The sequence below is a fragment of the Argopecten irradians genome, chromosome 5 (assembly GCF_041381155.1).
Source record: "Argopecten irradians isolate NY chromosome 5, Ai_NY, whole genome shotgun sequence".
Classification (NCBI taxonomy): domain Eukaryota; kingdom Metazoa; phylum Mollusca; class Bivalvia; order Pectinida; family Pectinidae; genus Argopecten; species Argopecten irradians.
The window spans coordinates 45,586,552-45,730,730 of NC_091138.1; the positions used below are offsets into that span (position 1 = coordinate 45,586,552).

The 144,179-nt window shown below is 35.8% G+C and overlaps 6 protein-coding genes across 9 annotated transcripts in view; 4 read left to right on the forward strand and 2 right to left on the reverse strand.

The window, feature by feature from the left end:
- LOC138324019 (peptidyl-prolyl cis-trans isomerase-like) overlaps positions 1-3,575 on the reverse strand; it is a 17,737-nt gene extending 14,162 nt beyond the window's left edge. The window contains exons 1-2 of the mRNA XM_069268998.1: positions 3,414-3,575; positions 2,772-2,802 (exon numbers count right to left, since the gene is read on the reverse strand). Of these exons, the coding sequence (XP_069125099.1) occupies positions 2,772-2,802; positions 3,414-3,482 (100 nt within the window). The 5' untranslated portion in view covers positions 3,483-3,575. The remainder of the gene's footprint in view (positions 1-2,771; positions 2,803-3,413) is intronic.
- A 10,586-nt stretch (positions 3,576-14,161) lies between these two features.
- On the forward strand, positions 14,162-19,951 carry LOC138324021 (multiple inositol polyphosphate phosphatase 1-like). Its single transcript, XM_069269001.1, has 4 exons — positions 14,162-14,992; positions 15,683-15,804; positions 17,202-17,317; positions 17,982-19,951. Exons 1-4 carry the CDS (start codon positions 14,218-14,220, stop codon positions 18,376-18,378), a joined length of 1,410 nt encoding a protein of 469 aa, XP_069125102.1. The 5' UTR covers positions 14,162-14,217; the 3' UTR covers positions 18,379-19,951.
- Positions 19,952-21,614: 1,663 nt separating this feature from the next.
- Positions 21,615-47,347, reverse strand: LOC138324020 (inhibitor of nuclear factor kappa-B kinase subunit alpha-like). 2 transcript variants are annotated; one of them, XM_069269000.1, is made up of 20 exons: positions 47,217-47,347; positions 42,360-42,540; positions 41,568-41,783; positions 40,589-40,747; positions 39,455-39,544; positions 38,971-39,095; positions 37,783-37,890; positions 36,946-37,075; positions 36,185-36,376; positions 35,488-35,616; positions 34,679-34,770; positions 34,170-34,271; positions 33,447-33,499; positions 32,727-32,794; positions 31,316-31,428; positions 30,292-30,341; positions 28,996-29,098; positions 28,373-28,517; positions 27,405-27,520; positions 21,615-26,845 (listed from the first exon to the last, which is right to left on the reverse strand). In XM_069269000.1, exons 2-20 carry the CDS (start codon positions 42,456-42,458, stop codon positions 26,755-26,757), a joined length of 2,181 nt encoding a protein of 726 aa, XP_069125101.1. In that variant the 5' UTR covers positions 42,459-42,540; positions 47,217-47,347; the 3' UTR covers positions 21,615-26,754. The 2 variants fall into 2 exon arrangements, with proteins under 2 accessions (XP_069125101.1, XP_069125100.1); XM_069268999.1 differs by having other exon boundaries at positions 30,289-30,341.
- A 466-nt stretch (positions 47,348-47,813) lies between these two features.
- On the forward strand, positions 47,814-65,218 carry LOC138324022 (SAFB-like transcription modulator). 3 transcript variants are annotated; one of them, XM_069269004.1, is made up of 17 exons: positions 47,814-47,888; positions 49,566-49,697; positions 50,248-50,319; positions 50,561-50,606; positions 51,714-52,251; positions 53,035-53,075; positions 53,495-53,577; positions 54,068-54,214; positions 54,899-54,953; positions 56,033-56,140; positions 56,759-57,201; positions 57,675-57,835; positions 58,214-58,342; positions 58,576-58,692; positions 60,744-60,929; positions 61,296-61,438; positions 62,777-65,218. In XM_069269004.1, exons 1-17 carry the CDS (start codon positions 47,856-47,858, stop codon positions 62,998-63,000), a joined length of 2,658 nt encoding a protein of 885 aa, XP_069125105.1. In that variant the 5' UTR covers positions 47,814-47,855; the 3' UTR covers positions 63,001-65,218. The 3 variants fall into 3 exon arrangements, with proteins under 3 accessions (XP_069125105.1, XP_069125103.1, XP_069125104.1); XM_069269002.1 differs by lacking the exon at positions 58,576-58,692 and adding an exon at positions 59,052-59,168; XM_069269003.1 differs by lacking the exon at positions 58,576-58,692 and adding an exon at positions 59,052-59,168 and having other exon boundaries at positions 51,714-52,242.
- A 5,803-nt stretch (positions 65,219-71,021) lies between these two features.
- On the forward strand, positions 71,022-88,118 carry LOC138324024 (sorting nexin-19-like). The gene is made up of 10 exons (XM_069269005.1): positions 71,022-72,847; positions 73,696-73,828; positions 74,114-74,211; positions 74,615-74,740; positions 75,383-75,556; positions 75,996-76,368; positions 77,263-77,422; positions 79,961-80,145; positions 80,995-81,082; positions 81,590-88,118. The coding sequence occupies exons 1-10, from the start codon at positions 71,105-71,107 to the stop codon at positions 81,678-81,680; spliced, it is 3,171 nt and encodes a 1,056-aa protein (XP_069125106.1). The 5' UTR covers positions 71,022-71,104; the 3' UTR covers positions 81,681-88,118.
- Positions 88,119-131,535: 43,417 nt separating this feature from the next.
- On the forward strand, positions 131,536-132,919 carry LOC138324025 (227 kDa spindle- and centromere-associated protein-like). Its single transcript, XM_069269006.1, has one exon. The coding sequence runs from the start codon at positions 131,842-131,844 to the stop codon at positions 132,652-132,654; it is 813 nt and encodes a 270-aa protein (XP_069125107.1). The 5' UTR covers positions 131,536-131,841; the 3' UTR covers positions 132,655-132,919.
- Positions 132,920-144,179: the final 11,260 nt, after the last annotated feature.

Consider the following 144,179-nt stretch of genomic DNA (forward strand, 5'->3'; position numbering starts at 1 on the left):
ACAGGATTTCGAGAAATACACATGTTGACCGAGTGTAACACGTGTGCAAGTTAGCAGTCATTCAGAAGATCGTTTTCTTGCTGTCTGCGGACATTTCTTGCACACACATAATATTTAAATAATACATTTAACTTATTGTTTGATATTTGATGATTTTTGACGTTTTAGTTATTATTTTCTTGGTAACAATCCTGCAGCAAATCGATAGCGAAATCAGTCCGCCATTGTGTTGTGACTGTAAACAACCACGCTTCACTCGGGCGATTTTCCGTGAATTAAACAATTTTACGATTGAGCATGTATCTGGTACGTTATAATTTTTATCTTTATTATATTTCCATCACATATTATTTCGTTTAAACACTTTTACAATGATTTTTTCGATGTATAACTTTATTAAACTGCAATCGTGTTGCGATTGTAAACAAACACGTTTCAGTCGGCGGATTTTCCTTGAATTCAACAATTTAACATGCATCTGATATGTAATAATTTTCATCTTTAATATATTTTCATTGCATATTTTATCTTTTAAACACTTTTACAGTGATTTGCTTGATGTATAACTTTACAAAACTGGCGAGTAAATCTTACGATTTTCACATGTGAATCACTACGTACTAATGCAAAAACATCGTCAGATTTTGGTTTTCGTCCACGGATTAGCCGCACTGCTGTATAAGCCGCACTCCCGATTTTCAGGGGAAAAAGTCGCGCCTTTTACTCCGGAAAATACGGTATATCCCCTATTGGGCCCCACCCCTCCTGCCCCCGGGAGGTCAGAGCCAAAATTTATACAAGTTCTATTCCCCTTTTCCCAAGGATGTTTGTGGCCAAATTTGGTTACAATTCATACAGAACTCTAAGACAAGTAGAGATTTATAGGATTTACCTCAAATTCCTCTATTGGGCCCCGCCCCTCCTGCCCCCAGGGTGTCAGAGCCAAAATTTATACAAGTTCTGTTCCCCTTCCCCATGGTTGTTTGTGGCCAAATTTGGTTACAATCCACGCAGAACTTTAGGACAAGTAGCGATTTATAGGATTTACTTCAAATTCCCCTATTTGGCCCCATCCATCCTGCCCCTGGGGGGTCAGAGTCAAAATTTATACAATTTCTGTTCCCCTTCTCCCAACGATGTTTGCAGCCAAATTTGGTCACAATCCATGCAGAACTCTAGGACAAGTAGCAATTTATAGGATTTACCTTTATTTCACCTATTGGGCCCCGCCCCTCCTATCCCTAGTGGCTCAGAGCCAAAATTTATAGTTCTGTTCCCCTTCCCCCAAGGATGTTTGTGGCCAAATTTGGTTACAATTCATGCAGAATTCTATAGTAGCGATTTAAAGGAAATGCTGACGGACAGACGGATGAACGTCAGTATAAAAGTGTAGGGCTGGGTATTATAAGGTCTAAAACGATACAATGAAACAATACACGATACGTATTGACGATACAGTGGACCTCTTTTTCAAATTCAGTTGACCATTGTGTTTTGAATATTGTGACAATAAAAGACAATTTTGATAAAACATTCTATAACCAGGAAAAAAATCTACCAAGCATTTTATGCGGTTTATCATCTGTGTTAATTAATTTCTGTCAATTCATATTCTTTGTTATGAAAAGGCATTTCTAATCCATCTAGGTGACACAGATGCTTTAAACACTTCCTTCAGATTGAAATACTGTTACTTGAATGATGTTTTAGAATAAATTTTGTTTGGAATTTCCTATGTCTATAACGAAAATAGTAGGGCAAGTTGTTTAAACGATACAGTGATATACAGCACGTTTGTGTATCAATATTCGATACACTGCTGAAAACCGATACGTATTGGTATATCGATATATTGATCCAGCCCTATAAAAGTGCAATTGTGATTTAAATATGATTTGGGTTAATTCTTTTAGGATGTGAAAGGTTAGTGTAAACACAATTTGAAATTTTGAAATTATATCGAGCCCATTTCTGCGCAGTGTGAATCCTGCCTCGATCGTTAGAGGTTAGTCATAACGTAATGATCAAAAGTGTCTTGTCGTTCTATACGTCTATCATAGTTGGGAGCATTGGGTTACGGGAAGTCCAAACTCTGAATCATCAACTGAGGTCCAGACCAGAAACATATATACATAGAGATTGGAAACTCCTTCTTTGTCTATGTTGACAGGCAGAGGGACCTCCAGTTTATAGGCATTTCCCATAGGCTAACTACATTTAAGTGTATTCTTTTAAACATAATACTTTTGCATCAACACAAAGTTTAAACATTATATCATGGTTTGATGTGATCAGTTTTCCCAATTGTTATTTAATAAGTTTTTTTTAAAGTATGAAAATGACCAATGGGACTAATTCACATACCACGTGATACCTGATAACGTTTGTGCGGGACTATTGTTTCTATTGGTGATGGAATGACGTCAAATGGGATAACGCGGGATAACGACATTTCAGCGGGAAGATTACAAAGAGTTACGTTCCATCACCACTGGAGATACTAGTCCCGCACAAATGTTATCGGGTATCACGTGGTACGTGAATTTGTCCCATTTCACCTGGTTTTTCACCGGAAGTGATTTTGTTTGACTTGTTGACTTAAACCATCTGAAAATTACTTAACTTTTATCACATATCAAAGTTATTCTGCTGTATTTAACTATTTAAGAGTTTATCTAAAAGCCCCTCGGGACATACAGAGGTACATCTGCCTATCGTAAAATTGGCGAAGTTCCCAATCTCTATGTATATATGTTTCTGTCCAAACTTACCTGCTGTTCTTGGCACAACATCAGCACGCAACTGAAAAGAAAACAAGAAAACTCAAGTTTTGCGACATATTGAACGTCAACATTATTGTAGACATTTTCATAACCTCTGCAGAATGGGGGTTCAGTACATATACTGAATGAAGCTCTGAACAAACAAACATTACGGTAGGTAATAACAAACAATCATTTTTATGTAAAGTGCATTCTCATTCAACTGCAATTTAGCAGTTGTTGAAGTAAAATAAGAATCTCACACTTTCCAATGGTGGTAATGGTGTAAGTAACTTTTGTAACTGAAGAAAAATACTAAGTCGTCTGCTCTTGTTTTTGATGAGAGAAAAAATACCATTCGTCGGCGGTGGATCATCTTATTGAATATTATCTCCCTTTGATTTATTAAAATCAAAATTTATCTGGCGCGCGACGTGCGCTTCATTCCGAAAATGTCGTTCCCGATAATTTTGATTTAAAAAGTTGATGAGAATATGTTAGGTATGTTTTAGTATTTGTATATATGCGAGTTACACTATTATCTTTTTGTCTCCGATTTATGCACTTAGTAAGCACGTGTTCGGCCATGGTCTTACTCTTAGACTCAAAGATTTCACAGTTCATATTACTTTTAATTAGATCCTAGTTTACCTCCATAACAATTCTTCCTAACGACGCACTGCCGGCAGTCACATCGAAGTAAACCCTTGGATTTGCCATTGTTGAACAACAACGGATGAATCTGAAAGCGGCGGAGAATGCAATGGTGGCGGCAAAGAGGGAAACGCCGGGTCTAGTTGGTATTAACAGTGGATGACGTCATCCAGCTAACAAAAATACTATCTAGTTTAAAATATGGGTTATCGACTATATTTTCCTGAATAGTTCAAACTAGTTCTAAATAGTGCCGTTTTGACTGGTTGGACCTAGTTGTTCGTTTATAAATTAAAGACGGACCTGGTGATTTTATATTGTTTTCAGGCGAGCCTTGAAAAGCCGTCACAGGCCTGTATCATAAACTGTAAGTCCGTCAGGATTTATACTTGAAATAATGACTTTTACAAACGGTCGAACCGGTTGTTCCGAATAAACGAAAACGGCCTAGGTTTCATGTAAGATCTCTTGGTAACATCAGAGACTTAGATAAAATACAATATACGTACATTGTGTATATACGTCGCTGGTAACATAAGGATTTCTTATCTTAATAAAAACAGAAACATACTGTACAGTATACATATTAGATCTATATGTTATGTTTCTGATAAAGATGTTAAAGATGCTCCACCGCTGACAGAGCATAAACGATATAATTAATCATTTGAACAATAATTGGTGCTTAATCGTGTGTATATATGCCTAATTAACACAAAAAATAATATGAGATAAGCTCAAACTTTTCAATGGTTATAATGCATCGTGTAAAGAAAGTTTCTCTTATAACTAAAGAAAAATACTAAATCGTCTGCTCCTGTTTTTTATAGTGAAAAAATACCATATGTCAGCGGTGGAGCATCTTTAAAATAAATATCTTGGTAATATTCTCTTCATACTTCAACAAAGCTACTGTGTGTATTCCTTTTTAATGTATCCCTGAGACAGTGTAGACAAGACAATGGAAGACTGCTGCGGTAACAATGCCTTAAAGATGCTCCACCACCGACAAATGGTATTTTTTCTCTATCAAAAACAGAACTGACGATTTAGTATTTTTCTTCAATTACAAAAGTTACTTAGGCCTACTTTACACAATTAACACCATTGAAAAGTTTGAGCTTCTTATTTTACTTTAACTTAAAATATAGAAAATTATTAATTGCATCCCGAAAAAATTCAATGGCACTAGGGTAAAGTGATTGTAAGTCGGACACCCTTTGTGTTCAGAACGTCGAGATATGAAGACCACTATTAATCTAATGGGTACCGTCCGAGAGAGCACACTTTCTGCATCATATTTTCATTTCGATACTCTCGTTTTTTACCTTACGATACAATACAGAGCAAATAAAGTACCTTACCTGCAATTCGATCGAGAGTCGGACGCATTTGACTTTGAGTCGGACGGTCCAGATTGCTTTGATATTATGTCGGACAATCGGCTAACATTTTATACAATTCTGAATCAAAAATATTAGTCATTGATCATTAAAGAAGAAATTTATTGTTCATATTACTTTCGGTAATTGACGTATCGCAAGCTGTCAAACAAACTGCACATGACTTTGCATTCTGTATTGTGTATGCTGCAACATTACATTTGCACCGACATTGAATAGATACACATGCGTTTGCGGCCACGAGATGTGGCTATACTTCACTTTAAAATGTTTCCACCTTACATACAGTTTATCTCTGGGAAATCAATAAATATAGCTTGTATAACAAATGAGCCTGACGAAATAGTTGCAGATATTTCATGGACTGAAAAACGAAAGAAACTGCGGTCAAATTTAATAAGGGAATGTATATTGGTTTTGTTTCATACAATGCTTGAAATTGGGTTGTTATATGTTTTAACATAACATGTTTCTTGAAAGTATATTCAGTTATTTCTAAGATTCCAGGGAAAAATTAGAACATGACGTACCAAACCACGAAAGGGATCTGCAGTTCAAACGCGACTATGTATCGATGTTACGTGGTCAGACGTGGCGAGCACATTGGCCTTATCATTAAACAACTATTTGCCTAATCTGAGTTTGTGTTTTATAGTGGTTGCATAAGTTGAATAAGGAGAAATGCCTGTCGCTCTAAATCCATTCTGAAATACAATGTGCATTTTTGATGCTAGGAGACTTTGTCCTTTGCAAAGCACAAACATTTTCAGGAATTGATGATGGCCAATAGCAACTCCGGTGTTCCTAATAAACACATGCAAAACCTGCTCCAATTACTTCAAAAAGAATTGAAAACTATACAACCAAAAGTGCTGTATCCAAATTCCAGGATGACTGGATGGACAACATCATTTTCCCGCGCTAATAGTGAGTCATGCCCATCCCAAATTAAAGTTTCTGTGTCTAGCTTGTGTTGCCGATATTTAAGATAAATGATTCAGAGAATGAGTTTTGATATATATACCATTGATATGTCAGATAAAATTGTCTTTTTGATGGAAGAGTAAAAATATTCGTGTATTGTGTACTCGATATCACTTCTTTGCTTTACAAAGTACAAATATGTAACTGCACAATCAACAGAATGCCGCCAATAAAATATGAGAAATTTTGGTGTATTCATATTTTTAAATAGAAAATTTATTCATTGGGCTACGCACGTTTTTCCACTAAATTAATGTCCGTTGCCATACATTCTGATTAAAAATTTAAGAAAAACGCTAATGGTGACTTGAAACGAAACTAAAAGACTAATTAGAAAATAAAAATAGACATTAAATATTTAAAAAAATAAATATTAAAAAAATAAGTGATGAAAGATTCAAACTTATATTATGAACAAGAGGCCCATGGGCCTTAACGGTCATCTGACTATAAGCACAACACAATGTAGTCGTTTAAAGATTTTAGCATATTTGACCTCTGTGACCCTGAATGAAGATCAAGGTCATTCATTTGAACAAACTTGGTAGCCCTTCATCCCAGCATGTCACAGGCCCAATATCAGGTCTCTAGGCCTCCTAGTTATTCTCAAGAAGTCGTTTAAAGATTTTAACCCTTTTGACCCCTGTGACCTTGAATGAAGGTCAATGTCATTCGTTTGAACAAATTTGGTAGCCCTTCATCCCAGCATACTACATGCCCATATCAGTACCCTGGGCATACTGGTTCTTGAACAGAAGTTGTTTAAAGATTTTAGCCTTTTTGACCCCTGTGACCTTGAATGAAGATCAAGGTCATTAATTTGAACAAAATTGATTGCCCTTCATTCAAGCATGTTACGGGCCCAATAGCAGGTGTCTAGGCCTCTTAGTTATTCAAAAGAAGATGTTTAAAGGATTTTTAGCCTATTTGACCCCTATGACCTTGAATGAAGGTCAAGGTCATTTATTTGAACAAACTTGGTAGCCCTTCATCCCAGTATGCTGCAGGCCAAATATCAGTACCCTGGGCCTTCTGGGTCTTAAGAAGAAGTCGTTTAAAGGCAGGCAGTCATCTTTGATTTTGGCAGTTGAAGTTTGTTATCGCTATTTCTTGAAAACTATTGAAGGATTTTGTTCAAACTTCACATGGAAGATTCCATTGGTCCCTAGTTGTGCCATATAGATTTTGAGGCTGATCGGAAAAACAAGATGGCCGCCAGCCAGCCAACTTGGATTTTGGCAGTTGAAGTATGTTATCACAATTTCTTATAAGAACTACTGAAGGGATTTTGTTCAAACTTCCCATGAAGGGTCCTCTTGGTCCAGTGGTTTTACATCTGGGTTTGCTTTAAGAGATAAAGAAAGAATTTCGAGACCTAAAATAAACAAGAGGCCCAGAGGGCCTGTATCGCTCACCTGTTTTTTTTTTTTTTTTTTTTTTTTTGTAATTATCACAAAGACTCTTACAATTAGAAAAATTAGTAAAATTGACTCCAAAATTTGTTTAATTTTGAAACACAACCATATAATGATGCTATAGATACCATACAAGTATGCTATCCAATACAAAGGTTCAGAGAGGAAGTAATTTATATGAAAATAGTAGCCTAATTGACCCTTTTGGCCCCGCGTCTAAGGCCCTAGGGAGTCAGCCCTATACTTTGTACAATTTTAAATCCCCATCCTATAAGGATACTACTATTGCATTCTGAGCGCTCTTCCATGCTGAGTTGCAGAGAAGAAGTCGTTTATATGATAACAGCAAAAATTGCTCCCTTTCGACCCCGCCCCTCAGCCCCCGGGTGGATCAGTCCCATCATTTGTACAATTTTGAATCCCCACCCTATAAGGATGCTACCATTGCATTATGAGTGCTCTCCCATGCTTAGTTGCAGAGAAAAAGTCTTTTAAATGGAAATAGCCAAATTAATCCCTTTTGACCCCGCCCCTCAGCCCATGGGGGGGGGGGGTAAGTCCTATCATTTGCACAATTTTGAATCCTCATCCTATAAGGATGTTACCATTGCATTATGAGTGTAATGCCATGTTTAGTTGCAGAGAAAAAGTTGTTTATATGGAAATAGTCATTTTGACCACTTTTGACCCTACCCCTCAGGCCCCCGGGGGATCAGCCCCATCATTTGCACAATTTTGAATCCCCACCTTATAAGGATGCTACCATTACATTATGAGCATAATCCTATGTTTAATTGCAGAGAAGAAGTCATTTATACGGAAATAGTCATATTGACCACTTTTGACACCACCCCTCAGGCCCCCGAGGGGTCAGCCCCATCATTTGTACAATTTTGAATCCCCACCCTATAAGGATGCTACCATTGCATTTTGGGTACTATCCCATGCTTCGTTTCAGAGGAGAAGTCGTTTAAATGGAAATAGCCAAATTGACCCCTTTTGGCCCCGCCCCTTAGGCCCCTGAGGGGTCAGCCCCATCATTTGTACAATTTTCAGTTAGTAGCCGATAAGGATGCTACCAGTCAAATTTTGTTGAAATCCAACCAGCGGTTATGGAGAAGAAGTCGATTGTTGACGGACGGACGTCCGGACGTCCGGACAGACGGACGGACGGACGACGGACGATGGACGACAGACGACGGACGACGGACGCCGGACGCTATGGTATGGCATAAGCTCACCTTGGTCCTTCGGACCAGGTGAGCTAAAAATATAAGGAGAGAGTGGATCGCCTTGACGACAATCACGATGAAGACTGAAAAATTCTGACATAAATCCATTATTTATAACGCAACTCTTTGAATTAGTATATAAAACTTTAAACTATCTTCTAATTGAATTCCCAAAATTAAAGCTTTCCATTGCTTTATCTGTGAAATCCCACTGTATACAGTCAACGCTTTCTCAAAATCGATCATGTATAATAAACCTGGTTTGTTTTTTTCTTCTAATAGGTGCATGATATCATAAAGCTGTCTAGTGTTTTCCCCTATAAATGTACCCTTAATAACTCCTGTTTGTGTATTGCTAATTACATAAGGTAATACTGGCTTCATTCTACTTGCAATGGCTGTTGCTGCTATTTTGTAGTCTATGTTTAATAATGATATGGGTCTCCAATTTTTATTAAACCTTCTATCCTTTCCCTCTTTTGGCAAACATGTAATAATACCTTGACATTGAAAGTCTGAGAGTTTTCCATTTTCATATGCATAATTAACAGATTTACAAAGCAGTGGACCTAAGTCCTTCCAAAAAAATTATAAAATTCTGCCCAAAACAAATCCGACCCAGGACTTTTCCCGTTTTTCATATTTTTCAAAGATGGAGATATTTCACTTAGATTCAAAAAAACCTCACAACTTTCTTTTTCTTCTTCACTTACTTTCACTGCATATCTAAAAAAAATCTGAGTTCTCAATGTCCTGTGTCTCCTTATTATTTGATTGATACAAATTATTAAAAAAGTTAGATTCATCTTTTAGAATTTCACCCATATCTTCAAGCAAAATTCCAGATTCTGATATCAATTCACAAATTGGTAGTTGAAGTTTGTTATCGCTATTTCTTGAGAACTTTACTGAAGGGATTTTGTTCAAACTTCACATGGATGGTTCCCTTGGTCCCTCGTGTGCCATAAAGATTTTGTGGCTGATACGAAAAAATAAGATGGCCACCGGGCAGCCATCTTTATGACCAGGCAGCCATCTTGGATTTTGGCTGTTGAAGTTTGTTATCGGTATTTCTTGAGAATTACCGAAGGGATTTTGTTCAAATTTTTCGTGTAGAGATCGTAAGTTATCGGAACCCCTGCAGTATCGAGGATGGCAGGTATAGGGCGTTAGAATTGTACCTGCTGTCCCTACTGCATGATGGAAAAAGGCGACTAAATTTAGGATCTTATCTTTTCTTTCTTCCCAAATAACTTTATTCTAACTGACGTCTCCCTTAAGCTTGACACCACCATACTTTTGGCCTTTGGTTGAGTGCTCGTCCCTGTGAGGTAGGCTCTGGGTTCTGTCCCCTGGCCGAGACACACCAAAGTCTATAAAAGTGGTAGTTTGACTAGTTTCTGCTCTTGCTTAGGCTTCAGCATACCGCAGTCTCCCACAACGCACACCTCGCACTTCACACACGCTACACACCGCATGCATCATCCTCGATATTCCAGGGGTTCCGATCACTTACGATCTCTACACCCCTGGGCTATCTCATAGTAAAACTGGAGGCAACAGAATAGAACAGGTAATTTAGTCATTTGATGCACATCAAAATAGCCGTATAACGGTATATTGTTGTTGACTTGTGGCTTTGATGCTTCAAAGGAAATTTTTGCTAGCCTGTGATTGGTTAAATGTTTTCCTCTGAGCTACCTTCACTTTCACTATGAGATAGTCCAGGGGTGTAGAGATCGTAAGTGATCGGAACCTCTGGAGTATCGAGGATGCGCATGCATGGGAGGCCGTCCTTACATGACACTTGCTGTTAATGGAACGTTTATTAATCAAACAAACAAACTTTTCATATGGTTTCAGGGGAAATATTTACAATTGGATATTATTGGACAAGGTAGTAATTCCAGCCGTGTGGACAAAAAAAATGGCAAATTTACGAAGCGATCTGCCCCTTCATCTTATAGTCTGCTAAACCTGCCTATATTATTAGGTTTTTTTGCTTTTATTTTTATTTTTTTTATTTTTTGCCTATATCAGGCAAAGAAAAAACAAACAAAAAAGCCTAATAATATAGGCAGGTTTAGCGGACTACCTCTTTATCAAGAAACACGAAACGAACATGATTACATACAGTTTGCTAAACCTGCCTATAATATTAGGTTTTTTTTTTTTTTATTTTTATTTTTTTTTGTCATATATATAGACTATATATATATTAGGCAAAAAAAATTAAAAAAAAACCTAATATTATAGGCAGGTTTAGCGGACTAGATTACATAATATGATACGAACAGTAATACGGGACAATGAAAATAGACAAATATTATAAACAGCATAATAGAGCGCAATAATTGGATATTATTTAAATTATTTAACCATTTAGGAGAATAAGGGAAAACTATGACAAGCCAACATGACATTTATTTAAAAAATGCGATACCGCTTATTGCCGCTTATTATTTGGCAAAACTTGTAACGGTAAATAGTTTGGGTCCCTTTGATCTCCCACACAGCTCGGCGACGATCAGTGTGCAAAACGTTTCTGATTGGCCAACCAATCAGGGAACAGTATCAAGCTGTATCTCTTAGGCTCGGTTATAACCGGAACAAGGACGTTTAGCCAATCCTTCGCCACGGTATGGTAATGACACCGGAACTAGGTATCACCTGAAGCGAGAGGGAGGAAATCAGAATTTGAATAGAGCTAAGATCGTCGCTATTATCTGCATTTTTATATGTTTTCGTATACTGACGTTTAGTACACGCGATTCCGAATATACCAGCCACACAATCATATATATAAATGGTTTTCGAGAAGTGTCGCCAAAAAAACCAAAAACAAAACAAAAAACTGCCAGATGTAAACATGCCACCACACCAAAGGAGGTCCAGATGCTGGAAAAGTTTGTTTGTTTGTTTGTTTGATTAATTAACGTCCTATTAACAGCTATGGTCATGTAAGGACGGCCTCCCATGTATGATGTGTGTTGCGTGTATGTTGTGCGAGGTGCGTGTTTTGGGAGACTGCGGTATATTCATGTAGTGTCTTCTTGTATAGTGGAACTGTTGCCCTTTTTATAGTGCTATATCACTGAAGCATGCCGCCGAAGACACCAAGCAACATACCCCACCCGGTCACATTATACTGACAACGGGCTAACCAGTCGTCCGACTCCCAGTGTGCTGAGCGCTAAGCAGGAGCAGAAACTACCACTTTTATAGACTTTGGTGTGTCTCGGCCAGGGGACAGAACCCAGAGCCTTCCTCACAGGGGCGAACGCTCAACTCAAGGCCAAAAGTGAGGCGGTGCCAAGAGAGGCATTAGGAAGGATGTTTCAGTTAGGAAGAAGAGAAAAAGAACTTTCCATCGCCAATAAATACATATTTTAGTACTACATTACTCTATTATGCTATATAAGGGTAGATTCACAAGAAAAATACATCTCAGTCCCATCTGTTTATGTTATGGGAGCCATGTAAAATCTCGGTGGTGTACGGCTCATAGCTGATATTTTATTTGGCGGGTGTACGGCTCATAGCAAACGAGGTGTACGGCTCACAGTGATCTCAATATCGGTAATTATCATAAAGATAATAAATGAGGTGTAAAATTGTATAGATAATGTTAGTCTGATGAATATACATATATTTTTCAGTCAGATGACATATAACGTCAACGAATTTAGAACAAATTCACCGACAATACGTACATCTATATATAGATACGTCGCCATCTGGATAGTAAAAGATAGGAATTTTGAGAAAGTTAAAAAGTTTTGGTTTAAACATATTTCATTTTTAATTCAAAAGACAAAGAGATCTGGCAAAAGTTAAAATAACTTTGAAAAGCCTTCTCGTAACATACAATGACGAAACAGGATACAAAGACAATATCAATAACATCAATTAAAAACAAAATTTAAAAAAAAAAAAAAAAAATATTTTTTTTGTAAAACCAAAATCTTTTGCTGGACTTTATAACTTGATGCACGTGTCTGAAAATACTTTGGTTTATATGATCAGCATAAAGCTAGCTGCCACGTCGTGAAACTTTCAAATTTATATCAACATTCAAGTTTCTTAAATTATCTAATAAAATAATTAAGCCATTCACATATTTAATTATTACATTGGAAGAAAAAAATTATAGGCACTCTCACACTTATGACCACAGATACAATTTAGGCTGTTGGTCAGGTTTGCACGAAACAAGTTTAACTGACTGCATCGATGTCTTAACTTTGCATGTACAATATCTGTATTCCAACATGTATTCGTGTCACCAAAAATTGTAATTGGCTGGATCTTTTTCATCAGGATTACATGATGTACTTTTTTTAAAGTTGCTAATGAAGGTGATGATCTAGTCGCTTCATTCAAGTCGTTCTACATACATGCAGAGAATAATGTATAAAAGAAGATTTAGTTAGAGAAAGTCTGTGAAGTGGTATTCTATAATTGCTGCTAGTTCTTTTAAAAGGCATAGTTAATATTATCAGGGTTTTTTAGGAAGAAGTGAATGGAGATAGTTTGGTGCTAAATTATTCTCGATTTTGTAGACTAAACTGTAAGTTTTATCATTTCCGTGTGATTATGATGTCCAGACATATTTCTACAAGCCCTCCAACTCTGCATGCGGGTTCGAATCCCATGTGGGGCAGTTGCAAGTTACTGACCGCTGGTCAATGGTTTCTATTTTTTCATAACGGGTCGTCTAATGTTCGCCGCCGTCGCGTGCGTTAGTTGACTGTGGAAAATCACGTTGAGTCAAAAACATATTTTATTGCATTTTTCACAACAGGATTGGACACAAGTTAGAACGAATATACCGTACCCGGCCTACTATATATATACATCTGCACCTTTCTAAAAAGACGACACCATTGTCTGTCTAGAAGTCTTTTGAGCTACAATATTAATATTGCAGCTATATTTCGGCCTACTCAAACAAACAATCAAATGGCATTTATAAACCTGTAGGCTACACATTATAGATAACGAAACACAGGGACACTATGTTTATTTTTTCAAGAGTTATTTTATGGTTGTATATTGTATAATTTCGGTGGAATCTGATATGTTTGCAACACGAACAATTAATCATATCTATATATAACATGTCATTTGGACCATACAATGTCTGGAATTGGAAATTAAATGAGATAAAATCCACGAACTTATAACTTCTGTATATATACTTAGGGTTCAATATTGGCCAACCATTTCCCTTCCTTAATGATTCTGAAAACTGAATCATGTGACTCTGACGTCATCTCAATTGAACCCTAAGTAGAAGTTAAATTCATGGAATTTACCTAAAATTTCGCTTTCGGAGCTCATTTAATTTCCAATCTTATTGCATTTTTTGAAGAACAGCTACTGAGTAGAATTGGGCACAAGTTATCACAACTCAACCACAGCAGGAATCTTGCATTTGTTTGGTGTTGTAGTATCATCATATTTGCTCGTTGTTTATGTTCATTGTATCCATATTCGACAATAGAATAAAGTTTCTTTTATCTTGCTGCCATGATCGACATACCATATTGACTTGTGCAAGTCTACATGTACATGTTACACTACTTCAGGTTAATATAATCGATAAATTAATGTGTGAACTTATTTTCCTATTACTTTTTCTCGATGACGTCATGAGTCACCCGAGGTATTCCGACTGATTCCTATTGTTACGAGTGGGTCACTTCGAGGTGTTCCAAGTGACAAAGAAACGAAAGTAGACTCGTTTCCAGACAGGAAGAGGAAAATGTCGTCTGCGCTGCTCAAAGTCGCTTTGTTATGGCTAGCCTTGGCTATTTTGAACGGAAATGTGCATGCTGATAGCAGTAGTAGATTTGCACTTAACTCTTTATTTTCCACGAAGACGCCGTATTTCTGGGTAAAAAACAATGACGAAGCCGTCGATGAAGATTCAGAATTTTTGTACGACGCACCCGGCACGACAGATTCAACCAAGTCCTGTCTAAGTTTTCATGTCAGTGCTCTAATACGACATGGTATTCGGTATCCAGGATTAAAATGGATAAAACGCATGGATGCAGTTTATGAAAAATTGACGAAATCAGCAGTAGGACTAAGTCAGAAATCAGAATTCATCAAGAACTGGTCGAATCCATTTCCACATGATAAAGAGCATTCATTAGCACCATTGGGACAATCCGAATTATTTGCACTTGGTAAACGTTTTGGTCAACGTTATAAATCACTATTTGAAGAAGAAACTGACAAAATAGAATATTTCATATCAAGTAAATCACGAACGGCTGACAGTAGACGTGCATTTCATGAAGGATTTTCTAAGATACTTTCAGCTGATGATGACGAGTTTGGTGATCAAGCTCCAGTTTTGGATGACAAAATTCTACGATTTCATTCTAGGTGTAAAAAGTTTGTTGATCAAATAGAAAATAATGACACTGCTCTAGGAGAATACTTTAAATTCAAGAATGGGCCTGAAATGAACCAAGTTTACAATGATGTTATAAAAAGGATTGTGCATGATGATGACTTATTAAATGCAGGTACATTTGTATATAGAAGTCTAATTAATATCATAAATTTGCACTAATGCTAATAGTCTTCCTGTCTTCATAGCAACTCTGTGAATTCTAATGAAATAACTTTAAATCTGGAAAGCTTAGACTTAAGGTGCCTTAGAACTATGAACTCTTACTGCACTGTAAACTTAAAAAAAATAATGTACTGAAAAATCTACCATAAATTAATCTCTCTATTTCTACAATTCCTTCTGTTATTTTACCACCCTACTCCATGACATAGTTTTCAACTCAATGAAGGTGGTCACGATTATTATGTCATAGTATGTGTGTATCAATGAATAGTAATTGTCTTTTGAGTGTGAAATTATGAACTTGTTACCATGAATTATATTTGTAGATGAGCAGATTTTCCGAATGATAAAATTCACTATTATTGCATATTTTTGCTTTGCTTTTAAAACAATTACAATGCCAACACATGATCTTGCGCACTTAAGAGTTTCATAGCTGATAGATAATTAATTGCACAAGATCACGTGTCGCTCAAGATCATTTTCCTTTCCTGTAGTGAATGTAAATCTAATTGTATTTATGTGCATATGTTATGATGTGTAATAACCAATGTGAACATGTCTAGATGTATTTTACATTTATATAATTTAAACACACCAGTACATGTATTATATACTGTCTTAAATATTAAATTTTCAGATGATGTTATTACTATCCACCAGATCTGCGCTTTTGAATTGTCTTTCTTTGGGAAGTCCGATTGGTGTCAATATTTTGAACAGAGAGATATGGAAGTAATAGATTACTTCAATGATTTAAAGGTAAGGTTTCCCCAATGGATATAACCATGTTGTTTTAATTTTGTAGTCATAGTAAGTTACATAGTTACGATGTCATTATTTTTTTTGTAAGCAAAAATCACATCGTTATCTCTGAAAGATATGTCACGCTTGCAAACACATAACGTCTAAGGGTGTAATGATTAATCGTGATAGAGATACGTGTATATCGCGATATTTTCTTGGCAATACAATTTCGCGATACATCCATCTTGTTTTCGATACTATGCAATACATTCCAGAGATTTTTCTCACTACTTTGGGAATGGGGTCAGTGGTTTGAATTTGGGAAAATGTGCGGCAAAACCAAGATTTGGGGAAAATTATGAAATAGGAAATAAATCATAACGAATAAGATTTTTTTATTTTAAGTGTACTTTTCTGAAGCCAATTCAGAAATATTGAATCCTTATCCACCTAAGTTCATGCAATATTTCTGGATAGTTATCAAGAAACTTTGATTTTGGGAAATTTAAGGCTTGAATTGGGAAAAATTATAAGGCTTTGCCATGGGGAATGGGGCCGAATTTTGGCCCCAAATCATGCTGAAAAAAGCCCTGCATTCAAATGATAGTACAATAACAATTAACAGTCGTTTAGGATCATTAATCTACAAAAGAAATGATAGATCAATTTTAAAGTCTTGTCATAGAAAGTATCTTAATTATAGTATTATGATACATATTCGCTTTTTACTTTTGTGTTCGAATGAATACACAATGTTATAGTTTGATTAAACATAGAAATAGTAAGATTGTAGTTTATTTGTGAAGATAAGTACCGGTATATTGTATTGTAAAGTATTGTATCATGACCAAATATCATGATACATATCGTATTGAGACATCAGGGTATCGTTACACCTCTAAAATCAATACCTACATGCAAGGGCAGATAACTCTCTAATATACAGAATATATGCTTTATGTTTTATAATATGTACATGTAAATACTATGAAATAGTTACATAAAAGAATGTCTAAAATATAATTTAAAAATTTAATTAAGTGTAATGTGACCGAGTGTGTTGTGTTGCTTGGTGTCTTCGGCGGCGTGCTGCAGTGATATAGCACTATAAAGAGGGCATCAGTTCCACTATACAAGAAGACACTACAGAAATATACTGCAGTCTCCCAAAACATGCACCTCGCACAACATACACGCAACACACAGCATACATGGGAGGCCATCCTTACATGACCATAGCTGTTAATAGGACGTTAATTAATCTAACAAATAAACAAACCTACATGCAAGGTCAGATAACTCTCTAATATGCAAAATAAATCAATCCCTGCTTTATGTTTTATAATATATATACATGTAAAATTCTATGAAATAGTTGCTTATAATATGGTTTTAAAAATTGATTTTTACAGCACTACTGGCAAAAAGCCTATGGATACAAGCTTTCGTCAGACATGAGCTGTCCTTTAGTAAGACATATATTTCAACAGATTGATATCGCTCTACATGACTTTGAAGATGGAGAAGAGTAGGTTATATTCTTTTTGATTAAAACGGTGTTTATTTTGATATCCAATTATGCTGGTATATTAATCACAGTGGCTTTATATAGCACATACCTCCACAGATTGTCCAAGTATGAATTTAAATGGAAAGGGATCTAAGCTAAATGAAAAGGCACTTAATAGGAAACTGATTTAAAGATCTATCAGAAGTGAATTTCATGAAGCAAAGGTCCAGTTCAAGTATTTCTGTTTACATCATATGGTAATACAATTTCATTATGATATTTTCATATTCGTTGAGTTAAAGCAAAGAGATTTTTCATTAAGGAATTATGTTGAAGTTGCTTGCTTGATCCAAGGCAAATGGATTCCCATCATGGTTTAGGTTGAGACAGAATTATATGTATACCTACTGTAAATCAACTTTCTTTCGCATGCAATTTTGTTTTCGTAAATTTCCTGATCAAGTTAAATTTGTGAAAGTTTTATCTCCCGTAAGTCTTGCACAATTCAATTCAAAGGTATTTTCATTCAATTTTTAATCTGAGAAAATTCATGTTTGTAAAAATGCTTTGAAATAGAATTAAAGAAATTTAGTAGTCTTAAAAAAAGTTGGTTGCAGTATTAAATATGATTTTATTTTCATATTGCTCTATCTTTTCCATTGTTAATGTTTTCATTTTACAGTTTCACATTGGGTACATTTCGATTTGCACATGCAGAGACACTAGCACCAGTCTATGCTGCCTTGGGATTATACAAAGATCCCGAACCTCTTAGAGCAAACAATTTTGAAAAACAAACGACTCGGCAGTTCAGAAGCAGTAAAATTCTGCCCTTTGCAGCGAACCTTGTGTTTGTGTTGTATGAATGTGAACCTGATGTTGATATGGAAGACTTTGAGGAGTCTGACGAAGAAAATATTTATGTAAAGATGTTTGTAAATGAAGAGGCAGTCATCATTCCAGCCTGTGGAGAAATTCTCTGCAAGTACTCCGATGTCCGAAAGTATTACTTTAAACACGTTGATAGATGTGACTTTGAAAAAGTCTGTGAAATAAACAAAGTGCATGATGAGCTATGAGTTGTAGAGAGAGCATGATATTTTATTCCGTCTTTGCTCAGTACAGAGTCACCTCCCTTCCGGGTAGGTATCCGGGCCATTGTGACGTCATTATTTTGTGAGCGCAACTACCAACTCACATCGTTTTCTCCAAAAAGTATGACGTTTCCCTAATAAACTCATGATGTCACAATCAATATCTTCCCGCAAGGAAGTAATATGCAAATATGGAATATGTACTGTCTGGCAGGGTAATTAAAAGCAGAACACCAAACAGCTTTAATATGTCATACTATGACTATAGCTTCATGTTTGCTCAGAAAAACTTACTATGCACATATATACCAGTGCCTTGAATTTTGCAGCAAATAGTCGTTAAATTTTGCTATGTTGAGTATGGAAATCTGCTGTGACATACACTAAATTTGAAAATATGTATCATGAAAGGAAAATGATGGTTCTCGTATGGATTAAAGTATGAAAAGCCGGTGCGATAGGCCATTGATCAAAATATGCATCATGAAAAGAAAAAGGACGTTTCTCGTGTGGGTAAAATATGAAAAGCCGATGTGACATGCTAGATATATATGATAATATGTATTATGAAAGGAAAAAGATGTTTCTTGAGTGAGTTAAAGTATTAGACTAAGTAGGTTTTCACACCTCTGGACCAAAGGCCCAGCACGTGACAATAGTCAGTGGTAATACATATTGGCTTGTTTCTTTTATTCAAGATCACATTAGGTTATTAACTATGCTGATATCGATGATTGCTTTTTGTGTTAATGACCATTGTCCTTATTAAATCTATGATTATTTGATGCGACATCACCATGAATTGTGAAAATTAGTGGCCGATGACCAGAATTTACAGAATGTAACAAGCAGATCACAAAAATTAAGTTTCAGTTTTTTAAGCTATACCATAGTCAAATAAATAAATGTATCACTCAATAATGCATTTCCAAAATGATTTAGATTTGATTTATGAGAGAATGAGCATCGATGGGTATATATCCTTGGTATTCTAGTATGATGTTAATGCTCATCCTCGATACTCAAGGGGTTACTATCACTATCGTTACAATATCCACCCCTTGAATATGTCGTAGCAAACCTGAAGGTATGTGTAGTTCAGAAGAAAAAGACAGGTCTGCAGAGACTTCTTTTGAAGATTACAGAGAGTACCTTATTTTATCCTTTTTGATGTACATGTATACATCAAAGGACCAAACTACCTGTCTCATTTGTTGTCACGTACAGAGCCTTCAGTTTTGCTTTTATGACAGTCCAGGGGTAGATATAATGACAGTGATAGTTATTTATTATATAATATTTCCATTCTACTTTCAGTTTCCCGTTTAATCTATGTTAAACCAGATGGACAATATCTGGCTATGAACTCCAATCTGGTCAAGCGTATGAATATCTAACGTTTCCGCCGCGTCACTGACAATGTATTCAATGTATACTTACGCCTATACATAACGGTCAAATAATTTCAAAAGTGGTTTTAAAGTTGTGTAGTCTATGAAATCTAATAGTATTATCGTGTTGACAAAATCACTTGTATTAAAAAAACGTCATCGCATAATTTTCATTTGTTCGCTTGTTTCAAACCGTTTTGTGTTGAACTATATTCAGAAGTTGATGCTATTGCTGTTCCGTCTATTGAACTTGGTGACGTCAACACTAGCGCAAGCGGGAAATTTAAAGGATATACGTGTGTAGTTTTGAATTCGAATGATCGTAATGGAAATATAAGTAATAAACTGTTACCAGATTGGACATACAGTTGATATGAAGCCCAACAGTTTATTGCTTAAGTAACCCATAGAACATTGAAGAAACTGGGTATTTAACTATAACCAATTCAATCCACATAATTGAAATTTGTTATACTGAAATTAAAGTATGAATTTCAGTGTATATAGATAATCTCACATAAGAGGCTATGTAATCCACATGTTTGTTGGAGATATATAGTAGCTTGTCACTTTCGGAAGAAAATCACCATTTACACCAAAATACACCAAGTTACAAATGTATATATAATGCTTAGTGTTATTCAGGTAATGTACTAATGTTCCTTTATATGAGTTACTGTGATAGAAAATGGATGTATTTGCAATAAATCTCAGGTTAAACAACAAACATGCATGTCAATGTCTAACATTTAACATCATCGTTAAATTTTTACTGTAAATTAAACAAATTTCTAGCAGAGCTGGTTATTATTTTCATTCTTTAATTAATTTTTATTTCTCCATCATTGCAGTGTTATTCATGCTAGTAATTCTATATTGAATCTCTTTTAGTTTACTGGTAATCCTGTATTGAATCTCTTGTAGTTTACTGGTAATCCTGTATTGAATCTCTTGTAGTTTACTAGTAATCCTGTATTGAATCTCTTGTAGTTTACAAGTAATCCTGTATTGAATCTCTTTTAGTTTACTGGTAATCCTGTATTAAATCTCTTGTAGTTTACCGGTAATCCTGTGTTGAATGTCTTGTAGTTTATTGGTAATCCTATATCAAATCACTAGTAGTTTACTGGTAATTCTATATTGAATCTCTTGTAGTTTACTGGTAATCCTATATCAAATCTCTTGTAGTTGACTGGTAATCGTGTATTGAATCTCTTGTAGATTACTGGTAATCCTGTATTGAATCTCTTGTAGTTTACTGGTAATCCTGTATTAAATCTCTTGTTCTTTACTGGTAATCCTGTATTGAATCTCTTGTTCTTTACTGGTAATCCTGTATTAAATCTCTTGTAGTTTACCGGTAATCGTGTATCAAATCTCTTTCAGTCTACTGGTATTCCTGTATTAAATCTCTTGTACTTTACTGGTAATCCTGTAGTGAATCTCTTGTAATTTACTGGTATTCCTGTATTAAATCTCTTGTAGTTTACCAGTAATCGTGTATTGAATCTCTTGTAGTTTACTGGTAATCCTGTATTGAATCTCTTGTAGTTTACTGGTAATCTTTTATTGAATCTCTATTCTGGAGTATCCAACGGAAAAAGCTACATCTTTTATAATTATATATGTTTTACATGAAAACGGGTCCAGTGGTTAAGATGTCTATTACCAAAAGCTCGGTTTGAATACCATGTGGGGCAGTTGCTAGGTACTGATTGCTGGTCAGTGGTTTTTCTCTGGGTACTCCGGCTCTCCTCCACCAACAAACCTGGCATGTCCTTACTAATGAAATGATTGGTAATAAGATGTTCATTAAATCAAACCAAAACAAACAAGCGAACAAACTTCAAGCAGGTTGAAACATCTGTTCTTATACTTGTACATGCTCTACATATATGTAAATCATGTGCATTACATTTTAATAAAGCAGGTCACAAGGTCAGACTAAATATTTTATTGACATTGATATTGTACCTTATCACAAATTCACTATGGTAATTACAGTTATCCAGATGTACATTCTTCACATTCAAGTAAATCAGCTATCACAGTATACTCAAGACATTAATATATACAATGTACAAGGTACATACAATGTACCAAGCTTAAAAATAGTCCATACTCTTATAAAACAATCACTGAAACAGCACACATTGTTATTATTTGGCTATTGTTAAATTAATTCTTCTTTTGTAATTACATAAGCTATGTCGTCTAAAGATCACACAAAATCATTCACACATCAGAAATTCTTATGACTTGTAAAATACATTGTCCAGCCTCGTGAAACAATGCTTAAAACACTAAAATGTGTACCGTAAGCTCAACAACTAATTAGCTTAATTGTCAAAACACCGAACACAATAAATGACATTTTAATGTAAGATTATTTTCCCAGTTTTTAAGTTTTATCTGGAACTGTGAATAAGATTTTCTTATTATAATTTATATATATATCAATATCCATTTATCCCAGTATCTCTCTCTCTAGCTCTCGATATACAGTATCTCTCTCTATGCAGTATCTCTCTCTAGATCTCTCTATACAGTATCTCTCTCTATACAGTATCTCTCTCTCTGGCTTTCTCTATACATTATCTCTCTCTCTGGCTTTCTCTATACAGTATCTTTCTGGCTTTCTCTATACAATATCTCTCTCTAGCTCTCTCTATACAGTATCTCTCTTTAGCTCTCTCTATACAGTATCTCTCTCTATAGCTGTCTTATTATAGATGCACCCCCCCCCCTCCACACACACACACACACATACACCCTCTCTTCTCGATCCATTTCCCTCTGTTTAATTTACAAACTGAAATACAAATTGAATAATGAACTACTTGCACTAGATTTTGATCAATCATCTGTCAGCAAGAGCTGATTGACAGCTATAACCTAACAAACAAGAAAACTGAACACCATTCCACATGTGTATATTGAGCACATTCTCAATACTTCAGGGGTTACTATCACTATCATTATATCCACCCCTGGATTATGTCGTAGAAAACCTGAATGCTGTGTGTACAACAACAGATCAATGAGACAGGTAATTTGGTCCTGTGATGTACATCAACAGAATCAAATAATAGTACTTTGTATATAGGGCCAGAGTATCTCGGGCTACTTTGTATAGTACTCTCTTAGACTAGTAATCTTTAAACTTAAGATTGGGCAGTTTTGTTCTAATAAAATGCTTTCAATATACTAAACAAATGTATGTCATAATAGTCCAAGGGAGTATATAATGTCAGTGATATTAACCCCTGGAATATTGAGGATGGTCTAGGGGTGGATATAACGACAGTGATAGTAACCCCTGGACTATATATAACGACAAGGATAATGTAAGCAGAACTAGTACAATAAAATACTTTATCTTAAACATTGGTACATTCTGTTCAATGTAAATTGGGAACTAAATTGGTAGCAGTGCATAGCCCCAGTCCAACAAAAAGACTCAAAGTCATGATTGAAGTAAAAAACAAATAGTATTGTATTAAGTGAAAGTTGAGCAAGAACATACTAGATACATTTCATCTACATACGTCCTCAGAATAAATCAATTAATGCTTAATACTATTACTGTGACAATATAAATGTTCTGACACTAGATAATACATTTTTGGTTTACGTAACTCAATTTATGGCTAGGGACCTACTTGTACACATATATGTAGCGAATATATTAAATTAATGAAATGGTAGCTAAAAATATGAATAACATGAATACATGTACCTTAATATATGAATAACATGAATACCTAAATATATGAATAACATGAATAATGTTGTTTGTATTTTTGTGATACTTTGCTACATATTTTGAAATATTTCATTTGATTTAAAAAAAAAAAAAAGTTGACCAAGTTGCATTTCTGACATCACATATAAACTAATTTCATTAAAAGATTTTCTAAACTGTATTGAGAAAGAAATTACTTTTACTTTTTTATCCATTCAATATCTTTATTTCAAGGTGGTGTCATTACTATATAATAGTACATGTAATAGTTTTATGATCAGAAAAAAACCCAATTACTGGTATTATGGTACCAACTCAATGATTATACAAAATGTATAAGTATTTCTTTGATGAATATAAATAGATCAAAGATAACTCTCTTGAGTTATGATGTGGTCATATTATGAATCATCCTCGATACTACAGGGGTTCTGATCACTTACAATCTCTACACCCCTGGACTATCTCATAGTAAAACTGAAGGCAGCCCATAGGAAAAACTCTGAACCAATCACAGGCCAGCAAAAAATTCCTTTGGGGACTACATCGAGAGAGACGCCCAACTTCAAAGCCACACAGTCAACAACTATACAGTGTACCGTTATACAGCTCTTTTGATGTACATCAAAGGACTGAATTACCTGTTCTGTTCTGTTGCCTCCAGTTTTACTACGAGATAGTCCAGGGGTGTAGAGATCGTAAGTGATTGGAACCCCTGGAGTATTGAGGATGGTTATGAATATACATGTATGACAAACATCTTATCATAATGTAAGTTGTACTAATTACCATACTTTGTGCGTGTAGTGCACATTCGCATACAGTGAAATCATTATACATTATGTGTTATATGTACATGATATTTTATGTTTTGCAATAAAATACATATAAATTTGGTGATCATGATCATTGAACATATGGCCATCGTCCGAGATCCACTGTCGATCATACGCACTATGCTCCGCTACACTTACAAAAATGGATCCCTGACAATCAATTCTGCATTTGCACATTACAGAGTTAACTGTACTTGTAGGTAGGTTTTGATTGTGACGTCATGTGTCTGCGAGCGTAATGTCATAGTTTTCAGAGAAAACAACGTGAATTACAGTCACAAAATAACGACGTCACAATGGATACCTACCCACAAGGGAGCTAACTCTGTAATATGCAAAGACGGAATGGATAGAAGTGAATGTAATGAACAGTAAATTCACCATGACTTTTAAATCTGACTAGCAAAACATGTACAGTACTTCACTGATACCCTTCATTAGCAGGATAAAAAGTACAAAAAAAATACAACATGAAAATTATTTCGTAAATGTGACTGTATTAAAATTATTTTTCTAAGAAAAAGTTGTAAATGACGAAAACTTTGCTACAAATTTCCACTGTAGAGTGACCTGTCACTACAAGTTTACCAACCTCTGTGAACATTCAACCACCCTTTTCACCAATAGTTATTAACTCATTCACCCCTGGAGACACATTTAGACTCTTCTAAATCAGAGAGAGCTAGACCAGTCCATTATGCAATTTCAGGGGTGAATGAGTTAATATTTCGATACGTACATATAGTATGTACACAAATATGTATGATACAAATCTTATTAAGAATATCTAGGACATAGTTAACATACATAGCATACTGAACTAAAATCTTAACAAAAGGCTGTATTATTGAAATACATGTATATATAATAATAATATATTTAATATATAATAGGTTAATAATATAATGCGTTCATTGGCTTTCCAAAAGTCCTTACATATCAAAATGTGCCTACTTTGTCCAGTTTAGACCATTGAAATTATGGAAAGCCCCATATAAATTTACCACTGTTCTAAAAATAAATTCTGAAAGCGAGGCTGTGTGGGAATGTCAACACGGATATAGGCAGCCGGGAGGACGTTTTAGGATTCCTTTACTATAAATTAATTTCCTCGCGTGAAGAGTGATTTTGACAGGTTATTTTATTATTCTATTTCATAAGAAATTATACTGGATATATTCACACCATTTTAACCGACTTTTAAGCCTTCCTTTGCCCGACTATTCACTTTAAATTGTTTCAAATGAGGCGAGTACTCGACAAGAGAATACTGCACACGAGTTATTTACAGAGTCTTCAGGACAAAGACCAAATCAAGGGTGCTTAAGACCAAATTTGCTCTAAACATTCATTTTTGCCTCATTATAAACTTGCCAAGTTTCATGAACATTCCTTAACTTCATATTTCCCCAAAAATGCATTATACACAATTTTAAGAAAAACCTTACTTACCAGGTAAGAAATCTTCCTAAAAATCTGTAATGATATGCTATGGAGAATTGTTAAGGTTCTATCTATAGTTATCTAGCGGCATGCAAGTTGGGGGTGGTGCAGGAAACCAGAGTTCCTGGAGGGAAATAACCAACCTACAGTTGGAACATGTCAACCAAGAGGTAGAAGTACAGTTGTTATCAACTAACCACTATCTGGCTACTGTGGCCCAGAAAGAAAGGGCTATTACATCTTGTACAAGATGATGACTACTATGGCCCAGAGAGAAAGGGCTATTACATGTAGTACAAGATGATGACTACTGTGGCCCAGAGAGAAAGGGCTATTACATCTAGTACAAGATGATGACTACTGTGGTCCAGAGGGAAAGGGCTATTACATGTAGTACAAGATGATGACTACTGTGACCCAGAGAGAAAGGGCTATTACATGTTGTACAAGATGATGACTACTGTGGGGCTATTACATGTTGTACAAGATGATGGCTACTGAGGCCCATAGAGAAAGGGCTATTGTAGTACAAAATGATATCAGACTCTGTTTGTATAGATCACATTCCTCAAGAAAGATGTACAGTCTGTCTGTATGAGAGATATATCATGATAAAGATATGGTCATACTAACAGCTAGAACATATCTTTATATATATCGAGGTCTTAAGTGTACCAATTCTCTTATTCAGTAAGCACAGGGATCTATCACGTGTCGACCAATTGCAATTATACATATCAAGGTCTTGAGTGTACCAATTCTCTTAATCAGTAAGCACGGGGATCTGAAACGAGTCGACCAATTGCAATTACATATATCAAGGTCCTGAGTGTACCCATTCTGTTATTTAGTGAGCACAGGGATCTGTCACGTTTCGACCAATTGCAGTTATATATATCAAGGTCCTGAGTGTACCTATTCAGTATTTATTAAGCACAGGGATCTGTCACGTGTCGGCCAATGGCAATGAATCCCAGTCCAGACTTATAACATGTTCATTTTGTGTTTGTAAAACATCCTGTAACATCTGTCCAAGTCTGAAATAGAAAAGACATTCTTAAGCAAACACAATTCAATCAATCAAAAAACAGGTTGGTTGATGGATTACATAATTAACGTCCTATTTTAAGGACTGTCTACTCTGTTTGCAGTATGTTGCATGTGTGAATTGCCTGGGCATTTTGATGGACTGTATGTTCCGTGTTGCTACTCTTTGTAAAAACTCTTGCCCAAGATACTTGAATCATAAAAAAAATATACAGTCACCCACAGTAATATACCGTAAATATAGTCAAATTTCAGCACAAATGTAAAAACTGTAAATCTTGATTGATTAGCGCAGATAAATGGATTAAGTGTAATCCAGTTACAATACTAGAAATACTGTTTTAAAAAATGTAGTGCTGTACACGATTTTGTGACAGCATGAAAAATCCCAAAAATAAAAATACTGCTAAAATAAGTATGCTTCCAGTATACCAATTAAAATTAAAAACAAACAATGAAACATTGATAGTCAAAATGTGTTAAAAATACATATTTTTCCATGAAAATTTCCTTATTGGATTTATTTTCTATTTAATTCTTTAAAATTACCTTCTATGTGTTTGCTTGGAGTCCTCGACCACTTGCATTGACTCTAGCGACTCGTTACCGATCAGCGACACCAAGATACTGGCCTGGCTACTGTTACTCCCGCGTCGGTCACCGCTCTGTAATACAGGTTCATAAAACACATTATCTCCCCTTAGCTATTATTTTTTTATATTGTTACATGGTTTACATTGGTAATAAGACCTTTTTAAATCACATTCATCTCAACTAAGTTAAACTAGCATCTACAGAAGCCCAGAAATTCCAATGGAAGCAGCTAATTAACATCAATGAAATATCACTCATAAAACTTAATGTTTCACTCAACATCATGTATTGTAACTAATTATATTCTTAAAGATGCTCCATCGCCGACAGAGCATAAATGATGTTTATCATTTGAACAATAATTGGTGTTAAATCGTGTATATATCTGCCTAATTAACACAAAAAAATAATATAAAATAATTTATTTCGCCTTTGGTGCATGCACAATCAGTACTTCATTCCATATAGGATATAGTGTCACAGAATTTTTTCGGGATGCAATTAATTATTTTTCATATTTTTAACTTGAAGTAAAATTAGAAGCTCAAACTTTTCAATGGTGGTAATGGTGTAAAGTAAGTAACTTTTGTAACTGGAGAAAAATACTAAATCGTCTGCTCCTGTTTTTTATAGTGAAAAAATACCATTTGTCAGCGGTGGAGCATCTTTAATCTTTATCATAAATATGACACTTCCCTGTGACTTAGCCATTTATAATGTAGAATGTAGAAACATAGTCTTTCCTTTTAGTTTTTGTCCACATCTAAGTCAATCAATCTGGATTATATGCCACATTCTTGATTTCCAGAGAAAAAAAACGTGTAAATACATAAATGCATTAATCTTAAAAGAATTTGAATTTCTTTTTTTATGGGGATATTTTTTCTGACATGAATTTTTACGGTAAGTCTGATGAAACTCACCATCGTTCTAAATAGACTCCAGATTTCTGACTGGCGTCGCTTCTGACACTTGATTAGTTGTTCATTAGCACTGTTGATATCCCGACAGCACTTCTCAATCCCGGGTAAGATTTGGTGCAGTTCCTGTTTACAGACAGCTATTTTTCTGTGAAAAACAAAAAACAAGATATAGCCCCTACCTACAAAAAGAAATATTCTAGGCTAGTTGACGTACAGTGATGTGTTTAATTTAAGTATCACAGAATATAAACAAGATATTTAATATTAAAAAACATCATTATAAAATATCTTATCCTCTGGAATGTTTTTCCAAACTTTTCATATCAAAAGGTTGTAGTCATGCGAGTAAAATTTTAAGATCGTGTACAATTGGAAGGGGAGATAACTCCGTCTGAAAGATAGGCAGTCACCAAGTGTACGCGCCCTAGGGCAATACGATATTTATTTCCCCCCGAGGGAAATACAATGTTTTATTTCTCTGTCATGTGATGTAATTCAACTAATCACAGATACTGTTATAAACATGAGGTATAATAATATTGTTTATTATTGTAATGACTCATTTATCAATTTATTTTTGAAAGTAAATATTTAATATGGAATGACATGAGAAATCTACTTACAATAGATGTCTGTATAAATCTTGGAGGTGTTTGTCACGATTCATCACACACTTCACAACAGATTTCACAATCGGTCGATGATCCCGCAACGTTTCTCTTCCACCTGCAATACACAATAAACACATTTTTGTAATATACAATATAATACCATAGGCAGAAAAAAATAACAAATTGCATGGGTAGCCATACAATACAGCCTCAGGCAACATGGGTGTATTGCCCGAGCCCAGTCAGTATAATTACACCTGTAGGTATGAGAGAAAAGTGAAGTACATTTGTATTAACGTAACACTAATAACTTTTCGACTCTACAAAATTATCAAATGAATTTCGTTTTACATTTTCATTTTAAAATTAAAGTAAATGCCCTTTTGGAAAGGCAGTAAACCTTTAAATAAAAACAAAAATTAAATTGTTAGAATCTGTTCCAATTTTGTTTTTAAATAAACTAAATTCCTTTAAAGGGACATGAACCTAAATAAACCATGTAAATTTGAGTTAAAGACATATTTAACACCTGTCAGATACCTTACTAAGTAATATATATCAGTTATTGTGCAAATATGTCAAATAAAATAATTATAATGGAAATTCCATCTTTCTGTATTTTGAACTGGCCTGGTCGAATTTTGTAACGACAGTATAGAAGTGTTGAACTTAAGTGACCTCCCACAATGCACTGCATATGTAAAAAAAATGGTGGATCAAAAAAGTGGGTGAAGCGAACACAAACGAATTCCGATAGAAAACAGTGTACGTCAAGAGACAGTAACATGCGCAATTGGTAAGTAGGTGAATACTGAAATGCAAGAGACGGGAGCAACTCCCCACTTTATACTTGCGTGATGTACATATGTGCAATACTAAAAAGTCAGGAACCTCCCTTCGTGGTGCCCTATCGAATGAAAAGTCTCTTTTGACTTATCATTCTTACACTAAATACAAATTGTTTTATAACAAATATGGCTTAAACTTCATTTGTCAACCATCGTAAATTAGAAAATAATCTTAAAAAGTGGAAAACTAATATTCCTTGTCATGTCAGTAAGTTTGTTGTTCATTATAACCTTGCTTTTGGCCAGCTTTTGTTTCGTGTTCCAAAAATAGAATATGACGGTCTATTTTTATCATTTTTGAGGTAGGTATTCCCCACGTTTTCCTGTCGTTTTAGATGCCCAATCATTGTAATAAAATATTCAATAAACATCTGAAAACCATATCTAAGCATACAGAACAAATTATTTAAGGTTCATGTCCCTGAAGCTAGAGTAAAATTGATTAAAATGTGCTCACGACCTCTTCCAGATTGTCTCAACTCCTGGTATAAATCGCGAGATTGCTTCTCCCTAGAATGGCAAAACATACAATTGAATGAAATACAGTCTCTGAAATTAATTTTGCACAGATAATTCTAGGTCATGTCAAGTCAGTAATTAGGTAATGATTATGTCCATAGCAGAAAATTCTACCATCAATTAATACATGAGTGGATTTTCTTATAACATCAATTTCCAATTGTATTTGAAAGCCCAACCGAACAAATAAAAATATTACACAAACACGAATCACAGAAATATATTGACACAATTAATTATCTTAAATAAATGGTAATAAATATATAAATATCCAATAGCAGGTCTGTTTTGCATTAATATAATTCTGTTATATTGGCTGGCTGGGTGGTTGACACGAAAGCCTCAACTTGTCTATAAAGGCAACCTGTCTATAGTGACCGTTTTTCTGTCTCTTCTTCAGTGGTTGATATCGACAGGTTTTACTGTACATCAATTTACCATATACTGGTAGGCAATATATAAAACTGAAAATCATATACATAGCAGGAATAAGCTTCAACACCCTTTGACTATCCGAATCCCTTTCTTTCTTTCCCCGACTTCTCAAGAAAATAATTACATATATGTGTGGAGTAATATGTAAGAATTTCAGTGTTTTTCCTGGGTATTTTGGGAAATTGCCACCTGATGAAAATTGGGAAATTTTGTGCGATATAAGTAGGAAATGAAAAATTTGAACGGTGTTTATGGAAATTTTGGAAAAGGTAGAATAGATAATTATGCTTCTCTAAGAATCAAGTGTAAGAATGGTTACTAAACTACGACGTTCAGACTTCGGATTTCCTGAATTTTTTAGTTTCGTCGCACAAAATATGCGTCAACTCACTGATTTGGGAAATTTAGACATAGACTTGGGAAAAAATAACAAGAAATATTTCGGCCCCAAATATATAGGCAGGAAAAACACTGAATTTAGATAGAATCATGTACCCAAACAAAGTAAAAAATGAAATTAAAGAGCTTACATTTCTTCTAAAACCGTGTTTCTATTTGTCCGTGCAAAAGGACTTCTTTGCAACTCAACAATTTTGGTCTGTAACGCTGTAGACTGGGTATCAAGCATTGTACACTCTTCTTTCTAAGAAAACAAAAAATACCATAAACTATTTATCTAAATAATCTTTCAAATGAATTAATTACATCATGAAACCTCATCAGCTGAGAAAATTACAGAATTGTAATTCATGAAATTAATACAAATCTGTTACTGTAACAGTCCAACCCATAAATACAAACTTGGATAGTACAAAATCCTGTTTTCTACGAATGTAATTCAAATCCCCTGCAAATTTCATTCAAAAATTTAATCTGTGAAAAAATAAATATGGATTTTTTTTTTTTTAAATAAATGTACTCTTATAGCCAGATTCATCGTCGGAGACCCACTGGTGATCGCACTACACTACGCTACACTTATCACCAGTGGGCAAACTCATCGTAAAATCCTTGTAGGTAATTTATATGCATGAAGAATTTGATTGGTTCCAGTACGTTTTTGCGATGGGATTTCATCCAATCAGAGTAATTGTTATATACAGTATACGGCAGCAGTAACAAGGATGGCCAACACTTGCACCTGGCGAATATTTAGGTACACGATACTGTGAGCGCACGAGCGGTGTACACGAGCAGTGTACACACGTGTGTGTATGGGTCAGGAAAACTATGAACAAAAGCATTGTTAGCTTCGTTCATAGCAGTATAGGACTTTATTAGGTATTTATGTAATAATATTATGCTTTATTAGGGCTTAAATAGGTATTGTCATATGAGTGTTTTATACTTATAGTCTTAATGTTATTAGGTATAAGGTATTAATTAGGGCATACGTATGTTGTAGCTCAACATCATGGAGCCAACACCGCCCTGACCATTGTAACCATGCAAACACAGCTGGTTAACACTCACCGTGGTCAACAACTCCATTCTACCCTTGGTGTCATACCTCCATCCTCACCATACTACCATGACCTATGTGGTCATATGAGATAGTTTTGGAAGATAGATATCTGTATGATTTGTCCTTGATCGTTTCTATACAAAACTCGCATGTTTTTTATGGGTGCCGCCATTTTTTGTTTATCTTCAAGCTAATAAACCAGCTTTCATTCTGAAGAGTTCCGAACTATATATCGAGTATTTCTAATTGGTCAATTCTAGTATGTGAGTTAGCATATTTTACCAAGATTTTACGATGAGTTTGCCCACGGGTGATAAGTGTAGCGTAGTGTAGTGCGATCACCCGTGGGTCTCTGACGATGGGCCAGATTGTGAAATATCTAATTTGTAAAATACAAATTTTCTAGAATTAAGTCAAAAATCGCGGAAATTTTTACCCACAAAAATAACAATGTATACAGTATTTGTTAAACTTACTATTGCATTATATTCGTCCATATCTTCACCACTCTGAAGCCATCTTTGGAATAATTCCCCCGAGTCACCTAAAAACAAAAACACAGCAGAATCATATTTAATAATAAGATCTTAGAGTATTAACTTTCCAAAACAAAACGAGTGTTGATTTTTCAGAGCGTGTTTGGACATGTTGCCTGTTGCCCGCTGCCCAATTTCCATTATCTTTAACATCTGACAATAAAATATTATAAAAGGGAAATGGATTTTACCTGTACCCAGAGGCTTCTGGCCAAATATGGACTGAATTCAAATCAGAAGGGATTTTTGTATGAATTTTGTCTCATCCATGACAATATTGAGATATATACCGGAACTGTATTTCATAAATACATGGCAATGATGAAATAGACATCTAGTAATATGAGGGTTTTAAGATCCCTAAATGATGAGGGTAAAGTACAATTTACCGCCGATTAGTCCCACCATCTGGTGATTATGACATCATCATATGACGTGAGTTTCGTGACGTCATATTCACTGGAAGTGGGGACTAACCAACGGTAAATTGTACTTTACCCACATCGTTTTGGGGTCTGGGAACCTCCATATTTGGTATTGTTTATTTCAGACTTAGAGTTAACTTTTTTACATTCAAAAGCTCTATTACTAGTGGCTCTGACTGGTAAACCAAGGACCACAACTTCATTCTCAGCGGCTGAAATTTCCCAGTACACTTACATAGAACACCATTTGTCATCTGGTCTTTGTAACAAGCCATATCATGTTTCAAACTGAAAACAAAAGGTGCAAGTGCTGTAAAAATACACAATTAAAATTAAAGCATAACAGTGATGAATCTACCTATTAGAATATGATCAATGAAAATAATTTCTTGAAAAAAATATAAACTAGAACTGTAACCATAATGGATGACTAATATCCCCTGCTGAACAAATTTAGTTGTAACTCCATTAATAGGGGACAATGCAGAACCCTATATAGCTTATTCAACTCCCCTTTAGGTCAGGGTTCTGTGTACCAAATTTTATTAAAATCTGCTAAGTTGTTTAGGAGGAGTTTGCCAGACAAAGTTGTGTCTACAGTCAGACAGACGGACGGACGGCCTCATCCAAAGTCCTCACTAGAAATCACAGTTAATAGATTAATCACAATGTATTATAGTGTAGTGCTGAAATTGTTGGTGAAATTCTGAAGGGTAATATTAAAATATACCAGGTAACTTTGTACAAGAAAAAGAGCAAACATTTTATGCAATGCAATATATGAAATATGAACTCAAAATTTTTGTTTGCTTTGAAGCATGCAAGAGCAGTATTTTTCTTTTTTCTTTTTCAATCTTTAAAAGTTCAGCAGTTTTATATTAATTTTGCTGGAAAAGCTTTGAAGCAAGAAAAGACATTTTTAAATTCAGTTTTTACAAGTTCATCAGTTTCACTTTACCTTTGCTGGAAAAACTTGATCTTGGCCATTAAGTAGTCACACTCGTTGACCATCTTTGACTTGAGCCGAATGAATTCTGAATTTGTTCTCAATAGACTGAGCCTACCAAAAGAGAAATTATTGGTCTCTGTCAATGTTCTATTTTCTAGAAAATCTAGTGTAAATCATTGGATTTATCTCTTCAAAAGTGCAAAGGAAATTCAATAACATAGCAGTTTTTCTATCAATCTAAATTTTCTCTGTTATCCTGGTATTACATATGCAGTAAAATTGAATCTATCTTTGATCAGTTAATGTAAGGGATTTGAATAAAAAACATGGGTTCTTTGAATATAAACAAGAGGGTTACACAGTTACTATGTTAGTGATTCATGGCTAAACATACAAGATTTTGCTAAATCATCAAATTGAAGAGTTACATACTGTAATGTGATTTAAATTTTTTTTTTGTTTTTTTGTATTCATCAATTATTACTGGTAAACACATTTTGAAACTGAATAATAATTACATAGCCGCACGCTGACTGAGTATCAGGCGTTTGTAGTCCGTCACATTTTCAGCACAGAAAAACACACACTCGGCCCAGGCCTTTTTCTGTTCCTGTAAGAAGGTAATGAAACAAAAACATTTTACAGCTAATTCAAATTCCTAAATCCAAAATTGAGAAAAATAAATGACCGGCGAAAACAATTGACTAATTAATTTTATCCGAATATATTTGTTAAATACTGTACAGGGTTGTAATTCAAAATACTGAACATAACCTTGAATAAAACAACAATAATGGTTTTTAAATGCTGCATATTTGTATTTCCTATTTTAATTTCCTATACCTCCGAGTTCATGTAGACCTATAAGAGTTATTCTCCTTTGTTTCACGCTGTAAGTACTGACAACGACAACATGACTTGTTCTTTTCTTTTTTTTTTTGAGAAGAAAAATCTTGTAAAAGGTATATCTTCCAAAAGCAAATTTAAAGAGCTACAATTTGAGTGATCGGAAGTTATATTCTAGAAGTAGAAGAGAGCAAATCGACTTCAGGCAGGCTATGGGAGTGAAACAAAGGGGAATAATTCTGATAGATTAGGATCCACAGAGATCAAAACTAACTGAATGCCAAGAAGCTTGAAATCACGCCTCGTGATTGCAAATGCACATTTACTTATTCAATGTCATAGCAAATGTCATAATACAAAAATACAAAATGCATAGACACATGTGGCAGCAGGACGGTTTGATTGACAGCTGGCGATCCAGCAACTAGAGTACTGATAATATAGTCGATCAAACATAGTTTAAGATTTAAAAGTTTCAAACCGGATAAGGCAGCAACGTTGTAGGATCCCGAACGATGTGCTGGACACGAGTTGGTAGTGGTTTGAATTTAGTTGGAATCTCCGATGTTCCTCCTTTTCTGAACAGAAACACAACCCAGTCGTCTTCACACTGAAAAATTAGCAACAAGAAACGTTAGCAGAGATACCTAAAGGATCCATACTTGCCAACATTTTGAAATTTCATGTGTTTAAACTTATAATCTCAAGAAAGTCTTCTTAGTAACCCCTTCTGAAGAAATTAAAGATTGATTTTTGCATATTTTGACCTGTTCATTCTGATGGTATACTTAAATTTTTGATATTTTGAATATCAAATAATTTGGGCTTGCTAAAATGGCCTAAAATGTGGGTTCAAAATTGGTAGTCACCCTCCAAAATACGGAGGGTTGGCAAGTAAAAGGATCCATTATCAAAATGGCAGCTGATCAGATAAGTCTTTCACAAAAGGATTCTGTTATACACAAAAGAATTTTTGATATCTTGTACCACATTTAAAGATTGAGGAAAGCTTCGTCAAGCTATTAAATTAAGGCTGAATGTGGGACATGAGCATTTTTTTTCCTTGAAAGCCCATTCTTATTACATAAGGGGATCCCATTTCAACTGTATTTATGGAACACCCCCCACAAACCGTGGGTTGTCATTATTATTATTTATATCTAAGATTCCAGTTATACCGGGTTAGTCCAGCACTGAGAAGCCGACTGCTGAGGGTCGGGACTAGCTCCACTAGCTAACAGCAGGTCTTGGTCCTTTACGGCGATTGACGTCTCCTGCTCGATTATATTCATCAGCTGCTGCATCGAGTATTCCTCCGTCAGTGGGTAGGATAGCAGCTCGTTTGTCTCCACGTTCAGTATGTGGATTATCTAAAAGGATCAACAGTAATATACAATAAGGAAAGCGTTATCGATACAAATGTTAGCATGAAGAATGATGGAGCATCAACACCAAAGATTTCATGAATTGGTGGCTATTTATAGATTAACATGTTCCGGTTGGCTAGGCCAACCGTCATCAGAACCCTGTAAACTAATAAATAGCCACAGATTCACAGAATCTTTGGTGTTGATGCTCCATCATTCTCCATACTTGTATTTCTACATCGTCTATGGAACACATCCTTTCTCCCTCTGCTGATACAATTTATCATTATGAAAAGACCTACAGGATGTTGGAAATCTTTGTCTTCAATTATTTTTATTAATACAAATGTTAGTTTAGAAATGCCAGAAATATCACACATCTAATAGAAATTTTAGGAACTGGAGGAAATGTGAATTTTAGAAAAAAGCAGATTTTTTCATTAACTGCAGCTCAGTGTAATTGTATACTTAAATACATGTACATTTAAATGTAAAGCTTTTGTGTTGACAGGCTGGGAATATACCTGGAGATATTATCACATCAATCATGTGAGACAACAAAGAAAATATACCTGTACATATAACATTGAATCCAACAAATGGAAGCAGTGTGGTCTGCCATCTCGGAGTCCTCCACCACGAGACTTCGGATCCCACCGCAGCATCAGTTGTAGCCACTTCTCAAAGTAAACCTGTAACGTTCTGTCAAGAAAAGTCCATATACTACGGTAAGCGCTTTACGTTTTAATCTTCGAATATGAATAAAAGATCTCATGTGTTGAGTGGTTATGTGATATCAAGTTTATTAAACAATTAGTTCAATATCTTAATTTGATATAGCATGAGACTTTAGGAGAATGGCATGTCAAACCATTTCACAGAGTTTGATCATAAAAATTTTATTAAAATTTCGTTTTTATAACCACAAGTGTAAGATTCTATTTATCATTTTTATTAATGGAAATACAAGAGGAAAAAAAATTGTCTCTTTATAAAGCAGTAGAATTCTGGCTCCGATGTGACATTTTCATCTACTGTGACAATCACGCAATACCAAATATATTAAAGGGACAATTCAGTCTAAGAGAACATTAAAATTTGTACATATATCGGAAAAAGAACTAAGTGAATTGTCCCTTTAATCTTGATGGCATAACTACCAGTGACGTCACATTACTGTTATTACACATGGGTCTCTCGATATTTATTTGTGACATGACCTTATGACATGACTGAACAGGCTAGTTACATGAATGTGATAAACATTTATTCATTAAAGTTTGAGAATTTAACTCAATTACCTCTAAAGACACATTTAGGCTCTTCCAAATCAAAGACTAGACCAGTCCATTATGAAATTTCAGAGGTGAATTAGTTAAAGCCTTGATGGGATTGGTAGACACACTTACCTACAAAGACTTGTTGGATATTGAAGTTTCTTGGAAAACTTTACTTCTCCGTTACTGTCGTGATAAGCAGATATATCCTCGGGGGACTTCTGACATACTTCTTTGTGCCTTATATGACAAACAATTACATTTAATTCATTATTAGCTACACAATCTGAAGAATATTGGGTCTAAAAGTACATGTAATTTGCCAGGTCATAATCATATACGGTATACCCCAATAGGTATTCGAACATTTCAAGAATTTGATTAAAAATTTTTTGTAACTTTTAATCACTTTAATCTTGCTATTAAAGAAGATCCCAGTCGTTCGAATTAAAATTCTCTTGATTCTTTTTAATATGCTTCTGGCTATGTGCATTTATGTAATATATAAAGGAGAAGGTACGTTAAGACTCGAATATGGCCCCAAAATTAATTCTCCAGTAAAGAACAACATATTTTGCCATATAACAGTTGAATACATTTGCTAACACATTACATCCCGAAAATATCCCGCATTTGCCAATCATGTTCACTATGACGTCATCAACATGCAGTTTCCCGCCATTTTTCACAAAAATCCTTGAAAAATCTTTTTTGAGTGGTTTTCTCTAAAAATGAATGTGACTGCCTTTGTGGAGCAGAAAGAGATTTTCACACGTTGTGTATCGTGTATTTACGCATATCCATGAAAAATATAAAGTTGCTCCAAGGTGGCGGCCAAATCAATTTCAAGCCTTTTCTAACCTTAAGATGATGAATTTCTAGCAAAATGTGGCGAGAAGAGAAAAATCATCAATTTGATGACGTCATAGGTGGAGCACATCGTGTACATGGTTATAAAAAGTTATGTTTTAATGAATGGCAAGTATGAGAGTATTTATTGATGTGAAATTGATGTGGATCAGAGTTAATATTTTGTGGCCTGAAAAATTAAGGCCAAATACTGGTCCTATCATATCTACTCCTTTAAAGTCGGTTATTTTTGTGAACAACACAATTTTGAAAACTTAAACCAAAAACAGGAAAATTAATTATAAATTGAGTTCAAAATTACCTTGAGTCACTCGTTATTTTTCGCAAATAAATTTTTTGTGCCCACAATAATGAACAATGTCATATTGAATCACACAAAAATATATCTTTCTTTAATAACCATGAGATTATTATAATCCTATGAAGTGTGCCAGTATGAGTGTTTCCTACCATGTGACAGGCGGTGTAGTGGGTAGGAATGGTCTGTAGCCTGCAATACATTCGAACACGACTGTCCCAAAGGACCAATAGTCTACTGTACACGTATACTTCTGACTGGCAAATAACTCAGGTGCCTACAAAAATAAAGTTATATACTATATAAAAGTGACTTTATTTTAGCAAAATACAAATTTGCATAATTTCTTGAAGGAAATGTGAATTAAAATATATGATTCGTGAATAATTGTATAAATGAATGCATAATTGTCAGTAAGAGCCCTTGGTAGGAAATTTATGTATTTGCAACATGTTGAAAATGATGAAGAAGCAAAATATTGTATACACAGATATATCTTATGAGGAATTAGCTTCAATAGTTGAGGAACATTTTGTATCTGCTATTATTCTGACAAAGCAATGACCAAATATGAATTCATATTTAATACTCATGTAGCTATCACATCAGGATACTTTTACATAGAGGTAAACTTACTAGATATTGCAACGTCCCGACAAATGATGTACAAACACTTCCCTGGTCCAACTCTTTGGCATATCCCAGATCTATCAGCTTGTAGACAATCTGGAATTGTAGGGAGTTATAATCACATCAAGGGACACACAACTCATCGATGAAGTTATTATCACAGAAATTATTATATAGTTATCTGCCCTTGCCCGTAGGTATTAATTGTTATTACATGATTGGAAATTATTTCAAGCATTCCCATTAGTTTGATCAGACACACGTGACCTGTTCTCAAAATCCCATGTACACTGGTTTTTTGATGAATATCAATTTCGAAATATAGCGGTAATAGAAATCCCTCATGACGTCATAAGGTGAAACTAGATCTGTCAGATGACAGCGATACACAAAGGTTGGCTGAGAGCCACTCCGCCTTGGTCAATATCTCATTTTCCAGTACATATCACATCATATACACCACCACAAGAGTCCATAATTATATCTCATTTCATGTTTTTGTGAGCATAACATTTTTCAGGGAATGGGGCATAATTTTCTTTCCCAAAGTAATGACATCTGACCACTCTTGATATGAAACTGCAAAGGTAGATAACTCTGTAATATGTGCAAAGACACAGAACAGAATCTGAAATTATATTACTTGAAAAATATTAACACTGTCATAACGGTGTTTTACATCTTCTGCAGTAAGACTTGAACCGATTATACCACAATTTCTAAATGCGTAAAGATGCTCCACCGCCGACAGACCAAAAATGATATTCATCATTTGAACAATAATTGGTGTTTAATCGTGTATATAATAGTCTAATTAACACAAAAAATAATATAAAATAATTTATTTTGCCTTTGGTACATGCGCATTCAGTAGTTCATTTCATATAGGATATAGTGGTACGGATTTTTTTTCGGGATGCAATTAATTATTTTTCATATTTTTAACTTAAAGTAAAATTAGAAGCTCAAACTTTTCATTGGTGGTAATGGTATAAAGTAAGTAACTTTTGTAACTGAAGAAAAATACTAAATCGTCTGTTCCTGTTTTTGATAGTGAAAAAAAATACTAAATACTATTTGTCAGCGGTGGAGCATCTTTAAATTGATAAACAAGCATACATAAAACAGTGTGTAATATACCTTATCATCCACAACACTCAACACTATATTTTCTGGCTTCAGATCTCGATGTATAATCCTCTTTCCATGGAGATATTCAACAGCCGAAGCTATATTCGCCACCAAACATCGGATCTCATACTCCTTCAACCCGCAACAGTTTTCTGGTTTATTTAAAACCTGTAAAGAAATTTCTTTTGCAATGTATATGTTAAAAAGACTTACGATATTTAAAAAGACATACCACATTTGGGTTAATTATTGCCCATCCCCCTATAAGTGCCTGTCTTTGAAGTGCTAATTTTGTAGAAAGGTTAGTTCTGGTACCACTCTATTGAACCACCGAATTGCACTAATTTATATCTGCGCTTATCAATCATCATTAAAATTTTTTTACCTTTGCGCTAAAATAAGTATGTTTACAAGTACATCTTATAAATAGCTGTTAATTAATTAATGTTAAAATATTAAAAATAAAGAATACAAGAAAGGCTGCCACCTGCAAGTAACCCTGATTGCAATTTAACAGCCAGTCAACAAGAAAATTATAATTTATATTATTATACCTCATGTTTATAACAGTGTCTGTGATTAGTTGAAACGCATCACATGACAGGGAAATAAAATGTTGTATTTCCCTTGGGGGAAATAAAACATTGTGTTTCCCTGGGGTGCATGCTGCTATGGTGATTGCCCATCTTTCACATGGAGTTATCTTCCCTTCCGATTGTACAACAATGACGAATGAAGTGTAAAACGTCATTTTTTCACTCGTCGCAAATTTAAGTAATATTTAACCCAGAGTAGCGGATTGTGAATTTTAGGTATAAAAAAAACCAATTTAAACCCTCGGGAATATTACATCTTCGTGTAAAAAAACCTTCATATCACACTACCACGGGGGCCATAAATGCATAATATGAAAGTGAGATCAATGAAAATCCTATTACAATTCTGAAACAGTCATTGGCTGATCCAGTGGTGTTATTCAGTACTTTACCTTCCTCAGATCACCTCCAGCACAATACTCCATAGCCAGCAGGGGCAGCTCGGTTTCCTTCACATCCAAAGGTGGAGGTACGTCTCTTGCAGAAATCACATTAGGATGATCCAGGCGTTTCATGATATCTACTTCCAACGTCCATCGTTGGCGATGCTTTGCGGTCATTTCATTCTGAACCCTACATCTTTTTATTGCAACAGTTTCATTTGTTTCCTGTAAAAAATAATGCAAAATGCTTTATTGTAATAAAATTGTCCTATAAAATCATTGTCAAACAACTCATATACATGTACTTACAAATATATACTCTGAAATGCATTATATAAATGCCTGGTATTATTTCTTAATTTTAATCAACTTGTAAATCTTATTACTTGAGAATTGATCACATGATATTGGGTTTACCTTGTTAAAGGCCTAGTATCCGTATCTTTCTAATTTTTTTCATGATTTAGAAGAATGTTGAACAAAATCCTGTTGTAAATCATGCAGAGACAGGACTAAATCAAAGTCAAGATGAGCGATTATGATTTGGAATATTTTATTAAAAATCAAATAAATATTAAACATCGCTAGGTGGGTCCCACTTAGTCAAACAAGCTGAAGGTAGCCGACATTGTAACGTCGTTGCCGAGAACGTCATGTGACTACTGTAACTACGTAACGTCTGTCCGAACTGTCAATGAATCTTGATCGATCATGACCAACCTCAGATGATTTGACTGCCCCGTATTCCTCGAACTATTGATCTGGTCCCTTGCTGTTCAAGTTATAGGGGTTTTACTATACCTCATTTCTCCATAAGACGACAGTACCAAATCCTCCAGATCCTAAAGTCTTATCTTCCTTCCAGCCGTCACTAGACGGTGGCACACCGCCCTGCTGCATCTTTACAATAAAGTGTTCAGCAGTACATCCAGAATGTATTAGCGTACACAGGCATCCAAAAACCAAGGGGTCTATTTTATTTCTGTAAATACAAACATAATATCATATCACAGCTGATGTGATAAACATCATCAGATTACATCCAGATATTATTGAATTATCAGTGTTGTAATATTACCTGTCATAGATATAAGCTTTAACCTGTCTAAACCCGATGGCGCTGGAACCGGCATATTTGGTCTTTATCATCAAAATTCTGGATTATTCAAGTTTTACTGAATATATATATTGAGGAGGAAAATGGAATTATGCTGAAATCCATAGGGATCTAGAGTAGCCAAGGGCTGGGTTAGACAAGTTATACTGTATTATATATATCTACTTTATGTAGATAGATTGCCAGGGCTTTTTTTCAACATGATTTGGGGCCGATTTTCGGCCCCATTCCCCATGGCAAAACCTCTAAATTTTTTTTCAATTTAAGCCTTAAATTTCCCAAAATCAAAATTCTTGAAAATTATCCAATTTTGACGCACATTTTCCCAAATTCAAAGCCACAGGCCCCATCCCAAAGCAGTGAGAAAAAGCCCTGATTGCATCTAGACCTAAACCACTCTCCCATATGCATTTGGCCTGTTCAAATACACTTTGTACTGTGACAGTGATTTCAGAACTCAGGTATACAGGTACATATACAAGTTCTTCTATACACATGACATTTATATATTCATCATCAAAAGGTTTGGAATAAAGGCTTTGGACTGTTGATACACAAATAAAACCTCATCAAATATGCTTTTCAAAGGGTATACAATATACTTTAATTTTACAAATATATTTTTTAGTTTTATAGTCTACAGATTCAGTGTCAGTATGGTCAAGTAGTGTCATTGTCAGTGTTTGACAGCCCAGTGTCAATATCTCCCCTATTTGTTGTCAGTGTTTGATGATCCTGTGTCAATATCTCCCCATTAGTTGTCAATATCTGATAGCTCAGTGTCAATATCTCCCCATTAGTTGTCTGTTTGATAGCCCAGTGTCAATATCTCTCCACTAATTGTCAGTGTTTAATAGCCCAGTGTCAATATCTCCCCATTAGTTGTCAATGTTGATGGTCCAGTGTCAATATCTCCCCATTAATTGTCAGTGTTCGATAGCCCAGTGTCAATAAATCCTCCATTAGTTGTCAGTGTTTGATAGCCCAGTGTCAATATCTCCAATCGTCAGTGTTTGACAGCCCAGTGTCAATATCTCCCATTGTCAGTGTTTGACAGCCCAGTGTCAATGTCTCCCCATTAGTTGTCAATGTTTGATAGCCCAGTGTCAATATCTCCAATCGTCAGTGTTTGACAGCCCAGTGTCAATATCTCCCATTGTCAGTGTTTGACAGCCCAGTGTCAATATCTCCCCATTAGTTGTCCATGTTTGATGGCCCAGTGTCAATATCTCCACATTAATTGTCAGTGTTTGATAGCCCAGTGTCAATATATCCTCCATTAGTTGTCAGTGTTTGATAGCCCAGTGTCAATATCTCCCCCTTTAGTCGTCAGTGTTTGATAGCTCATTGTCAATATCTCCACTTTAGTTGTCTGTGTTTGATAGCCCAGTGTCAATATCTCCCCATTAGTTGTCTGTGTTTAATAGCCCAGTGTCAATATCTCCCCATTAATTGTCAGTGTCCGATAGCCCAGTGTCAATGTTTCGCCATTAATTGTCGGTGTTTGATGGCCCAGTGTCAATATCTCCCCCATTAGTTGTCTGTGTTTGATGGTCCAGTGTCAATAAGTTGTCAGTGTTTGATAGCCCAGTCAGTGGCGTAGGAAGATGAAACGTCATGGGGGGGGGCAAAGGTCCTCAATATTTTGTAAAAAAAACCAAAACCCGCCACACCTACAGGAGGAGATTAATTCAACTCCCAACCATATAATATATGCTTTATGTACATTTTTCATATATCACTAAATTTAATCCTTGTACACATTTATAGACAGTGGGGTCGCTAAAAGGAAATTAACGAATAAGCAAATTGGCCGAATTAGCGTGTGAGTGTCGAAGGCGCCAGATTTTGGTGTTTTATTAGGGATCTGAGGGTGACCCCCGGGATGAGTTTTATGTATTTTGATGATTTTGCGATCGCCCGACAGCGCAAGATTTTGGTGTTTGGGGGTCTGGGGTCTCCCCCGGGAAAAAAATTACGATTTAGAATGGCTGAGATGAGTTTTATGATAAAGTTTAATGAGTATAAAGCGTTCTTAACATGGTAATTTTTCGATTTAAAGCTACCTGCATTTAGAAATGATAATTGTGTCGTCATAACATATGCAACCCTACTCGATCTGAATATACCGGCTTCACACCATCGGCACATTGTTGTGTAACATAAAAAATGAATTAATTGTCTTGCTAAGACATATAAACAAATTGATCTTTTAAGAGACATTTTTTTAAATAGCACATAGAATCCCTTGATGGACATTTTTAGTCAAGTTTGTGTGTATTGAATTTTCACTATTTAAGGTTTGACATTATGTGCTTGAACGTTTTAGGAAATGCGCCACGCAGCGGAAAATTTTCTAGAATGAAGTACGAAAAATGTGTAGGAGGACCCTTTTTTCTTTCAAATAAGCATTTTTAGAAAATTTCAGTCAGCGAAAATGGGGGGGGGGCAAAAAGACATGTTTGCCCCCCCGTCCTGGGGAACGGGGGGGCAGTTGCCCCCCCTGCCCCCCCGCTTCCTACGCCCCTGCCAGTGTCAATGTCTCCCCATTAGTTGTCAATGTTTGATAGCCCAGTGTCAATATCTCCCAACTAGTTGTCAGTGTTTGATAGCCCAGTGTCAATGTCTCCCCATTAGTTGTCAATGTTTGATGGCCCAGTGTCAATATCTCCCCATTAATTGTCAGTGTTTGATAGCCCAGTGTCAATATCTCCCAACTAGTTGTCAGTGTTTGATAGCCCAGTGTCAATATCTCCCCATTAATTGTCAGTGTTTGATAGCCCAGTGTCAATGTCTCCCCCTTTAGTTGTCAGTGTTTGATAGCCCAGTGTCAATATCTTCCCCATTAGTTGTCAGTGTTTGATAGCCCAGTGTCAATATATCCTCCATTAGTTGTCAATGTTGATAGCCCAGTGTCAATATCTCCCCATTAGTTGTCAATGTTGATAGCCCAGTGTCAATATCTCCACATTAGTTGTCAATGTTTGATAGCCCAGTGTCAATATCTCCCCATTAGTTGTCAATGTTTGATAGCCCAGTGTCAATATCTCCCCATTAGTTGTCAATGTTGATAGCCCAGTGTCAATGACTCCCCATTAATTGTCAGTGTTTGACAGCCCAGTGTCAATATCTCCCCATTAGTTGTCAATGTTGATAGCCCAATGTCAATATCTCCCCATCAGTTGCCAGTATCTGATAGCCCAGTGTCAATATCTCCCCATTAGTTGTCAATGTTGATAGCCCAGTGTCAATATCTCCCCATTAGTTGTCAATGTTTGATAGCCCAGTGTCAATATCTCCCCATTAGTTGTCAATGTTTGATGGTCGTGTGTCAATGTCTCCCCATTAGTTGTCAGTGTTTGACAGCCCAGTGTCAATATCTCCCCTTTAGTTGCCAGTATCTGATAGCCCAGTGTCAATATCTCCCCATTAGTTGTCAATTTTGATAGCCCAGTGTCAATATCTCCCCATTAGTTGTCAATGTTTGATAGCCCAGTGTCAATATCTCCCCATTAGTTGTCAATGTTTGATGGCCCAGTGTCAATATCTCCCATTGTCAGTGTTTGACAGCCCAGTGTCAATATCTCCCATTGTCAGTGTTTGACAGCCCAGTGTCAATATCTCCCCATTACAGTTGTCAATATTTGATGGCCCAGTGTGAATATCTCCCCATTAATTGTCAGTGTTCGATAGCCCAGTGTCAATAAATCCTCCATTAGTTGTCAATGTTTGATGGCCCAGTGTCAATATCTCCCCATTAATTGTCAGTGTTTGACAGCCCAGTGTCAATATCTCCCCATTACAGTTGTCAATATTTGATGGCCCAGTGTGAATATCTCCCCATTAATTGTCAGTGTTCGATAGCCCAGTGTCAATAAATCCTCCATTAGTTGTCAATGTTTGATGGCCCAGTGTCAATATCTCCCCATTAATTGTCAGTGTTTGACAGCCCAGTGTCAATATCTCCCCATTAGTTGTCAATGTTGATGGCCCAGTGTCAATATCTCCCCCATTAATTGTCAGTGTTTGACAGCCCAGTGTCAATATCTCCCCATTAGTTGTCAATGTTGATGGCCCAGTGTCAATAAATCCTCCATTAGTTGTCAGTGTTTGATAGCCCAGTGTCAATATCTCCCCATTAGTTGTCAATGTTTGATAGCCCAGTGTCAATATCTCCCCATTAATTGTCAGTGTTTGATAGCCCAGTGTCAATGACTCCCCATTTGTTGTCAGGGTTTGACAGCCCAGTGTCAATATATCTCCCCATTGAAAGCCCGGTGTCAATATCATGACACTATTATGATGACCATTAATATTTTACATCACAGTGTAATTTCTCCTACAACGTATAGTACTTGGGCAATATCGTGACCTTGATCATTGTGTCCAGATTTTACATGTTAAAAACATCCTCTTGACATGACCATGAGTTGACTGGTAGTCTACACTGATCATAACAATATTGAATTATAAGAATGAAAATGGACATTGGAATGAGTAAAATTACCTTTGTAAATAACGACAATTGAGTTAATACTTACAATGTATAGACCTATAAACAGTGGGCCAGTATGATTCAGGTCTGTCAACAGAACACAACAGAGCTATGATCTGCATCCTGCTTTGGTTTTTCGTCTTGATTAATGAACGACAACTACACACGCACCTCGTTCTCACTGTTACTAACATGTGGTTTGACACATGCAATATTAACGGTTGTATTTCAGGTTAACGCCAACTGTTCCATTCGGAGGCATTAGCCCACCAAGAAATTAATATTTTTGATTATGATAGAAATATAAACACATGAAAGGTACTCTAGTTTTTTACAAAATTGATTGTGCTGTATTCCATTAGTTATTTTATAAGTCATGACGACCGAAAAGATATTGTAAATAAAATCAACAACCCCCTTGATCAAAATGGTTTGACCAAAATAAGTTAAAGCGATCCGTTATATTTTTAATAGGGCGAACCTCCATGACAATTCTTGTTAAATTAGTTACAAAATGCTGTTGTTTTTAATAAAAAAATGTTCAACCGATTCGCTTTAAAACTAATTATCTTGGGAAAAGTCCAATAAGTGTATAAATTACCATTTCCGGTCCGGTAATTAGTACGTCCCAAAATCTAACCAATCGAAAACCTTCAATCGATTGCGCACTCAAGCGAGAGACAAAATGGCCGACGAAGACTTGCAGATGGATGATTTGGTACGTTTATGTTGAAATGATAACAATTTGACGCTCCGGCGTTATCGATAAGTACAAAAGTTTTCATGCGGAAAAATAAATGTGTCACTCTATGATGTAGAGATTTCTCCAATGTGGTTTGCTTCGCCCGGAAGGCCATGGTTTAGTTTAACCTAAATCTACAATGGCGGGTGATTGATGACTATTTGTGCTGACATCTCTCAATCATAATATTATCATGTTTCATACAAATCAAATTATTGCATTTCTTTTTTTGTACTTTATACATTGACTAGTATAAAAATACGATTCTTGCTACCTCTAGAAATCGATCACAGGACTCTTATGGTCCATAGAAAGCTGTTGACCACGTACTCCAACAATGTTAGAGGTATAGCACGACGAGACACTTTTGATCATTACGTCGTGTCTAACCTCTAACAATCGAGGCAGGATTCACACGGCGCAGAAATGGGCTCGATATAAATTCAAAATTTCAAGTTGTGTTTACACTAACCTTTTATATCCTGAAAGAATTATCCCAAATCATGTTAAATCCAAAATTCAAAACGTCACTATTGCACTGTTATACCGAATTTAGACATTTCTATACCCCCACCACTATTTGTAAGTCTACCCGGTCGCCATTTTTACTCGGTTGTTACAAATTACGGAATGGTGACGGAAAGTAAAAGTATCATTATCTATGAAATATTTTGCAGTATTTCGACAAAAATGCATTAATTTATTTAAATATTTCCAGAATCAATCAGTACTAATAAAAAATACTTGTTTCCGTGCATATAAACAACCTTGGTTACCACTATTAATATTATCTTTCCATTTGATACACCATACTATAATTTGATAAACCGGAAGTGACGAAAATTTGAATAGGAATTAACCTAGATTATACAGCGATGCTATGGGTCAGCTCTTAAATGTGTGATTATTCCGTGGATTAATGTTATGTCATACCTCTTCTTATACCAGGATGTGTTCATGGATAACTAATGATTCACGCTATACATGTTTTTTGACATTCTGGTAAGTTTTTCACTTGGTAATTAAGCGTCAAAGTTCCGCTCTAATTCGAGGGCGGAACTTGCGAAGACTCGTATAGGGTTCGGGCATTAGATCTCGATATTGCACATCAGAAGTTTCTCAATATCGTGATCTAATATTATTGGATTATTGACCACGGTGCCGATGACAGGTCGTTTCGCCCTACAACTAAATTTTAGGGCGAAACGTTTGTTTGTTTGAGTTATACGGTCCATCGACAGCTAAGGCCATTTAGGGCCAAACTACAAGTCAGGCATTAATATCTGGATATAAACAATGACTGTATCAAAAAGATAAAAGACATGAAACATTTGTGTTGTTATTTCTATTCATTTCACAGGTTGGTGACGCGCTATATTTAATAACAAATCCATAATCCAATTGGGTTATAATACACCAGTTTGCGTATAATACGCAAGTTAGTGGTTTTCCCCAACCTGATTTTAGTAATTTATATATTAATCCAAATGCAGGATTATGTGAAAATAAAATACTGCATTACAATTAGATGGTTAAACTAGAAAATTGACAATTCATAATAATAACAATAAAATGTTAAAAAATCAGATTTGTGTGTTTATGTTTCGTATTTGAATTCCAATTGAATATTTTTTCAATCGGCATTAATTTCAGGAGGTTGTAGACACAACATCTCCTGAGGCCCCAGAAGGTGAGGCAGGCAATGGAGCAGATGAGGATTCCTTACTCGACCTTATGTATGGGGATATGGAGGTCGTGGACCAGGTCACTGCAGATCCTGCACAGGTAATACCTGGATTCTGAACAAGAAGGCAAGCAGTAGATCCCTGAGAGTACAGAATGTTTTGTTTTTGCCTCTCAACAATGTTATTTGATTCTTGGTTGTAAAGGACATGGCTATTTGTCATATGCTTTTACTCTTTAGATTTCTGAAAATGGTTATATGACTTCTGAAACTACTAAAAGTCAAGAGTCAACTGGATGAGCTGCACAGTATTGTTGGGCATCCATCGTAGATGTGCGGGTTACACCTAGCTTCAACACATGCAATTGAGAAATAATTGAATAATGACAGTTCAAGACTCTGATTGGTCCTTAGTTCTGTAAATCTATTTGGAACACATGATGCATAGTGGACAGATAAACTTTGACAATTTGTGGTGCTGCTATGCAGGCTCAAGTTTCCCTTTTTTGTAATCAGTATTTCCACTAAAGTGGGTAAATAATGGAAAAGCTTCCATTGACTGACAAAGATCTTTCAATGGTTGGCACAAAGATCTCTCTAGGATCTCTTATAGACATACAAATCTATTAAATTTGATTATATATTTAACAGGAAGAAGATAATCAAGAAAATGAGTTTTTCCAAGATGACCTGGAAGAGTTCATCGAAATAAACGAAGACATGGTAGGTATAGAAGTGGAGTGAGTAAGTTTATTTTAATATTTTAACTCATTCACTGCGATTTCATATTGGACTAGTCTAGTCTTTGATTTAAAAGAGCTCAATGTTTCTTCAGGGGTGAATAAGTTATAGGGATGATCAAGTACGCTAAGATTTATTTATAACTAACATATGCTCCCAATTTACAGAGGGAAAACTTTATATACCATATATATGCACTTCATGTGAATGTTTTGCGTTGCAGGTGGAAGTAGACGGCATTCATTCCAAAGAAGAACCTGATTTAGAAGGTAAAGCTAAACTTAGATGTCGGTACTTATTTGTTGATTCTGATGTGAATTGGTTTTAATAGTTTGAAACTATAATACAATTACTGGTGAAAGGAAATGTGGAATGTAAACTTGGTCAATTTATAAAAAGTACAAAGTCTCAGAACAAGAACAAAATATCAATATCAAAATGGTACAGGAGATGGTGAATTCAATTGTTAGATTTAAATTTTGAAAGTGTGAATACTTCTAGTGCAGGACTGCCAATATCCATTGATTTTAGGGCAGTGAAAATCAGCTAAAGTTGAAAATGTTTGTTAAAAAAATAAAATTAAAATTTAGATATGAAATTGAATACTATTGTTTAATACACATATACCTAAATTATTTCTGATAACATAAATTTATTAACTGATGTTCTTGTTCTGAGCTGTTGTGCTGATTAAGTTTACATCCCACATCAAACGAAGTGATAATGTGCTTGATTTATCTTCTGGAAACTTCTAATGACCAAATTTTTCGGAAACCCTTTTATCAAACAAAGAGAAATATACAAGGACTGATCGTTTTGACATCATAATAGTTTAGTAAATGTTCCGATACATTATGCCTAAAGATAGATTTATTAAAGCACATTATACAATTTCTTTTGTTGTTGAAATTTTCACAAATCTCTATCCTTTGATAGACATCTATCGCTTTGATAGAAATTAACAGCAAACTTCAATGCTTTCCCAATCCCCTACTGGAATGGTCGTAGAGGTAACAGGAGCTAAAAAAGACCTGTAGATGACGCCTTGGAGAATAATCCTTTTGTGAGATGGTATTTGTAGCTGCCTGCAAGCGCCTCATGAAATGAGATGACGAAAACTTTGCCAAGTTTTCCTACTGATTACTGGATGAGGACGAACGCTGATGAAGTTGTCCAGTATTTGCAGCTTGAGTTTATTCATCAAATGTTGTTTGGGAATCTATCCACTTATTTATTGAATAATTTCTTAACTTTATTGATATTCATACATTTAGCTTAATCTCTTCTATTGATGACGTAAAGAAAGATGAGTCGTATTTGATATTATGATGCTTTTGATGATGTGCTGTATTATGTCGTGATTTGAATTTCTCTAGCACATGTTGACACAGCTCCGTGTAATGTTGATGATGCTGGTGCAGACAATGACGACCAAGCGAAGGACAAAGCAACAGCAGACGTCACAGACAATGCGGTTACCAATTCTACTGAAGCAACTGTTAGTGAAGTGAAAGAAGTTGAAAACCTTATCGAGGAGACAACACCTCAGCAGGTTGATAAAACTAAGAACACAGCTGAAGTGAACATAGCTGAAACTTCAGAAGACATTGCAGAAGAAAGTGACGTTCTGCAGGTAGAAGATCCTCAGAATGACTTAGACGCTGATCTTCTCACCTCCCAGAAGGAGTCAATAAGTGTTTCTGCCGATCAGGAAGGAGAGAAGGGTAACAGTGAGATGGAGACAAGTGGTAGTGACGAGAAGAAACAGTCCACGGAAGAAAGTGATCCTGTAAATAGTGCTACATCACAAGACAATACTGCCGCACCCTCAAACAAAACCGACTCTAGTAACGATAAAGAAGCGAAGAAAGAAGACAACAACAAATCTCAGTCCGATTCCAAGAGGTCGGTTTGGTTTGTATTCCACCATTTCTTGTTGCTGTTAGTATGTCAAGCTTTGGTATATTTGCATTTAAAATTTTGTGTAATTTTATGTTTTATTTCAGGCGTGGTAGTTAAACAATTTAATTTCTTCCAAATTTCTGAATTCATGAGATTTCCACTCATCTGATTTACAATAGGAGACTTTGTGTCACTTTTAATCATGATGCATTGTGCCCTGAAATTTCAAATCTTGTTGTGTAAGTGTGGAAAACAAATTCTGATTCCAGTAAAACAATTTCTAAACCTCACTCCAACACAACACATTCTACCTATTTTCTTAGATGAAAACATCATTCAAGAAGGCATGTTCTACATATAAATCCAATATTTTAATTCAAGAAATCATGAAATCTTAACCAAATTTGAACTAAAAATTTTTCTACAATTCATTCAACGATACTTAATACCACAATTACATATACCGCCTGTAATACTTCGCTTTAAAACATATTATTTTTTCAATATCTGTCCATGATCTTCAGTTTGATTCCAAACCATCTCTTGTCTGATGTCTTGTGTTATGCTGATTGTACTAATATAAACTGAGTTAATTACAGTATTATAATTTCACTTCTAACTTTCAAGAATCCTACTTTAATTCTTCTCTCCTTTATTCAATGCTAACTAACAGAAATAGAACTGATAACACTGTAGAATAAATGTGTGTCCATGTGTGTTGTGTGTCTTTGGATCAGAGGGCATATATGATTGAATTAAACCACTTTACTGATTTTCTTCCTTGTTTTGTTCCAGTTCAAAGCCGTCAGAAAACAAGACCACTGGAAAAGTTACTGGTGAGTTATTTCTGCTTTCTTGTTTTGTACTACCACATATGACCCAAAACGCACCCAGTTGAAAAGATAAGGAAGCTCTTAATAGAACCAAATATGTACTAGTCTTTCATACATTTATTGAGCAGTAAGCCATCAATCAATATGCAAAAGAATTCAAGATACATGTTTTCAGTCTGCATTTAATTCAAGGTCAGTAAAAATTATGCCTCAAAAAGGGGTACTTATAGGGATGGGGGGGCACTTATTTGGTCAAACAAATATGGTGTAAATTCTTTGTTTCATTGAATTATTAAAGCTTAATTATCTCCAATATTTTGTATAGGATTTGGTGATTAATGGATGAGAGAATGTCTGAAAAACTAAGTATCTGAATGTGTTTTTATATCAAGAACTATAATAAAACATTTTTGTGATTTCAGAGACACGGAATCTATGGGTGAGTGGCCTACCACCTACAACAAAGGCAGCTGACCTCAAGACATTATTCAGCAAACATGGAAAGGTGAGCTTGAGTCAATAGATTTATATATCTCTTAATGATAATCAGTTCTACAACATTTTATCGTTAAGGTAGCTTCAACCCTGGAAATTCTGGTTTCCATAATTCAGATTTTATTGCATGAAAACTTCTATCAAAGGTCAATTAAAGTGTAGTTGGTATATGAAAGGGTAATCCAGTAAAATGTCTTCCAAATGGAACTATGTGAGATGTGCATGCAGGTTTTCTTTTCAGCGAAATTTTGGTCAACCAGGTTTTGTGAAATGGTAAATAACTCATGAGCTTTTGAAGCAATTTCGTTTTCAAACTTTGGTCAATTCTTGTAACGTATGGATGCCTATAATTTAACACATCACATGCTTTAATAACAGTTGCCATTGGAACATTTGGTTGCCATGGTCTGAAATAAGGAGTAGCGAGATGAGTATTAATTTGCCATAGAGGTACGATTCTTGTTTGCCTGGTTACAATTTTATTGTTGTCATTTCTTCAGGTGATGGTGACCAAAGTTCTGGCTAGCTCCAAAGTCTGTGGCGCCAAGTGTTACGGTTTTGTGACCATGTCAACATCAAAGGAAGCTTCAGACTGTGTGACACATCTGAATGGGATAAAAATGCAGGGGAAACATGTCATACAAGTGGTAAGTGATTCAGCTTTGAAAAATAATACGCTGTTAGCTGTGGGATACATAAAAGCTACCTTGGGCGAAATGACCTTAATATAATACATAAGTAGGGTTCTACTGAATTTAAAACTGGTTCAGACCCCCAAAATCCACTTCAAGTAGTGTTTCAGTTGAATTAGTTTACATAGGTATTAATTCATTCACTTCTAAAATTTCAGAATGGACTTTGATTTAGAAGGGTTTAAATGTATCTTATCAAGTGAATGAGTTATTACAAAAAGTCTTCAGAAAGATTGTCATCGTGTGAAGTTCTAATTCTAGGTCACCTACGAATAGTAAAATGAAAATATGTTTCTGATCAGATTAGGATTTTGTAGATTCAGTATACGTAAAGCTCAGATCATCTATGGATGTTATATTTCCTGTTTATCATTAGTCTTTTAAATGACAATAATTGAATGATTATAGACCTAAATTAAGTAAACGGTTGCCAGGTACTGACCTCAGGTTGGTGGTTTTTCTCCGGGTACCCCGGTTGCCTCCACCAACAAACCTGGAAAGTCCTTACATAACCCTGGCTGTTAATATGACAAACTAACTAAACCCAAACCCAGTTAATAAAACAGCATTTTAATAAACCTCTTGAACATGTTTAATTCTTAATGTTTCTTGCTATATTTCAAACAACTTTCTTTTCAGACTAAGAAAGAACCTAAAAAGAACAACACAAGAAAGTCTGATGATAAAAACACAGGTAATTGTCAAAAAACAACTATTCTTGAACTAATTAGATACGAACAATTCACGTACCACGGATACCCGATAAAGTTTTTGCAGGAATATTGTTTCCATTGGTAATGAAATGACGTCAAAAGATGATGTCCCGCGTAAATTTATATCAGCGGAAAATAGTTACATTTCATCACCATTGGAGATACTAGTCCTACACAAACGTTTTTGGGTATCACATGGTACGGGACTTATTCCCATTGACTCTGATGAATCTATTAAAACTGCAGTGTATGCAAGGACAGACAAAATGTATTGTCATGATTTAAATATGCATTAGCAATATTTTGATGCAGTATAACTTGTCTAAACTGAACCCTGTGTAAACTGGAAACTTGTCTATACCCATTAATTAGTTTGGTCCTGGTAAATTTCTTAATAAACTATAGTACACAAAACCTGCATAATCCGGAAACTCTCTACTCTGAAAACCGGAACTGTCTAGGCAATGTTACTATACCTTTCTTTGTAAAATTAACTTGGGCAAACCGGCAGCAATGTTTTCACAACATGGGACTGATCATGAGGCATCTAAGGGGATTTACCTGTACCGGTATACAAAGGGCTAGATAGTGACAACTTTTCCCTTTTCATTGGACAGTTTTGTTACATGTACTTTGCATTTGTGAATACTTTTCAAGGTCAATTCTAACAATAAAACATACACATAACTTCTGAGAGTTCATTTGAATGTAGCGCACCGAGAGAAATGGATTGTACATGTACACCTCAGAAACCAAGAAAACCTAGGATAGAATTCTGTGTTCTACCATGTACATATGTGAGAATAAATGTTTGTGCTGTAATAAAAAAAATTCTTCTGATGATTTCCATGTGAACATATTATGATAAGGTTACCGAACAAATAGACTGGTCCCGTTCACATCCGATATTAGACAAGTTATACTGTAGTTTAAAACTTAATGTTTACTTTGCTTGCAATCAAAATAACATTTAATGCTGTTTTCAAGTCACCTATAAATTTTTGTAATTTGGCACTAATTTTTGAGAATGTAGATAGATATTATTTATTTCCTTCTACAGATAAAAAGACTGAGAGTGGGGATAAGAAAGAACAAGACAAGAGAAAGATAACTGAACGAAGATCTTACAGGCCTAGATCGACCCATGACAGCTCACGGAGAAGTTCAGGTAACTAATATATAAAGTCAAATTTAAGTTTGCTAGCTCAACCCTAGACAACTCACAGAGAAATTCAGGTAACTTCAGTTAGTTGTTTGAAATTCAGGTTTTGCTGGCAGGCCTAGATCAACCCATAACAGCTAATGGAGAAGTTCAAGTTATTTAGATCTGCTGTTTGGAATTCAGGTTTGCTAGCTTAACCAATGACAGTTCACAAAGAAATTCAAGTAACTTGATTTAGTCAGCTGTTTGAAATTCGCTTTGCTTACTATTGTGACATTATCTTTATATATAGGTATTTCAGTCTCATAGTTCATTAGCTAGCATTTGTAGCTGTGCGGATGAGTGTTGGTATCTGTGTCGTAGTTAACCAATATCAAGTGCGACCTGGTCTCAGATGGGTGACAGCTCTGTTGGTTTATGCCCCTTCCCCTGCCATGTTACAATAGCTAGTTATTCATTAAGAATCGAATTTGAAATAGGTCTGCTCATTTAGAGGTTATACTTTGATGATAGGACAAATGGGAAAACAACTTATGGAAAATCAACAGTTTTATAAAAGAAGGAAAAATAATAATGTACTGATATACAAACATAAACATTGATTATCCTTCATGTTCTTTGAAGGTGACAGGAGCCGGTCGAACAGAGACAGGTCTGGTCATAGAGTATCGTCCAGTGGGAGGCCAAGTACATCGCACTATAGTCGCTCCAGTTATTCCTCAAGGTATCGATCGTCTCGCACTCACTCATCCTCGCACCATCGACCCTCCAGCTCTCGAGACAAGTCACGCAAATCAACAGAGAAGAAGGAAAGTGACAAGAAAGCCCCCAGCACTAAAACTGAAAAGGATAAACCTGAGGAGGCAAGCACTGCAGAGAAATCAGAGAAGGAAGGTGAGACTGTGGAAGGTGCAGCGAAGGAAAGTACGGAGGCTGAAGGTACAGAGGAGAAAACTGAAACGGAGGCAGCAGCTGAGGGAACAGAAAAGAAAAGTGATGAGGAGAAATCCACTTCAGAGTCTAAAAGTTCAGACAAGAAGAAAATTGTACCATTTCATAGAATGAAGGTATGTTATATGTATTCTTTCAATTAATTTCTGTGCACCTATCAAGACATCAGCGATATAGTATTACCTATTCCTTGCCATACTGTTCAAATTATGTATAGAGGTAGGGGTAGATATGTCAAACTGATGTTTTTATTTTATTTTAATTATGCTTTTTGGTTATAGGTTATGATGACATCTTGATTATTTCTCTTTTTTTTCGAGCTCATACATTGTCCATAATCTTGAATATGAACATACATGACTATAAAACCCAAATTGAAATCACCTTGAAATAATTATCATGCATAGAATCTAAAAAATAAAGAATATAAGATGGTTTACATTATCCTTAAGTAGAAAGAGTACAAAACATGTGTGGAAAGTAATATTCTTTTATTCAATAGATCCGATATGAAAAATATAAATTCATAAAATATCAAAGGTAATAGATACATATTGATAGAACAAGTGTGTATTCTTTATTAAAACAGGAAGAAAAAATAAAAGAATGGGAAAAGCTTAAGAAAAGAAAGTCAATACAAGAAGATCTTAAGAGGAAAGAGATCTATCAGGAGAAGAAACGACAAAAAGACATTCACATCAGACAAAGAATGGAATCACTGAAATTATCAAGGGAGCGAGAAAAGCTTAGGTAAGATTGTCAGATGTTATATAACGGAACTATGATGAGAAACAATTTAGAAATTTTTTTTCACCAAATTTACCATGAAATGTTAAGAGGGATGTATTTAGAATTTGTTTTAGTTAAACACAAACACAGATGATGAGAAAATGGGTGCTATGTAATGTTATTATCTTTCAAATTTTTCGATTTTCTAAAAACAACATCCGTATGGCTTCTGCAAAGTTTAAATATAAGTCTTGAAAAAAACAAGTCCTACTCAATTTCTGTATTAGATTGGGAGCTCTCTTTGATTTAACAAAAGATTTCTGTCTCCTGATAATCCTAGCTAGTCTATCTAAATATCTTTTATAAAATGAAAATACAATTTTGACCTTGACTATCCAGGAGAGAGAGGCAGCGGTTGGAAAGAGAGAGACTTGCAGCGCAGAGACGAGAATTTTTACGTTTGGAACAGCTAGAAAGGGACAAACAGGACAGAGAAAGGACAGAAAGGCTGCGACTAGAACGACTACGGTATATTATTATTTCAAGTGTTTGTCATATGTTGCTGTTATTAGTGATCCAATATTTGGCGAAAATTTTTTTTTTTAAAAGATAGATATATATCAATGCAGTTTAGAAAGATCTGAAAACTGAACAGTATGACGTTTTGATTCCAGGTGCACAAGTTATCATGAAATTTCTACCTGCAAAGAATTGTCAAAGAGAAAAGGCAAAATTTTCACCCCACAATCTTGATTTTACAGGTTGGAGGAGGAAAGGGACAGAAGGGCATTAAAGCGTATGTTTGAACGGTCTATAGAAGATGACTGGTTAGACAACAAGAGGTCTTTAATGTCTACAGATTCATTTCAGAGAGATCGGTATGTATTTCTGCAGGACAGAAATCTGCTAAATACTTGTAGAGTCAAAATATTGGCAAGCATTTTTTGTATCAAGTTTCGATGAATAAGCTACAGTTATCATTGATTTGTTAAAATGCTGTATAGTTGTTATTCTCTGTGGGGGATTTGATTTCACTATATTCACAGTCAAGTTAATTTCCACAAACTTTGAATAATTGCGAATACAATGGAAAGTGTGACAAGTATAAGCGATAACCAACTATATGGCGTACATATAATATGTATTACTGTTAAAAATTGACGATGAAATTTCTACCTGCAAAGAAATATCAAAGAGGAAAAGGCAAAATTTTCACCCCACAATCTTGATTTTACAGGTTGGAGGAGGAAAGAGACAGAAGGGCATTAAAGCGTATGTTTGAACGGTCTATAGAAGATGACTGGTTAGACAACAAGAGGTCTTTAATGTCTACAGATTCATTTCAGAGAGATCGGTATGTATTTCTGCAGGACAGAAATCTGCTAAATACTTGTAGAGTCAAAATATTGGCAAGCATTTTTTGTATCAAGTTTCGATGAATAAGCTACAGTCAACCTATCTATTTAGACTACCCAAAGGATATAGGATAAATAGTCTTTTTAGCCAGTTGGTCTTTATAGACAGGTTGAGTTGTGTTGAAATCGGTCATTTAGAAAAAGGAAATCTTGATAAGCAGGTCTCTTTATACAGAGGTGGTCGCTAAGGCAGATTTCACTGTATTGTATGTATATGTTACCAAAACTGAATATAAGAAAATAAAAGCAAGGAAGATTATACATAGTCTACAGTCATACTGCTGTTGTTAGGATATGTTTAGGTTAAAGTATATAGGAACAGTATTTATGCTTCATCACACTTTTGTCTTTGATAATGCAGCGTGCCCCCTGACTTTCTCTCATCAGAGGTTAAGTGTACCCCTCCTCAGAAAATTTGAGGGGTACAAGCATAAATCTTAGGGTACAAGCAAAATTTTAACAAATATGAAGCATTTCATCAAGCTTTGATCATAACACAATGACACATTTAAGTATATTCAATTATCGACTCCTTGGGTGACATAAGAGCAATTTTACTTTCATTTCTAATTCCAATTCGTCGGATATCATGCTGCAAAAAATGACATTGAAAGGCTCAAAGCTGTAGATTTTAAAGAACTTAAATAGTGTTAACTGTTTCCAATCAAATCATTATAAACACTGGGGTTGGAACTTTTTTACTTGTTTCTTACATTGATCTACGTTTTCAGACAATGTTTCATTCAGGGATTTTCTTTTGGTGATAGAAGGACTCGCAAAGAAATAGCTAATCGTACACTTTTTAGACGGCTCCATGTTTACAACATCGGACAAGTAAACACCACTGGTGTTACGCCTTACGATCTTTAGTGTGTGATAGCGCCCATAATCAAATAGCGAAACATTATTCAGGTTATGAAATAACCTAGATCGATGGGTCGTCATGATCAGCCAATCAAAATGCAGGGAAATCGCCAGTAGCAACCAGCTTACAGAAAGATCTGGACGATATTGTCTCGTCATTTCTTCCGACAGTTTCAATATATAAATTATATATAACAACTGTTTTCAGTTTTTACACCCATTTTATTAGCTTTTACTCCCATTTTATCGTACGTGCAGTGTACCCTCTGCTTCCAATTTGTGTACGTGCATATTACTTTTGATGCGTGAATCACGTACACCGGTACGTAATGGGGCACGCTGATAATGAATATTTTGTCCATGTAATACTAGTGCTGTCTGCGCCGTCATATCAGTGCCAGGGCTGATATTAAGGTATGATGTCACCTCATCTGGGTTTTTCACTCCAGAATTTAGTGTTGTCGCCTTGATCTGATTTCCGGTACAGACAATAAGTTGGACAGTGGAGAAGTTTTTCAATTTCAAAATAACATGTAAATGTATAAACCAATTTTATAAAGATACTGGGCTGATATGGTGGCCTAAGGCTGATACAGGTTGCAATATCGAAATTGTCATATAATAACCTCTAAATATTACATTTTCAACAGATACAGAGATGTTGATGCCAGAGATATACGACCAACACGATATGATGATACACGCCTTGAAAGGGACGCCTTTGACAACAGACGCACTGACAGATTTAACAGAAAAGAGTTCAGCAGAGCAGACGTACGTGACAGGGATGCTCCTCGTGGTCTTAGAGACGATAGAAATGATGATAGATTTGATAGGTAAGAATTCAGTAAAAAGTGGGAAAAAAATTTATAGAGTTTGGATTCGCTGTCACTTAATTTTCATTTAGTAATAGAAACACATTTTGTATTAAATAAGCATACATGTTTAAATTTAAACATTCTTGATTTCTTGTATAAAAATATTTTTTATATTAAAAAATAAATCTTTTATATTGAAAAATACAAGCATCATGCTTGAACATGCTTCAATTTCTTGTATGAAATATATCTTTTATGCTAAAAATTAATTTTAATAGTTTTTCAAAGACACACAAATAATTTGATTTTTTTTCTTTTTGAACAGAGAATCAATACTGGGTTGAAATGTCTTTTATAAACATTGTTAAAATGTTGAATTTTCAGATTTAATGATAGAACTAGAGATAATGTACGTGGGAGAGATGCCGATTCAACGCGGTACAGGGAAGGTGAGAGAGGCCGGGACATGGATCGACGACCTCAGAGGAATACGTTTGACAACCGAGGGGACAGGAAAATGGATAGAGGTATCCAAATGATCTATTGTTAGGAAATTTAAAAAATCGTTTAATTAACAATATTGTGTGAAATTACCTTTTCATCATTTGTTTTTAATCATCGAGAAACATTAACTCATTCATCCCTGAAAACACATTTAGACTCTTCTAAATCAAAGACTAGATCAGTCCATTATAAATTTCAGAGGGGATGAGATGATACCTCAAACACTCAAATATATAGATAAACCACTTTCTTAAAACCCGTAAGTTATTGAGGTTAACACTTTTCAGAAACCTTCAAATATGAAGCAAAATTTCTAAAAAAAAATTGATAAGTAAAAATATCAAATTTGTCTGTTTAAAGACCTTAAGAAGACCACTTTCTCAGGGTACTAAATATTCATTTGCAACAAAATTTGACCGATGTATATTAAAGACCTTTTGGCTATAAAAAGAACATTTTTAGCTCACCTGGCCCGAAGGGCCGGTGAGCTTATGTCATGGCGCGGCGTCCGTCGTCCGTCGTCCGTCGGCGTCCGTCGGCGTCCGTCTGTCCGTCAACATTTCCTTTAAATCGCTACTAGTCCTAGAGTTCTGCATGGAATGTAACCAAATTTGGCCACAAACATCCTTGGGGGAAGGGGAACAGAACTTGTATAAATTTTGGCTCTGACCCCCCGGGGGCAGGAGGGGTGGGGCCCAATAGGGGAAATAGAGGTAAATCCTTTAAATCACTACTAGTCTGCATGGAATGTAACCAAATTTGGCCACAAACATCCTTGGGGGAATAAGAACAGAGTTTGTATAAATTTTGGCTCTGACCCCCCAGGGGCAGGAGGGGTGGGGCCCAATAGGGGAAATAGAGGTAAATCCTTTAAATCACTACTTGTCCTAGAGTTCTTCATGGAATGTAACCAAATTTGGCCACAAACATCCTTGGGGGAAGGGGAACAGAACTTGTATAAATTTTGGCTCTGACCCCCCGGGGGCAGGAGAGGCGGGGCCCAATAGGGGAAATAGAGGTAAATCCTATAAATCGCTATTAGTCATAGAGTTCTGCATGGATTGTAACCAAATTTGGCCACAAACATCCTTGGGAAAAGGGGAACAGAACTTGTGTAAATTTTGGCTCTGACCCCCCAGGGGCAGGAGGGGCGGGGCCCAATAGGGGAATTAGAGGTATATATTCTCATTCCTTCAGAAAAGAAACAATGAACCTGTATTCAGAACATTACTTGGCATTACAAACCAGGTGAGCGATACAGGCCCTCTGGGCCTCTTGTTTCTTGACACTTCTAGTGATCTTCATAGACATGTTTGACTATAGTAAAAACTAATATACCCAAATCGTTTGTTTTTGACCAGGTGCTGTACCAGCCGCCCGTAATGTGTCGCACCAATCTAGTCACTGGGGGAGTGGGGCCCAGTCCAGCTCAGGACTCTCCTCCAATATGGGGACAGGAGGCTATGTATCCAACATGCAGCAGTCGAATGTAATGGTAGGAGGCCAGCGGGTGATTGCTGGGCAGCACGGATCTCTACAAATGAATACTCACATGGGCATGAATCATAACATGAGACGATACTAATTCACATTTAATATTTGTACTGTATGTTTGTAATTGTCTCAGTTTTCATCATGTATTTGTTTAAAAAATATTCAATGTCTACTTGGTTAAAACATTTTGAGGACAGATATTTTCTCAAGCTTCATATTTCCCATAGACAATTCATGGTTCGAGAATGTTTCTCAAGGATTATGTGTCTCATAGATAATGCATAGCGTTGAGAATTTCTCAAACCTTTAATTTCTCAGAGATAATGCATAGCTGCAGAATTTCTACATCTTTGTCAGGTCTTTCAATTTCATACAGTTCTTTAATAGTGATTAGAACTTGAGACTTCTAAAAAACAGATTAGAAGATTTTTCTGTACACATTTGGTTTCTGAATTCTTTAGGATCATGCTGAAGTTCAAGTGCTTTAATATCTGGCTTCACAACTCCATTCACTTTTATCTCAAGTTGGAATTTCTTCTTTCTTTGTAGTTTATGAATTAAAATTCAATAGAAATAAAGTAAATGAACCTTGAGGACTCTCACTGTAGGGTAAATATTCAGAAAAATAGATAAGACTACATTTGATTTATATTCTTAAAATATACAGCAGAGATCTAAAGGAACAAATTTTTCTTATAGCTACGTGTACAAAGCATGTATACAACTTTTTTCATACATATTTATGAAAATTAACTGAAGAAATTTAATTACTATTATTTCAAGTCTGGTATAGAGGGTTATGCATATTAATCCTGACCCAGAAATAAACTGAACTTTATAACTTAACTTTGAACTTGTTTTAAATGTAATTTGCATTATAATGATCTTTATAGCGTTTTAGTAATGTGTGATAATTAATTCATCCCTTTTTGGATCGTGACTTGTATACACAGTTAAATTGTACATAATTTATAATGATAAACACAGTTTTTGTGTAAAAGAGAGAAAGGACATCCGCACATACAGAGTCGTTTTGTAGTTTGCTTTCATTTCATAAAGTGTGGGAAGGGTTGTAATTTATAGAAAGCAAAAACTTGTTAAAGCAAGGATTTATAAGTGAGAAGGATTCGTGTCTGTCTCTTTACACTACTAAACACCACGCGAGACGCTTGTGAACCGGGAATAAAAACCGTTTTTCTCAACAAATACTTGTCTTATCGAGTCAAACGAAACACCAATGTAAAGTAAATTAAATTTCACAACGTTTATAACTTGCTTTAAAGACGGAAGATTTAGAAGAAATGTCTTAAACTATCGTTAAAAAAATACGACCGCTCATGAAATGGCAGCACGCTTCAGAAAGTAAGACGGTAACCCTCGCACCCCCATGCTACATCAAAGGCTGCGGCGGCGGATATCAAAGGAAATCAGTCGTCGCCCAACGTCACGGTCAGTGCACAAACACAAAAGCGCCTGCGCTGTCTTTGCCTAAAACTCAGTGTGACTTATCCTTCTCATATACGTCCTTGGTTAAAGCGTGTATCGTGAGGAAATATTGATTTATACGTTGCACTTTGATTTTAATCAGATTTTTGTTGAACAGATCTCATAATTATGATTAATGATCTAGGTTATGGCATACTGTGCGTTTTATAAAAATGTTGGCTTAAACATGTCACATTTGCATATTTAATCATGTCCAATTAAATTTTAAAGCTATATTTTAACTGCAATGGTGTATACATATGATAAAGGAATTACTATTATACCTGGTGCTTATTGAGTCCTTGAAGTTGTTGTGTTCATGTAAACTGTAAAACAATTATTGTCAATAATATGTTTTGTTAAAAACATGTATTTTCAGGTTTGCTATGTGTAGACAGAATTGAGATTAACTTATTCACCCCTGAAATTCCACAATGGACTGGTCTATTCTTTGATTTAGGAGAGCCCAAATGTGTCTTCAGGGGTGATCGAGTTAACATATATTCATAATTTTGTACTGTGAAATGTTTGAAGATTGAATCTCTTGAAAATTTATGGTTTGTGAAATAGCAAAATGAATAACTGTGAAACCTTGAAATTTTCTCCAGAGAACGAAAAGAAAATAAGGTTCTTTTTAAATAATCCAGATTTCAGTATGATTGATGGAAATGAATATGATTGCTTGTGGACTGGTAATGTAATTCATTTGAAATTAAGGAGCACGTAGGATTCACAAATTTTGAATTACTGTGAATAATATAAGCCTAGTTATAACTTCAAGGTTTTCCATTCGATCACAATCAGTCATGGTTAATTTGACTTCATGGTAAAGTGTTAAGCATGAACATCGTTTGTCTACCTGTACTTGTATTTCAATAGAGCTCTTTATACATACCTTGAAAGTTAGTTTTCTGCCTTGGATGAAACTACTGAAACTGAAGTGTATTATCAATGGAAAATTGTATTCTCCCAAGGATAGGCGTTTTGATCAGGGTAATATTTTGCAAGCACAAACTTCAGATGGTGGCATCTGTTCATCATTGAAGTTTGATTATGGTAACATTTTAACAAGAAAAATAAGCTCAAATTCTTTGTACATGCAATAAGTATTTTACGATTACTACGGGGAGATTTTTCACTCGATTTCAACATGCACGTTCAGTGCTCATACATTAAAATAAAGATGAAAGTTTTCAAATTCAACATATAAAATTCATATCATAATGGCAACTCCAAATTGTAGGATTAAATTACAAGTTAAACATTTTATTCACTTGAAACATTGACATATTATGTAATTACATAATAATATCAATCAATTCTACTGTCAGAGTCTAAATGAATGAAATAAACTATATAAAAAAACACATGTTTGTTTAGTTATAATTGTTAAGATGACATGGATTTATCTGTAGTTCAGCATTGAGTCATATTGTGAAAGGTTGCATACTGGTACTCATAACATTTTACACATCTTTTTGTGTACGTATTAGGCCAAGTAAAATGATTGTTTTAACATTATATTATCAGCCAGGGTCATTTAAGCATGTACCAGATTTGTTGGTGCAAGAAAATCCAGGGACCAGTGGTTCGCACCTGCCAACTGCCCAATAGGATTCAAACACCATCCTAGAAATGGAGAACTTGTGGTAATATGTCAGAACATCTTAAAGAATCAGCCACCATGGCCAATGATGACAACAACAGTTGATGAATTATGAAATGGATACAGAGTTTGTTTCAAATTAATGACATTGCCATTTTTCATGCTGAAATGAATTAAATTGACCTCGTTCTATGCACAGGGACCTGGCACGATTTTTTTTAAACTAACAGTATACATATATATATATATTATAGTATCAAGGGTATGAACTCGGCGGTCGAGAAAAACGGACCTATTTTTTTTTAAACCGTGATTATTTTAATAAATGGGTTCTATACATCATTGACGGATATCTTACCTTAAAGAGAAATAATTTATCTTTCCATTGAGTGCTTGATGAACAAAATTGGCGACAGACAGACAAATGAAGTTTGTAACCGCTATTTCTCCGAAAGTACTGAAGAGACCTCTTTCAAATTACATGTACATGTATGTATGCAATTGTAGGTTCCTCTTGTTGCCTCGTTTTACACATTGCATTTTGAGAGCGATTGGAATATAAGATGGCTGACACGTTGCCACCTTGGATTTAACCCCCCAAAAAAAGCAAAGAAAAGATCCTTGTTTACTTTTGACAATCATAGTTCATGGTGGATAATCTGGGATCTCTTTTGTCACGAACGAATACCCCACATCTGTAACTTATGGGTTTATGACATGTTGGAAGTGAGGTACTGGTAAGTGAAATACCTAACTATGGTTCACGAGACCCATCCTCGCTCGTGGCTTATCTTCTAAACTAATATCCTTCTTGCGTCTTATTGCCGATATCAATGAAGTCCGCTAAACTTGCTTATATTATTACTTTTTCTCCTATTATATAAGCAATTTTTTTTAGAAAAATCGAATATAGGTTCACCAATGTACCTTGTACAAATTGTGGGAGCCGACAGTGAATTGTTATGAACAAGTCACCATACAGATGTGCAACATCTAGTTGTCAAGAAGTAATTAATTTAATATGGAGCCTAATAGACCGAATTATTCTACATGTACTTGAAGCCGGCTTAAACACATTGATTTCAGAACTAGCGTAGTTATAGTTTATATCAATCTGGACCCACCACTGTCCATACATACAATTTTAGAAGTTTCATTTTTTCAGGTCAAAAATCGGTAAAATATCCTATGTGATACTACAATATGTATGTAATAAACGTAAGAATACAGATGTTTGATCTAGTTGTATTTTTCTTTTTTTTTCTAGGGACACGGAACATTTGACTTATAAAAGACATCGTTGTTTTCAATGGAAATCAAAAAGTACTTCTTCACTTGATTCAGGTCGTGGAAATGTCTCATTTTGAATAGAAAAAAAAATATCAGCTAGAATTTACGGCTAAAATATCGTGCCAACAGATGTTGATGCACTTTCAGGAACCATGGAAATAAATGTGACTTATGGATCAGAAATTGGTTACTGTGAATTTTAAACTTTTTCAAGGTCCACTACCTTTCCCAAACAAAAAGTAAAAGTTTCTTAAATCGACGGGCCAATATGAGGTTACAGCACAAAACAAAATTTTCTGTGTAATCTATGTTAATAATGAACTTTTATTTTCGCTGAACGTTTGGCGATAGTCAACTAGCACGCGGTAATTAGGACGTCGGCGAGGAACACGATACGTTCTGCGTTAAATCAAAATTAATATTTAATTTATTTTAATTAAATTGGTCATAATGTCATGATAAATTTAGTATTAACGTAAAGCCAACAACTTATGAAGCTCTACAAAATTAACAATCTTGTTTTAAATTCCTATTTTAAAAATAAAAAAACCCGTTTCCGAAAAGGTTTAATGGACTTTTAAGGCTCCGCTGAAATCCATGATAAGTACCGTAGTTCGTTTGTCAGAATATGATTTTATACGTCAAACACTGAATTCAATTAGTTGTGATTTACAGCTGGAGAATTTGAGAAATTGATGAAAAATATTTTCACTATAAAACTTTTTGTATCATATGGTTTATGCTTCTTTGAAGTTGTCCAAGCAATGATTCTCAATAACTTCCTATTGCACGTATTAATCATTGATTAAAGCAGACATTTAAATAGTATGATATTTAAATATCTGGTTAAAGTATGCCTTTGTTCAGTGATGTATTTTGATTTTTTAAATGTCTTATAGAAATTTTGCTTTGAAGTATCAAGTTTTTTGAGTAATCATTACCCTTTCCATGAACACAACACAGGCGCGGATCCAAGGGGGGGCGGACCCGGCGTACGCCCCCCCTAAAATAGGAGAGAGAAAAAAAAGAAAAGGGAAAAAGAAGGGAAAAAGAAAGAGGGGAGGGAAGGAAAAGAAGGAAGAAAGAAAAAATTGAGGGAGAAAGGAAAAGGGAAAAAAATAAGGAATTAGATAAAGAGTGAGAATTAGACAGAAAGCTCCATTCCCTACCTTTACCGTTTAATGTTATCATTTTAAAATTTAAATGTATTCGACTTTGTGGTACATACATGCATGAACATAAGGTTTTATCTCCATCGCTAAAAGGTACAATGTAAATCCCTTCAAGTAGTATTGTCATTAATATTCAATATTGACAGGTTATATCTCGATATCCTTAGCAATAAAAGAAAAGAAAAGGGGGAGGGGGTGGGTGGTGGAAGGAATTGTAGCTGGCCATGAGTCTTCGCTGGTTGACTATATGTCATGCCCTTCGTTTTCCAGGTTGTAAATGATATATTACACATTTTTGAATCAGCATTAAAGTCCTGTATTAAATCCGACTATCAATTCACAAATGCGTGCGTACTTTCAAAACGCCAGTTACAAGATCACTACTGACGTCGAATGCTTCTAGAAGCTTTTTATTTGTCCTAAGAAAATGTGTGTAAAGAAAAAGGTGGAAAATCAAACCAAATGGAGAACCAAATGCAACAGAAAATGAGAGCTTCTAGGGGTCTGGGTGCACCCCATGGCCAGATGCCTTCCTTTTTTGTTTCAACAAAAACATATCTTAACGATAATGTTATAAGATGGGACAAACGATGTTAAAAAATTAATGCACATGACAAAAGGCTCCCCATTAGAAAACAGGATGATATTAATAATTCCAGGCAGCGTCTGGCCATAGACAGACCACTAGCCTACTTTTCATTCATTGTCCAATACACGAATTATGAAGATTGTGTATGTTAGGGCAAATAAATTATCTAATCTGACAGATAATATATAAAAGTAAAAGCTTATATCGTTAAAAAAGTTCACATACATTTTTATTAGTCCTATAAAAACCTTCAATAGGCGACCCCTAGCTGCAATATTGTAGCTCAAAAGTATTTTAGACTGAAAATGGTATCGTCTTTAGAGCTACAATTGTTCCCTATTACTGCTAATGGAGCAAAGTAATGATGATGCAAACCATTATAAAACGTTTCTTTGCATTTCATCGTACTTAATTGATAAAGCTTACCTACTAGGCAATAAAACTGAACCACATAAAATATCAAATTCTCATCGAGGCATTATTTTTTACACTATACATATAAAGGTCTTTCAGAAGGGAATTTATACGGCAAGTTCACAAAATGTTATTTTGACGTCTTGTGAGCGGTACGGTAGATAGTCAGCATGGTATTCATGTTTATTTTTTACAAAAATAATATGTAAATGCATTTATATGCATAAAATAATCTTAAATCTTCAAAAACGTATGAAAAACTGTGCCCGAGTGATTTTCGGAGGCAGTGCTCCACTACGATACATAGGGACCAATTCGTACCCGGCCTAAAGGCATAATAGGCCGGGTACGTACATTGTATATTCGTTCTAGGCGGCCCCAGACCCCTATTCTTTTCTTTGCTTCGTGCCTTTATAAATATTCAGATTTTAGGTAGTGCAATTCTGTAACTTTATATTCAAAATATGACATTAGACGTCAAAAATAATAAACGAACATGTTTACATGGCTTCAATTATTTTTTGGAAAAAGTGTACATGAAGTCCTCAGAAAGCAGGATTTATTAGCATTTATTCGAGGGCTTCTGGGGGCCTAGGCGGCCCCCAGACCCCCACCCTTCTTCGCTTTATGTCCATATAAATATTAAGATTTTGATATTGCAATTCTGTAAGTAAAAAAAATGAAATCAAAACTTCAAATAAAAAAATATGACACTTGACACGAAAACCATATATAAACATCCTTAAAATGGCTTCAATTATTTTCTGGAAAATGTGTTCATGAAATCCTCAGAATGCAGGATTTTGCACCATTTATTCTAGAGCTTCTGGGGGCCGCCCCCCTCGCCTGATTTGCTTGGTCACACGCCCCCTCTAACCTCAAAACCTGAATCCGCCCCTGCAACACCATGATCAGAAAGCTACAGAACTCAAATAATATAAGGCCAGGTAAAAAGCTAAATTTATTAATATAGCTTTAATAATTTAATAAAGAAAAACAACCGTTTGAAATATCATTTTTGCCATTTGAATTATGTTTGACCGGATGGGGTGTGTTGCTTGGTGTCTTCGGCGGCACGCTACAGTGATATAGCACTATAAAAAGGACAACAGTTCCACTAGGCTATACAAGAACTAGACATTACATGAATATACCGCAAAATATCTCCCAAAACACGCACCTCGCAAAACATACACGCAACGCACAGCATACCTGGGAGGCCGTCCTTACACCACAATAGCTGTTAATAGGACGTTAATAAATCAAACAAACAAAACAAATTCTGCTAACCCATATAATGTCCAAAATAGAAACATATATTTACAAATGTAGTATACAAAACTGTACAATAATATCTGAAACGATGGGATCTTACAGGGGTCGCCTCCCTTTATTTTTCTAAATTTCTTTCTATACTGTGTATGCAATCATAAAGTTTAAAATATTTCCCTTTCATGTTCTTTTATTTGTTATTACCATTTGGATATTATATATTTCTATTTTTGATAATATTTTTATATTTCATGTGACAGCTCACATGACCGGAAGACTTACTGCGGGATAGAAGTATGGCGACCTCCAGTCACAGAAATTATTATGATCACAATTTTGAAATTTGTGATCATTGCTTGCCATAACGATGGAACAACAGGTCATGCAAACATGGGGTAGAATCAAAGACCTTTATGGATACCATAAGAGGTTCTCGTCATTTCAGAAAATAGTGATCATTTCCCTTTTAGTCGGTTTTGCATCCATCTTTTACTCCCGTCTGTTGACTGTCGTGGTTGTTTACATTTTGGTCGTTGTAGCTACAATAATCGCATGCCATGTTCTGTCTTCTGTGCAGACCAACTACACATTCGGCGTTTCAATTTTGCTTTTCGTCACAAGACATGAAACAATTTTCAACTACATATTTTGCCTTTTAGAACTTTTGAAAACTAAACCTTCAGCGTCAAAATTTGATTCAAAGGTCAACAATGGTTTGGATAGTGCACATGAAGAGTTTCAAGACGCAAAAGAACACGATGAGGAAACTCTCGGAAAAGCAGAACAAATCATGGCTATTGGGAAAGGCAAAAATGAAACACCAATGAATTCAGAAGAGGAAGTAAACCATACACCTACTGGTGAACACAAAATGAAATCATTGGATGAACTCAGCTCATGGAAAGACGAGGTGGAATTGTTCTCGTGTCTCGTTTCAAAAGACTTTGTTAAACCTTGGTATGATACTTTCTCATCGGCAAGCGATGATGTTTTGGAGGAGATGCACATCATCATTAACACATGCTTTCTTGAATTATGTGACAAATTCCAACATGTAGATAGCTACGCATTACTCACTGACATTCTAATTCATTATAGGCAGCACCTGCGCATGTTCCAAGTCGCTCGTACATTGTATAAAACTCAACCGAGACGACGCTTGAGTCAGCGAAGGTTGTCATCAAGTCAACATTTATCACGAAGAATTAACTCGGTGGAAGATGCATTCGAAATAAAATTTTCATATCACACTGCAGTTTGGGGAGATGAAAATGAGATAATTTATTTTCGATCCGTGGTTCAGATTTTGCTGTCCCAACTTCTTTCTGGGCATCTTCATGTTTGCAATACCTCATATTTACTTTTTGTCGAGATTTTTACATGCAATATTTTTTTACCTGTGATAGAACTTTTGTCAGACTCTGACTTTTTGTATGAATGCATAATAAAAATCCTCTCTGATGAGGAGGTAGGCTCAGTAGAAGACCATGATATATCAGAAATCCTTTTAGATCGAAATCTAGAGATTTCTAAGATGGCTACGCACAGAAATGCTTGCCAGAATGATGTCCAGATCATTGTGTCTGATCATCTGAAAGAAGTAGATGGAAGGGATCAAAACAAACATGGGACACTAGAAAACTGTCACCCTGGGAATCGGTCACTCAGGTCAGATATGCGACTCAGAAGATCAAGTTCAGCATCAAGCACGCAAGAATTATTAAATTTTAAAAATTTGAATGATGCGTCTAATGAGAAAAAGGATGAATTGTATGACTACGGAGAGGAGAACTCCTTGGAAAATAAGGGGAATGGAAACTCTTTATACTGTGATAAAGGCCAATCTGCAATGGCCAGAAGTTGTCCTAGTCATTTGGGTATAGTTTCAGCAGCAGGAGTTTCTGACTCTGAAGATTTCAGTGCAGAGAGCAGTGCTACAGAGGATGAAGATGTACCATCAAAAGTGCGTGTGTACCTAGATAGCGACGAGGTGGAGAAAATGGAAGAAGTAGAACTACCCAATATGTTGTTTGTGGACGTGTCTATCACTGATACGGAGACCCGACAGGAGATGAGAAGTTCTGCACAATATACACTCTATAACATACAGGTAGATAACTTTACTCAGTATACCCTTCAATATAAAGGTAGTTTTAAACTGTTTTGGGATTGAGCATATTTTCAATATGTTGAATGAACTCATTCACCCCTAAAATTTCATAATGGACTGGACCAGCCTTTGAATTACAAGAGTTGAAATGTGACTTCAGGGGTGTGAGTTAGATTAATGGTGAATGCAATGGGATACATGTAGATATATTAGGTGTAGATTTTTTTAACTGAATTCAAAGTAAATAAGTGTAAATTTGAAAGGAAAAAATAATGGTAAACAAATCAAATTATTGTTTATTCATGGTCAGATCATGATGATGCAACATCTAACCAAAGCCTGGGTAAGAAGTATGGTACCATAATCTGATCTGCTAAGATCATGACTCAGATGGTATATTCATAAGCAAGATAATTCCAAATAAATTTCATTGTTTCTATGCTTGATAGAGCCATTCCTAGGCTATTCATCAAAATTTCCTGTTTGTTGTAAACAAGACGGTAATAGATAGATTTATATTCATTGAGAATTGATTTGTTATGTACTTCAATGCATTTTGAAACGTTTTAGGTATTACTTTTATATTTCTTAATCAAATTTCAATTAATATAAATCTATTACATCTTGTTTTCAACCAGGGTAAAACGAAATTTTGATGAAAATTGAATACGTTGGGTCTGCCGTCCAGAGATCCAAGTGGTTTGCTTCAAGAAAAGAACCACTTATACCAGTTTGGTTTGGCTGACACGGCATGATTGATTGCAGACACAGCATATTTGTTCTGGTACAACTGGTGCGAACACTCGTATAAAACACATTCAATTAGAGAAATTGTTTTTTTTCTTCAGTATGATGCTTTGTACAGTACTGAGGCTAATTCCCTGGAGCTGAGGACCAGAAGTGTGAAGAGACGATTCCGTGAATTTGTAAATTTACAAGCTCGTCTTGAAGATAATGATGCCTACAGAAAAAGTTTGAAAGGTTAGTAATTAAACAGCATAGAACATTGTAATTCCTAAACTAACAACTTGGAAGTACATGTGTTTTGTTCTGTCCTTTTCAAAATTAATCATATTAAACATTAAACATTGTACCATTTAACTCCAATTCACAATATTATTTCAATATTGTTTGTTTTAAAGTTTAAGATTCAATCATGTTCATAGCTAATAATAAACATTGTCATTTCTTCAATAAATGTTCAATTTCATTTTCATCCATTATTTTTCAGATAAGATACTAATACGAATCTTAATATTGTTTCAGATGTTAAGGGACCAAGGAGATGGCTTTCTCTGCCATTTGGGAATATGGATAAAAAGAGTGTTGAAGGCCGGAGAAAGAGTTTAGAGAAATTCCTCAGGGTAAATTTATAACTTTTATGTTCAAGTGTTGTACATGTGTATGCATCGTAATAGGCCTTTGTATTGTTAAAAAGTCGGTGATACAATCAATATACACTGTAAACAATACAGGCATGCAATACAGTTGTGTAGCGGTATGTGTAATCCAAGATTTCATCCAATTTCTATCCATGAAACACACATAGGTTCTACATCAAAGTATATACAGCTGCAGGGTACAGAGAATTGACACGCTTTGCGGCATCTTATGATGGACATGCATTATACAATATAGTGTTAACCATAAAAAAATGTTGGTCATGTCCTAAAAAGATCTTTTTCTTCTTTTTAAATAATCCATTCATTTTTGATGCATTGTTATCATTTCTAATAATACATATGAAATATATTTCTATATTTTTAGTCATTAATCCAAAAACTTGACATATGCAATGGATCTGAGCTGAAAGAGTTCTTGGCCTATGAAGGTGATGGACACATAGCATTTGTGAGAAAGGCACCAGAAATATCCGTATCACGGATAGACAAGGTGAGAGAGTTTATCATTACATTGTAACAGTAGATATGCAAGGATTTTCCACTATTCTTATTGGCTAATACATGAATTGATGTGTAAATTGAAATTTAGCATATTGACACGGGTGTTTTATTTTTATGCCATGGCGCAGTATCCGTCTCTTGTTTTTGCCCATCTAGAAACATCATTGTGCTAATTTAGAAATTATCAGATTTGGCAAAAATGTTGACTCTGGTCTGCATAGGGCCTGAAGGACCGACCCTAATAGGAGAAATAGAGGTAATTCCTTTGAAGAGCTATTCGTTTTGAAGTCCTGTATGGATTTCAACCTTTAAACAGAATCATCCTTTGGAGAAGAGGAATGAGTTTGTATAAGTCTTTGCTCTGATCCACATTGGGCAGTAGGGGCGGGGACCAGTGGTGGAAATCAGAGGTTATTCTTTAAAATCCTTCATGAAATAAACACTAGCTGTATCAAGCCACGTGAGAGGTAAGGCTCTCTTGGCCTCTTGTTTAAATTGATATCCTTGAATGAAGGGTTACCTATGGTATGTCAAAGTTTGTTGTATTTTCATAGAAATCAATTCATGAAAACCTGTGTGATTGAAAAGCAATGAAAGCTTAATTGTTTGTCTGGTATTTGTTTTATTTCAGATGATTGTAAAAACCATGTCAGATGTGTTTGACAAGATTGGAGAACTCTCAAATAAAGCTCAAGAGGTGTTGCCAAAATTACCAGGCAAGAAAGATAACTCTGTCTCGGAGGATGATGGAAAACCTGCAAAAGACCTTGATCTGATAAATGTGGATTTTAGTACTGAGAGTCAGGTTAGTCAACCTTTTATTCATGTGACTTAAATAATTTATATATATATGTATATAATTCATATTAAAGGCTTCTGAAAAATTAACTTATTATTTACCATAATTCACCCCTGAAGACACATTTAGGCTCTTCTGAATCAAAGTTTAGACTAGTCCATCATAAAATATGAGAGGTGAATGAGTTAACATAAGTGTAAATTTAAGATATTTTTTTCTCTGTCCATTATCCCTTCATTTTAGATATGGCTTTAAGCCCTCTGGAGATGATGTTGTTCATACAAATAGGTGAGAAATAGGTCACCCATTAAGTGGGACTCTTCTTGACTTGTTAGTGTTCTAGTTAAGAATAGTGATAATAAACAAAATATGATTTAGAATATTTCATCATGGTTAAAAAATCATCCAAAGTGTCTACTTTCACTTTCCATTTATTTTGCCTTAGGTGTCGGGTTTCCAAGGAAAATTGATCCATTATATGAGAAAGCAGGGCAGTAGTTCTGTAGATATGGAGAGCCCCACTACACCAGTAAATGAGGACCAAGTGGCGGCGGGACGAGGTACAGAAACCGTCGCCATGACTGACGATAAACACAGGGACCAGTCTTCTAAACCATTAACAGAAGATTCAGCGTATGAAGCCACAGAAGATATTGGGATGGCTACAGATGAAGTGGAAAGTTCTGCTCTCAAAGCTGAAACACCTAATGTATTACAAGGTCTAGATGATACAGATGTTCAAACACATTTAAAACAAAAGACCGCTGATAGTCAGGACAGTGTTGGTAGGGGTATGGAGTCTGAAGAAAAAGATACAGGTATTGTATTGTACATTTCTTATTGTATCACACTCAGCTGAAAGAGATAATGATATTTTAATGTATTTGACCTAATAAGCGTCCTTGGTGTTTAAGAAATTGAAACAAACAAGGTCACACTTGCAAATTTCAATAGACCCAAATTTTGACCATCCTTTCATAAAATTAGTGCACAAGGTAGGCCATAAAAAACCAATAAAGAAACTTTTTATAGTAGTCTGCATTTAATTTAAGGTAAGTGAGATTGCAGATTTAAAAAGGAGATTATATAGCACTTATAGGGATGGGGCGCTTATTGAGTCGAATAAAGTATTTTAAATTATGAAAGATTTCACAACATGTTTTCTTGTTTGTTTGTTTGTTTGTTTGATTAATTTACGTCCTATTAACAGCTATGGTCATGTAAGGACGGCCTCCCATGTATGCGGTGTGTTGCATGTATGTTGTGCGGGGTGCATGTTTTTGGGAGACTGCGGTATATTCATGTTGTGTCTTCTTGTATAGTGGAACTGTTGCCCTTTTTATAGTGCTATATCACTGAAGCATGCCGCCGAAGACACCAAGCAACACACTCCACCCTGTCACATTATACTGACAACGGGCGAACCAGTCGTCCCACTCCCTGTATGCTGAGCGACAAGCAGGAGCAGAAACTACTACTTTTATAGACTTTGGTGTGTCTCGGCCAGGGGACAGAACCCAGAGCCTTCCTCACAGGGGCGAACGCTCAATAATGTTTTCTTAGAATTGAAATGATTTGATTAAATTCAAACTTTACAAACAATTTCTGAGTAAATGATGAGCATGCATAGACAGAACTGATTATACCTAAATAAAAAAAATGTTTTTAGAATTAATTAGTTGATTACAATATGTATAACAATTATTTTTCAGTAATGCCTCCAGATAAAACAGATGTGAATGTAGATGACGTTGCCTTAGCTGAAGCTGTGATTGACCTTGCTATACAGGCTTTACAAGGTCACGACTGTTGGGTGACCAGGGACAGAGTGGTCAGTCTGACCAAACATCTGGCTGGCACTGCTTTACACAGGTAATTAAGAGCAATGTCATACCACTAACTGTAAACCAAGATACTGTAAATATACTTATTTTAGTGGTGGTTTTATTTTAGCACTTTCTGCACTGTCGTTGAGGTTCATGTACAGCGCTAAATTTTGTAAGAGAGCATTTCCAGTATTGAGCCACCAAACGGTGGCAATTTACATCTGCACCAATAAATCGTTATTTACAGTTTGTCGCATTTGTGCTAGAATTTGGCTAAAATTTGATTGAATATGTTTATAGTATTTTTCATGCGATTAATATTTGCATACATTATATTGTGTTTCTTGGGTGATAAGAAATTCAAAATATCAATCATTGTGAAAATGTTTCAAACATTGGTGGCAGTAGAATCAAAGGAATTGAAATTGCAGCAGAAATAAGCTGGTTTACGGTGTATGCACTCAAAGTTCACTCCAACATCCTAGAAGTGATAATATGATTAAGAACCCAACATTTTTTCTGAATTTTAAACACCAGCAAAATATTTAAAGTTGTCGATATACCTAAATAACAGTGGTTCCAAAAGAAATTAGGAATTAATGAATGGTGAACGTCCATGAATATGCTCTGCATAGGAAACTGTACAATATTGACCCCGCAAATTTAAAGCGCTATATATTTACAGTGTACAAATGGTCGTCAGAACATGACCCATTCTAGCTTGCTATCAGACCCACTTTGGGACAAAATGAGGATATCAAGAATCTGTATGTGATTCATATTAATTTAGTGGACACAGACTTGGATTTTTAGGTCACCTGAGACGAAGTCTCAAGTGACCTATTCTAATCGCCTTTTGACCGTCGTCGTCCGTCCTCCGTCGTGCGTCGTGCGTCGTCCGTCGTGCGTCGTATGTCCGTAAACAATTTACATTTTCAACTTCTTCTCCAAAACTGCTGAAGCAATTTCAATGAAATTTTGCACAAACCTTCTAAGGCATAAGGCCAATCAAAATTGTGAATTATATGATCCTCACCCCCCAGGGAGCTATGGGAGGGGCCAAAAGGGGTAAAATTGACTAAAATTTCAAAAATCTTCTTCTCCACTCACAGATGTGATGGAATTAAATACTCTTCATAGATAGAAAGGTCCTAAGGTCCTTTACAAAAATTGTGAATTATATGACCCTGGGGTCTCAGGTTTCCCCCTGGGGAGGGGGTTAAGTTTACTATAGTTTATATAGGGAAAACACATTTTTGAGTATTATTTGATCATTTGTAATAGGAAATGAGTCAAATATTGTCAGAATTATCAGTATGAGATGGCTATTGAATCCTATTAACCAGTTTTCCATGACTGACCCCCAGGGGCCTTAGGGGCGGGGTCAAAAGGGGTCAAATAGGCTCAAACTTTAAAAATCTTCTTCATAAATACTGGAAATGGTAGAATCACATACTCTTCATAGATGGACAGGTCTTAAGGTGTTTTATTAAAATTGTGAATTATATGACCCTGGGGTCTCACGTTTCCCCCTGGGGAGGGGGTCAAGTTTACTATAGTTTATATAGGGAAAACACATTTATGAACATTTTTGCTCAATTTTCATAGAAAATGTGTGAAACTTGTTTAGAATTATTAGCCTGAGATAACATTTTATTATCATATATCTATATTGGTCCTGGTCAACCCCCTCGGGGCAGAGGGGTGGGGCCAAAAGGGGCAAATAGGCTCAAACTTTAAAAATCTTCTTCTTAAATACTGGAAATGGTAGAATCTAATACTCTTCATAGATGGACAGGTCTTAAGGTGTTTTATGAAAATTGTGAATTATATGACCCTTGGGTCTCATGTTTCCCCCTGGGGAGGGGGTTAAGTTTACTTTAGTTTATATAGGAAAAACACATTTATGAACATTATTTAGTCATTAAAATAGGAAATTAGTCAATTGTTGTCAGAATTATCCCTATGTGATGGCCATTGAATCTTATTGAATCCTATTAACAAATTTTCCATGACTGATCCCCAGGGGCCTTAGGGATGGGGCCAAAACGGGTCAAATAGGCTAAAACTTTGAAAATCTTCTTCTGAAATACTGGAACTGGTTGAATCAAATACTCTGCATAGATGGAAAGGTCTTAAAGTCCTTTACAAAAATTGTGAATTATATGACCCTGGGGTCTCAGATTTTCCCCTGGGGAGGGGGTCAAATTTACTATAGTTTATAAAGGAAAAACACATTTATGAACATTATTTGCCTATTTTTCATAGGAAATTAGTCAATCTGGGTTAGAATTATTAGCCTGAGATAGCATTTTAACATCATATCCATATTGGTCTTGGCCGACCCCCAGGGACCAGAGGGGCGGGGCCAAAAGGGGTCAAAATGGATAACATTTCAAAAATCTTTCTTCTGAATTCACATAATCTTCATAGATTAAAAAGTCAAATTTATAAAATCACTGACTGACTTCAAGGGCCTGATGGGCCAATATATAGTGTTTATATGCATGTCTTTGTTTCATTCTGTATCTGAAATCAGGTGACCGTTAAGGCCCATGGGCCTCTTGTTCTTGATTCCTTTCAGGTTCCTGATGATGAAATTAGATACCCTGACAACAGAACAGATGTGTCGGTTTTACATCAGGACACTGCGAGAAACACTCTGGCCCAACAGTGAGTTGTCACTGGAAGGAAGGAAAGTGAAAACGGACAAACAGAAAGCAGCCACCAAGGAGCAGGCTAGGAGGGTTCTGGCTGAGTTTCTACCAGGTAATAGCTTAATACTGTACAGCTGGTTGTTTAAGGAGGTCAAAATTTTCATGATTTTAAGTTAAAATGAGAAAATTAAGTTTTTGATTAGTGATTTCAAGTTTTTTGCAATCTGGTTTCAGAGTCTATATGACTAAATAATTTTCAATATTTCACAGATCAAATTTTCACAAACATAGCAATGTCCTGCAAAATTTTGAGAATATCATTTCTGCAATGCTAACCGGCTATACAATATTAAGCCGAATGTATGTTATCTGATTCTCTGTAACAACATGGAGGTGGGTTAGGGGTTGAAGGGAGGGAAGCTCTTAGCTCTTTGTGATATTATTTATTTATGACATCATAACTGTAACATTTACACATTAAAATATTTATTCTCAATTGACAGCTCTATTAAATTGTGTATGGCATAAACTATTATATCTAAAGATGCTCCATCGCCGACAGAGCATACATGATATTCATCATTCGAACAATAAATTGTGTTTAATCATGTATATATATGCCTAATTAACACAAAAAATAATATAAAATAATTTATTTCGCCTTTGGTGCATGCGCAATCAGTAATTCATTTCATATAGAATATAGTGCTATGGAATTTTTTCGGGATGCAATTAATTATTTTTCATATTTTTAACTTTAAGTAAAATAAGAAGCTCAAACTTTTCAATGGCGGTAACGGTAAATAAGTAACTTTTGTAACAGAAGAAAAATACTAAATCGTCTGCTCCTGTTTTTGATAGTGAAAAAATACCATTTGTTAGCGGTGGAGCATCTTTGAATTTATAAACACATGTATAAAATTTTATATAGGTTATCATATTTAGACATCGTTTGTTATAGATGTGCTGAAACAAATTGTGGGCTCTGAGGACTATCAGTTCAGTATAGATGAGATCATAGAATCTGTGGAACACCAGAAGCTCAACAGGTAAAGTAGAAAAAGATGGGAATCAATACACATCTACATTGCCCTCCAAAAGTTCTGTTACCTATGTAAAATATTGCTGGCAATTTATCTCTGTGAAAACTATAGAAAAAACAATGAGTTAGAGAAGATAGATGAGTTGATACATGATACATGTATATACTGATGCCTGTAATAACAAGGTTTACATATCTATAATTTATGTACATTTGTAAAAATGCACATGTAACAGAATGTTTGGAGGACAGTGTATAACATCAATCAAATCTGTTCAGTAAATTCATACTTTTATTATTTAATAGATGAATCAAGCTTGACATCATGCTTAAGCAGTAAAGATAAATGGAATAAAAGGATGACTAATTAATGGTTATATTTTGTAAGTTTGTAAGTTCTATAGCTCTGTAAGTTCTATGAGTTGTCATATTTTGCTGCTTTCAATATAATTGATACAAAATGTGTACTTGTTATGTTAATAAATACAGATGAATTTTCTCTTTTTATTTCCAGAAACTTCATGTGTACATTCTTGGACCATCTCATTGAAAAGCTGTTTCCGAATACCTCTTCAGCTCAGTGTCTGGAGGACATACTAAATTGACCACTGTACACTTAAGGTCGATGTATATCACGGCAAAGTGCAATATAACTTATTATTAAGTAAACGTGTTAGAATAAGTGTAAACGATGTAAACCATTTAAGACCAATACCTTATTGTACAGTTATGTTTTGTGAAAAACAGTGTACTGTAAATCCTATTCATTTCTGAGTGCCATTAAATTTCACGTATGTCACAGGCGATGGAAATCTGCAAAATAAAATCTCTGTGAAAAAAATTTAGCTACAAGAACAATAGGTATTAAATTTGATTTGAATTTCATGATTTACCGCTAAAATGATCACTTTAGCGGTAAATCATGAAATTCAAATCAAATCGCCTTGAATAGGGCAAGAATACACAAAATTAACTCATTCATCCCTGAAATCACATTTGGGCTCTTCTTGTTCAAGGATATGAACAGTCCACTTTTGAATTCTAGGGGTGAAATTCAGTTGGTTTACGATATATTGCTGGTATGTTATCCCGGGTAATCTAGAAATTTGTGCCTGAGCAATGATTCTAACATACAGATTTTTTGTAACATTTTTGATACTCTTCAATATTATATTCAATAATATGCGAGGTTAATCTCCTGCACAGATACTTTTAACTCTTCTTACAGTAAGACTGGACCAGCTAATTTTTAAATTTCATGGGTGAATATTGAACGACCTTGGGTAAGTCAGTAATATTAAGGATTCAACAGATTGATATTCTAATAATGCGGACCAATTCCGTCTTTGCATCTTACAGAGTTACCTCCCTTGCTGATAGGTATCAATTGTGATGTCACAATCAATACCTGTTCTTGCAAGGGCAGATAACTCTGTGATATGCAAATACAGAATAAAGTCAAGGATCAATTCTATGATTTACACCATAATATTGTGGAAGAAAAATTTATGTTTATTTAAAGATGCTCCACAGCCGACAGAGCATAAATGATATTCATCATTTGAACAATAATTGATGTTTAATCGTGTATATATATGCCTAATTAACACAAAAAAATAACATAAAATAATTTGTTTTGCCTTTGTTGCATGCGCAATCATTACTTCATTCTATATAAGATATAGTGCCACGGAATTTTTTCGGGATGCAATTAATTATTTTTCATATTTTTAACTTGAAGTAAAATTAGAAGCTCAAACTTTTCAATGGTGGTAATGGTGTAAAGTAAGTAACTTTTTTAACTGAAGAAAAATACAAAATCGTCTGCTCCTGTTTTTGATAGTGTAAAAATATCATTTGTCAGCGGTGGAGCATCTTTAAGTATCATAAATTGATTATTGAACAACTTAAATTAATTCAAATAAACTGTTATTGATAATTATTTTATGGGTACAAACTATCAAAAGGTTTGTAAATCTTTTTGATTTTGTGAGCAATATTTTTCAGACTCTTAAAAATGATTTTGTTGGATATCATATTCATGAGTTCATTCTTTCAGACATATTTGCAAGTGTGTCATTGTATTTGATTTTACAAAACCAGAGGCAAGGTACAGCATATGGGAGACTCATAGAATCTACAGGTTTCAAGAATTTCTCTCACAAAAATGGTACTACTTGAAATGTGAGTGATTTGCAGTATGTTGGATTTGTTGTTAGTTTTACAAGTCTCTCTATATATAATTATATAAACTGTTTAATGTTCTCAACAAATTATTCGTATATGTGTACAGTGTAATGGGCGTCTTTGTAAATATGGTGTAAATCTTTAAAAGAAGACACAGTATCTTTACATTCATTGAATTTAATCTCATCATTGTCATTCATTATTTACAACTTACCAATTAATCATCCAAAATTTTACATATTAACTGTACAAAATTAGAATCAAGGTACCATTATCTTATTCTTTAATATTTATTTTTTCCGATATATTGTGATATATTTCCCATTAGAAACATTCCATTTTTCATACCTGGTGAGTAGACTGGTGTCAGGACCAGATGTACTAGTTTACATATTTTCTAAGAAATCTAGTTTCTTAATTCAATATATCAACCAGACCCATCCCATTTCCATGCCCCTCTTTCTCCATGTGATCCTAGCATATTGAATTATAATTTATGTTGTTATATTCAAAACATCACAGAAGTTGAAGAAAATCTTCAGTTAGAAACATTTCTTAATTCATTCACCCCTGAAATTTCATAATGGACTGGTCTAGTCTTTGATTAAGAAGAGTCTAAATTTGTTTTCAGGGGTGAAAGAGTTAACATATCTAAAAATGGCCCAGTTTCCCAACCAACCCCATTCCATTTCCATCTCCCATTTCATTCTATCACATTGAATTGTAAGTCATGATGTTATTTCTCCCATTTTATTCTATCAAATTGAATTATAAATCATGATGTTATATTTACGTGAATTTTGTGCCAACCTTTTGTGTGTGATGTACTGCCTTACCCACCAGATATAGTTCCAGGTTTATATACCGTGACTGCTGCCTTCACCATCCAATCTAGTGTTCCTTCTACAAATATATATATATAATAGCAGCTAAACTATAGCACTAGACTGCTTCTAACTTACAATTTATAAGGGTAATATTACTTTAAAAACTTGAAAAAAAATATTTTTGTGTATTCAATTCTTTATGTCTTCAATAGTTAATCATATTTGAGAATACATAAATTCGTGATCAATGTCATTTACTGACAACCATGAATTCCTGTAGAATTATTTATGAGATACTTGAATTATCGTTCTAATTCTCACACAAAATTACGCGAAATTGTGCATTTCACAAAAAGACTAGTTAATAGTTTTTTAGCAGCAATTTTATTTCAACCATATTAACCATATAATATAATATTTAACCATACAGGGTACTGTGCTAATTACAAATTCTGTACCTTTTTCTACTGAAAGAATATTCACAAATTCATGCTCACTGCAGAAATTTGATTAAAATTGTCTATGCATTAAACAGCACCCCAAAATTTAAACACATTGATTTAAATTTTTTACTGATTATTTTGAAACATATCTTATTTCTCTTTAAATAGATAAATGGATGATGTGAATTCCCATAGGTTTTTGTTTCAAAATCCTACAAGTCTTCATAATGATAAGAATTGTTTCAAGAATTAATTGAATCACTCCTCTGCCGGACTACCTAGAAATATATTGAAGTATGGTTTGAAAATGTAAAAGTCTGTGATCTTTTTTCCTATTCTATCACTACTATGCTACATGAGTTGATATGCATATGCAAACACTTTACTGGAGATGATATGGACAAAAATTGTGAATTTATTCTCTCTATGGACAAAAATTGTGATTTTTTTCTCTCTCAGTTTACTGTATACCTGTTTGATTTTACGAGGAGAAAATTTTGCGATTTCCTTTTGATTTTCATTTTTGTCGCGCCTTTTTTTTAATTTCTAAGAGAATAAACTATATAAGCTATTTTACAGGTCATTTTTCCATTTTTAATGGCTGATCTTTAAAATTGCGGAATTGAGACATTCACTGCGAATATAGCGAAATTCAAAACCCCGCAAATAAAAGCTACTATACAATATTTGTTACTATTACACCAAACAACTGTTGAGTTTTATGGTACGTTAGTCTTGTCTTAACAGTACTAAACAGTTACCACATGAAATTACATGTATATTATAAAGACTTTATAACTGTTTTACATAATGTTCATTCTTTACTTCTTGACAAACTTAGGGCTATTGACGTATTGTTCAATTATATATTGTTAAATTAGACCTCTATTGTTGTATGCCTTTCTTGGTGCTCTTATCAAATTCCTCACATCAATGTATGTAACATAAGGAATTCTTACATGGAATTTTCAATCTACTTTTATCATTTGTTATCTATCTTGCATCATGCTCATTTGACGTATTAAAAATGTGCAATGTTTAATTCTCAAAAGCATGACGGGATAAAATAATTGGCTACCATTTTTGTCGAACTTGTTCAGTTACATGCACTCAGGTCACAACTGTTAATATTTGTATAAATTAAGATAGATATCAATAGAGTAATTTACTTGGCAGTGATACCTAAAACGTTTTTGCTTTCAAAATAAATGACCCAGGGTACTGCTGTTTTCATAGCATCACTTTTTAAGTTACAATGTAAATTATTCCTCAGTTATCAGAAGGTCGTGATAATAGGCTTATTAGCAGCCTTCACCTGTACTCAAGCTCAAAATGGTATACATGAAATGGTCGGCTTTGGTTTCTGTACTTTTTAGAGCATTTGGAAATTTTTGCAAGATGCTTGTGGTTCATTCAATGAGCAATCCTATCAGTGATCTTTTAATTTACCAAGGAATTGTTCAACACCTCAGAAGTAAAGAGATCCAGGAGGAAAGATTTGCATTAATCATCCATTTTAGATAATGATAATATATTTGAATAAAATCCAAAATCATATTGTTATAACTTCCCGTAGTGTTTTTAACATTAAATAAGATAAAATGATTGCTTGAAAATTCTTTTTTTTTCCAAAAGATAAATTCTTGTAGAAATGATTAATGTTGTATGACTTTCCATTCAAAGTTAATGAAGAATAATTATTGTTTCTTCCATATCACATTTCAAACTCTTAATTGATTTCAATATAATAAGTATGATCCATTTTAAAGATTAAGATAAATGGAGAGGTATTTGTGCGTAACGTGCCATTTTAATGTTTTAAAATTTAACGATGTAATTATGATACATGATATATATACTACTCGTTATTTCATCGAAGAAATTTCAGCAAACCACCAAAAGTGTTAGGAAATCGCAAAAAATACATATTTGTGTTCAGAATGCTCTAAATTGTTTTGAAATATTAATATTAATGAGGACATTAAACTCTTTCCTATATTTTATAAAATCCATACAATTTCTTGTATAATATTGTCAATATTTCAACTGTTTACATGGCTGCCATCACTACTTGTGAGAAGGACTTTATGCATTTTGTTGGGATCTAACTCATTCTCCCCTGAAAATACATAATAAACTGTTCCAGCTTTTGTATCAGAATAGCTCAAAAGTGTCTTTAGGGGTGAATGACTTAAGGATACATAATGTGGTAGTTGTTAAAAAAAATTGCAGATGTGAAATTTCGCGATTTGCTGTAGGAACTTTTGTGAATGATCCCTATAGCATTTGAAAGCATGATATATTAGTTTGACCATGCTTTTCAAGAGGTATTATTTCCATTTATTTGTAAAATCATGATTTTCACGAGGTATTAAATTATTTTTTTTTGCAAAATTGGTCGAATATAGCGAATTAAAAACCCTCGCCAATATTAACAATAGTTACAGTATTTATTGTTACTTAGGGATGTAAATAATGGTTACTGTTCCTTTATGGTTAAATATGACAATGGTATTGTTGATGAACTGTTATGTAGTTATGTGCATGGACTCACGGCCAAACAATATTTGCAACACGTACAGACATATTTAAAGGCCCATTACCTTTCTCAAACGGCTTTTAATTGTTAGAATTGAACTGTAAATGCAGCAAAAGTTATTAGCTTACCGTTAATGCTACACTTGTCAACTGCTTCTGAGTAATTAAATCAAGATAAATCAAACTTTAGATTTTATAGCGCGGGTTGTTTTATGTTTTCCGCCGTCATCCTATTTACCGAACGTTGACTATCACTGCACACGACTGCAAAACTGCGAAATGAATCGTCACTGTTAACATAGTGTACACAGGAAATATAGCATTTGTTTGGTGTTGGAGCCTCATCAATTCATAGGTCATCGATATATATTTTCTTATGTTTTTAATGCTTAGAAATAATTGCGTTGTTTCCCTATATGACCTTAGTTGTCGATGGGCCGTAAAACTCAAACAAACAAAGCTTTGTTTCGGAAAGGTAGTGGTCTTTCAATGTATTCAGTCTGCTTTCATTTTTTCAAAAGTACAGTTCCATTAGCAGTATTGCTTTTAGTAGTCTCGTCATGTTTCTGACGAAAGTTTAATTACTTATTAAGCAAAAATCAATATTTCAGCTGCATTACCATTATAAAGAAGTCTTTTTATGGATTCTAATTTCAGAATATATCTATATTCTAAAATTAGAATCAAAATGAACAATTCTACCTGATGACACGGAACACTTACCGATATTAGAACTGCCTCGAAAGGATGTTACAGCTATAAGGTTCCGTGTGTTCTGTAAATTAAAAGGCGTAACGAAGTTTGAATTTCTCAAGATTCGCAAAAATGAAATGTTTCTAGGACTTGTTATATACAATCCCACATGAAATGAACAATTATTTAATATCACATATATAGTAAATTGTCGGTCGGTGGGACCTGCTGGTTGTTAGAACCTTATTCGATATACTACCTGAATACAAATGTTGCTGAGGTCATCTAACGTCATATACTGTTGTTCATTGTCGTTCGTACCAATACTGTGATTAAAGTTATTATTTTAAAGTTACATTCTTGTGTTTTCTCACTTTGTCCTAATCGTTTCACTATTTTTCTGATCCGAAAGGTCAGGATGACCGATAGCCATCATGTTTCGAATTTAAAACTTCTCAAGTTCTACCAGTGCGATTTGGCTGAAACTTGCCTGAAATAATCCTGATATGGTCCCGACAAAGTGTTGTTATTTTTCCGGTCGATCCGAAAACCAAGATAGGCGCCAAAGCTGCCATCTTGAAAACACATTTTGAGCCTTCTCCAGTTCTACTTGTGAAATTGCCGAAAATGATTCTGACATGGCCCCGATAAAGTGTTGTCATTTTTTGGGTCAATCCAATATTCAAGATGGCCGCAAAAACCGATGTTTTGAACACACATTTTGAACTTTTTCTGAGGTTCCACCAGTGGGATTTGGCTGAAACTTTCCTAAAATGATCCTGACATGGTTTTGTTTCCAGTACTCGAATACCAGTTGAAGAAGAAAAATAGTTATTGATAAGTTAACTTAAGTTATCATGTTAACTTTTTTTATTATCCCCGACTTTCTCCGAAACGAGGGATATTAATTTGGGTTTGTCCGTCTGTCTGTCTGTCCTTTTGTTTGTAACACTCCGTTTCCGTGCAATAACTGTAACAAATGTAAACCGATTTCTTTAAACTTGGTGACAAGGTTAAATGCCTTAAGGGCTCGGCCAAGTTTGATCGTGACTGTCGATGAACCTTATTTAGCGGAGTTATGACACTTTGAATTACTAAAAACGTGATTTTCTGCCATTTCCGTGCAATAAAAGTAACAAAAGTAAACCGATTTTCTTCAAACTTAGTAACAAGGTTAAATGCCTTAAGGACTCGGCCAAGTTCGATCGCGACTTTCAAAAGACCTTATTTAGCGAAGTTATGGCACTTTCTTTATATAGACAAGAGGCCCATGGACCTTAACGGTTATCTGACTATTGGTACAATACAACAGTCATTTAACCCATGTGACCTTGATTGAAGATTGAGGTTATTCATTTGAACAAACTTGGTAGCCCTTCATCCAAGCATGTCACAGGCCCAATATCAGGTCTCTAGGCCTCTTAATTATTCACATAAACTTATTTAAAGATTTTAGCCATTTTGACCCCAGTGACCTTGAAGATTAAGGTCCTTAATTTGATCAAAAATTGGTAGCCCTTCATCCCAGCTTGCTGCAGGCCCAATATGAGTATCCTAGGCCTTTTGGTTCATGAGAAGAAGTCGTTTAAAGATTTTAGTCTATTTCACCCGAGTGACCTTGAATGAAGGACTCGAGTGACCTTGAATGAAGGTCAATGTCATTATTTGAACAATCTTGGTAGCCTTTCTTCCAAGTATGCTGCAGGCCAAATATGAGTATCCTGGGCCTTTCGGTTCCTGAGAAGAAGTCGTTTAAAGATTTTAGCTTATTTAACCCATGTGACCTTGAATGAAGGTCAAGGTCCTTCATTTGAACAAACTTGGTAGCCCTTCATCCCAGTATGCTGCAGGCCCAATATCAGTACCCTGGGCCTTTTTGTTCTTGAAAAGAAGTCTTTTAAAGCTTTTAGCCTATTTGACACATGTGACTTTGAATGCAGGTCATGGTCCTTCATTTGAACAAACTTGATAGCCCTTCATCCAAGCATGTCACAGGCCCAATATCAGGTGTCTATGCCTCTAAGTTATTGACAAGAAGTTGTTGAAAGGATTTTAGCCTATTTGACCCCTATGACCTTGAATAAAGGTCAAGGTCATTCATTTGGACACACTTGGTAGCCCTTCATCCCAGCATACTACAGGCCCAATATCGGTACCCTAGGCCTTCTTGGTCTTGAGAAGAAGTCGTTTAAAGATTTTAGCCTTTTTGACCCCTGTGATCTTTAATGAAGGTCAAGGTCATTCATTTGAACAAACTTAGTAGCCCTTCATCCCAGCATGCTACAGGTCCAATATCAGTACCCTGGGCCTTTCGGTTATTGAACGCACAGCACACGGCGGACGGCGCACGACGACGGACGGTGCATGATGATCCTTCGGGTCAGATGACCTAAAAAGGTCATATTCTGCCACTTCTTTAAAATAACTGTAATAAATATTAACCGATTTTATTCAAACTTGGTAACAATGTTTACCTACAATATGTCCTGAAAGCGGGGGATGGAAACTCCACGAATTTGCTTGTTGTCTTTTTGCTAAGTTATCAACTAACCGTTATTAGATTGACGTACTTTTCATTGTTGACAAGATGCAATTATACAAGCGTTGTTAATAAGCAACAATTGTAGTTATATTACCTGGCTTTGCACACATGAAATAAAAATAATTAAAATCAAATCGATTTTCTGCTAAATTCAATTGATTTTAACTTTCAACAATCTTTGGGTAATGCATGCAAAAGTTATGTGAACTTTTAATTAAATTCGTTGAATGTCAAATAATGATCACCCGTATAAAAGATTAATTACACACTATTAAGTTTTATAGCTTACTTCAAGTGCAATTAGGTGTGTCAGGTACACTGTTGGATGTAATTTGATGTCGTACGTACTCTACTACCTTCTAAAGTCCACATTCACGCCTATTTAGTAGACAATCACCATTTCATTCAATCAAGACTTTAACATTTCTCATCGATCCTACATTATGACGTTATCAACACCAACTAAATCTTCAAAGTGAAAGTACACTTACCTTTATCTGGCAGGTTTAGTGGCAAAATGTCACTTGTTCACATCAAAGACAAAGTCAGAATGTCGACAAGGGAGATATGCTAAAGAACGGCTTGGCGTAAGGGATGCATAATTCAGGGATGGAAAAAAAGATGTAAATTTGATACTTTTTGGTAAGACATTTGAAAGATGTTATGTCACCTTTTTCTGGTTTGTGATTTCCTAGATGTCACATAAAATTGTTCGCCAAGAATGGTAGATTATGTTCTGTCAACATGTAAATTTTTGCTATATGCAAAGAGTACACAATGGTGTTTTCGCAGTATATAAAACTGATGCTTTTAGTGATGATATTCTTTCACTATCGAAAACAAAAGCGGATGAATAAGAATTTTTCTTCAGTTTCAAAAGTTACTTGCTTTACACCATTACCACCATTGAAAAGTTTGAGCTTCTAATTTTACTTCAAGATAAAAAATATTAAAAATAATTAATTTGCATCCCGAAAAAAATCCGTGGCACTATGTCCTATATTGAATGAAGTACTGATTGCGCATGCGCCGAAAGCAAAATATTATTTTTTGTGTTAATTTGACATTTATATACACGATTAAACACCAATTATTGTTCAAATGATGAGTATCCTTTATGCTCTGTCGGCGATGGATCATCTCATAACGCGCGATGGATTTTTTCATTGAAATAAGGCCTTCGCATGGTAAGCAAACATTTCCCCTCGTGTGTTAATTTCGGCGTTTAAACAAATGTATTAACAATCAAAATGTATCTGCCATGAACACATTTGTTTTCTGGGTAAGAAAACAAGCAAAGAATTTTTGTTTTATTAGTAATAGATGTCTATGCGTGACGATAATTTCTGCTTTCATTTCTTTTTATCAGATAGAAAACGCTTGACAAAGTGCATCATATATAACAAATCGTTGAAACCTCACGTATTCGCATTAATTTGTTTTGTCTTAAGTGCAAATGAGTAAGGAAATACAGTATATTTGTTACATGTGGGGAAAGAGTACGTAGTAACAAATGGCCGAGTTTATCATCGATACAACTGCAAAAATAACTAAAATCAAGGGGTTATCAAAACATGAACATGACACTGTAAATGGTCCATTCTTATCTCGATCTCGAGTAATTTTTTTTTCTCAATTTATATTTCAAAGACGAAAAAAAGATTAAACAACAAGTAGTGCTTTGCAAGCTATCTCAAATATGTCAATACACTTATAGGCCAATTATAATGATTAATTCTGTATTTTTATTCGCACTATAAGTATACATTCCTATTTAATTGGTAAATAGTAAACTTTGACAAAAACTTGATAGCATCGTGCTGTTTATATTATAGAAAAGCTACAGTGATGTCTACATTACGAGGATGTACTCACCTGAAATACAATTTTCCTAAAGGTCGACGCAGCCAATTTCTTCATTTATGAATGTCTTTGTAGTACCATAACCAAACCTGTTATTACGTTGAACTCCTTGCAGCGCATGTTCATAATTGAAGACAAGGGTATTAAAACCAGAAATTCGTTTGGCATTAATGTACTTATTATTAATTTCATCGCGTTAAAAGTATATTCTGTATGTAATTAATGCAGCAAATACTGTAATACAAATTCGTTATTACTTGTAAAGAATCAATTAGATCTTAAATAGGATTACACGAACGTTTATAGTTTTCCGACACACAAAGGTGAAATAAAAACAACTGTACTAAATCATAGTAAATACAATAACGTCAAATATCAAATCGTAAATTACTATTTAACAAGTATTACGGTTGTATATGGTTTTTGTTTCAAGCTTGTGTGTGTATGAGAAGATACTAAAAATTGAGATTTACTGTAATGAGACAATTTTTTTCTCAATATTTTATAAAATAATTACAGAAAAAACTCGTGGATTTTATGAGGATTTTACAAACATGTAAAAGGTAAATCAACCATAAGTTTAAAAAAAAGTTTCTCTATTCTAAGGTAATCGTCTTGTTGTTTGTTTTAAAAAAAAAAAATGAGACGCAATTTGCTTATGTAGAAAATGAAATTTATTCCCCGAGTTTCCTCATCTTCAATTCATATTGCCGAATGCCTAACATTTGTTAGCTTATTTCAGACGTGTTCAGATGTTGGGATTTGACAAGGCCATACAACTACCATTTTCGCTGTATTATTGCTGACTCTATGAAGACAATTCACACGTTTCAGACAATCAGACAATGGTTGTTACATTACATCACTAGGGATACCAGTCTGCGTGTAAAAGCACATAACAATATTTCAGAACCGTGCTCTTGTTCTGACAGGTTGTCAGTTTTTAGGTTCCTAGTTTTTAATCGGTCTGCTAAAAAATTGGAATGCGTTTTACATTCTTTTTTTATTGTTTGCTTCATGTCAAATCTGTCGAATTTAACGTCATCATTCGAAAATATAAGATCCAGTAGTTTCACTAAAACTCTACAATGTAGGTGAGTAATGTTGACACGGACTTTGAAACATCAAAACAAAGCATTTTTCATATTTTTTTACCCGGAAACATGGGAAATTACAGGATGTTTATGAAATAATTGTATTAAAATTCTAGAACATGTATTGCCCATAAAAGTGTGAGTTTTAAGTTACGTTTTGAATCGGTCCTCTAATTTACTGGAACACGATTTTTACGTTCTTCTATATCATATACACCTTGTCAAATTTAACGACATTGTTCTGCAATTTACGACATTGTTCAAAATGTAAGTCCCCAATTGTCTGCCTTAAAACTACAAATTATAGGTAGGTTCATGTGTTTAACAGTAAGCCAAAGCAATCTTTCATGTTTTTACTCGAAAAACTGGGAAATTACTAGATTTTTGATAATTACCATTCTAGAAAATATACTGTCATGGGTAGTACTAGATTATTCACGAGACCATTATCATGTATCATTGTCTTGAGACAATACAGTTCTGAACAATAAAACACTTGGCAAAACAACTGAAGGAGCTGATAAAGGGAGAACAAGAAAAACAGAATGACGACATTGTATGGGATAGACCAACACATTAATGAAAGCATTGATGCAAACAAAGATGGATTTTTTAATGAAGTTTTAAAATACTCAAAATAATAACAATATTTAATTACTAACTATATGCTTGATTTGGTTCGGTTTCTTCGATTAACGTCCTATTAACATCCAGCGACATTAAGGACAACCTCCCATGTGTGCACTGTGTTGTGGTATGTGAATATCGGTATATTCATTTCGGAGGCTGCGGTATATATTTTAGATGCTGGGTTACAAGAGACTTAATAAAGAATCGAAATCAGGTCTGGATAAATATCAACCAGGTCATTTAATTGTTAAGCGCTATGGACAAAGTAATGTACGTTATCTGGTAATGCCCGACTTCACATCATATAGCAAGTTATAAATAATAATCCAGGAATTATTAGACTATTAAAGAGACAAATCACATATTGGCTGCAAGGAAATGAAAAATGAAAATCGTCAAAGAAATGAACAGAAGTATTCATATGGAGTGAAAACTATAAAACAAATGTAGGACAAGCGGACAAAAAAGGTTGGGAAATGATCTGGGATTGTGACAGGCATCTTCAAAGATAATAGATGATGTAATGGAATTTCAGCTTTATTGAGAAAATTGCACAATAATTCTTAAAACAGAACTAATTCATCATATAAAGGATATAGAATTGCGAACAAAATGTTTGCATTCAAAGTGGCCTGTAATCGGCCCGCATTGTGTTTAACGAAGAAAAGTAATGGTATGAAGCAAATCTGGACGTCTCTATATCAAAAATCGACAATATAGATTTATGAATGATGACCTTGAGATAATTGTTTCAATAAAACGTTCTTTGACCCGTTGCTTGAACACATGTAACGGCTGAAATAACCAATTGGCCAACGAATGTCATCTTGTGCTCGAGTGTAAACTTATGTGTTTTGCAACGCATGGATGTATGTCAAGTTAACGGGAAAGTGAGGTCATTGACCATGAACAGAAATTAAGAATAAGAGACACACGACTTTATATTGTTCACTTGCATAATGCAATGATTATAACAAATAGCTACATTTATAGAAGAATTTCAAAGAATTTGCTTCTATTAGTTGTTTGTCTTAAAATGACGTCATTTATCGGAGTAATGTATGCAAACTAATTTTAGATTGACCTTATAGAGATATCAGTGGTCCGCTTCCTTGGAGAGTAATTTTAATAAATTGTCTCTGTATTCCCTATTGGACTCCGCCAAGCATGTTCCGGAGGTGAGGGGCATTTATTGGTGACTCTGCTGTTCGTTATCATATCTGCGTGGATCCCTCTTAACAAATAAGGTTAATTCCAATGATGCTAGCAATTTCAATTTGATTTATGCTCCTTACTTTTGGTTAAAATTCTTTAACAACTTTGACAAGTAGTGATTTATATGAATTACTTTTATTTCCTCTATTGAACCTCGTCCCTCCTACTATAGAGCCTGGGAGGTTAGAGTCAACATACCGAATATATTCTCTAAAGCCTAAAAATGTTTCACAGCATGTGTGGTTAAAATCTATATATAGAACTTTATGACTGGTATTATTTCAAAGAATTTGTTGGTTGACGACGGATATTCGGGCAAGGTGAACTAAAATAGAATATCTTAATGTCTTAACAGGAAGACGATACCACGCATCTATGATGATTTCCTAGTAACTGCCCACGCGGGTCTCGATGTAGCGATCTAGAGGACTAGTGGTGAAGTGTCAGGCACTTTGAGCATTGTGCGAAGCGGCTTCTTCATGCATCAATATAGATTGATCATTTGAATTGAATTAGGAATAAATGTCATGACACGATGTTGTACATTTACTTGGTTATTTCTAGGCAAGTAGGGTATTCGAAATAGCATTATAAATTTGATGTGAATGTCGTTAATGGCGATTGCTAGTATTTGTGCCGTCCACATAACCTTTTCACATAATGTGCATATAAAGAATGTTACTCATCACAAATAGGCACGTATTCACCATGGAATCCCTACTTCATTATCCCAGTGGTCCGATAGCATTACTTTTTGAGGTCTTATTTGGCATTTGATACCGGTGTTGTAGATCGAGCGGTGAAATGGCGATCTCTTGCTGTCACAGAGGGACATTTAACAAGGCAGAAAAAGTGCCGCTATTGATTGTAGTCATTTGGACGAATCGAGCACAAAACGGCATGCCTGTCCCAGGGACAATGTCAAATGCCGCTGCAAATAGACTCAGAACGTGGAAGGTTTAGTCGTTCACAGCTACATCTTTGGATAATAGTGGCTCACTTTGAGTAGGATTACGACTACATTATCTAGGTTAGTCGAAAAGAGGAGTTACTATTTCTCACAGAATTATCACTCGGGTTTGTTAAACTGTTTGATTGATTAAATTAGCGTCCTATTAACAGCCAGGTTCATATAAGGACGGTCTCCCATGTATGCGGTATATGAAGAGCACGATGCATGTTTTGGGAGACTGCGGTATACCAGTGTTGTGTCTTCTTGTATACTGAAACTCTTGCTCCTTTATAATACTATGCTAGTGAAGCATGCCACCGAAGACACAAAGCAACACACCCCGTCCGGTCACATTATACTGACAACGGGCGAACCGGTAGTCCCACTCCTGGTATGCTGTACGAAGGAGCAGAAGATATCACTTTTATAGACGTTGGTGTGTGTCGGCCAGTGGAGCGAATTCAGAGCCTACCACACAAGGGGTGGGGGTGGGTGTTATTCAAAAGCCAAAAGTGAGGTGATGACAAGGGAGAAGTTACGAAAAAGAAAGTGAATTAGCAACGTGTTTCTGTAGAGTGTGTTCATACCACCGATCATGTGTCACTTTGGTGTTGGTACTTGTGAAGAAGCCCAGCGCACGTGGTGTGATGTATGGACAAGACCTTATCCTTCGGGGATTTTGTCAAGTGACCCTGTCACGATCCTGGTATCGTGCAATACATTGGCCATTTTATTGGTGTCAAGAGTGTTTTCTACGAAAAAAAGATAATAAAGCAAAATAATTCCACCAAGGAATTCTATAAATCGACTTTCTGTACTAACGTGATCACAATGGTGAAATGGTGAAATGGTAAACCAATGCTTAAAACTTACGCTATCCCACCGTGTCATTTAAAGGGACCATTCAGTCTAACAGAATATTAAAATTTGTACATATATCGGAAAAAACCCAGTTCTAATGGAAATTAGATCAGTCGGTTTTACTGTGATATGCCTGAAAAGCCTGTGGTTGTGACATGTGTGTAAATGTTCATACTCGCTCGCTGTCCGCCATTACACATTGTGGTCGAACTTCTTGTATGCCGAGCCCTGTCCCTTGCTCGTAGAGAAATGCAATTTTTGTCTAGAACTGCTCAAATCGGTCTGACAGTAGTGTTTTACCTTATTAGGTAAATTGTCTTGCCTAAAAATCATTTTATCACCTTCTCAGTGGTTATGTAGTTTATATGCTTAATGTGCGAGACTTTGGCTCGGGTATGGGTACAGCGTCCATATTGTACCTGTTTAATCGTATTGATCAACGATTTGATATTTCAACGATATTAATTAAAATACTTAACAATGTCGTGGAATTTGTCATTGTTTTACGTTATATGTTTCATAAGAAATGTAGAACAATACATTTATGCCATATTTTGCTTCTTGGTTATGTAAAATAATTAGCCTGAGTGAATTGTCCCTTTAATCAGTTATACCGGTTTTACATATAACAGAGTTATTTCCCTTGTGGGTAGTAATACATTGTGACGTCATTATTCTGTGAGTGAAACCGCGTCGTTTTCTCTAAAACTTGTGACATTATGCTCGCAAAAACATGACGTCACAATCAACACCTACCCGCAAGGAAAGATAACTGTGCAAAGTGCAAATACGAAATACATCACTTCACCGCTACTGTGTTTGTTTGTTTGATTAAATCAAATTAAAAAGCTGAAATATAATACTTGTTTGTTTGATTAGATTAAGGTCCTTTTAACAATCAGGGTCATGTAAAGACGTCATTCCATATATGCCCCGTGTGGGGTGTATGTAGGGTACAATGCGTGTTCTGGGAGACTGCAGTATGTGCGTGCTGTGTCTTCTTATATAATGGAACTCTTCAAATGGAATCTGTCACACTTTACGTATTCACGAAAGCAGTTTACTTCACAAATTCAATACCCACTAAAGCTTATTCAGATTAACATCTTAGTATGTAAATATTTTTAAAATATGTAAAACTTTTTATACGCGCCAACAATAACGTGTTTTCTTAATAAATATTTATCTCACAGTGTAAAAGCGTTGAAACAAAAAATAAAGAGATATAAGCGATGGTAGCTTATTGCTATGGTTTGTATTGTTTTGCAAACGATAATATATGGCCGAGACTATCAGAAGGCATTTTGATTGCTTTTACTAATCTGACTTGTTACGATTTGCTTTTACTAATCTGACTTGTTACGATTTGCGTTCGGTTTTCCAGGCCCTATTAAATACACCCGTAAATGTCCTGTTGTAATAGAGTAAATCATAGCGCGTCCTCATCAAAGGAAATTTAATTATTTACATTACATCTTTTGCCCTGTGGGTAGGGCGTTATAATGGTACCTGCTGCCCCTATTTCATGATCGCAAAGGTGGACTAAATTTAGGATCTTTTCTCCTTTTTCTAACTTACTTTCTTCTTCTTTATATCTCCCTTGACACCGCATCACTTTTGAGTGATCGCCCCTGTGAGGTAGGCTATGGGTTCTGTTCCCTGAACAAGACACACCATAGTCTATAAAAGTGGTAGTTTCTGCTCCTGCTTAGCGTTCAGCATAACTGGAGTGGGACGGCTGGTTAGTATGATATGTACAATATGACCGGGTGGGGCGAGTTGATAAGTGTCTCCGGCTGCATGCTTCAGTGCAATAACACTATAAAAAAGGGCAAGAGTTCCACTATACATGAAGACACCTCACGCAACAGTCTCCCAAATCACGCACCTCGCACTTCATACATGCAACACATCGCATATACATGAGGCCGTCCGAACATTACCCTTGCTGTTAATAGGACGTTAATCCAATCAAACAAACAAAACAAGAGGCACATGGGCCTTAATTTTCTAACTTGTCCGAGAGTTTAGTCTAAATACAAAGTCTCATTAAGCTCAGTTTATATTTACTCGAGTTATCGCGTGCTCAAGGAAATGTTAACGGACCACGGACGACGCACGACGGACGATTACGGACAAAAGACTATTGCAATAGGCCACTATGACCTATGGTCAGGTGACTTAAAAACATCATTTTATTTTAGCTTTTTTGCCTCCTTTCAAAATGTGATCGAAAACAGCAATGGTTGTAAAATCTTGACAATCACTAAACTACTTGTGGGGGTAATAATAACTGATGGTTTCGGCCATGACATTAAATTGAGCTTCGTGACAATTGATGGTCTTCTCGAAGTAAAATGATCATGGTAATCACCTGTATAGTGTCATATTTAGCTGTCCTCTGTGAGCATTGAAAGCAATCGCGGCGTAGGAGTAAAGTTTTCAAGGAACGTCAACAGGGTAACAAACATATTGTTTCACATTTATGGAAGTCATTATATGCAAATTAGGATTAAAAAACTCGATTATGTGAGGAATTTTGAAAATTAAATCTACGGTATAGTTGTTTTTAATCGCGGGGGTTGTCATATTTGATATCGATGCTTTTATGCAAAGATTTTATGTAATGATTGTTATCAATTTTCTGCGTAACAAACGTTATACGTACGGTTACCAACATGTTTCATCAATTTTATATTGTATGTTTCTTCACTAAACAATAGTAAACGTATAAGTACAGTTCCAAACCTGTTTTGGCTATTCCAATATCAAACTTGTTTCTTTATCGAATAAAAAAAGACATTAAATGTAGACTTGATCCGAATAAATCTACTAGTCTGCTTTATGCCCACCTATGGTTGTTGATAATTGTAAAAGAGTTTCACTTTACAAGAAGATACAACACGAATATATCGAGTCTCCCAAAACATGCATCTTGCACTTCATACATGCTACACACAGCATTCATGGGAGGCCGTCCTAACATGACCCATGTTGTTAATAGGACGTCAATATAATCAATGTAATGTATATAAAATGTAATGTATATCCCAACTAGTTCATTGCTTGACTGGCGTTTACTATGAAAATAATAATGGGACCGAAAGACGACAAGCGATATTTGAAATCCTGCACTTATGATGTCACGGACATTGTCAGTATTTTGATAAAAATGGTGTCTAGAACACAACTTATGACAGTCAAAGTAAGATTATTTGAGAAAAATACTCCGTTTGGCCACGATCCATATAATGTCTGACTTTTCCAACATCTCAGTTACTATATTCGTGACTGTGGTGACAGCTGTTATTTCCCTTTGGACCTTTTCTAGACAGAAGAGTGACCTTGGATCGAACCATAAAAGGGATAAGAATGCCACATGATGTGCTGTTATTGGACAGTGCATTTCTTCAGTTTATACTTCTGGTAGTTATATATAGTTTGAGTGGGATGTGGTTTATGTTTAAATCTCAATAATACACGGGTGTTTTCTAAAAATATTCTCAAAACGATTAATGATCTTGTTAAAAGTAGTTACGAGTCAGATGCATATATCTGTATGAAACAACTTGCCAGAATCTGCTGCATCAGCATCCAGCATTAACCAATTTAAAAATAAACAGATATTGTTTGTAACGTTTGTTATGCTTTAGGTCTGCCTTTCTTCGCTTATTGGCTACGAAATAAGTAAAATCTAATTATAGCACACTAACATAAGCGTGGTTTGGTTTATTTACTTATTTACGTCCTATTAAGTTACATGTGACGTAACTCGGCAAAAATTTAGACATGTTGGTTTTCTTTCACAGGGATCAATCTAGCTCTGATTTATTACCGTTTATGGGTAAATTTCCCCTCAACGAATGAATGCCCCTTTGGCCTAAAATTCCCCTGAAGATTTTAAAATTCCCAATTTGAATCTAAAAAATGACCGTTTTTGTAACATAATTTCCTCTGTGACTTATTTTTCATTAATTTTGTAAGACGTTTATTTGCAAATTTCTTCATATTTATCATACAGCTACTGCATAGTTAATGATAAACTCAAATTTTTCATTATTTAGCTTAAAATCTTGCTTTTTTAAATCTAAAAAAAAATTAGTTGTTTTAAAGTAATTTTTCGTCAAAAATGAATATAATTTTGAACCAAATTATAAGATTAAAATTCACCTATTTTTCGCCAAACTTTCCCCTTTTTTTCCCTCAAAAATCTAGATTGATCTCTGCTTCATTATTATCCATTAAGTTAGGTGGAATAAGCCTTGGAAATCATTTAAATAGTTATATATGTCTTATCAACGTAAGATACAACACAGAAATTATGTTCTGTAAATTTAAGGAGAAACCTATATGCAGATCATGAGGTGTCACTTTACAATTACTAATAACGCTGTAACAATTTGAAATTAAGGAGAAACCTATACGCAGATTTGACTGAATGGTTTGATCATATTTACTCATTTCACTTTAAGTTATATGTGCCGTATTTTTCATACTCACGAATCAAGATGAACTTTTATTGTTATTCATCACCAAAAAATACCAACTTTTTGAAAATTACAGTGCTTTCAATGCATAGGTTTTAATTTTACATGTACAAATAAGAGCTGAAAATGATTTTTGGCAGTACATTCATTTATTTACATCAATAGTGAAGTGAAATGAGTACATACGGTGAGCATGAAGCCAAATTGAGGTCTACAATTTCATTACACATTTTTACAATGTTTTTAGTAATAAGAAAGTGACTACTGCAGGTATGTTTTCATTTAAATATATTTAAGGCATAAAAACAACAATTTTTCAGTACAAAATTTCTGTGTTATAACTAACGTTTATAAGTCATCTGAAGCCATTTGAATGGTGTTTACAGCTTTATTCATCAAATTTTTAATAAATTAATGATGAAAAAATAGCATGTCAAAATTATCGCCCAGTTACGGCACATATAACTTTAACTGTTGATGTGATTCTGATGATTTTTGATAGTATTACAAAATTTTCATGGTTTTTTTCGTATTTGTAAAATGAAAACCTATGCATCGAAATTATTGTTATTCTCAAAAGTTGCGGTATATCCATGTCGTGTCTTCTTGTATAGTGGAACTATTGCCCTTTTATAAGTGCTGTATCACTGAAGTATGCCTCTGAACACATCAAGCAGCACACCCCATCCGGGCACATTTGGATTATCTTTGTAACAAGGTGATATTCACTGAAATCTATCAAATTAAAACATTGAACAAATTCGTACGAGCCAAAATTAGGCATTTTGTCTCATATTTACTGATGAAAGGATCAAATAGATAATGACAACCAAGAAATCGCAATTTAATTTCAAAGTTGTTTTTCCCAGTTTTTTTTACTGCATTTAAGAGGAATCCCTTATCGTAGATTCATATAAGTGTAACAAATATATATATATAGTTACATTTCTAATCATATTGCCGTCTTGACTGCACTGTGAAAAGTACAAATAGGCGTCATTTATTAACTCAGATCTTTATTAGGTTACCGGCGCCACTACTCGAAGAGCCATTCATATCTCTGAATCCGGATCTACACTGGATGTCAGACATAATTATACATCAGCTTAATTCACGGATCCTAATAGAAGTAGCTGCTGTAACGAACCCTGTTTGCTTCTTCTGTAATTTCTATACAAAGTAATTAACAGCGACAGTCGATAGAAAATGGTAACTAAATCAGACACTTAAATAAATATTTAATATACTGTACATATGCATAGTTATGCGGCGATATCATTTTGGAGCTTTCACAACAGGATGTCAGCGTTAAAATAGGATTGTGTTCATTTCTGTATATCTTTGAAAGTTTTATATGCCTCAAGTTTCATACTCAATAATCAAAACGAGTTCTTATAATAAAATGTTTTATTCACCAGCACAAAATACCAACATTTTAAGAATTACAATACTTACGATGCATGTTTTTTTTTATTTTACAAGAAATAACACCTAAAAAAATACTGCTTAATATCAGTATATTTTCATCTACAATGTAGTGAAATTAGTACATAACGACAGCTCATGAAGACAAGGTGTGGTCTACAATTCTTTTTCACATATTTACATTGTTATCCGTAATTGTAAAATCATTTTCGTTTTCATCTAAACATTTTTCTGATTTTTTTTCCTATACATTTGAATAATTTTCAGAGCTTAATTCATCAAACCTGATGTTTAAAGCATGCTAAAAGTTTCCTCCAGTTACGGCACATAACACTTTAAAAAGCGTAATCGTGTTTATGCGATCGGATTATTTTGCTTACCTCTACAGGAATGTTTTTACGCTAAAATTTGATTACGCAAAAACAAGTACATTCACAGTAAATAATAATCACTGTCAAATATGCAATGAAACGACGACATTCTGGAAACCTTATCTGTTCCTGTCAACGGAACAGTACGATATCAGTTACTACTGTAGGATGAACACAATGCTTTCGTTGATAGAATCTGTCTAGACAAAATATTCATGAGATTTGTAAATTATTCAGTGTAAGTGACAATTGAGAATTGCTTGTCTGTGACACAACCATTGGCAAACTAGACTTAGGATCTGTCAAGGTGACGCTATCGGAAACCTTTACTATTACTTTACTATTACTAGCCATGTTTAATGAAATTATTTACATTTCAGCTATATCGAAACTAGTTTATAACATAATGCGCTGGATATATTACACTAGTGGCATTATGCAAAACTATTACAAGGGCGAAAACCACGTTGGACAGCGGGACATAATGGCTGCCTCTGCTGAATTTTAGCGAAGCGAAGGCCCGCAAACTAGACGAAGCTAAACGTCTAAAGCTCGTCTCATAAAATCTCATTTAAAATCCTATTTAATATTAAACAAAGGATTTTTCTAAGTAATTTTCATTCATAACGTTATTCTCTTTAAGAATCGTTGATAAATGAAGTTTATTAAGACACTGCAGTTAAGTATTGATTGCAAAGAAATGCGTAAAAACAATGATAGTTAAAGATCAATTATCCCTTTCATTCAAAACAAAAAACAACATATCTACAAAGCAACTGAATAAAAATTTTGAAGTGTTATATCAATTGGATAATACTCTTAACCTTAGTATAATGTTCATTAAAACAAGATATCGAATTTTCTTTATCGAGAATCCCATTAAGGATATGCAATCGAAGCAGCAGTTACAATTTTAATGACCTAGCTACAGCACAGACTTTTGAAGGGGGAACATATATTGGGAGTTCCAGATATGTATATCATTTCGAAATATGCGTTGTTCATAGTAAGCACGGGCTATCTATTATATTACAAAGTTAAACGTAAATCTGTACCTTCTGTACCTGATTAAAGTGTTTTAAGCACTACATGTTCATTCCATGCTCGATAAAATCTGTCGAAACTTGTAAGTTGTTCACTGTAGCTGAATAATTAAAGATAGTCTTGTCTGTTACACAATTTGTTATAGGGATATCGGTCTATGTGAGGCGCCAAAACTTCTTTACAACGGTAAAGCAGACGATAAGCAAGTGTGGTGATGGCGGAGTATGTAAAAGAATGATCATTTTCATGCAATACTCCCGTGGGGAATTGATTACTATGATAGCAATACCTGCATGGTATTATAACATATACGAAGTTACTGTAAAACAAAAATGAAATAATGTGTTTTTTGTTTGAAATTTGTTTGTATCTTATAGAGAAGTATTATTCAATTCCTTTTGTTAATATTACACAAATGGTTTGTTTGTTTGATTAATTAACGTCCTATTAACAGCTATGGTCATGTAAGGACGGCCTCCCATGTATGCGTTATGTTGCGTGTATGTTGTGCGAGGTGCGTGTTTTGGGAGACTGCGGTGTATTCATGTATAGAACTGTTGCCCTTTTTATAGTGCTATATCACTGAAGCATGCCGCCGAAGACACCAAGCAACACACCCCATCCGGTCACATTATACTGACAACGGGCGAACCATTCGTCCCAATTCCTGTATGCTGAGCGTTACGCAGGATCAGAAACTACAACTTTTATAGACTTTGGTGCGTCTTGACCAGGGGACAGAGACCAGAGCCTTCCTCACTGGGGCGAACGCTCAACTCACGGCCAAAAGTGAGGTGTTGCCAAAAAGGCATTAGGAAAGATAGTCAGTTAGGAAGAAGAGAAAAGATACAATGTAAGATCCTAAATTAGTCGCCTTTAACGATCGTGCAATAGGGGCAGCAAGTACAATTCTAACGCCATACCTACACAAATGAAACGCCCTCGCGAGAAATGAAGGGTGCAATTTTAAATGTCAGGTTATGTATCTGTCTCACTGTTAACATAATTCAAATGAGAGTCATTACTTTGTCAGCTACGTCATTTACTTGATCAGGGACATATATAAATCAATACCATGTGAAACAAAATAACTATTTCGGAAGATTATACGAGTCTTTTGTCTTTGTTCCGTGACAAAATAACGTCACGTATATCTTTGTTGTCTTTTTTTAATTTACTTTGTATCGCAGTAATGTTTGTAGTTTATTGAGATGTTTAATGAGTAATTCGCACCCTGACAAGGTACCAGAATGTGTTATGGTTTCATTAAGACACGTCAGAAGTATATGCACGATTGCTGTACGATAAAACATTCAGTAACTTGACGTTATATGGCCAAATTTACACTTTACTGAAGAAAAAAAAGGAAATGTAGCATAAATGAAAACAAACTGCTGTTTTGACCTTCTACAATCCGAAAGTTTTGATGCTTGACGGTAGTTACCTAAACTTGACTAAGTTTATCTTAACTTGACGGAAGGTCATTTAATCCTGATTGAAGGTCACCAAATTCTGATTGCTGGTATTTAATCCATATTGAAGGTCATCTAATACTGACTCAAAGTCACCTGATCCGGATTGGTCATCACCTAATCCTGATTGAAGGTCACCCAATCCTGATTAGAGGTCATTAAATCCAGATTGAAAATCATTTAATTCTGATTGAAGGTCGCCTCACCCGATTAATCGGAGGTTTTTTATACATTCTTTTCAAACAAAATATTTCATTTTGGGTACTAATCAATGGAGATTTCGTTCAGCCTTTTGACGACGCAATTTAAATCCATAGCTACCTTCATAAATATTACGAGAAATTACTGATAATGAGTCCCCAGACATCCCTGTGTCGTCAGTGAAATAAATTCCAAGGAACCAGTGGCGACACGAATCCTCTCTATGAGCAGCAGCAAATCGTCCGGAATTATCACCGTACTAACCGTACTATTTACGAGTTAGATTGATAATTTAAACGTCTCATTTCGAAAGTATAGAGGTAAAAGTGAACATGCAAAAAATCTACCTCCAAGTACCAAGTAATTAAATTTGACACGAGTTTAAATTCAACTGTTGTTTAATCCTTATTAAAAAGTTTTTTTTTTTTATTGCAAAGTAATGATTTGAAATCTTTAAGTAATCTAATGAAATAAGTGCGCATTCATTCTTTTTGAAGATGTTGTCTTAAGCTAACAATATAATAAATATTGAATGGCCATTGGGTTTAGTTTTGTTTAGTGTTTGGTTTATTACGGCCAATTAATAACCTGGGTCCCGTGTATTCAGTCTTTGAATATTACAGTTATCTCCCTTATGGGTAGGTATCCATTGTGACGTTATTTTGTGGGTACATTTCACGTCGTTTTCTCCGAAAGTATGTCGTTACGCTTGCAAAAACATGACGTCATAATCAATACCTACCTGCAAGGGCAGCTAACTCTGTAATAATATGTAAATACATAACGTGATGTCTTGCGTGAATGAAACGAGACGTGCGTGTTTTGGGTGACTGGTATATTCGTGTTGCGTCTTCTTGTATAGTGGAACTCTTGTCCTTGCCTCTGAAGATACCATGCAACTTGTCCTAGAACCGGGGACCGCGGTGGCAGAGTGGTTAAGATGTCTCAATATATTACCAGAAGTCCTCCACCTCTGGGTCGCGATTTCGAATCCCATGTGGCATAGTTACCAAGTACTGCCTGCTGGTCGGTGGCTTTCTCCGGGTACTCCCGCTTTCTCCCCATTAACAAACCTGGCAAGTCCTTACATAACCCTGGCTGTTTACAGGTTAATAAAAAACCCAAACCAGTCCTTGAACTTTCTAACAGTGATAATCAGCGGCATTATATATTTGATTGTCAAGGACACCGGCATGTAAGGTACGAATTTAGGAACAATGGAACCAACTTAAAATGACGTTTCAAAATTTGATCGATAGCCTGAATGAAAAAAAAGATACCGGTGCATCCTGAAAATTTATGTTCATCTTGAAGAAATAATACGGGCGTCTTCTCACTATGTATGGCAAAAGAAGTGACATAAACAAAGCATGCGTGCATTGTAGTCATATACAAACTAAAAATGCAAATACAATTTTACAAGGAACCAATTTTATCTAAATAATAGGGAAATGTCATATAAAAGCATTAGTAATATGCATTCTGCTTAATGGATTTTCGACATATTTTACAAGAAAGACTGTTTTCAAAACTACTGTGACTGACAGTTTTATTTTTGTAACTGCAATACTTATTTCAAATTTAAAAAAAAAAAACAAAAACAACAACGGACCTTAACCGTATTTAAAAATAGTGTCTTTAAAAAAATCTCACTTAAAATGGGAGATTGTTGAATAGTTCTATATGACGTCCATGACCTCATGTGGGGGTTTGGACGCGTGTCCTAGTTAGAGAAATCCACGGTTAGTATAGCAGTTCCTATACCTATCTCCGGATTTAACTGACATGTGTGTGGCCTGTCCTTAGCTTCACATTTGGTCGGGGGCTTCCTTTGCACTGTATACAGTGGCGTCACTGTCGATAGAGTATTGCCAATGGCAGCTATGGGCTGAAAGGTGAAAGGAACATGTGCCTAACCAGCCAGTTCCCGTTAACATGTTCAACACTCTTGGGGCGTCATGAGGAAGTACCTGAACCCAGATGTTTAGCAGTAGTCTCCACTGGTACACTGAGCAGCCTACGGTGCTGTTGGTGGGCTACGTCCGCAGGATCTTTTGCTTGGCTTTGGCTTTTGCTTCATCCTGGAGGGCCTCGGGTAAAGCCTTGGAAGGGAACCTAAAAGTTGGTTAGAGTCGGACCCTCGATGGGTCGGCCTAAGGGTACAAATCCCTAATCCAAGTTGACACGGTATTCCTCCTTCTTTACATGGGGTGGAGTCCTGGGTGTGGCTTCATCCTGGTGGGAGGGGAGGGGGACTTTCCAACACATGTTTAGAGTAGTCACACCAGAGAGGGATATTATAATATTACATAACTCCTGCCGGCTGGTCAGACTTTGAGTGCAGCCGTGTAGCTCATCTGGGTTGGTTACATGAGTTATAAAATCCCGGCGGACGTTAGGACGAACACCCCCTACCCCAACCAAGACCAAAACGTGGTTCTATTAAGATCTCTGTATCGGGCCCAGATCCATGTGTCCACTACTTGCCTTCGGATTCTCACATTGATGAGTTGACTCGTGTGGGCCTTGGTGTTGTGTCCCTGGGATATCCCAATGAGCATGATATACGGGGACTATTCTATTTGGCGATAGACCCCAATAGGGCAATGCCAGGCATATTCACAACTGTGACTACACCGCTGTTGTAACCTCTCCAGTAAAGAGTAGTGACTCTTGCTGGTTCGCAAGTTTGGCAGGTCCCCAGTTCAGTGTGGTGTAGAGAAATCTCGTTGATCCATGACAAAGCCGCACAGTGCTGTACAAGCGGGAAGACGACTATTTGAATACACATCGATTACGACACGAGAAAATACCAGACAAAAATGTTTGGAAAACGACCATATATATTGGTTCTCTAGATAGCTTTGTCATTTTTGACTGCCGATTTGAATCTTGTCCTGCAGGTAGAGCATGAGAGTTGTTTCTGCAACCCATAGTGCACGATAGTAAACAGCCAAAACGAGAAATCCTTTGGGAAAGGACACATCCTGGGGATGGGAATGTCAGTAAGAGTAGAGTTTTAATACTTCAAATGCCATGGATGCAGTTTCGACGTATTTTGATACAACAAAACCAATTACACTTAACGTTGATCTTAGTTCCAATGGGTGCAGCAATTCTAAAAGTTAGAAACTCATTGCTTATATTTACTCCCACTTAAGAGCGATACTCACTGACTGAGAAGGAGACATTAGCTATAATTGTGTAAGGATATACAATTTTACCAATATCTTTATGAGAGGAAAATTACAGTTAAGTTGAATCACAAACCTCTACAAATCATTTCAGAACTAATCCACCAGGCACCTTGTTTTTCTTTGTTTGATTAATTAACGTCATACTAACAGCCAGGGTTATGTAAAAACGGCCTCCCATGTATGCAGTGTGAATCGTGTTATGTATTTTGCTGTGCCTGTTTTTGGAGATTGTTGTATATTCGTGTTGTGTCTTCTTGCATAGTGGAAACAAGACCCAATAGTAATGCTTTTAAATTTTTTGCATCGGACCCAGATCTATGTGTCTGGTACTTGCCTTCCGATTTCCACATTGGAACCCTATATGTGGGACCCCATATTCGTATCAGATAATTGTTTGTTTGATTATTTTAACGTACTATTAACAGCAAGGGCCATGTAAGAACGGCCTCCTATGAATGCTGTGTGTAGCGCGTGTGATGTTTGTTTTGGGAGACTGCGGTATGTTTGTGATGTATCAGACAAGATCAAGTTTTTGTCAAAAAGATGTTGACAAACATTTTTACAAAAAGGACAAATATAATAAATTTCATTTTCATTCCAATACAAATAATGTATTCATGTAAACTATATATGCGTGATTAAATATCAGGCCAAAGACAATGACGTTACAGACAATAATGGTATCGTGAAGATATGCATAACGGTTTGTTTGTTTGAATAATTAACGTCCTACTAACAGCCACGGTCATGTAAAGACGGCGTCTTATGTATGCAGTGTGTAGCGTGTGTGAAGTGCGTGTTTTGGGAGACTGCGTTATGTTCGTGTTTTGCCTTCTTGTATAGTGGAACTGTTGCCCTTCTTATAAGTGCTACATCACTGAAGCATGCCGCCAACACAGCCCACCCGATCACATTATATTGATAATGGGCGAACAAGTCGTCCCACTCCTTGTTTGCTGAGCACTAAACAGGAGCAGATACTACCACTATTACATACTTTAGTGTGTCTCGACCAGAGGACAGAACCCAGAGCCTTCCTCGCAGGGGCGTACGCTCAACTCTAGGCCAAAAGTGAGGCTGTGCCAAGGGAGGCATTAGGAAACAAAGTCAGTGAGGAAGAAGAGAAAAGGTAATATCCTAAATTTAGTCGCGTTTTACGATCATGCGATAGGGACAGTAGGTACAATTCTAACACCCTACCTGCAGGGCCAATGTATAACGGACTAGTGAGATAAGCCTCTGTGAGGTGTAAACACCGACAGGCCTTAGGATATCCGCCTCTTACTAATCATAGCCAACATTAAGTAGTAGGTCGGATTAATATGACAGACACGGTTAATTGAATTTGTATTGTATGTTTGTCTGGGACTAATATCATAAGTTTATTTAGTATGAACCCAAAGAATGCAATGTACTTCATGCCTCCTAGGTCATTCACGTATGTCCCGGTCACAAAGAACTTGGTTTGGTCAACTTGATATTATATTATCAAATTATATTCAGGCTGCTAAAATGGAACAATAAACCCCCATTTTCTATTCATATAAAGCAAGAAAATGTCGTCATATCAGCTTTTTGAAAGTACTGAGCAAATATTGACGCAAATAAAAAGGTATAATCTCATCTCAAAATATTTTCAATAAAAGCATATTTCACTGGCCACGAGAATTTAAGTCGCGATACATTATAAGTATATCATGTACTCTTATAGCCAAATTAAAAGAAAAATCGGGAATTTTAACCAACTTCCACAAAGAACTAGATATAAGACAATTCATTGAGGACGGATATGGATGTTAAAATGCTATATCTTAGGCTAATAATTCTAATCAAATTTGACTATTTTCCTACGAAAATTGGGCAAATAATGTTCACAAATATGTTAAATGTGTTTTCCCTATATAAACTATAGTAAACTTGACCCCCTCCCCAGGGGGAAACGCGAGACCCCAGGGTCATATAATTCACAATTTTGTAAAGGACCTTAAGACCTTTCTATTTAATGAAAAGTATTTGATTCTACCATTTCCAGAATTTCAGAAGAAGATTTGTGAAGTTTTAGCCTATTTGACCCTTTTTTAGCCCCGCCCCTCTGCCCCCAGGGGGTCGGCCAGGACCAATGTGGATATGATATTAAAATGCTATCTTAGGCTAATAATTCTAACCAAGTTTGACTCGTTTCCAATGAAAATTGAGCGAAACATGCCCATAAATGTGTTTTCCCTATATAAACTATAGTAAACTTGACCCCCTCCCCAGGGGGAAACGTGAGACCCCAGGGTCATATATTTCACAATTTTTGTAAAGGACCTTAAGACCTTTCTATTTATGAAAAGTATTTGATTCTACCATTTCCAGAATTTCAGAAGAAGATTTTTGAAGTTTTAGCCTATTTGACCCTTTTTTAGCCCCACCCCTCTGCCCCCAGGGGGTTCGGCCAGGACCAATGTGTATATGATATTAAAATGCTATCTCAGACTAATAATTCTAACCAAGTTTGACTTGTTTCCAATGAAAATTGAGCAATACATGCTCATAAATGTGTTTTCCCTATATAAACTATAGTAAACTTGACCCCCTCCCCAGGGGGGAAACGCGAGACCCCAGGGTCATATGATTCACAATTTTTGTAAAGGACCTTAAGACCTTTCTATTTATGAAAAGTATTTGATTCTACCATTTCCAGAATTTCAGAAGAAGATTTTTGAAGTTTTAGCCTATTTGACCCCTTTTGACCCGCCCCTAAGACCCCTGGGGGTCAGTCATAGAAAATTTGTTAATAGGATTAAATGGCCTTCTCATACTGATAATTCTGACAACATTTGACTCATTTCCTATTACAAATGACCAAATAATGCACAAAAATGTGTTTTCCCAATATAAACTATAGTAAACTTAACCCCCTCCCCAGGGGGAAACTAAAGACCCCAGGGTCATATAATTCACAATTTTTGTAAAGGACCTTAAGACCTTTCTATCTATGAAGAGTATTTGATTCTACCACATCTGTGAGTAGAGAAGAAGATTTTTGAAATTTTACTCAATTTTACCCCTTTTGGCACCTCCCATAGCCCCCTGGGGGGTGGGGACCATATAATTCACAATTTTGATTGGCCTTATGCCTTAGAAGGTTTGTGCAAAATTTCATTGAAATTGCTTCAGCAGTTTTGGAGAAGAAGTCGAAAATGTAAATTGTTTACGGACATACACGGACGACGACGGACGACGCACGACGGACGACGGACGACGACGGACAAAAGGCGATTAGAATAGGTCACTTGAGACTTCGTCTCAGGTGACCTAAAAATGAACCAGACAATCTGAAAGATTGAGCGGCATATACTACCTCGTTGATACTCTCTTACAAATCTAAGCCAAAAAGGTCATGGAACAATTTCATTAGGGTAACAACCAATGTAACCGTTCGGCAGATAACACGTCTGATGTCATATAGCAAAGGAAAACTGAGAAAATGGATCTTATACGAATACGAAAATATAATGGTGTAGACAGAAGGATTTTTCTATAGTCTTCACCCATTGTTTGCTTGATCACTCCCCAGAAAAGTGCGATATACAAAGACAGATCAGGCTCGGCGTTTCCTCCTGGAGACGGTACCATGACATAGAGAAGATAACACTATTTGAATGTGGTAAGAAATCATTATTTCTGTCTGTACCTAACGATCCTTACCCAAACGACAATAAAATACTAGAGGGAGATTATGTAATCGAACAAAATTCCAGCACGTGTTTTACACGTGAAAAGCGGATCCTAATGTTGCGGTGATGTTCGGAATAGCGGTAATGACTATTGGCAGCAAGTTCGTACGCTTTAATGCCAAAATAAATGGAATTTGTTGAGACTAATGAAGCTATTTCTATGTTTGTATTGTCCCGGTGATACACAGTAAGTCTAATTTGTCTGAGTTGAAGTATATCAATTACTACAATTTCATCACGCTTCTCAAACACAGTATCGTAGACGTTTTGTCTTCACTCATTAGAACGCAAATTCATTTCAAAGAAAACTAATATACAGATATAGCTTCGAAAGGTTGATGACACATAGCGACTGATAGGATGGTAAATATTATTGCAAATTAAACAATATTATCAAAAATCTATGAATACATGATTTTGAACTTCCCATGATACAATAAAGTGTTTGCACGTATTGGAATTGAAATCAAAATTGGGAATTATATTTTGTATAGGAAGCAAGTAGAACTTACATGTAAGGTCATTAGGTCTATATGCAATATTACACATCAAATTCATTGGTGATGACTTCTTCGGTTACTATAAGTGTATATTGAACGTAATCTTAGCATGTATATTGATAGTTTAGCTAATATAGATATTAGAAACACTGTGCTGCAAACATATAAAAAGAGCTGACTTCAAATACCCCTGGTACCATGTCTAATGTTATTAAATTATGATATTGCAAAGAAGATGCCCTGGCTTATGCTAATAAACCTCTCTTTACAATGAGTTCCATCAATTTATACTTACAAAATTTAAATCTCCCTCATCTTATAATCAAATAACAGACTTATTAGGGCCCATTGTTCAAAAAGCGGTTAGCTTAATCATTTTCATTTCTCATTTTAATGCAAAACCTGTGATTGTATCTTCTCTAAAATGAGCAGGTAGGTTAGAGAAATTCTACTTCAAAATTCTAATAAAATTGTGGTTGGCATTTGAATAATTGTAGGGCCAAGAGTTCGACGCTGGTTTATAAGGTACATTTTATATACAAGAGGCCATGGGTGCCCTATAAACGGTCATCTGACTAATAGGTACAATTACAACATAGGTCGTATTTAAAAGATTTTTAGCCTATTTTACCCCTAGGGACCTTGAATGAAGATCAAGGTCTTTCAATGTTTGTATACAAAATTGGTAGCCCTTCCATCCCCCCCCAGCATGGCGACAGGCCTAATATCAGGTTCTCTAGGCCTCTTAGTTATTCACATAGAACTTGGTTTAAAGGATTTTAGCCTATTTGACCCCCTGTGACCTTGAATGAAGGTCTTAGGGCAGTTATTTGAACAGACTTTGGTAGCCCTTCATCCATGCCAGCCTGCCATGGCCCAATTTCAGTACCCTAGGCCTTCCTGGTTCTTGAGAAAGAAATCGTTTTTAAAGATTTTAGCCTAAATTTGACCCCTATGTACCTTGAAAGAAGGTGTCAAGGTCATTTATTTGAACAAACTTGGTAGCCCTTCATCCCAGCATTCTACAGGCCTAATATCAGGTCTCTAGGCCTCTTAGTTATTCACAAGAAGTTGTTTAAAGGATTTTAGCCTATTTGACCCCTTTGACCTTGAATGAAGGTCAAGGTCATTCATTTGACCAAACTTTGTAGCCCTTCATCTCAGCAAGTCACAGGCCCAATATCAGTACCCTGGGCCTTCTGGTTCTTGAGAAGAAGTCGTTTAATGATTTTAGCCTTTTTGACCCCTTTGACCCTGAATGAAGGTCAAGGTCATTCATTTTGAACAAACTTGGTAGCCCTTCATCCCAGCATGTCACAGGCCCAATATCAGTACCCTGGGCCCTTCTGGTTCTCGAGAAGAAGTCTTTTAAATATTTTTAGCCTATTTGACCCCTTTGACCTTGAATGAAGGTCAAGGTCATTCATTTGAACAAACTTGGTAGCCCTTCATCCCAGCATGCCACAGGCCTAATATCAGGTCTCTAGGCCTCTTAGTTATTCACAAGAAGTTGTTTAAAGGATTTTAGCCTATTTGAACCCTGTTGACCTTGAATGAAGGTCAAGGTCATTTATTTGAACAAACTTGGTAGCCCTACATCCCAGCATCCTACAGGCCCAAAATAAGTACCCTAGGCCTTCTGGTTCTTGAGAAGAAGTTGTTTAAAGGATTTTAGCCTATTTGACCCCTTTGACCTTGAATGAAGGTCAAGGTCATTCATTTGAACAAACTTGGTAGCCCTTCATCCCAGCATGTCACAGGCCCAATATCAGTACCCTGGGCCTTCTGGTTCTTGAGAAGAAGTCGTTTAAAGATTTTAGCCTATTTGACCCCTTTGACACTTGAATGAAGGTCAAGGTCATTCATTTGAAGAAACTTGGTAGCCCTTCATCCCAGCATGCCACAGGCCTAATATCAGGTCTCTAGGCCTCTTAGTTATTCACAAGAAGTTGTTTAAAGGATTTTAGCCTATTTGACCCCTGTGACCTTGAATGAAGGTCAAGGTCATTTATTTGAACAAACTTTGGTAGCCCTTCATCCCAGCATCCTACAGGCCCATAATCAGTACCCTGGGCCTTGTGGTTCTTGAGAAGAAGTCGTTAACAGATTTTAGCCTTTTTGACCCCTTTGACCTTGAATGAAGGTCAAGGTTATTCATTTGAACAAACTTGGTAGCCCTTCATTCCAGCATGCCACATGCCTAATATCAGGTCTCTAGACCTCTTAGTTATTCACAAGAAGTTGTTTAAAGGATTTTAGCCTATTTGACCCCTGTGACCTTAAATGAAGGTCAAGGTCATTTATTTGAACAAACTTGGTAGCCCTTCACCCCAGCATCCTACAGGCTGAATATCAGAACCCTGGGCCTTCTGGTTTTTTGATTAGAAGTCGTTTAAAGATTTTAGCCTATTTGACCCCTTTGACCTTGAATGAAGGTCAAGGTCATTCATTTGAACAAACTTGGTAGCCCTTCATCCCAGCATGCCACAGGCCTAATATCAGGTCTCTAGGCCTCTTAGTTATTCACAAGAAGTTGTTTAAAGGATTTTAGCCTATTTGACCCCTTTGACCTATGAATGAAGGTCAAGGTCATTCATTTGAACAAACTTGGTAGCCCTTCATCCCAGCATGTCACAGGCCCAATATCAGTACCCTGGGCCTTCTGGTTCTTGAGAAGAAGTCGTTTAAAGATTTTAGCCTATTTGACCCCTTTGACCTTGAATGAAGGTCAAGGTCATTCATTTTGAAGAAACTTGGTAGCCCTTCATCCCAGCATGCCACAGGCCTAATATCAGGTCTCTAGGCCTCTTAGTTATTCACAAGAAGTTGTTTTAAAGGATTTTAGCCTATTTTGACCCCTGTGACCTTGAATGAAGGTCAAGGTCATTTATTTGAACAAACTTGGTAGCCCTTCATCCCAGCATCCTACAGGCCCATAATCAGTACCCTGGGCCTTGTGGTTCTTGAGAAAGACGTCTGTGATACACAGGATTTTAGCCTTATTTGACCCCTTTGACCTTGAATGAAGGTTGGTCATTTGGGGTTGATTCAGTGGTTTGAACGTGGGGGTAAACTTAGGTAGCCCGTTCATCTAGCCAGGGGCCCCCCCCCACATGCGAAACATTGTCTCGAGGCCTAATATCAGGTGCCGCTCTAGCATGCCACTGGTCATAATATCTTAGGACTGTTATTCACAAGAAGTTGTTTAATTTTAGGATTTTAGCCTATTTGACCCCTGTGACCTTAAAACCTGAAGGGTCAAACCCCCCCCCCCCCCCCCCCTCGCTTCCTATTTCACAAAAAACACCAACCCCCCCCCCCCCCCCCCCCCCCCCCCCCCAAACACAACCCCAAAATCAAAAAACCCCCCCCCCCCCCCCCCCCCCCCCCCCCCCCCCCCCCCCCCAACACAACAACCCAATCTTTCACAACCCCCCCCACCCCCCCCCCACCCCTGTAGCCTCCTTCATACAGCATGCACAGGCCTAATATCAGTCTCTAGACCTCTTGTTATTCACAAAAGTTGGTTAAAGGATTTTAGCTATTGGACCCCTGTGACCTTAAATGAAGGTCAAGAGGTCATTTATTTGAACAAACGTTGGTAGCCCTTCACCCCAGCATCTACAGGCTGAATATCAGAACCCTGGGCCTTCTGGTTTTTGAGAAGAAGTCGTTTTAAAAGATTTTAGCTATTTGACCCCCAGGTGTCCTTGAATGAAGGTCAAGGTCATTCATTTGAAACAAACTTGGTAGCCCTTCATCCCAGCAACCTACAGGCCAATATGAGTACCCTGGGCCTTCTGGTTATTGAGAAGAAGTCGTTTGAATGAAAAGTTTTACGGACGGCGGACGGCGGACGGGGCGCACGACGACGGACGGTGCATGATGACCAATAAGGTCATCCATGACCCTTTGGGTCAGATGACCTAAAAATACCTACCGTATGCAATACGATCAAAGGCCTAATCATTCGCCGATGTATTTAGATGCGTACAAGAAAGAACAGATGTGGACATATACTTTACGGTGATGTGAATAAACTGTAACGTAAAAGTGAAAAATGATTACTGTAACTCAGCTCCTTTTCCGCGTGCGATAAACTTTCTCGAAAATAAAGAACATTAAAGTTGTTATACTATAAATCGTGAAATTAAATCACCAAAAAAGTTGGCCTTGCAGATAGGGCGTTAGAATTGTACCTGCTGCCCCTATTGCATGACCGTAAAATGCGACTAAATTTAGGATTTTATCTTTTTTCTTCTTCCTAATTGACTTTATGCTTCCTAATGCCTCCCTTGGCACCGCCTTACTTTTGGCCTTGAGTTGAGCGTTCGCCCCTGTGAGGAAGGCTATGGGTTCAGTCCCCTGGCCGAGACACAACAAAGTCTATAATAGTTGCAGTTTCTGCTCCTGCCTAGCGCTCATCATTCAGAAAGTGGGACGACTGGTTCTCCCGTTGTCAGTATAATGTGACCGGGTGGGGTCCTCTTGCTTGGTGTCTTCGGCGACATGCTTCGGTGATATAGCACTATAAAAAAGCAACAGTTCCACTATACAAGAAGACACAACACTACCATACCATACCGCGGTCTCCCAAAAACACATAACTCTCAGTTAGGTTTGGTTTATTATATTTGCGGTCCTGTTACCTTTAACAGTCAGTGTCATGCAAGGACGACCTCCCATGTATGCGGTGTGTAGTGTATATGAAGTGCAGGTGTGTGTTTTGGGAAACTACGGTATCTTCGTGTTGTGTTTATATACCCCACTCGGTCACATTATACTGACGTAGTCGAGGAAAACATTATACCAGTCTCTTTGATGAACATTCAAGAATTCACGTCACAAATGCAAACTATGTTTGCAATTAGCACGATGAAGTTTTAGCGCAGATTTCCTGTCGCGAAAAGTAGTAAAATAAGACAACCTTTAAAACGGAAAATACACGCTTATTCAAACATATCCCACTTTGACATCGCCATTAGAACAATCATGTATGGAAATGCATGCACTTTGTAGTCAGTCAAATTAATCCTCAAGTCTTGCGTAAACAAGAATCCAAATTGGTGTAATAGTGCACGCTAGCCAAGATTCGATATGGCTGTCTAGTACACTTTAATATTGAAATTTGTAGTGCACTAATCATTTCCATTGTCATACTAATTTCCGACTGTATTTCAGCGAAATCACGTACATTAACGCGAACGTCGTGATTTACAGGACGCTGATCGACTTGCTGAACTTCTGCTAACGAATGACTCTCGAATGACTGTCTCGAGACAGTGAGGCACGCCGGCAGTCTAACTGGCAATAAAGTCAGGCGGCTGCAGGTTTATTCGCTATTTGTCAGAGTAAATAACATTTGTTTAAATTTAATGAAACTGTTTTAAAAGTTTATTCCACTTATCCTGGTCATGTAAGGAGAAAAGAAATCAGAACAGTAAAATACCAGCTCCCAGATTACCTTCTGGAATCATCTATTACAGTGCCCCGGAATGCATTAAATTGCTTGCTAGGGAACTAACACATAAATAACTACGAAAAAAGTGGAGGTAGCCAGTTATATATCAGTGTAGTTTTTATCCATTCGTAACACACGTTGTACAGGGGAGATACCATTAAAACTACGGAAAAAGTAGAGGTAGCCAGTTATATATCAGTGTATTTTTTCCTTTCGTAGCATACATTATTCTTAGAAGATATCATTAATTCTTCAGCGACTATTAAGTTTGACTCGTAAAATCCCACTATAAAAACTACGAAAAGCGGAGAGGTAGCCATGTTGAAAAATATGTATTTTTGCGATTCGTAACACATTTACTATTATACTGCGAAGAAAGAAATCTATTTGACTCTTTCTAAAGTTTGAACTGTAAAGATCCAAGACTTTATCCTTTGATGGAGCTATTGAATGAATGTCTATCATTCTAGGAAAAAACATCCATATCAACTGAAAATTTTAAATCACCTTCTAGTCTAGGCCTACTTTTACCGATCTTGTGATTTTGATAATATCTGGATTATGTTGACGGAGGTCCCGTGATGTCAGAGAGCAGCGAGCTCTTACATTACAGTCGATCAGACACACTCTTTATTTCCTGTTCGCTCATTAGCATGCTTCACTTACGGTCATTTTCATCAGCAATCTTATCCAATTTATGTCCATATTCTCAGCAACGTACAATGACGTCACATCCGGAATGAACACGCCGGATGGATTGGCATTCAACTTGACAAAGATCTTATCACGATTGTGTTTATACATTCACTGGTGAATTGTACCGGGTTGTGGCTTATTTAGCCGGCGCAGTAGATTCTAATATGGTACTATTTATGTTACCCCAAATATAATCTGGCTTGGCATGGATTTGTTCTATTTTGGCGAACTTCATTTAAGTATTCTTCTCCCTGTACTGCATATGATTATATTTGTAACTCTTTGAAGCATCGTTCTGCCAAGGACACCAAAGAAATGTGCATTCTCGGAAATTACGTAACGATTTCTTTAACGAAACGGGCAGCGGTGGCCAAGTGGTTAAGATGCCCACCTTTGGGTTACAAGTTCGAATTCCATATGGAGCAGTTGCCAGCCAAGTATTGACCGCTGGTCGGTGTTTTTTTCAAGAAGGTCGCTGGACAGCCAGTTTGAACCAGAATAGCTCAAATCGTTACGTGGCATAGGGAACCATCCTATCAAATTTGAGAATAATGTATAAAAATAACTATATAATGTAATCTGTATTTCTCTAATATAGAAGTTAATAATTGTGTATTAAAATAGACGATCGTTCTGATGTAATATATATTGTTGTTTGATTAAAGATTGCTCCACCGCTGACAAATAGTATATTTTCACTATCAAAAACAAGAGCAGACGATTTAGTATTTTTCTTAAGGTACAAAAGTTACTTAATTTACACCATTACCACCACTGAAAAGTTTCAGCTTCTAATTTTACTTCAAGTTAAAAATATTGAAAAATAATTAATTGCATCCCGAAAAAATTCCGTGTCACTATATCCTTTATGGAATCTAGTACTGATTGCGCATGCACCAAAGGCAAATTAAATTCTTTTATATTATTTTTTTGTGTTAATTAGAACATATATATACACGAGTATACACCAATTATTGTTCAAATGATGAATATCATTTATGCTATGTCGGGCGGTTGAGCATCTTTAAAGTAAATTATCTTTAGATAATATCGTACGCTTCATCAAGGATATAAGTTTTATCAATAGTATCACCATTTATAATTTACAGATACATTGTACATATCCGTAAGGAACCCGAAATCGCACCGCGAATGCCACAGACGACTTTGGCCACACATAGGTATACATCTGTATTTTTATTAGCTAGTAATGTTTGCAATAATGTTTTAATGATAAAAAGTAAGCGTCCGGCTAATTTTTGGACGCATATCCATTTGTATAGTGTGATCATTAGTCTTGGTTAGAATGTACTAACCTTTGAAGTCATGTATAACGCCATATAGTTATGTTAAAATAAAAATGTAAGCGATACGCTGTAAAGTTTGATTTTAATTGTGATACTATCTGCAACGTTGTCAAAATATTTATTGTTTGTATTTGTTTTGTACAGTCTCTCCGTTCGTTGTATTTGAATTAAAGGAAATTCGAACTACCAACATAATGGCTTGAGTTATTAAAACATCTACTACCTTTGGACACGCTGATAAGTTCAGGACATGTGCATCTCCTTGCGGGGCCCTTAATAGCAAATTTATTGCTAAGTCTTCATAAATTTAATACTTTGTTTGTTTGTTTGATTAATTAACGTCCAATTAATAGCTATGGTCATGTAAGGACGGCCTCTCATGTATGCGGTGTGTTGCGTGTATGTTGTGCGAGGTGCGTGTTTTGGAGAGACTGCGGTGTATTCATGTTCCGGTACAAATATAGTTTACAGGGTTTTCTTCAAAAGACCTTTGCTTATACAATGCACAATTCTTGAACTCGTCACTGTCGATTATAAGAACTTAATATACATAAATAAACAAACGTATGAAAAGAAACGACAGGCATTATAGATGGAATTAAATATTTTTAAATGCAAATTCATAATCCTGTTCATTTTTTAATTTTGACAGATTCGCTCTTAATAAAATTCTACTAGCGATTAAAGTTTATGCTCATTTATTATTTACATGTAGTACGGTTAAAAGGCTTGTATAATATCGCCGCACGTTATATGTATGTCATGTGTAAGTTTTTGTAGACGTATTTATGGGGGCTCCTCGTATCGAATAAACGCAGTGTTTGTGTAACCTTGGCGGAGAGAAAAACAGACTGATAAAGTTGATATGTCAGCAAGGGTCTTGACATCGACAAGGTGAATGTAGGCTACGCTCAGAAAAAAAAAAATCACAAACAAAATACGCAGAAAGTAATGGTCAATATCAGTGCAAAGGAAGAAAAATATCGCTATGTATCGAATTGATATATCGTAATATCTCCCGGTGCTTTCAAATATACACAAAGTTTCAAAACCGTTTAAACGTTCTGTTTCTTAAATGATCGCTTCGATTCCTTAATACAAGGGTAGTATTAATGTTAAGCTAAATAATCTAATTTTAGCATTTACATGTTGTTCAAGATAAGTACGCACCATTTTAATTCTAAAAGTTTAGCTATCAAGAGTAGTATAGTGAGTTTAAAAATAGCAAGTGTCGAGAGCAAGGGTTTTCGAATGTCAGACGTATTAATTATTTCTCATCCAGGTCCTCGTTTGCTTAGCGTGTACATAACCAAAAAACCCTTCTTCAGAGGGGCGTGCGGTCAAAGGTTAATTTGACAATGGCGTGATCGAAGCATTGCTAGCATAAAAGATTTTAAGGAATAATAAAAAAAGATAAAGTTGTTAAGAGGCTTTACTTATATTTGTGTTTTTTATCTCTTTTAAAAGACAAGGTATCTGGCAAGGAGACCTCTCTTGTCCATAATTTGAATAATTCTTTTATTAATTCTAATAAAATAAACTTCATTCTTTATTTGTAGCTAGCTTTTCAGTATTGTTTTACTTACAATTGACCACCAATTGATTTTTTCAAGCACATAAAACCAAATTATTGATAGGTTTGCTTGTTTGATTAATTAACGTCCTATTAACAGCTATGGTCCATGTAAGGACGGCCTCCCATGTATGCGGTGTGCTGCGTGTATGTTGTGCTAGGTGCGTGTTTTGGGAGACTGCGGTAAATTCATGTTATGTCTTCTTGTATAGTGGAACTATTGCCCTTTTAAAGTGCTATATCACTGAAGCATGCCGCCGAAGACACCAAGCAAGCAACACGCCCCACCCGGTCACATTATACTGACAACGGGCGAACCCAGTCGTCCCACTCCCGTTTGCTGAGCGCTAAGCAGGAGCAGAAACTACAACTTTTTATAGACTTTGGTGCGTCTCGGCCAGGGGACAGAACCCCTAGAGCCTTCCTCACAGGGGCGAACGCTCAACGCAAGGCCAAAAGTGAGGCGGTGCCAAGGAAGGCACTAGGAAAGAAAAAGTCAGTTTAGGAAGAAAAGATCCTAAATTTAGTCGCCTTTTACGATCATGCAATAGGGTTAGTTTGTTTGTTTGACTCATTAACATCCTATTAACAGCGTATGGTCATGTAAGGACGGCCTCCCATGTATGCGGTGTTGCGTGTATGTTGTTGCGAGGTGCGTTTTTTTGGGAGACTGCGGTATATTCATGTTGTGTCTCCTTGTAATAGTGGAACTGTTGCCCTTTTTATAGTGCTATGATCACTGAAGCATGCGCGCGAAGACACCAAGCAACACACCCCACCCGGTCACATTATACTGACAACGGGCGAACCAGTCGTCCCACTCCCTGTATGCTGAGCGCTAAGCAGGAACAGAAACTACCACTTTTATAGACTTTGGTGCGTCTCGGTGCCAGGGGACAGAACCCAGAGCCTTCCACACAGGGGCGAACGCTCAACAGAAAAGCCAAAAGAGAGGCGATTGTTACGAGTGGAGACGTTTAGGAAGATGAGTAGTGATATATAATGAAATGGTATGGATGCCGTTTGATAGAGTTTGTGTATTGAACAGTTGGTTATGGTGTGAATGATAAATGATAATGACAAAACATGCACGGGCCGATTCTGTCTATCTTGTATATTCGAGATATCATTGTCTATGGGTGAACTACAGCCGTGACGCGTGCTAGGGGTATATATTGTTTGTGATTATGGGTTTATTAATTAACGCCTAGTCAACAGCTATGGTAATGTAAGGACGCCTCCTCCATGTATTTGCAGATGTGTTGGTGTATGTTGTGCGAGGTGAGTGTACTGGAGGACTGCGGTATGTTCGTGTTGTGTCTTCTTGTATAGTGGTAAACGGTGCCCTTTTTATAGTGCTATTTTCACTGATGCATGCGCCGAAGACACCAAGCAACACACCCCAACCCGGTCACATATATACTGACAACGGTGACGAAACCAGTCGTCCACTCCCTGTATGCTGAACGCTAAGCAGGAGCAGAAACTACCACTTTTATAGACTTTGGCGGGGTGTGTCTCGGCCAGAGCCTTCCTCACAGGGGCGAACGCTCAACTCGAGGCCAAAAGTGAGGCGGTGCCAAGGGAGGCATTGGGAAAGTTAAAGTCATGTTAGGAAGAAGAGAAAAGATAAGATCCTAAATTTAGTCGCCTTTTACGATCATGCAATAGGGGCAGCAGGTACAATTCTAACGCCCTACCTGCAGGGCAATTGTGTGTTTGTTTGTTTGTTTGATTTATTAACGTCCTATTAACAGCTATGGTCATGTAAGGACGGCCTCCCATGTATGTGGTGTGTTGCGTGTATGTTGTGCGAGGTGCATGTTTTGGGAGACTGCGGGTATATTCATGTTGTGTCTTCTTGTATAGTGGAAACTGTTGCCCTTTTTTTTATAGTGCTATATCACTGAAGCATGCCGCCGAAGACACCAAGCAACACACCCCACCCGGTCACATTATACTCTGACAACGGGCGAACCAGTCGTCCCACTCCCTGTTATGCTGAGCGCTAAGCAGGAACAGAAACTACCACTTTTATAGACTTTGGTGCGTCTCGGCCAGGGGACAGAACCCTCCACACAGGGGCGAACCTCAACAGAAAAGCCAAAAGTGAGCGATGTCGAGGGACGTTAGGAAGATGCGTATATATGATGCCGTATGGATGACAGTACCATGAGCCTTATGTTTGATTTATGTAACGTCCTATGTAACATGTGTTATATATATTTCAAACAGCACGGGTCTGTAAGTCGAATGATTGGACGTGGCCTCGCCAGGGTATGTATTGTTTGTTTGTTTTGTGCCTATGCTATGGTGTAAGGACGGCCTCCCATGTGCGTGTGTTGCGTGTATGTTGTGGAGGCGACTGCGGTATGTTCGTGTTGTGTCTTCTTGTATAGTGGAACTGTTGCCCTTTTTATAGTGCTATATCATGAAGCATGCCGCCGAAGACACCAAGCAACACACCCACCCAGTCACATTATACTGACAACGGGCGAACCAGTCGTCCCACTCCCTGTATGCTGAGCGCTAAGCAGGAGCAGAAACTACCACTTTTATATAGACTTTGGTGTGTCTCGGCGGGGAGATGACAGAACCCAAAGCCTTCCTCACAGGTGCGAGTACTCAACAAAAGGCCAAAAGTGAGGCGGGTGTCAAGGGAGACGTTAGGAAGATATATATATGAATGGTATGCATCGCGTATGATAGATATGTATGAACAGTTTGTATGGTGTGAATGATAAATATATTTCAAATAGCGCGGGTAATTCAAATACCTGTATGTCAAATGATAGGCTAGTGGAACACAGCCTTGCGCGTGCAGGGTATATAAGAAGCACACATACTTGTGCGCGTGGCACTTCAGAGCGACTGGCTCACCAGTGCGGATTTCGTAGTAACTACATATTATTTACAGGGTCTGTGGGGTTGACACAGAGCGGCATAACAGTATTTTGAAGGTGCGTTGTACGTCTGCGTGTGAGAGTTATCAATATGTCTTTATGTTGTCTTGTTTACTAGTGGTCGTCCTAATTATAATAAACACTATGGACTTGTTAATCTGTGTCGTTATATAATTAATACAGAGAGCGGAACCCTAGGGAGAGAACCTAGGTCGAACGTACATGTATATATATACCGAATATCATTCCTATTACACCGTATTTATTAGGCCCGATACTGCAGAGATCTAAAGAAAAAAACTAAACAACATGAGTTACAGAAAATTGCTTTGGTCCCTGGCCTCGGTCAATAGGAAAGGGCAATGTTGTGAGGTGTGGGGTTTATTAATTTAGCAAAGAAAGGCCAAGGCTTGCAAGAATGCTTTTGATAATCACAAATCTTGGGAAATGTTAATCATTTTCCTCAATGGGACCTGTGATAAGATGATTTTGGTGTATGTCCGTCACTGTCTTCGTGAAAACACGGCTCCTACTGTCAAAGGATTTTACGATTTCTGTTCGTCAGCTACCGATCCAAACTTGTATTTGCGAAGGATGTCATCTTCACATACTTGCGCTCTTGCTATTCTGTCGCGGTGTCCGTCGTAAAAATGCTTAAGCAATGCTTACGTGGTGAACAAAGTTGGCCAGTATTTTTACGGCATAAACATGTTCCACTATTAGGAGATTGAATTCAGTGATCTGCAAGCTCGTGTTCTCCATCCACAGGAAATCGTGATAGCAAAGGTAAAGGTGGCGACTTTTAAAGAGGACACAGTTAAACATTACAAGAAGACGCAACATGAATATCAGTCTCCCGAAATATGCACCTCGCACAAAATACACGGAGACCGTCCTTACACATAAAAGTTTGTTTGATTTTGATTTGGATGTGTTTTTTGTGTTATTGTCTTATTATTATTAACATTCAGGGACGGTCTCCCTATATGTGATGTGGTGCGTGTGCAAATAACTATATTTTAGGAGACCGTGCCTCCTTGTAATAGTAGTAGTTCTTTTTAAGACATATTTTATGGGTTAATACAGGGTTCAATTCTATGTCCGAACTATTTTCTATTACAATGACAGAGGACAACCACTGGGTTCTGTTCCGTGTCCATACCCTTTCTTCAATGTTTAAGAACAAACTGATGAAGATATTGTATTTGTCAGTAGACAAAACAATGGTGGGAGAGCCCTGTATGGCGAACCCTTGTTCATGAGTGCGACGTTAGTTTATTCAGGAAATGGACTGTCATTGGGTCTGATGGGATGCCGTTCTTATTATTATATACGAGAACCTAGACTTTAATTATAGAACACAATAGCTAACTAATATTCCTTTGTTTTAATAATACAGTACAAAACTTTTATTAAAAATTATTTAGTTGGTTGTTTTGCTCTATTAGGTCGGAAACTGCATGATAAAGAACCTGGATTACAGAATATTGTTTTGATTCCTGACCTTGGCCATTATGAAATTAATATGGTCAGTGTAATATTTAAGATGGTGTGTGGATGTGTGGTTGATTGATTTAGCGTAAACGCTAAACTTCAAATATATCAATTTGCATCTTGTCAGAATGCTTTTGATCATCACAAATCTTGTGAGATTTTAATGATTTTCGTCTATGAGACCTGTGATGAGATGTTTGTTTTTTTTTTTAACGTCCTATTAACAGCCAGGGTCATGTAAGGACGGTCTCCCATATATGCAGTGTGTAGCTTGTGTGAAGTGCGAGGTATGTGTTTTGGGAGACTGCGGTATGTCCTTTATAGCGGAACTGTTCCCCTTTTTATCGTGCTATGTCGCTAAAGTAGAAACTACCACTGTTATAGACTTTGGTGTGTCTCGGCCCGGGGAAAGAACCCAGAGCCTTCCTCACAGGGCCGAACGCTCAACTCAAGGCCAACAGTGAGGCGGTGCCAAGGAAGGCATTAGGAAACGAAGCCAGGTAGGAAGAAGAGAAAAGATAAGATCCTAAATTTAGTCGCCTTTTACGATCATGCAATAGGGGCAGTAGGTATAACTAGTGGTGGTGTGGACGGGTGACTGGCATGCATGACGTGCTGGAAGTGCGAGAAGAATGAGCGTGTGCAGTTTAAGAAATAGAAGTTTAATTACACAAAAAATCATGTTTTGGTATTCAAATATAGCGTTTTGCTAGGAAAACGCTAAACCCTCACCACATACAATAAGTTGATCGTGTTGGTGCATTGTTTTACACAAATCACAGTACGTACCATTGGTTTTTGCTTTTTATGCAACCTCGATACTCTAGGGTATCCGATCACTTACGATCTCTACATCTCTGGACTACTTCATAGTAAAACTGGAGCCAACAGAACAGGTAATTTAGTTGTTTGTACATCAAAAGAGCCGTATAACGGTACACTGTGGTTGGGTCTGTGACGTTTAAGTTCTTCAAATTAAATCTTTGCTAGCCGGTTATTGTCAATTTTTTCCGCTGAGCTGCCTTCAGTAAGTTCAGTTTTACTATGAGATAGTCCAGGGGTGTAGAGATCGTAAGTGATCAGAATTCCTGGAATAACGAGGATGCTTTTTAGCGGAAATATCTGTTAAACCGAAATTCTGGTGTATTTATTGGTAATCGATATGATGCTATTGTAGCAATAAATCGCTATAATGCTTAATTGCTATAATAGCAATCTAATAGCATGTGCCCGATCTATTTTCAGGACTGGTCCTTCAGGTAGGGCGTTAAAATTGTATCTGCTGCCCCTATTGCATGATCGTAAAAGGCGACTAAATTTAGGATCTTATATTTTCTCTTCTTCCTAACTGACTTTTGTTCCTAATGCCTCCCTTAGCAAGTTAAGCGTTCGTCCCTGTGAGAAAGGCTGTCCCTCTGGCCGAGACACACCAAAGGCTATAAATATAAAAGTGGTAGTTTTTGCTCCTGCTTAGCGCTCAGCATAACTGGAGTGAGACGACTGGTTCGCCTGTTGTCAGTATAATGTGACCGGGTCGTGTGTGGTGCTAGGTGTTTTCGGCGACATGTTTCAGTGATATGGCATTATGAAAAGGACACAGTTCCACTATACAAGAAGACACAACATGAATATACCGCAGTCTCTCAAAACATGCACCTCGCACAAAATACACGCATACATGGGAGACCGTCCTTACAAGATCATAGCTGTTAATAGGACGTTAATTAATCAAACAAATAAAGTTTTCAGGACTCTTATCATACAGCTTTTATTACACATTACCCGTGGTGACATCATGTGTTCAATGCCACCAAAGCTGTGTAGGCTTTAATGGGAACAGGTTACAAAGGGATTTCTCCCGAATACTGAAAAAACTTGTAAAAACTTACACATAAAAGTTTGGTTTGATTTGGATGTGTTTTTTGTGTTATTATCTTATTAACCTTCAGGGACGGTCTCCCTATATGTGATGTAGTTCGTTTGCAAATGTCTTTATTTTAGGAGAACGTGCTTCCTTGTCTTTTTAAGATATATTTTTATGGGTTACTACAGGGTTTAATTCCGTTTAATGTCCGTTCAAACTATTTTCTGTTACAATGACAGAGGATAACCACAGGGTTCAGTTCCGTGTCCATACTCTTTCTTCAATGTTTTAGAACAAACTGATAAAGAGATTGTATTTGTCAGTAGACAAAACATGGGAGAGCCCTGTATGGTGAACCCTTGTGCATTTGCGTCCGATCCCACATTTCAAATGAGTGCGACGTTAGTCGGTTCAGGAAAAGCATTGTCATTGGGTCTGACGCGATGCCGTTCTTATTAGGTCGGAAACTGGATGATAAAGAACCTGGATTACAGAACATTGTTTTGATTCCTGACCTCGGCTATTATGAAATTATTATGGTCAGGGTAATATTTAAGCGGATGTGGGGTTAACTGATTTAGCGAAAACGCTAAACTTCAAATCTACCAATTTGCATCTTGTCAGATTGCTTTTGATCATCACAAATCTTTTGAGATTTTAATGATTTTCGTCTATGAGACCTGTGATGAGATGTTTGTTTGTTGTTTGTTTGTTTGGTTATTTTTACGACCTATTAACAGCCAGGGTCATGTAAGGACGGTATCCAATGTATGCAGTGTGTAGCTTGTGTGAAGTACAAGGTGCTTGTTTTGGGAGACTGTGGTATGTTCGTGTTGTGTCTTCTTGTCTAGTGGAACTGTTGCCCTTTTTATAGTGCTATATCACTGAAGCATGCCGCCGAAGACTTTTTGTTTGTTTGTTTGATTAATTAACGTCCTATCAATAGCTATGGTCGTGTAGGAACGGCCTCCCATGAATGCGATGCGTTGCGTGTATGTTGTTCGATGTGCGTTTTTTGGGAAACTGCGGTATATTCATGTTGTGTCTTTTTGTATAGTGGAACTGTTGCCCTTTTTATAGTGTTATTTCACTGACGCATGCCGCCGAAGACACCAAGCAACACACCCCACCCGGTCACATTATACTGACAACGGGCGAACCAGTCGTCCAACTCCCTGTTTGCTGAGCCCTAAGCAGGAGCAGAAACTACCTCTATTATAGACTTTGTTGTGTTTCGGCCAGGGGACAGAACCTGCTATTTTATTGTTCGGCGGGTTTTACTACATTTTGTGACCCTCGGGTAGAATATCCCTATCATTCATATCCACATATGAAAGAGTCTTATAGTATTAGCCAATGAGAACAGAAGACAATCATAGCATATCTAAAATACAGGTAAAACCTAATCTTGAATACACTATATTTGAAAACAAACACCATTTTCATTAATTCGGCTGAACTAGTTGGAATGTTTGTTATAGTAATTAATTCAACTGTAAATCCTGACGGATCTACATATTTTAATACAAGCCTATAATGAGGAAGAAAGACAAGATTATCTTTGCATGTATAAAGTAATGGTATTACTAATTAACGACATTTCATATTGAAATAAAATCAATCATCATCGCTATTAAATCGAGTTTAACCTTTTTGTTCCATTTAATAAGCAAGTTAAAAAGAGACTCCCTTGTGTGGGACACAATGTGGCGCATTCGATAGACATGCCATACCTGAATGTTAAGGAATATTGATGTAGACATTGCCTCCTTTGGGTACGTCGTGTCTCGCACTATATCTAATTTTGTTCGATTTGTGTCTTTTCCAAGGTTTCGTATGTGACAACGTAGGTAAACGTAGACTTTTCTTTGTAATTTAAAATACTTGGTTTTCAGTTCATTTTCTGTTCATTTAAGTTAAAAAAAATGTAATTTAATTATTTTAGACTTGCTTGTTTTTGTTATTTCAACTAGAGTAACACTGAAAACATACTGGAATCCGATTGTCCGTTTGTCTGTTTGTAGACACATTTTTGTCCAACAGACTCGTCCTGAACAACTTGACAGATTTTGATAAAATTTGGTACATAGAACCCTGACATAACTATAATATATATTATAGGGTTCTGAAATGTCTGTCTGTTTGTTTGTTTGTTTATCTTATATTTTCTCTTCTCCCTAACTAACTTTATCTTTCCTAATGCCTCCCTTGGCACCGCCTCACTTTTGGCCTTGAGTTGAGCGTTCGCCCCTGTGAGGACGGCTAAGGGTTCTGTCCCCTGGCCGAAAAGTGGTAGTTTCTGCTCCTGCTTAGCGCTCAGCATACAGGGAGTGGGTCGACTGGTTCTCCCGTTGTCAGTATAATGTGTATATATATTTAGCGAACCCTTAATGTCTAACAGATTTCTGTTGGTTTTTTTAACCAAGACTTTCATATATAACACCTTTGTTTCTACGATTCACCAACGATATCCTACCTGGTTGTTTGTTGATTGTACTTAAATTAATAGCAAGTTCATTTCAGGGCAACCTCCTCTATTTTCGATAGGAATGGTAATGTTTTGATGCCTGGCATTGTCTTGTTGTACAAGACACATTCGCATTATAGCAACGAACCACCAATCGCCCTCCCGTTTTGCTGAGCCTTAAGAAAACTTGTCATTTGTTTCGAATACGGCAAGCTTATAACCCAAACATCCCTTATTACAACATGTACATGTGCATACCAATTCGGGTATGAATATAAATTACGAAGAATTGTGTATTACAAACTTTAGTCAACTACATTTCTTGGCCTGCGTTTAAAGGTCTGGAAAAAGATTTTTTGATCTGTAACGGAAGCGAACTCTGTGTAATTATAATGGATGCGTGCAAGTATAATATATTTGTGCTAGTCACGTGGTCACGTGGGTACTGACCAGTCGAAGATTTTTTGCTCTGCAAAATCGGTTCAAATTCGCTTTGTTGGAATGGAATTCAGACTCCATTTTTTGATGTGTATGAGATAATAGAACGAACTAACGAAATATCGAACTATTTTCGGAAAATTTGTTATGATAAGTGTGGTTTGAGAAAGTTTACTTCCTGAATATGAACTGAGTACCTACGACGACTACTACTCACTATATACTACATGTAGCGCTACTACACGTACACCTGGATCTCTCGTACCTGTCAAGATTTTGGAAGCTTTGTCAGCTTAACTATGCCTGGAACGGAAAAACATACTGGGGTTTCGACCAGAGGTAATTCAGTCAGTAAGGACAGTCGACGTCAGAGTGGTACTGATACGAAAGATAGAAGGACAATGGAAGACAGGTTAGATGAACTTCTTTCTACCATGATCACACGGGAGTATCTCGACAATAAGATTTCTCAACTGAAGAAAGATATATGTGTTGAAAACAAGGAAATAACCGATCGCCTAGAGGCTCGAATATTTGATCTAGAGACTGACAATGATGATCTCCGGAAAACTGTGGACAGTTTAGAAGGAGAAATTACGAGATTACATGTGGTTACACAGAAGATGGAATATAAACTTAATGACTTGGAACAACATGGAAGGAAAGATTCGCTTCGCATTATCGGCCTGGAAGACCCGTCGGAAAAAGAAACAGTGGAAGAGTGCGTGGAGAAAATTGTGAGCTTTGTGACGGACAAACTTGAAGTAAATCTTACAAAAAGTGACATTAACATCGCTCACAGACTTGGACATTTTAGCCGCTCCAAACCAAGGAGTATTATCGTAAAATTTACCTCCAGGAGAAAAAAGCATGACATTATCCGTGCGCGCAAGAAACTCAGAGGTTCTGGAAAGGTAATCTTTGAGGACCTTACGCGGGACAATCAACAGTTCCTGAAAGATGCTTTTAAACTGGAGTGCGTGAAGAACACTTATAGTGTAGATGGGAAGCTATTCGCTGTGTTGGTGAACGGGAAAAAACGCAGACTTTTCTTAGACACACCATTGGAGGAGAAATATCTGTTGAACGATGAGAACTTTAGGAGACAATGAACTGATCTTGTAAATAAGTGACGGTTGGTAAAGACATTTAAAGGCAGTTTGGAATGCCGCCAACCCATGTAAATATGTTCTCTATGTTTCTTATCACTGTGGTTATTGTGTGTATATTTGTGTGATGATTGTGCGTTTCATTCCAAAGGATTATAATTAGGCCTTTATATGGTAAGTGAGCATGTCTTTAAATTTATGTGGATTAAATATACTGTACGTATGTTACACATTTATTATAATAATTCCGGTTTTTAGATATATGCATACATATATATATTTAATTACATTCCGGTCCGTGTTTGGTTTACTTTTATTAATCACATTTCCGGAATTATTTACACTCGGAACACTAGGGATTTGATCGATGTAATAGCATAGTTGTTCGAAGAGTTCCGAGTAGAATGTATTAGAATAGTGCTTCCGGTCTCATGGCAGGTTGAGGGATACAGTGTGTACACATATTTGACCTTAACAATTCTAGTACCAGTATGTAGTCAGGTAGTAGTCGACGACTTTACCTTAGTGTATCTGTGACTGATGTATACGTTTTTATGCTTCTTTTCTTTTCTGTACTGTTTTCTGTGTCTTACTCCTGTTATGTCCCGTATTTCTTTCTACTTTGGGGTGGATCGATTATACTCAAAAGTGACTTGCAAAGATGTCTGAAATACAGTTTTTGTCGGCAAACTGTCAGGGTCTGGGGGATAAATTAAAACGAAAAGATGTTTTCTCCTACCTTAGATCGACAAATAGTAACATTATCTGCTTACAGGACACCCATTTTACTAAGGAACAAGAACACATTATTAGAAACGAGTGGGGCTTTCAATGTTTTTTTAACTCTTTCAAATCGAATGCAAGAGGGGTTGTAATTCTTTTTAAAAATAACTTTGAATTTAAAGTGTTTAAGGAGAAGAAAGATGATTCAGGCAACTTTTTGGCTTTAGATGTTGAAATTGAAACGTTCAGAATTTCCTTGATTAATATCTATGGTCCAAACAGGGATAGTCCCGAATTCTATAACATTTTGAATGAAACCTTGGAAGAATTTGATAATAAACATTCAATTATTTGTGGTGATTTTAATTTAGTGCTGGATCCCAAGCTTGATTATGATAAAAACTATAAAAATCTTAACAATCCTAAGGCCAGAGAAAAGGTATTAGAAATAATTGATTATTTTAATCTAACCGATATTTTTCGAGAACAACATGAAGATATCAGAAGGTATTCTTGGAGGAAGAATAGACCTTTGAGACAAGCTCGTCTTGATTTTTTTCTCATCTCCGAAAATTTGATTTCAAGCTGTAATAAAACGAGTATTGCTTCTGGTTATCGTTCTGACCATTCTTTTCCTGTAATATCTTTTCAATTTCAAAAATTTAGACCGGGAAAGGGGGTGTGGAAATTCAATAATAGTCTCCTTCAGGACATTGAATATTTAGATCTTGTAAAAAAATGTATTTCTGAGACAAAATTGCAGTACTGTCTTCCAGTCTATAATCAGTCCAACATAGTTAGCATTTCAGATTCAGATATACAGTTTACTATTGATGACCAGCTATTTTTTGAAACCTTGCTCATGCAAATTAGGGGGAAAACTATTTCATACTCCTCGTATAAGAAAAAACAGCAGAATATTAGGGAAGATCATCTTAAGAAGGCAATTCAGGCATTAGAGGATCAAGATGAACCAAATTTAGTTGATTTAGAACTTAAAAAGAAAGAGTTACAATTGATAAGGGAAAAGAAAATTAAAGGGAGTATTGTTAGATCTCGAGCTAAATGGATTGAAGAAGGGGAGAAACCTACTAATTATTTTTTTCAATTTAGAAAATCGAAATTTCACATCTAAAATTATACCAAAGTTACAATTAGATGATGGGAAAGTAATAACAAACCAGGATGAAATTTTGCAAGAAGTTTTCAATTTTTATAAAAAGCTGTATGATTCTAATAGCAATCTAGAAGATATTAATTTAGAAAGCATTTTAGAACCATTTAATGTTAAAAAATTAAGTGATATTGATTCAAAAAATATGGAGGGCTTAATAACACTGGAAGAAGCTGGGAAAACTTTGCAAAATATGAAAAATAACAAAAGTCCTGGTATAGATGGCTTTACAGTAGAGTTTTATAAATGTTTTTGGAAATATTTAGGTAATTTTGTTGTGCGCTCGATCAATTTAGGGTACCTTTCTGGCATTTTATCTATCTCGCAACGACAAGGTATCATCTCATGTATCCCTAAGGGAGATAAATCCAGACATTTCATAAAAAATTGGAGGCCAATAACTCTTTTGAATGTTGTCTATAAAATAGCATCAGGTACCATAGCTCGTAGACTTAAATCAGTTTTGGATGAAATAATTGATAATGATCAGACTGGGTTTTTAAAGGGGCGTTATATCGGCGAAAATACCAGACTTGTCTATGATGTCATGCAATATACAGAAGAAAATGATATTCCAGGTATGTTTTTAATGATTGATTTTGAAAAAGCTTTTGATTCGGTCTCTTGGGTTTTTATAGAAAAAGTTTTACATTTTTTTGGTTTTGGGAACAGTATAATAAATTGGGTAAAAACCTTTCACAACAATGCTAGTGCTACTATTAATCAAGGTGGGAATTTATCTTCATTTTTTCCAATTAAAAGAGGCTGTCGTCAAGGCGACCCTATAGCTCCTTATATCTTTATTCTATGCGCAGAAATTTTGGCAATTAAATTACGACATAATGAAGGAATAAAAGGAATTGATATTAATGGCTGTCCAATACTCTTATCGCAATACGCGGATGATACCTCACTAGCACTAGATGGTTCAGAGAAATCACTTAGGGAATCAATAAAAGAATTAAGACATTTTGCTAATATATCAGGACTTAAAATGAATGTTTCGAAAACTCAAGTGGTATGGATCGGAAGCAAAAAATATAGCTCGGATACATTTCTTCCAGAACTAGATCTTCAGTGGGGGCAAGAGAGTTTCACTCTTCTAGGAATTGATTATCATGTTAATCTGCATATGATACCCAAGTTAAATTTTGACAAAAAACTGATAAAACTTAAATCTCTCATAAAATCATGGAATAGGAGAATTTTAACTCCAATTGGCAAAATACATATAATCAAATCACTACTTATTTCCCAATTCAATCATTTATTTATATCTCTGCCAAACCCAGATGAAAAATTTCTTTCCAAAATTAACTCTGTTCTCTATGAATTTCTATGGGATAGTAAAATAGATAAGGTTAAAAGGGATATTTTGATACAAAACTATAATGAAGGAGGACTTAAAATGGTAAATATTAAGGCCTTCATTGACTCTCTCAAAGTCAGTTGGATAAGAAGAGCTCTTCTTAGTACATCTAAATGGCAAGTGATTCTCAAAACATATATAAACATAGATTTGTTAGCTAACTGTGGGCTTGAATATGTAAGAGTGTGTCAAAATAAATGTAATAATAGTTTTTGGTTTGATGTATTTAAAGCCTATCAGCATTTGCATTCTAGTTACAAGAAGAATGTTAACAAACATCAATTTTATATGAAAACCCCTATCTGGTACAATGAGGAAATTACTATAGGAAAAAAATATATTTTTATGAAGGACTGGTATCAGAAAGGAGTTATAGTGATACAAGATCTAGTGAAGGATAAAACCGCAGGTACTTTTTTTAACTTTGATGAATTTACTCAAAAATATCAAATTCACAGTAATTTTCTACATTATCTAAGTGTGTTATCCGCAGTCAAGAAATATTGCACCAATGCAGCTCTCCCATATGCTAATGTTGTATATCCTTACATTCCAATTAACCTGGAATTATTTCTTGTGAAGTCCAAAGGATCTAAACACTTTTACAACTTTCTTATTAAAAATAATGTTATTCCAACTGGACAGAAAAAATGGAATAAGACTTTTGACTTTGACAATCCTACTTGGAATAAAATTTTCAAACTTCCTTTCACTATCACTAAAAATACAAAGCTTCAATGGTTTCAGTATAGAGTGAATCATCATATTCTTACTACAAACTCTCTACTTTTTAAATCTCATGTTGTCATTTCTCCATTATGTGTTCTCTGTAATTCTGAAACTGAGACTATTATTCATGTGCTGTGGGAATGTCAAGAGGTTCAGAACCTTCTTTATACTTTTGAAAATCTTTTAGATGCACTCGTCATTCCCTTCAATTTTAATAAAGAATCATATCTATTTGGTCTTCTTTCACAGAATCTGAAAAATAATGGGATAGATAATGAAATTCTCATTATAATCAAACATTATATTTACAAGATGAGATGTCTGCATAACTCCTTAAGTATAAATACTTTAATCAACACTATCAAGGACCACTATAGGGTACAAAAATATATAGCTACTAGTAAAGGTGATTCTGCTAAAGAAAAGTTTGATAAGAATTGGAAGAAATGGGAAAAACTGGTAGCATTGTAAAAGGTATACATTATTTGCCCAGGTTTCTTTTTTTTTTTGTTTTTGTTTTTGTTTTTTTTTTTTTTTTCAACTCTCTTGCTTATTTATCTTCCCGATCTTGAATATTATTGCCACAATTAATCAAATTTTGCTTTTACTTTTCTTGCAATGTTGAATATTTGTTGTCTCATAGTTACACCCCACCTTTCTTTCTCTGTCTGTCTGTCTGTCTGTCTGTCTGTCTGTCTCTCTGTCTGTCTGTCAGTCTGTCAGTCTGTCTATATGTCTGTGTGTCTGTCTCTGTCTGTCTGTCTGTCTATGTGTCTGTCTCTGTCTGCTTGTTTCTGTCTTTCAGTCTCACTCTCTCTCTCTCTCTCTCTCTCTCTCTCTCTCTCCTAATTAGGTTTGGTATGTTTGTTCTGTTTGTTTGTACACAAATCAATTAAAAATACTTAAAAAAAATAAAACCCATTCAGATCAATTTGGATGCTTACATGTAAAATGTACAATGACTACCTCATACAATTATCGTTCTCTATTAATGATGTCTTTGTGGATGATCTCATATATAATGTTATGTTTGAGGATAAGAGGACACGTAATAACTTTGATTATGATATCAAAATATAAGATTTAAAATTTATTGACCATGTTATTAAAATACATGTAGTAAGGATATTTTGACAATGATGATGATCATGGTAATGATGATGCGAACTGAGTTGTATATTGAGTAAATATATGTACTATGATGATGATGATGATGAATGAGTGAATGAAGACTATGAATGATTTGTGTGCTGATATCTAATGTAACTTTTACATTTTGAAAACTTCTGAAAAATAAAAAAATACAAAAAAAAAAAGAATGCTAGCAGCACTTTACATTTAAAAATATCTTCGAAGACTAGAATTTCAGTGGTGTGTTTTTGTCGTTAATGATTTATTTGAGGTGATCATCGTGACAACAGTTATGTTCCTAAAAATCGCTATTTAAAAAAATGTAACGATAGTAGTGCTTTTGATTTGTTCTTGGGATTACCATATTTGTGCTAAATGTTGCGCATGCGTTTAAGACCTCGTCGCACGCACATAAAACAATTTCCACGAACCGAACATCGTAATTGAAGCAAGCAAGCGTGTAATTGTTATAATGGAATGATCTTTGTCTAAAAATTCTAGCGACATGCTGGACACAATAGTAATACCATCCATGTAACGTGACAAGTAAAAACATACCTCTAAATGTTTCGTTATAATCACCTTGCCAACATGCACCTCTGTTAAGACGTTGAGAAGTTATAGCAGTCATTCTCAAACGTACGTGTTTGTACTATGACGAAATATTCTCGACTGATAATTGGTAGGTATTGATTTAAGATTAAAAAGTAGAGTTTTGGAGTGAGGAAAAGTGACAAAATTGATCTTTTAATCGGATATGTTTATATTTTATGTGTTACTGAAATTTTATGCATGGGATGCCGTCCTTATTTTACACTGGCTGTGAATGAAATGTTAATCTAATAAACCAAATTAATCACCCACATGTGATGTTGTTAATAGGACGTTAATTAATCAAACAAACAAACAAACAATGTTGAGGACAGAAGAGAAGCTACAGAATTTCTTGTTGACAGGTGTTTGCAATGACATTTAACATAATTTCTTTCGTCTGCGAAAACACGTGGATTCAAATATAACTACATGATAACTGTATAGAACTGACGAATGAAGAATAAATCGGATTTGATGCTGTGCCCCTCTGATTTCATCACAGTTGTCATGATCATCAGCAGCTTGTCGTGCTCAACTTTGATTCGTCTCGAGGGAATTTGTCTCGACTTCATAAGATGTAATTACAGCATTTATGTAAGATCTCGAAAGGGTAAAGGAATAAAGATATCGCATTATTATAGAAATCGGTCATAACTTCTTAAAGCTGTAAAAGCATATCAGACTGCTGACGTCAAAACAGTCAAAATTTTGTAATTACAGCATTTATAATCTCGGATTTAAGTTTGGCTAATGTCATATTTTTAGTCCCAAATATCATGGAAGTCTCACCGATTTGGTCCCAGACTCCATGTCTGAGCTTTCGATGATTTCAGTCAGTTTAGCCCGCAACGTCATGACTGCAAGTCTCGCTCGTTTCAGTCACTTTTAGGTCCATACGCAATTTATGAAGTTTCGTTGATTTCATTTACTTTAGTCTTGGATTGGCTGAAATCTTGCTGATTTCAAGCTTTTTACCTCTGGCGCCGTGCTTTATTACTGTAGTTACAATGACCGTTCGTTCAACACTGAAGTCAGGCTGATCCCCAAGGCAAGGTGATCTTACCCTTCGGTTTCTTGTAACACTGATGAAATGCTATAATTTTAGAATTAATATTGCAGTCTGATTTCCCTGGACAGTGCTTTGTTTGATAATTGATGTGCACGGGAGCAATTGAAAGGAAAGGTTAATTAAAGTTTGATATTGAGTATTCAAGGTCGATCAAAATACCTGTTCGTGTTAAATGTGTTGAGATGCAGGGAATATTACGTCGTTCTGTGGGTATCAATTTGGCTCAGCAAAGATATTTTTTTCAGCAAAGATATTGATGAAATGTTGAAATCATTCGGTTCATTTCAATGATGGTTTTTGTTTTTTTGTTTTTTTTTTTTTTTTTTTATTGACATTTTAGGAAAACAAGAATTCAACGGAAATAGATGTATCGCCTGAACAGATGTTAAAACATTACAAAGAAAATTTAGAATAATTAAATAAAATTTATTTAATTTCAACGTACTAAAAGGCACTATGAACTAAACAAACCTTCGGCCTATTTAAAATGATAGCGCTCAGCATTAACCAGAGTTGGATGACTGGTTTGCCCTTTACCACGAATATACCACTATATCCGAAAATACGCACTTCCAACTTCACACGCGCAAGGCACCGCTAACACGTCCTTACATGACCCTGGCTGTTGATAGGACGTGTAAAATTAAAACAAAACAAAGCAATTACTTACATTAAAAAAGATGTCCATGACATTCGAGTTTGATTACAAGAAAGGACCTACATTTGAGTTTGATTACAAGAAAGGACCTTCATTTTTAGTAGAGGTGCCGAACCTGTAAAACAGCACATAAACGAATTATCATGATTTAGTGAAAATTACCTTCCTGACCTTTGATCTTCAGAGCTAAAAATCTAATCAAAGTTAAGGTACGTGTGCATGAGTCATCTTTGTGATAAAGCCGACACAAAACAAGAAAGAAAGAGTGAAAATGAAAGCAGAAAACAACGAAAAAAAGATAAACATGTAAAGGATTAAATAGTCTACTTGTCAACGCTATAGGCACAAATGCATTCACGACTGGAAGCTTATACAAGGCATCTTATATCTTCCTTAACAATATCACGGAGTACAGACAGATATATTTTAGGCAGAAATTCTCTTGAGAACAATATGCTACATACAGCAATTGAAGGAGATTCCTTTCCTACCATTCTATCGAAAAGGCCAGATACAATGCTCAACCACCACGACGCACATTTATCGTTAGTAATTGCCATCGGTTGGCGCCTTCGCCGTCAAACTCTCACACCTATATATAGACCCCCCCCCCTCCCCCGTCGTGGAAGGTAGCTGGTACTTTGGTAAGGTGATACATAAATGGCAAGATTCAACCGATCGATGAAGTTTAAATTTTATCACATGCTATCCATTACACATTTATTATGTATTTTGCACCATTTAGCTTTGTTTATTTAAGAAAATGGCTTTTGCCAGACAAAAATGTAATTCTAGCGCAAACAACATTTTCAAATACAAAAAACCTTTAAAGGTGCGGAGAATTAACTTTCATCACAACCATGGACCATCGCATTTTAATGGGTCTTTCCGCCGCCTACAAAGGAATAAATTCGGTATATTGTTAGATGTATTTTAAGTTTTTGTTTCATGTGCTTTTCATTCCAATTCTCTTGATTCATGAAAGCACTGACATGTGTTTGGATGTCTAATCAACTCGATAGCCCGTTGTCAATATAATGTGTCCGGGTTGGGTGTATTGCTTGGTGTCTTTGATGGCATGCCTAAGTGATATAGCACTATAAAAAGGGCAATAGTTCTACTATATAAGAAGACACAACACAAATATACCGCATTTTCTCAAAACACCCACTTCATACACGCTATATACCGCTCACATAGGAGGCCGTCCTTACTTGACCGTGGCTATAAATAGGATGTTAATTTAATCAAACAAACAAACGAAGTAAAACTGTATATGAATGTACAGTAAAACCTTTGCTAGCGGCCACCCCTATATAAAAAGATCACCTGCTTAAAAAGATTACTTTCCAAGGGTCCCAAATCGTAAATTGCTAAACAATTTGCATTGTGTATGAATATCACTTGGCTATACAAACCATTTGTCGTGATCACTTTGTGGTCTGTTTAGACAGTTTGACTATATAAAAAGTCTATAAAAGTGTTAGTTACTGCTCCTGCTTAGCGCTCAGCAAACGGGGAGTGAGACGACTAGTTCGCCCGTTGTCAGTATAATGTGACCGGGTGGGGTGTGTTGCTTGGTGTCTTCGGCGGCATGCTTCAGTGATATAGCACTATAAAAACTATATAGCACCAAAACAAGAAGACATAACATGAAAACTATATAGCACCAAAACACGCACCTCGCACAACATACACGCATACATGGGAGGCCTTCCTTACATGACCATAGCTGTTAATAGGACGTTAATTAATCAAACAAACAAACAAACAAATTGACTATATAAGCACTCAATGTATAACCTATGACGGTGGTCTGAGTATAGAAATGTACTCAAAAATGAAAGCAAAATAACATTAGCTATGGATTAACATATATGTCAAATATTTCAATGAACAATCATTATTGAACGAAGTTTTGGTCATATTTACAAAATGTACCATACTATACGAGGGGATAACTTCGTAGGACATTAACGAAATTTCATCAGCAAAATAGTAAATAATATGTACTCTTACTAATATCGCAGAATGTTAATTTGTTAAAAACAAAACTGAATTAACGATATATTGTTGGGTTTAAAACTATTTTCGTATACGAAATTGTTTCATGCACGGATCGCGTTAACCAGATTTATGTTATCAAGTGTATGTGTTTATGTCTGGGTTCAGTTTATACGCCATTAGTACACCGACGCCTGTTTTACGAGATTTTCTGTTGTTCGCTATGTCTGTGTTTATATAATAAACTTTCAGAACATTCCATTGTTGAGAATCCCAACTGTGTAACGTCTGTTCACATTTACATAGTATATATTGCTTTACGTGGGAGATAAAAAGACATTGAAATGGTTAACCAAGGTGTTCGTTCTTTCAAACCAAGGAAAGTTACTTTATGTCTATGAAAACAAGACAATAATTTAATAGTCACTAGGGCAATGCCATCTTGTTTTCTATTAAAATATCATGCTACTTTTCCTGTCACAGATATTTCCCTGAATTTCATTTTTACTTACATCAAGTTTCTACAAAGAACATGGCGAAATCCATTTACAATATGTAACTTAGTTCTTACTTGCCTTTGTCTTGTCCTGATCTTTTAGATACAATCATTGTTTAATTTCTGTGTGGATCATTGATGCTAATGCATGACTTGTGGTTTGGTCCTAAATGACCTCAGTTGCCGATAGACCGTACAGCTCAAACAAGCATAGCGAAAACATTATTGTAAGTTTGGAGGTGTTATTTCAAACTGTTAACCTGTTTAATTTTATGCATCAAGATTTTTACGAGCTTACGTTATCCGACATATTCACGAATATGAGGCCAACATATCAAATGTAGATGATCATTTTTTTTTATTTCGTAGAAAATATCACCAGATATTTTAATTGTATTTCATATTTTTCATAAAGAACCCGTCGCGGAAAAATATGTGAGCCTCAATAACTAACAAAATTGTAAGAAAATGTGTGTTGTGTTCAAAATCATTCCTGAAACATTATTTTAAAACATTAAGATCGCTAAAAAAAGGACAACAGTTCCATTATACAAGAAGACACAACATGAATATACCGCTGTCTCCAAAAACACGCTCTATGCACTTCATACACGCTACACACCGCATACAATGGAAGGCCATCCTCACATTACCCTGGCTGTTAATAGGTCGTTAATTAATCAAACAAGCAAACGTTATTCTATTTTAGAAGTTTGTAGTGTGTTTTATTCCTATTACAAACTCCATTTTTGCTTTAACATAAGCTGCAAGCGTCCACAGATCTCATCCTGTGTGTTTCATAATAGTGGGGGAGTCCATGGGGACACAACCACTTATGACACTTAACTTGTATCAATATCACAGGATCACAGCGAAGATATAAAATGGCGAATTACTTTCCATTCCTTTACAAAGAGCACACACCCACATATAGATATTACATCATATAACATATTGCTTTTGGAAATGGTTGTAGGTTAAAGGTGATTTTCATTATATCGCACATCATCTTATATTTTCTTTCATTAATTATTGTAGCGAATTGAATAGCGGCAATGCATCGCTCGGATAAACGATACATTGCCTGTAGCAGGTTATGTTTTAGACTGAAATGTCTGGTAGATGGAGACAAATGCCATCATTAGTGAAATCCAAAATTTGAATTACGTCACATGTTAAGCGGCATGAGTTCCAAGACATCAGCTCTGCGCTATTTCTAAAAATTGTCAAAATTGAAGAAATCTCCTCACATATATAAACACGGGAACATTAAATCATGTCATTTGAAGAATTTGTCCCCAAAATGAGTTTATTGAACCATTAAACAAATTCGTAGAGTAATAAACATGCTGAGGGAGGGCGAATAATCGATTGGCCATTATCTTGCCTATACGGCCATACTTGCGTTATTAATTACAGTTATATGAAACGTTTACATGGAAATCGCCTGCATGATCACGGTAATTAAGAAGGAGGGCAAATCTTCATGTAGTGGGAGATTTGCCGGGAGATAAGATGATGAGTTATCGTTGTAGAGAAGGACAGTATGTGTTTAGTGGAACACAGAAGCCTCCGATGATG

What these genes read in the sequence shown, in the direction of transcription:
- LOC138324021 (XM_069269001.1), top strand. Translation starts at nt 14,218, where the DNA reads ATGTCGTCTGCGCTGCTCAAAGTCGCTTTGTTATGGCTAGCCTTGGCT. An exon ending in TGATGACTTATTAAATGCAG is followed by an intron (nt 14,993 to 15,682) that starts GTACATTTGTAT and finishes TTAAATTTTCAG; the next exon opens with ATGATGTTATTACTATCCAC. An exon ending in ATTACTTCAATGATTTAAAG is followed by an intron (nt 15,805 to 17,201) that starts GTAAGGTTTCCC and finishes TGATTTTTACAG; the next exon opens with CACTACTGGCAAAAAGCCTA.
- LOC138324020 (XM_069268999.1), bottom strand. Translation starts at nt 42,458, where the DNA reads ATGCAGCAGGGCGGTGTGCCACCGTCTAGTGACGGCTGGAAGGAAGAT. An exon ending in ATTCAATGTTATATGTACAG is followed by an intron (nt 36,377 to 36,945) that starts GTATATTTTCTT and finishes TGATCCTTTTAG; the next exon opens with ATAATCCACATACTGAACGT. An exon ending in CTCAGTGCTGGACTAACCCG is followed by an intron (nt 35,617 to 36,184) that starts GTATAACTGGAA and finishes CTAATTTTTCAG; the next exon opens with TGTGAAGACGACTGGGTTGT.
- LOC138324022 (XM_069269004.1), top strand. Translation starts at nt 47,856, where the DNA reads ATGGCCGACGAAGACTTGCAGATGGATGATTTG. An exon ending in ACTTGCAGATGGATGATTTG is followed by an intron (nt 47,889 to 49,565) that starts GTACGTTTATGT and finishes CATTAATTTCAG; the next exon opens with GAGGTTGTAGACACAACATC. An exon ending in AGAAGAACCTGATTTAGAAG is followed by an intron (nt 50,607 to 51,713) that starts GTAAAGCTAAAC and finishes GAATTTCTCTAG; the next exon opens with CACATGTTGACACAGCTCCG.
- LOC138324024 (XM_069269005.1), top strand. Translation starts at nt 71,105, where the DNA reads ATGGAACAACAGGTCATGCAAACATGGGGTAGAATCAAAGACCTTTAT. An exon ending in ATACACTCTATAACATACAG is followed by an intron (nt 72,848 to 73,695) that starts GTAGATAACTTT and finishes TTTTTTCTTCAG; the next exon opens with TATGATGCTTTGTACAGTAC. An exon ending in CTACAGAAAAAGTTTGAAAG is followed by an intron (nt 73,829 to 74,113) that starts GTTAGTAATTAA and finishes ATATTGTTTCAG; the next exon opens with ATGTTAAGGGACCAAGGAGA.
- LOC138324025 (XM_069269006.1), top strand. Translation starts at nt 131,842, where the DNA reads ATGCCTGGAACGGAAAAACATACTGGGGTTTCGACCAGAGGTAATTCA.